The sequence below is a fragment of the Athene noctua genome, chromosome Z (assembly GCF_965140245.1).
Source record: "Athene noctua chromosome Z, bAthNoc1.hap1.1, whole genome shotgun sequence".
Taxonomy (NCBI): domain Eukaryota; kingdom Metazoa; phylum Chordata; class Aves; order Strigiformes; family Strigidae; genus Athene; species Athene noctua.
In genome coordinates, this window is record NC_134077.1 from 11,971,682 (window position 1) to 12,082,925 (window position 111,244).

Sequence of the window (111,244 nt, forward strand, 5' to 3'; positions counted from 1 at the left end):
AGAGCCATCTTAACACATTTTAGATGCTTTCTAATACAGATTTACTGCTATAGCATACAGTGGGCATATTATTTTTTCAGATCATAAAACCAGCCAGTTACACACCTTCCTCAAGACAATTGATTTGATCATTATAAATATGATTAATAAGCTGTTTCCTGAAGGTCTGGTTTGATCATCAGTGAACTAATAGGACTCAGACCTTCAGACTGAAGAGAGAAGAACCTGAACCGCCTGCAATTTACAATCAGTTTTACTTCTGACAGGGAAGAACATTGAGGGCTCAAAACCATCCACAAAACCACAAGGAAATGAGAAGTAGCTGTGGCTTTTGAGGATCAGGCTTTGTGGAAAGTCTACGTTCCCCTGCTGTAAAGTCTATTCCTGTGTCAGACCTCACAAACAACAGAAATATATGTGGGGCTTATTCCTGTGCCTACGCCATACCTATCCTTGAGGGAGCCTGGTGTGGGGTGTACCTATAGATAATTAGACACGACCATGGTGATGTCTCTGGGCTGAGGCCAGGCTGGGATGTCATCCCACGGGTGGTGGGTCAGGATCAGGCCCGGGGAGGGTAACCCAGTCAGATCCAGCCCCAGGATGGCCAGGCAGGTGTCTGCTCCCTGCACAGCACCAGCACATAACCCCGTGTGATCTGGGGGGCTGGCTCTCCACATGCTCCAGGATGCAGCATCTGTCTCAGTCAGGGTTGCAGCCTGCGCTGCCAGAGCCCAGACGCTTTTCTGGCAGGGAGAGCTGGAAAATACTCACAGGATCCTGGCTAGAGCCCAGCCCTGAGCCTTGCTGTGGGGTCTTTCTCTCCACTCCAGTAATCTTCCCAATCTTCCCACCAGCTCTGAACCTTCTTCTACACAGGGATCTTATAGTGCCATTACAGGGACAAAGGCCAGTACACTGTGCCACTCTGAACTTAGGAACCCTCCAGCCCTTTCCCCAAGCTCACAATAAACCCCAGATATCCCGGTCCCCTACAGCACATCTCCCCCAGATCGATGGGCAGGAGGGTAAGCGGAGCTCCCATAGTGCTGGGGTGTAGAGGGATCCCTCCAGGGTGACAGTCTGGTCACGGTGAGTTCTCACAGTTTGACTTGAACCCAGCAAGACATCTGGGAGTTCTGCAGGGAGCTGTGCTGGCCTGGGAGAGGGGTGGCATTGGGTGGGGTATCTTTGATGTCACCCAGTTGGTGGCAGCAGCCGGGGCAGGGACTCCCTCTTGTGGCACTGTCCACCCAAGGCCACCATCTCTGCTCCCGAGGTGGCTTATGGAGCTGCCAGGTCTGCCCGTGGCCTGGCCTCCCCCAGGACAGTGGGCTGAGAGCAGAGATGTGACGGGGGATGGCCCGGCTGGGTGCAGGGGTCCCAGGAGGCCTCTCCTGGGTGCCAGACAGAGCTGTGGCAGGCCCTGGGGTCTGGACAACCATCCACCCCTCCCCTCTGCTCTGACTGATACAGCAACGTGTTTCCAGGGGAGGGAGCAGGACCTGCTGCCTGCTCTCCACAGTGAGCATCTCCCCACTTTTCTGAGTCCATCTGTGCATGCCCCCCCCTGGCTATGCCCCTCTCCCCAGAAGCATGGACCCAAGCCAGGCAAGACATTCTGCCCTGGCACTGCCACCTTGACGCAAGTTTCTCTGCGGTGACAACCAGCCCATGACCCCACACCCCCACCCCAGCTTGCCCAGGCCCCTCTGGCCTTGTGCTGCAGCCCACCCCTACCCCAAATACACCCCCACTCCCCTTTGCTCTCAGAATGCAACCCTCTCCCATCTGGCTGCGCACTTGCTGACCATCCAGAAAGGTATTTTTAGTGCACAAAATTGGACATAAGCAGTTCACAGCTGGCAGCAGGGTGGAGTAAGGCTCAAGGGGTGTGGGATGCTGCATTTTGGTTTGAGGAAGATGCACTCAGAAATGGGGTTTCCAGCTCTGACCTCCAAGCAGTTCCACATCTGGTCCAGCTATTCATGCTCCCATCCCCAGGGCCATCTTCAGCCTGTCCCACCCTGGTTCTTGGACAGGGAACCTGACTAAGCCCAGGAGGTGGGAACTGTAAGACTTGGAGCAGCATCTCAGGCCAGACTAGCTTCCCCCCAAACCCTGCTGCCTGAAGGTGTGGCTTTCGGAGCAGAGTCTCTGCACCAAGATCTATATTCCTGATCTGCTCTTTCTGTCCCCATGTTTCATGCCCACATCCCGCCTTCTCCCCTCTGGCAGGGGTGGCATATTGTGCCTGCAGTCTCCCTCTCTGAGTGCAGCAGCTCTCTATCTCCTAGACAAACACTTCACTCTGCACCTCCTTCATTGCACAAGCCTCTAACATTGCTCCTGTTTGAATGCTCCACCCAACCCCATGTGCTGGCCCCATATGTCACAGCTCTCTTTCACAGACAGCTGATGGAGTGCATGTGTTCAGTGGAGTCATGAGTCTCTCCTTCCATACACGGGTCTTAAATAAAGGGCTTGGCATTTCCCCTTTTCAGTTCTCAGCCTGTAAAGCTCCGGAGGAAAAAAAATCCTGAGGAACGCCTATGCCACCCAGGGTAGATGGGGACAGAGAAGTGCCCAAAATATCTGAGCCTAGAAGGAACCAGATGAATAGGGAAGAAAAAGCCAACCAGCTGTTTCCCCAGTGAAATGGAGCCAGTGGCCTGGTGGAGGGGGGAAAGTGGTTCATCTGGTGGTGTTAGCTGGTTTTCTGGGGGCTGCACAGCCCCATCATCCTGCCTGGCACTGTGCCAGTGGTGCCTGGGAGGAGGTATCACTGCTGGCAGGGGGATCCTGCGTTGGCACGGCTCCTGCCTGGCCCATCCCAGGATGTCTGACTGCCTCCCGGCCATGCAGTTGCCATCAGCAGAGCGCTGTGCCTCCCTGAAGCAGCTTCACTCATATGTGGGGCATTGGAAAGCCAAGGTCTGGGCTGGGTCCCTGCTCACCCCCTTCCTCAACATGTGGCCCTGCAGGACCCCCTGGGAGCCTGCTGGCGTCTCCCTGCCTTCAGCCTCTGGCCAAGGCTTGTCATGGCATGGCACTGTTCCCCACAAAGGCTGGGCAGGTGGAGGAGAAGGAGGGAGAAGGACTGTGTCCTCATAAGTCAGTGCAAGTGGTGGGGATGACATGGTGTCCAGAGCCCAGAGAGCAGCTGCCCTTTGTTGTATAAATACAACATGTATAAAGTCATGTGTGTTTCTAGCCCAAGGTCAAGCCAAGGGGAAGATCCTGTGCAGATCTACAGCAGCATCACAGCTGACCTGGGGCCAAAGAGAAGGTCTCATCTCATGCAACAACCTGTCATGGGAAACCCCTACTTTTCTGGCCTATTCCTCCTTGTCTAGCAGAAATCCCACAGAGTCCAGAACCATGAGACAAGCAGGCTGGGGAGGAAGGTTCCCTGGCAGGAGGCAATGGGGTGGGAGGGTGGATGCTCCTTCACCACTGCCATGGAGGAGGTCAAGCCTGGCTGGCATTGGGAGGAAGACATCAGCCTCCCTTTGGGGAACTTGGTGAGACAATGCTGGTGATGGTTCTTCATGAGAGTCCAGGCTACAGGGCATCTACATGGATGCTCCTGAATGTCCCATAAGGAAGAACTCGTCATGCATCATGGTGTGACTTACAACCCAGGTACTGGACTGGTGGTGACACACTTGGCTCACCCAGAGCCTGCAGCACTGGGTCTCTCCTGGCTGTAATTACCCCAGGAGACCTGTTTTGCCAGTGCTGGTGCAATCAGACACCGTAGAACAAGGGCTCAGCAGGGTGGGGTGACCGGCCACCCATGACACAGGTGGACAGAAATTAGGCCATGGTAATCAAAGGTAATAATGTGTTGTGGTTGCATGCAGGTGCTGCCTGGGAACAGGGCTCCAGCGTGCAGGGCACAGCAGGATCAAAGCCCTACCCCATTCATCTCAGCAACACCTTTCACTGGAGCTGGCAGATATCCCAGGTCAAGACAGCACTACCACCACTTGTCCTGGCTCAAGTACTATTTGCTTCTACTATTGCTGTGGCCTGAGACCATCAGCCTCACATGTTTGCCACTAAAGTAGCTGAGGGGACCTGCTCTCCTTCCTGATTTTTTACCGACCATGGGATACAAGGCTGCTGTGTGTGGACAGCCCTGCTCCCTTGCTCTGTTGTGTTGTAGAGATGTCCCCACGTAAAATAACACCACACCTTTCCTTGCCCTTGTCTTTGTGGCAGACCCTGGTACACCTTGACTGTTACAGACCCAGGGGTGGGAAGGTTTTCCAGCCCAGGCCCCATGGATTGTGCTGATGCACTTCCTTGGAGGTCATGGTGCCTTGACTCATGGGAGACAGCAGGAGATGAGAAGGGCTGGCAGCACTGCTCACGAGATTTTCAGCAGCTGGGAGAAGCAATAAAGAGCTTGTATCAGCTGCAAGCAGCAGCATGATGGCAACTTCCAAGCTAAACACAGTGCAGCTGCCTTCCCTCTCCACACTGAGACATGCTTCAGCCTGCCCTGCCTGGACAGGGTCTGGAGAGAGCATGGGGACAAAGGAAAGGGCTAGGAAGTGCCCCCAGTCACATGGAGCTCCTGATCTTGCTGGTGCACAGAGAACTGATGCTCTGCTTTCCAGCCCCTCTGTCACCTAGACAGAGCATCACTGTCCACATGTGGCTGTGGCATCAGTGACCTCCAGGCAAAAGGCTCGCATGGGCATTCAGAGCCCATCACTGTCACCCTGCTCTTCTGAGTGTGGAAGCTGAAGGGCAAGGCAGCAGCTGCAGGAGGACAGGCACACAGCTCATCTGTCCTCTCTGCCTGGTGGTGGCCATGTCCATGTTTCTTCCTGGGAATGGCCCTGACCCATATCCTTCCTTGAACCTGTCCTATTTAGCACAGGCCAAAACTGTGTCAGAGAACTAACTGAGCAGTGTGGACGATTACAGAGCCACGCTCAGGACAAGGAGTTATGCAGAGGGGTGTAGGCTGAGTGTCCTCTGGCATGAGGATGGGGAGCCCCTTGCAGCACCTACCTCTTGTTCAGGCATCCAGGTGAATAAGCAGGGCTCTACAGTCTCTCCTTGTGGGCAGGAGAGCAGAAGGGACTGGGAGCGTCTCTCTCACCCATGCTGCTGTGGAAGGGGTAGGACGTGCCCTTCCAGACAAAATCTCAGAGCTCACAGGGGAATGGTTCTCCAGCCTGATGCATTGCTTTTCTCCTGAAGGTTTTCCTTTTGTCAGCTCTGGGATGGGTAAGGAAGCCAGGGCAAGGCTAAGGATGCTTGCTTATTAATGTGGGGTCTCTGGGGTGGACTGTGCATGTGGCTTGTTCAGCAGGGTCTCTGGCAGTCACTGTGCTGAGGTATGCATGCCCTCACCGGCCTTTCCCTCCACATTGCTGTGCTGCTTCTGAGTTCCTCCCTGCAGCAACGTCATGCCAGTGCAGATCAAAGGGCAGTGATGAACCACAGGTGAAGGCTCTCCCCCAAAGCCATAGGCCAAGACCCACTGAACACTTTCAGCCCTGCTCTCCTGCAGCTGGCGCTTGTGGGTCATGGGGCTGCCCTCACCAGCTCAGCTGAGGCCAGTCCTGGACCTGCTCTGATGTGGTCCCACTCAGCCCTCCACAGCAGCCAGACCAGATTCTTGGCATGTCTGCTCCTGGCTTACATCTGGCAGAACCATAAGCACTTCAGAGACTCTGTGCTGTGGCTAGGGAGTATTACTAATAGGCTGGCAAGAGGCAGGAGATGGGGCATGGCTGGCACAGCCTCCTAGGATGAGTGTGGAGCTGCTGAGAGTCCTGTTTCTCAGGGCCAGGTCAAGGGGACAAGGAGCAGCCCTGTTACCTGCTGGGCAGTCTTGGAGGATGGGACCATGGCAGGTACTGGGAGATAAGCTGTTTGGGGCTGGTTCAGGAGCAGGGTGGGAGATGCTGTAAGTGGTAGCATTACCCCTACTTGTCTGGCATAAGGTGACCAGTTCTGGTGACCATGAAGCTCTCAGAAGTGCTGGTTCACTGCAAGTATGTAGCTGTTCTCACATGGTGCATGCCACCATGGGTCACAGGTGGTGCAGGCATGGCCAGAGCTGCCTGTCCCTCCTTTTCAGAGGTGGTGGTTGGTATTGTTTTATCAGTGTTCTCCAGCAGGCACACACTCAGCTGTGTTCAGGCATTAGCTTCTCATCCACTGCCACCCTATCGTGCACCCTGGCAGGGGCACTAGGGCTGTTTGAGGAGAAGCAGAGCTGGGAGCTGAAATCACTGCTCACCACTAAGAGACAGGGATGGGATGAGGATGCTGCCTCCACAGATGTCACAGTACCAGCACCCAGGCATGAGAACCATCAACAGGAGCTAAAAGGACGTAGTGAGAAAATGTTGCCAGGTGCTGTGCTGACTCTGCTCGTAGAAAATTAATAACACAACAAAGATTTTCTGCCCTCGCGCTGCAGACAGCCCCGCATTGGCCTTGCAGCTGGAGTGATAGGGAGGGAATTCGGGGGCAGCAATGTGCCTGCACAGTGGGGACCCTACCAGTCCCTGCTCGCAGTTGGACGTTGATTCACGGAAAAAAGACTCTACAACTTGAATAGAGTTATACAGCAGGTATGTTTACTCTGGCCAGGGTGCAAGGGGATCTCTCCACAAAGCTTGCACACCCACCGCACATTTTACCAAAACTCACAGAGTGTGGATATCCATATTCATTGGATTACATAACACAAACATACATATGCATGAGTAGGGCTGGGTTAGTTAGAAAGAATGGTGTCAGCAGTTTATGTTCTCCTTGCACCTGCACATTGCCTCCTGGTGGGCGTCTTCAGGGGTCTTTGGGAGGAAGGCTCGTAGTCTTTCTCACCTTGTCTTTTCCCCAGAGCATATGCAGATTCTCTTGGCCAATTTCTTGAATAACAAGAGTGTTTTTCAGCTGGTTTACTCCTTCTATCTTATCTAAGAGAACCAACAGAACTTCTACCATCCGTATATGGCTATCTTTACTCGTTATCAAGACCCAACTGGTTAGAGCACACCTGTTCCCCAAGGACAAAACCATAATATTTTGCTGAACATTATAGTTCTTGGTAGATTTTCACAGTGAACTGCTTTGTTTTGATGAACACAGTAGTCCTTGGTAAAATTCCACAGAACAGTCTGGGCATGCAGGATTCTTAGCAATATTAAAAAATACTATGAGTAATACTATAACTTGCTATAAGTAAGTAAATAAGTTGCTAAGCAGTTTTCTATAAGTCAATAATTCTCAAAACAAGTAATCATTTCTCAGTATCAACGTGGCCTGCTGCTTGCAGCCATGGTGCTGCACAGCCCTGAGCTCGATCAGCTCAACAACACACAGCACGCTGGGAAATGTAGTCCTGCTGCATCACCTGTACTGTGTGCTGTTGGGCATAGCCAGGCTGCACATAAACTACTGGGGATCAGACCTCCTGCCACGTTCTCTGGGCTCTTTGCACCGTCCAGGCCTTCTAGCAGTTTGCAACAGACTCTGCTGTGCCCCCGTCTCCTGTTTCTACAGGGCAAAAGAGGGAGAGGTTTGTCATGGACTGGCCCTCTCATAAGCAGGGAGCTGAGGAATGTGCAGGACACAGGCAGGTGTGGAGATCTGCTGGGTGATACGTGGTAATGTGGGAAAAGAGCTGGGACCAAGAGGCTGCACCCACATTCTGGGAGAAAGCACCATTTGAGTCAGTTGATGCTCCATATCTTGCTCACCTGTGGGTCTGCACAACCCCTTTCCAGGCTGGAAAACCCTCCTGCAATGAAGCCTTGTGCCTGCTCTGGCACAACTTCAAACACTCACTCCCCACAGCTGTCCTTGGACCTGAGTGTTTGCAGAGAAGAAGCCTCAGGTATGGATGGTCTCTCATACATGGGTGCAAAGGAGGCACTGCACCAGTTCTGGCTCCAGGGCTCCGAGCAGGGCAAGCCTTTGGTCAGGGTGGTTATTGCTGGCTGATCCCAACCAGACGTGCTGCAAGGACCTGATGCCGCAGGTGCTGGTGTGGAATAGAGGTGGGGGTGCAGCGAGCACCAGGATTTCTGCATCAAAGACCCCGTGCACCTTTCACTGCCCTGCATGCAGCCTGGACACCCCTCAGCTGTGGTGTGCCTTGATTCTTATAGGGCACCCCCAGCCCTTCTACCTCTCCAGCACCATCCTCCCTGGGCTGTATGAAAAGCTCTTGCTCCTGCTCTGCCTGGGTGATGCACCATCCCCAGAAGGCAGGGAGATGTTTGTGAATCCCTGAGCCTTCTGCCCGTGAGAGGGGGAAGGTGCAGAGCCCAGATGGAGAAGGGCAAAGAGGACTAAGTCCCCTCCTCTCCCCCCTGCAGCTCCACAGGAGCAGAGCACAGCCAGTGCTTCCTTCCCTCTCTTACTCACCAGGGCTTGGGGAGCTTAATTCAGGGTTTGACACAGGATCAGCCCAGCCTGGCTTTGCACCCAGCTGTCCAGCATGTACCTGCCTGCACCACAGGAGGGATTATGGGCACTGGGGACCTTTAGCCGTGTCTCAGCTCAACACTGCTGTGCAAACCAGGAACAGAATAGCACAGTAGTATTACCAGAGCTGATGAGAGAAGGGACTGTAAATCCTGCAGCAGCAATTTCCACAGTCAGGGCCGTCTCCAGGCCTTTCATTTATCCGTTACAACTTAATTGGATGTAAACCCAGTCACTTGTAAGCTGCAGGAGCCCTGAACATGAGGCGCTACTGAGCTTCTCTCCGCAAGATGCCTTTCCAGGACTCCCCTGCTCTGTCGAGGTGCCTTGATCCTTGGGAGGCCACTGCTCATGTGCACTCAAAGTGGAGGGAAAAGCAATGTTTGCTCTCCTTTTAGCCCCAGCTGAGCTGGCTTTGCTCCTCTGAGCAGCTCCCTACACCACTGAGGAGCTGGTTGCTGGGCTTGTGGGTGCAGCAGGGTGCTCAGATTTCAGATACCAGGACTGAGCCCAGGCAGGCAGGAAAGGCACCCACTGTCATCCCAGGAGCTGCAGCTGCTGTCATGATGGAAGGGCAGAGTCTGAAGCCTCCCATCCCCACACACAGGCACTGGTCTCCTCTCCGTGCCCATCACACGAGGCCCATGAAGCTGCTCCTGTCATTCTCTCAGGCTGATGTGAGAGGGACAGACACGTGCGGCCCAGTAAGCCCGAGCACAGCGCGGTTCCCCACAGCTGCAGCAGCCTCCCTGGCACACACCATCAGTCACCCTGGCAGGCAGAGGCACCAGGCTGGAGTGGTACTGAGGAAAGGGCTGGCTCAGACCCTGTGAGATAGGGATTGGCAGAGCCCTGTCCCCAGCGTCTGCCTCCCTACATGTAGGAAACTTGCTCTGCACAGACCCACTCCCTTCTGTGGACCTGTAAGTGCAAAAATACCAGATATTTCAGGGGGCATAGGGGGACAGGGGGCTGCTCCTGCTATAAAGAAGTCAGAGGCTCAGTTCACTTGCTCTAGTTCACAGGGTTATTCTTCCTCTTGGGACAAGGAAGAAGCCCCAGGGCTCATGGTCCTTGGTGTTCATGCTGTGTTTGGTGTCACTTGGACCTGAGCACTGGCCAAAAAAATTGCTGCACCAGGAGACACTCCCGTGTGTCTGCTTTTCCCAGTAGGAAAGGCAGCTAGAGGTGTGTAGGCTGTGTGGAGCCAGCTGCACCACACAGGGAAAAGGCTGGAGCAAAGTAGTTGAAGGGTACCAGTGGCAGCGGGGCAGAACAGGAGGGTTGTGGTAGCACCTCAGGAGGCGCATGGGGCAGGGCTGGGCCAGCACAGGCAGGTGGGTGCCAAGTAGCAAGGGCAGATCCAGCTGCAGGGAGTCCAGATCAGCCTGGGAGCAGGAAAAATGCCGGGCTGGGGATTGAGCAGGAAGCAGAAGGGAACTGGGGAGAAGTGGAAGAGCTCGGGAAAGGGAGAAATGCGAAGGGGTGCAACAGGCACTGGGCACACTGTCACTGGGAGGCTGCACTTCCCTGCCCCTCTGGAGGATGGACCCCACAGCTGCTGGGACCCCATCTAGGCAGGGGTGGGTGCATGGGGAGAATCAGAGACCCCCATCTACAGCATCCAGCCAGCCCAACGGCGGCTGTGAGGAGAGATCCAAGCCTGAACCAGTGGGGGCCCATCCTGCCAGCATCTGCTTGTATGGGGGAGTTGGACCCACGACACTGTATGGGGTGGGGCAGATATACGGGGAGATCAGGTCCCCACCTCAGGGTGCTATGAGGAAAAAGAGAGTCCCGCAGCTACCAGGAGCATCCAGACAGGGCCTAGGGGTAGGGGAGAGACTCCCACATTTACAATGTGCATCCAGGTGGGACCTGGCGGGAAAGAGTCCCACGTTTACAGGGAGCATCCAGACAGGACCCGGGGTAGGGGAGGACCAGAGCACTGTGTGTCCACCGGATCTGTCCAAGCCACACTCCGGGACCTCAGGGCCTCATATAGCCCGCCGAGATACCATCTCGGCACCCACGGGCCGTGCGCGCGCCGGTGAGGACATCAAGGGCGTGGAGGATCCCAGCTGCCCGGCGGGAGCACACGGACGACGGGGCGGCGGCGGTTCCTAAGGAGTTAAGAGCTGTCACCGCCCCAGTTCCGCCCTGCCGGTGCCAGCGCTTGGGGCGGCGGAGGCGCAGCGCCGGGCCGCGGCGGGGCTCGGGCAGCTGCCGCTGCACCGCTACCGGGCCATGAGCACCGCCCGTCCCTCCCCTCCCCGTGCCGCCGCCGCTAGCCTCGCCGCGGAAACCGGGGAGTGTGGGAAGGCGGCGGCGCCCCGGCGGCGGGGCTGCCCCGCGGGGATGTGAATGGCGCTGGGGGTGCTCGGCGGGACCGACATGGAGTGGGAGAAACTGCCGCGGCGGCCCGGAGAGGGCGAGGGGGAGGCGGCGGCGGGGCCCTGGCCGGGCTGCGGGCGGCTGCGGCCCTCCTCGTACCGGGCGCTGCGCAGCGCCGTCTCCACCCTGGCGCGCATCGACGACTTCTACTGCGAGAAGATCGGGGCCGGCTTCTTCTCTGAGGTCTTCAAGGTACGCGGGGCGGGGATGGCGAGGCAGCCCGGCGGGTTTGGGTATCCCCCGGGGCCTGGCCAGGCCCCCGGCGGGGTGCGCGGGGCGGGGGGGGATCGCGGGGTTGGAGGGGGGGGGGTCTGCCCCCTCGGTCCCGGCAGCCGTGCGAGGTCAGGGTGGGATGTGTTGCGGCGAGGACCGGGGGAGCCCCGTCCCCACCGCGGGTGTTGTGGCTCCGTCCCTCCGCGCGGGGGGAGGGGAGCGCCGGCTCTGTTTACAGCCCGGGAAGCGGAGCGCTCCGGAGCGCGCGGCGTGGGTCACAACGGGGCCGCGTGGGGTGGCGGGCACCCCGGTCCCGGGAACCCCTGTTAACGGCCTGGAGCCCCGAGCCCGCCAGGCCCAGGTGTGCCTGTGTCGGGGGACGCGGGCAGTGTTTGCAGCCGTCCGAGGAGGTTTCCAGCGTCGCTGGGCCTGCGGCAGCCTGCGCGGGCAGGTGGGTGTGCGGGTGCCCCCGGGAGCCGCCCGAAGGTGACGGGTCTGGGGGGGAGGTGGGGTGCGGTAAGAGCAGCGCAGGGGCTGGTCCCCGGCTGGGACCCTGGAGCTGCCTTTGTCTGGGTCCTCTCCGGGACAGCCAGAGTGGGGATGCCCGTGTGTGGCCCACACCCAGGCTAGGGGTGCGTGGGTGCTGGTGGGGAGCTCGGGGCCCCGACAGTGCGGCAGAGGTGTGCGGTGGGGGTACCCTGCCAGCCCCGCGCTGCTGCCAGGGCTGAGGGGCTGTGCCCTGCCTCGCTGCCATGGCCGCCCTCCCTGCGCCGTGGAGAGGTGTGTGCACGTGTTGTTTTCATCCTCGGCAAAGCTGTGGGCAAGGACTGCCCTTAAGTCGTGTTTCTAGTAGCCTCACCTCCCTCAAAGAGCAGCTTTGGGCTGGGCAGCATAAGCCGAAAGAACAGCAGGACATCCACCGTGTCCCACCACAGTCGCTGGGGTCCCGGGAAGCACTGTGCTGTGTCCCCTGCGTGGGATCGTGCTCCCAGGTGCAGCGCAACTGGGCATCAACATCCCAGCAGGACTGTGGGGTCCATCTCTAGCCCTACCACCTTTCCCCACTCAGCCGGGAAACCCCAGACCCAGCTCCTCTAGAGCCACAAGAGAGGTGTCCTGTGCGGGGCTGTGGCGGGCGTGCAGAGGGGTCCCTCTCCTCTGTGCTTCCTCCTGCCCCTCCGGAGCTCTTGCTGGCCAGGTTCCTGCTATTGATCTCTGGCTTGGAGCGCACAGCAGCGCCTTGGAGCAGAGGGAGGCATTTAATAATGTCAGGCGTGGATACAGCTCTTTAATAATGGATGCTCCTGTGTCTCTGCCAGGCCGTGGTCTCTCCTTGTCTTGCTGTTTCTGTTTTCCCAGGCCCTGCAGGAGCCACAAAATGCTCCTTCTCTCACCCGTTGTTGTGGGGCCACTTGCGTGTAGGATTTGGGGGACTGGTGGAGGTGGGGGGGTGGGAGTGTGATCAGGCGGCAGGAGCCAACATGTGTGCGTGCCGGAGAGGAGGCAGGGGCAGGAGGGGTCCAGATGGGGCTTTGTGCTCGTGTGGTGGGTTGAGTCCAAGAGCTCAGCAGGATGGTGGGGCAAGCCTGGGATCTGAGCTGGGGTTTGGCTGCCTGAGCTTGCGAGGAGGATGGAGCTTGGCAGGGCAGCACAGGACCCGTTTTCCTCCCACCTCCCTTGTTCCTGCTGTTGCTTTCCATGGCTGTGGGCACTTGCAGCTCCCTGCTCTGTGTGGCTGCTGAGTCCTGCCTCATTCCAGCCTTGGTGGGTGTGGGGGACAGGGAGGGGAGCTCCTGTCCCTAGACAGGTAGCTCAGCCCTGGTGTGCAGATGAGCCAGGCAGGTTGTGTCTGACTGGCACAGGTGTCCAGCTGTCTTCCCAGCATTAAAGCCAAAGGGCTCAGCATGTCTGAGCCCTGGTGTCCCAAGCTAGCCTTTGGGTTGAGCCTTATCATGCTCCAGCCAAGTGCTTCTCTCAAAAAGGCTATCCGGAGCGAACAGGAGGGACCCGTGATGAAAAGCTGCCCTTTTCCCAGGGGGTTGTTCCCAGCTGTTCCTCTCTGTGCTGCAGAGCTGGGCTATTTCCTTCTGGAGCAGCTGGTTCTCATTGCCTTCCCCTGTGCACCAGGCCTACCTGTTTTTTCAGGTACACAGACATTGCAGCGAGCTGCCTCTCCATCTCTGCTGAGCAGATCAAGCCAGGTGTGTTTGTGCCAGTCATTTTCTCCAGCCTTTAAACCACTGTTGCATCTTTTCGCCAAATCCCTCTCTTAACCTTCCTGTGTGCAAGTCTGCAGCATACACAGGAGCTGCAGGCAGCATCCTGGCTTCACTCTCCTGGGGGCTGTATCAAGAGATCTTCACTCATCCAGATCTGCACCTTATGCCCTATTGGAGATGCTGCTTCCCAAGCTCTTCAGTGTGCACAGCCCAGTGCCCCATTTCCACAGTGCTGGGATGGGAATTAGCATCTCCCAGCACGGACAATGCTCAGGAGAAGGCTTTGGCGTCACTGTCACCTGCCCATCTCTGCTCTCTTCCCCACCAACCTTTGAGATTTTGTATTTACTCCCAATTTGCCAGTGCAACTAATGACACAACTCTCTCCCTCTTATCTGCTGCCCTTCATCAGTGGACCTTGCCTTGTTTTACGAAGGAGGGTGGAGCAGTGTGACACAGATGGAGAAACTAAGGCAGGCAGAGAGGAAGTGAATTTGCCGAGGTCAGCCAGTCGCAGTGAGGCCAGGAGCAGCTCTGGCCCTGCTGTCACTGCTCCGGAGCCCCAGGCGCTGGAAACACGTTGTGCTGACTAGTCTAGGACCAGCTGGCATCTCTCCTGTGCTGTCACGGGGTGTGCTCCGGCCTTGCTGATGAGGGGTGGCAAAGCCACGCAACGCTGGCTCTGCCCGGGTTCCTGGTATGCCCATGGTGCTGCTCCGGGGACCGCAGGAGGTGAGGGCTGATGATGCTCAGGTGTTCATCGGGAGCGGGTTCTGCATGCCCTGCTCCTTTTCCTTCCGCGCAGGAACTCAGTCTTAACCAATTTTGCCTTTTCCATGCAATAAGCAGGTTTTCCAGTCCCACCCGGTAAAAGACCTGTTGTGCTACTGGGATTTTTATGAACTCAGGTGCAGCCATTGTAGGCGGCTGTGGGATTACCAGTGGTGTTGCTAGGTCCCTTTCTTGCCCTCCCATGTTTTGCTGCTGGTCTGTCTGGGGCAGGGTGTGTGGGATGATGTCCCTGTGTGTCTGTGCCTTGCCTGTGCTGTGGCAAGGAAAGGTGCGCTGAGTGGGGCTATGTGTGAGCCTGTCCCCAGTGTAGGGTGGAGGGGGGCTGGCTGCAGAGGACCCCCCGGGGGGGGGGGGGGGGGGGGCCTTCACTCCATGTCTAGACAGGATTGCCGGCTGTGGGGAGGGAGCAGGCCGTCTGCTCGCTCTGATTAGCATGCTCTTTAAATAAGATTCTAATTTCCGCTGTTAAAAGAGCTCAAATCCCTTGTGCCCAAGCTGGGGCTGCCGCCAGCCCTGTCCCATCCCCCAGCCCTGTGTGCTGGCAACAGATGGGGGACTGACACACCATGGCACCCCGGCTCAGCCGTGGTACCCTCATGAAGCTACCAACGGGGGGGCCGGATGGGGTGCTGGTGGGCACCTGCAAGGGGCGAGGGCTTGCCTGGCTCCTGGGTGGAGGCCGGAGGCTTGTCCTCCGCCCCGCACCCCGGCAGGGCTGCCCGCCTGAGCTCAGCTCTGGGGAATGCGCTGGGATTCCTGGGCGCCATGCCAGAGCACGGAGAGGCGAGGGGGGACAACGTCCTGCCCAGGGAGGCTCTGCTGCCCGCTGTCTTCCCCAGACAGCGGCAGGGAAGGAAACTTCTCTTAGTAAGGAGCTGTGTCCTGCCTGGGGTCGTGGCTTGTGAGGCTCCCAAGGGCAGCCAGGGCCCTGGGCTGGTGCTAGCGCCTGGCCAGACTGGATAAACTGGCCAGCGTCTGTGGGAGGCCGTAGGAAGCCCAAGCGGCTGGCCTTGAGCCACAGAGCGTGAGGGGGAGATGGCAGGACGGGGCCTTGCAAGCAAGCTCAGGACGCCAGGTGCCCTCGAGGAGGTTGTGTCCCATCTGCATGGCGCTGGGGCTGTCCTAGAAGCTCCTGGAGCCCTCCCTGCCCCGGGGGACAGAGTCCTGGAGCAGAGCACCAGGGCAGGGCTGTGCTGGCTGGGGGCTCCTGGGTTCCCTGGGAGAAATCCTAGGGAAGGGGCTTTCATCAGACCTTCCCCCCCCCCCCCCCAGGCTGCCTCTCCTCCAGGATTAAGGCGTTAGATGCTGCGTGGCTACACTCAGTACTGACCCAGCCTATTGCAATGGGGGGAGGCTTGTTAACGAGCAGTTCAGCCATGGGCATGTCACAGCAATGTGGGGCTGAGCGAGTGCCTGCCGGGGGCTGCTCTCTGATGCAGGGATGCTGCTTCTGGCAGGGACCCAGCCAGCCCCACGATACGTAGCCATCGAGTGCCAGCGCCTTGCATGCTGCCCGGCGTTCCCGTCGTGGGCGTGTGGTGCCAGAGCCTCGCCGCCTGGAGCCATCCTGGTGGGGCTGAGCCTGCCAGCGCTGTCGAGCCCAGGTCCTGGTGCCTGGCAGCTGCTGGTGCCAGCCAAACCAACCAAGCCTGTCCTGCCAGCCCCATGTGGCTTAGAAAGGGAAGGCAGCACTGCCGTGGGTGAGCTGAGTCCAGAGCACTGGGCTTTGCTGGGCACGCCACAGGGTTGGTGGATTCTGCTGGCCTCAGTGGGGCTCTGGCTCTGCAAGGAGCTGGAGGAGCAAAGGGAGACACTTCCCACCCTGCTTTGGCCAGGGAGGTCCCCTCCCTAAAGCTCCTACAGCCACCAAAGCCAGGCTGGGAGCCCCGTTTCTGTGTCTGGTGCTGCCTCCAGCTGCCCTGCGTGTGGAGATGAGGCAGAGGGAAGACAGCAATAGTGGTGATACAGTGGGGATGCTCCTTGCTCTGCCTGCTGGTGCACTGGGATGGGGCTAGCAGCAGTACCAGGCACTGCAGGGCAGTGATGGGGTGGGGTGAGCAGGGTGGTAGGCACCAGGAGGACCTGGGTGCCATTAGATGGGACAGCTTGGGTGCACACAGCCATGCTCCCTGCAGCAGGGACTGCACCATCACCCTGGGGTAGACTCTCCCCAAGCCCAGGAGCTTTGTCCAGTGCTCAGCAAGAAGGAGGTGTGGGGAAATGCATCCTCCCTTCTCCCCACAGTGTGGTGGAGGGGCCAGGATGGGGTCTCATGGTGGCAGGTGTCAGGGGTGTCCCCTCCTGACTCATCCAAGGTCTGTCTTGATCTCTGCTGCCAGGTGGACCCTGCCCACAGGCCAGGGGTTCTGGCTGGCTGCCTGGTGCTGGCTGGAGGGGTGCCCAGGGGCAGGGGGCTGCCAAATTATTTGGAGCTTCCCCATGAACTCAGTGAGTTGGTGGTGGCAGGGTGGGGCCGTCTAGGCTATTGCCTCTTGCTTCCACTCAGCCTGGGGCTATTTTGGCCTTGGTGCACCCAGACATGTAGAGGGATCTTTATAAAGCATAATTTCTCCCGCAGGCCCTTTGCGGGGGTGGGGGGGTGGGGGGGAAGCCGCTGCCAATCCCCTGGGTATTGGGTGCTGGATAGGTCCCTGTCTCAGCGTACACCTCAGGACAGCTGCTCCCCAAAGCAATGAGATTGAAGCAAAAAAAAGCTGCTCCCCAAAGCAATGGAAGAGAGCCCCAGAGAGCCCAGTCTGCCAGCCTCCCCACGTTGTGATGGAGACAGGGGCCAAGCAGTGAGCAGGATGGGGGGTGCACTGGGAACCCTGCCTCCAGGCAGACCCCCATGTTTTGCCCAGTGAGGTGATCCCTGAGGCAAGGGGGTGGCCAGAGGCTGGCACTCACACAGCAGCCTCAACCAGCATTGACTAAAAAGGAGAGAAGCAGGGAGCTGACGGCAGCACCAAGGAATGCCTGCGCCTCCGTGCACAGTTTGGTGTGTGCTGGGGGGCAGCTGGGATCCGCCGAGTTGTCCCCCAATACTGGCTGCTGTTCAGAGGGGGTCCCATCCCACCCCCAGCACCCACTCAGGAGGGGACCCTCAGCACCAGTTTGGCCCCTCCCCAGCATGGTGCTGGGGCAGGGGAATCCATGCTCATCCCTCACCCTGCACGTGCCAGGGGGCTGCAGAAGGACAGGGGTGTCCGTGCTTGGCCGCACTCCCAGCTGCTGTTCCTGGCAGGGGGACAGGCCCCCCTGCTTACATGACAGCGTCAGGCTGGGGCCAGATAATTATACAGCCTTGTCTGAGCGCTGTACCCTGCCAGACTGGGGTCATGCGCTGGGGCGATGTTGGCCAACCATGGGGCTAGTTCAGGGGGGCAATGTGCCCCCGCTGTCCCATGCTGGTAGGGTCTGGCTGGGTGGTATTGGCCCAAAAAAGCACTCCTGGTGCACCCCAATCCTGCTGCTGCCTGTCCTTCCCGCAGGGTTGAGGTCACAGCTTGTAGGAGCTGCCATTGCCTCTCCAGGAGGGCTGGCCGGTGTAGTGGTGTTGGGGGCATGATGAGCAGGGTGCTCTGGGGAGGATGGGGATGTGCATCATCAGCACTAGGGGTCCTTGGCGCTGTGCTGGGAGAGCCCTCCCTAGCCCTAACAGTCCCTGGGGTGCCCCATGCCTCAGCTGCATGGGGTCCTCAGCTCCTGCTTCTAGGACTGGGGTGTATGCTGGGTGCATGCTGCTGTCTGGGGGGGCTGCAGAGACACGTGGGGCTCAGCCTCCCTTTCCACCCCCCTCCAGGTGCGGCACCGCCAGTCGGGGCAGATCATGGTGCTGAAGATGAACAAGCTGACCAGCAACCGGGGCAACATGCTGCGGGAGGTGCAGCTGATGAACCGCCTCTCGCATCCCAACATCCTCAGGTAGGACCTGCTCCCCCGCTGCCATCCCCATTGCATCCCCGTTCCCTAGCCTGGGATGTTTGGAGCTACCACCAGCCCTGGATGAGCTCCTGGGGCTGGTCCCTGCTGCGGTCACCCTCAGGTCCCCTCTATCTCGCAGGTTCCTGGGGGTGTGTGTGCACCAGGGACAGCTTCATGCACTGACAGAGGTGAGAGCGGGGCAACTGCCATGAGTCTTGGGGTTCCCACAAGCCTGGGGAGGGACACAGTAATGGCTGTGGGAAAACTCTCTCAGTCCGTGGTGCATGCGCAGGGCAAGGTCTACTGGGAGGCTGTGCCGTGGGGTGCTTGGGGGATGCGGTGGGATGAGAAATGGCCATCCAGCATTATGGAGGGAGGTGGGGCACAGTGATGCAATGGCCTGGCTCTTGCCATCAGTACATGAACGGTGGGAACCTGGAGCAGCTGCTGGACAGCCCTGTGCCCCTCTCCTGGTCTACACGTGTCAAGCTGGCCCTCGACATCGCCCGTGGCCTGCGCTACCTGCACTCCAAGGGCATCTTCCACCGTGACCTCACCTCCAAGGTACAGGATGCTCTAAGGCATCATGTTTACTTTGTCCCATACCCACGTTGCTGCCCCAGGCATGGCTGGCTGGGGAGCAGGAGGCTGTGCTGTGCTGGGGCATCCCAGTGGCCAGTGAGGCAGGGCTGGTGTGGTTGGTGTGACTGGGGTCCTCCTGTGCCCCCAGAACTGCCTGGTGCGTTGCGAGGCCAACAGCTACACAGCTGTAGTGGGTGACTTCGGCTTGGCAGAGAAGATCCCCACCTACAGGTGCGTGGGCAGCGTCCACCCCTCTGTCCCCATCCTTGGAGTAGGGGGGGTTCCAGCCAACTCGGAGCAGGAGCTGGGGAAGGGTGGACATTTGGGATGCAACTAGAAGGGCAGGGATGGAGGGTGGTGGGGGTGATCCCCAACAGTGGTGGCTCGGGGCAGATGGACACATTTGGGGTTGGCTGAGAGGGGCTGGAGAAGGGGATGGTGTGGGTGGTGAGAGATGAGTTTGCAGGATGCATGGAGGAGGGTTAGCTGCGGAAGGGAGATGGAGATGGTTATTTGGGCTGCCCCAGTGGGAAGATGGGGGTTGGACAGGGACAGGGGACTGTGGGCATCCCCTGATCTCCTGCCATGTCCCCCAGCGAGGGCAGTGAGAAGGAGCCACTGGCTGTGGTGGGCTCCCCATACTGGATGGCGCCTGAGGTCCTGCGAGGGGAGATCTACAACGAGAAGGTGAGGCTCCCTGTCTGCTTTGTGTGTGGGGCTTTATCCAGGCTTGCACTGCCAGCAGTTTGCAGGATTTGCAGCCCTGTGGGCGTTCGGGCACACAGAGGGCAGGAACTGGGCATCCCTCTGGTGGCGAGGAGGGAGGGCCCCCAGCGTGGCTCCACAGGGAGGAGGGAGGCTGTGAGTTTACAGAAGGGTGGGCACGTTGCCTTGGGGCTGCAGGGCCCCGCCATGACTCCCTGCTCTCTGCAGGCCGATGTGTTTGCATACGGCATCATCCTGTGCGAGACCATCGCTCGTGTCCCTGCTGACCCCGACTACCTGCCCCGCACTGAGGTGACTGACAGGGACAGGGAGGGAGGGAGGGTGCGTGGTCAGCAGCATCAGGGCTGGGACCACTTCACCAAATGAAGGGGACCATCCTGTGCTGGCAGAGCCCCATGTGCAGGAGCTGCCCTGCATCTTGGGACAGGGGTGCTGTGTCCCAAATGCTGCCCAGAGAGGGATGCTCTCTGCTAATAATCCTGTCATCAGAGCCTGTAGTCAGTATGGGCGGGAGAAGGGGACAGTTGGATTCAGGCAGAGAGCATGAGGGATCTGTGTCCCCGCATCCCCCAGCATTGCCCCAGCTTGGGGTGCTGCCAGGTCCGCAGCCCTGGGTGACACGCAGTCAGTGTGGGGAGGGGGCCAGGCCATTCTGGGTCCCTCGGGCCATGTGGTGTCCCAAGGGACCCAACCTCACTTCTCCTCTTTTCCCTGGCGCAGGATTTTGGTCTGGATGTCACCACTTTCCGCACCATGGTGGGAATTGACTGCCCATCAGCCTTCCTCCAGCTCGCTTTCCACTGCTGCAGTGTGAGCCTCCCACCTCTGCTGCCCTTCCCTGCTGGGGCAGCTGGGCAGGACAGGCAGCCTTGCCTGCGCAGGGGAAGAGGCAGGGAACTGCCTTTGCTGGGCAGTGCTCCCCGGGGTGCTTAGGAGACCTCAGACCTGACGGGAAACCCCTCCTACCCACAGATGGAGCCCACCTCTCGCCCCTCGTTTCTGGAAATCACGCAGTGCCTGGAGGACATCCTGCAGCACCAGCCAGATGTGGAGTGCACCGGCGCCACTCTCTTCAGCATCGGGGAGAGCCTGCCCACACCTGGGATGGCAGCCACGTTCAGTGGTATGTGGGTGTCCCAGGGACGGGCTGTAGAGGGGTTCAAGGAGGGGGTATGTGCAATGTCCTACCCTACCTCAGCAGCTGTAGGGGAAGGAGACAGGGGTTGCTTGAGGTCTGTAGGATGGAACCAGTCGCTGTTCCCCTCTTGGAGTGCACCCTAAGGCTGTTGGGTGCCCCATAGCACCCCTCAGTGACAGCTGCTGGCAGCTGCTGACCCACTCCTATGCCCATGCTCAGGGAGGGCAGCTGAGCCTGCCAAACAGTCGCCCCTGCGTGAACTGGGAACACAGCACCTGCAGCCGGACCAGCGCCTGTCCCGCAGCCAGTCTGACATGTTCTCCCCGAAACTGCCTGCCCTGCCGCATTCACTGGAGCCTTACGGCGGGGCCAGGACCAAGGAGACACCCCCACGCGTCAACCCCTTCTCCCAGCGTGAGGACCTAAAGGGGGGGAAGATCAAGCTCTTCGACACGCCGAGCAAGTCAGTCATCTCGCTCACCTTCAACCTGCCACCCCCCACCCTGGTCCAGCTCGACACGCCCATAACGCCCGAGCCTGCCGTGGAGGTGCAGTGCGACTTCTCGGCCCCTGCCACCAGCCCCCGCAAGTGCCACTCGCTGCCCGCCTCCCCTGAGCTGCCCCACCGGGGGGACCAGGTGGGGTCTCTCCATCTCACTGACGACTCCCAGCCTCCCACCCTCGTTCCTCCCCCAGCTTGGGAACGAGCCACACCATTCAACCCTGGGGCGGAGGAGCGGATGGACTGTGGCCCCGACAGCCCTGAGCCGCCACAGCCCCTGCCACTGCTGCCCAACAGCAACTTTATCCGCACAGCATCCTCGGGCGCCCGACCCTGGCAGATGGAGCCACAAACACCCAGCGGGCTCAACAACAACCACGAGGTGGTCAGCAAACCCCTGGCTTGGGGCAGCGGGCTGGAGCATGGCTTCTCCGAGCTCAGCATCCCCTGCGCGGCGACGCTGGAGCGGACGGAGCGCGTGGCCATGCTGCCCGGGCACGGCTCCAGTGCTGTGGAGCAGGATGACGTGCTGCCCTGCCCAGGCTGCTGCCTGAGTCCCTTCAGCTTCACCTCTGTCTGCCACCGGCCGGCACCCAGCCCACCCCGCTACCAGAACCTCAACTGCGAGACCAAGAGCCTCCTCTGCCATGACCGGAGCCCCCACCAGAAAGCCGTGGGGCCAGTGCTGGCAGAGCCCAGCCTGAAGCTGCCAGAGGCACAGTCGTAGTGCCGGGGAGCCCTGGGGGGCCGGGCTGCATCCAGCTGCCCCCCAGACCCCTCTGCAGCCCCAACACTGGGCAGCCACAGGAGCCCGGCATGTCCCCACGGTCTGCCTTGGCTCGCTCTGTGTTTGGTGGCCACTGGTGGCCACGGTGCCCCATGCCATGGCCGCCAGAGTGCTGCCTAGGCGTTTGGGCACCTGTCCCACCAGAATCAATCTTGGGGATTTGTGGGGACCCCTGGGGATAGGCTGGGGTCCCTGCTGGGGACTGAAGTGCAATAACACCCCTGCTCTGAGCACGCATCCAGGGCTCAAACCCTGAATGCAGGATTTCTCTTCCCCAAGGGCTCACTGCTTTGTGGGCTCTCACAGAGAGGTGTGCAATGAGCTTGCTCCTCCAGGAGAACCAGGAGCTCCCTTACTATCCCCCAAGTTGGGGGATGAGCAAGGCTGGGCTGGGGGTGGAGGGGTCAGTGTGTTTATGTTTTTGTTGGGGAACCCTGTGGGGCTGGGGGGATGTCCCCATGCTCCTCTGATGCAGGGAGAGGCGTGAAGGGGGTTGGGAGATGGGCAATGCCCAGGGTACAGTGCAGGGGGAAGACTGCCAGTGCTTGAGTTGCCTGTGCTCACCCAGCACCAATAGCTGAGTGCTGAGATGTCATGGCACGCCGCTTCCCAACACATGGGTTTGGGAGCGGGATGCTGGCAGAGGGGCCAGGTGCCATCCTGGCACTGGGGGAAGGGGCTGGTGAGCAGCATGGCCAGGCTGCCCAGCCCCTGTCAAGGGTGGGAGCCGGCTTTCCTCCCTCCCGCACAATGCACTGGTGAATGCAGAACTCTTGTGGGTTTTGTTTTTAATGGCTAGGAATATATACCCAGCTTATTTAAAGTGTTCAGTAAAAACAATGTCCTAGTAGCTCAGACTCCTGCTTCTGTCTCTTGGATGTGCGTCAGACACAGAGGGGAGCCCGGCCCCGAAAGGTTGCACAGACTTGCCTGGGGCTGCTGGGAGCCCCTTGGGGACCACAAGCCAGCCTGACTCAGACCAAGATCTCAGTGGCCCTAAAGTGACCTTCTTGGCTGAAATGGCTTTGGTCAAATTCCCATTTATAATTTAGGTTCTTTGGGTTTGTGCCCTTGAGTTCATGTTTGTGGTGGCACACAAGAAAGCAAAGAGCAGACAAACTCTTACTCTTTATTGCCACAAAGTCAGCCAGCGGACAAGAGAGAGGAGTGACATGTGCCACCTCCGAAAAGCCTGCCTTTAACACCCTTTTGCTCTTCAAGCAGGCTAATTCACATACCAGTTAATCAACTATATATGGCACACACGACCCCATAATAAACCAAGAGCGTTTTTGCCTGGTTGAACATGACTTCCTCTGCTCTTGCCTGGCTGCAATGTTATATCAGGGCTATTTTGCTTAATCTTTGCATGTGCACGTGTGTAATAACTATTTAAAGTCCTGACTACTTGTCTCACAAAGCATCAGCCACTGCAAGTGCCGGATTTGCTTTTGAAAGGCACCATCACATCATACGATCCTAAACGTCATTGCTCTACTTTCTAATTAGCAAAAAAAACCCCACCACCACCACAGGCACCAGACTGTTCAGGTGCAGCTTCCCGCCTTGGGCACCGAGGCTGTTGCTTGCCTGAAAGCCGTGGCCAAGCTGCTTCTGCAGTAGGGCCAAGCAGAAAGTCTCTGCTTTGGGGAGGGGATGTGGCTGGGTGTGGGGCTGTGCTGTCCCCTACTGCCATGTGCTTGCATGCCAGCACCACAGTGTGCTCCGTGCTAGGGATGCTGTATGGCTGCAGCACTGAGCTCAGGGCTTGCCCCACTGTGTGGCCGGGTCAAGGCTCCCCATTGCACACCAGCCCCTGTGCTCAGGAAGACCCAGCATACCCCATGAAGGTGTGGGTCTGAGCTGTGGGGCCTGTACTGCTCTGCTGAAGCACATCAGCTGAGGGGGAACGGCCACTGCCGCTGCCTCCCCCAGCCTGGGTGGTGGCAGAGCATCACTGGTCATCTCTGGGAAGGACCTGGGCAGCGCGTGTGCAGGAGTCTGTGAGATGGAAGGGGGTTGCTTGCGTGGATGGGACATGCCAGGCAGGAGAGCAGCGAGGCTGAAGCAGAGGCAGAGCAGGGTGGAGGTGCTGCAAGGGAAGGCACAGAGTGAGGGTGAAGGTGAGGTGCTATCCAGCCTCTGCTGCATGTATGGGTTTCCCCCATCTTGTCCCTTTTCTGCACCACAGCTTGTGGGGGGTCTCTTGAGCCTACCACAGACCAGCGGCTCCCATGGCAGCGAAGGGATGGAGGCAGCCTTCTTCTAGCACTGAGAGGTGCCTGCATCCCTCCCCCTTTCCAAGGGAGGGGGTCAACCTGCCCGCGCAGAGATCCAGGCTCCCCACTTTCCTCCATGCACACCCCACAGGCCCCACACACGCCACTGTTCAGCAGAACATGGCATGGGCACACTCACCACAGAGGTGCTGGGGCCAGAGTCCATCATCACATGAAAGGGGAGCTCGGACCCGCTGCCTTCTCGCAGATCCAGAGGTGCAGGTCTTCGGGACCAGCACACTGGGCAGGTTTGATGTTTCCACGGCTTATTACAGCACAGGATCCATTCGACTTTGACTGCCACGGTCTGGATGGGGAAACGACACACTGGGGGGCTGCCACTGACTTACCCACCACCTTCTGCCAAGGCAGCACGGCTGCCTTTTGTACGCTCACACATGAGGGGTTGAATGCTGCAGTCAAAGCGGGGATCCCCCAGTCCTCCCCTGATTTCACAGTCTGAAGCCTCAGCCAATGCATCCCTGCCCTTCCTAGGCAGGCTGAGAAACCCCTCTGCAAAAGTTTGCATCGCTTGCGACTCCGCTTAGTCTCCATGCTGCTTGAACCTCAGCCTCGCTGCTGAGGGATATTCCATCCCTGCAGCACCCAGCAGTGGGGAGAGCCTGGTCATCCCCGGGGGTGTGTGGATGCCCAGAGGAGCTGCCCTGGGCCATGGGGCCATGGTGGGGTGCAGACCCCCACATCGGGGGTGAGAATGGAGGGGCAGGCAGTGGGCAGAGACTGGGTACCCAGCACCCGGCCAGACAAGTCTGTTCCTCCCCACTGCTCTCAGACACTGCAGGAGGAAGTGGTGGTGAGCTGGAGAGGGGGTGCACGTGGCGGAGAGGAGCCTGGGACCCTCTGTGGGTGGGAAGTCTTGATTTACCCTCAAGGAGAAACCAAGGAGGCACTGTGGGGGATAGAGGTGTTGCCTAAAGGTTTTTTTCTAGACCCCAAATAAAACTTGAGGTTTCTTTTCTCCCCTCTCGCTGCCTCCTGCTTGTGCATGCCCTGCACATGCCTCAACAAGTCTTGCCTTTCCATTTGCATGGCCTCTAAGCACCTCATCACACCACTGCACCTGCCTCCCCTGGCTTCAGCTGCTTTGGCGCTCTTTGTTGTCCAATGCTTGTGCCTGGGACTGGGTACCAATGGGATGTGAAATGCTTCCTAAAGCCATGCTGGAGGAGAGGGGGTTTTGCAAGAGGCTATGCCACTGGGTACCTTTCATAAAGGGAGCCGTCCACCCAAAACCAGGCGTCTGAGACCTCCTCGCCATCCGGGTCCCCTTCCTCCAGCCAGCCGTAGTCATACCAGGGGAAACTGCTCTTCTGCAGCCCAATCCAGTATGGGATGTCTGCATTCTTCAGAAAGGTCTGGGGAAGGAGAAAAAGGGCCTTTTAGTGGCTTTCCCGTGGTGCCTATGTGCTGCGGTGTTCACAGGGGGTGTTCATCTCCCCAAGGAGCACCTGCGGCTGGAGCTCCTTGGGGCAGGAGAGCTAGGCAGCCCTGGTGCCCTGCTCCAGCTCAGGCAGCATCCAGGGATGCCAGAGCCTCTATGCCCCATGCACTGCCACCCACATGCTCCAGAGATCAGCCTTGCACCTTCCAATGTTTTGGTAGGCCAGGGGCCTGCAGAGGGGTGGTGGCCCACCTGGGGAGCCCAGGGCTGGATGCACCAGCTCCTGCCCTCAGCTCCCCCAGTACCCTACCGGCACGGTCCAGCGACTCCAGGATTTGGTGACCAGGAGCTGAGAATATTTCCTCTCGCACTCATCTCTACTGTCCTCCCATGTCTTCTTCTCCGATGAGATGAAGAGGCACTTGCCCCTGTACAGCAACCAGCCCGAAGGGCAGCAATCTGGGGGCAGGGGGACATCTCAGGTACTTGCTCAGCCACAAATGCCCTGAAGAAGGGACCAGGAACAGACCCACATCTTCCCAGCAGACATCATAGGCTCAGCCTCCGCTCCAGGTGTAGCTTCAGCTTTTAGACCACCCTGTCCCCACCATGTGGCCAAAACAGCCAGTGCTCATGCCTTGGCACTGCACCTGCTGAGGGGTGTCAGCCCCCTGGGGCACCCCATCCCTGCTCTGCCATCGTCCTACCTATAGCCGTGCAGGAGCGCAGGATGGCCACAGTGCTCTCGCTGTTGTTGAGTTTCCCCTGCACCTCCTGCATCTCCTTCTCTGTCTTCCCCAGGACCCCCATGACGCGCCCCAGCTCAGCGTTCAGGCTCCCCAGCTCCAGCCGGCTGCTGTTGCCCTCTCGCCACGCTCGCTGCAGCTCCGCTCTGGCCCACGCCAGCTCCAGCCGCGCCTGCTCCAGGCTCTGCTGCCGCACGCTCACCTCCCGCTCGAGGCGGCCCTGCTCGGCCGCGTGCTCACGGGAAGTGTCCTGCAGCCTGCGGGTGACCTGCCAGTCTGGGGACAGGGTGGGTGAGCTGGGGCACAGGAATGGGACAGCCCGGCCAGGGGCACATGGGACTGAGCCTTATCAGGGGATAGGATGGGCAGGGCAAGGCGGGGAGGCATCTGTGCTGGGTGGGAAAGGATGGGGAAGAAGACATGGCAGTGGGAAGTGTACGGTCAGGAAGTGGGCAAGATCTGGCAGGGGAGAGCAGGGCAAGGCAGGACAGAGTGTAGGAGCAGACAGTGCAGAGCAGGGGCAGGGAGGGTGCAGCAATACGAGGCTGGGCAACATCTGGAGGGGAAGGGAAAGGAGCAGAAACGAAGAACAGGGTGGGGAAGGTGGATGATGGAAGGGAAGGGAGGTACCCATGATATGTGAGGTATACAGGCCACATCGTGACAGACAGGGCAGAGGGACCCAGCCATGAGCAGTGTGCATGGGCATGCCTCTGTTCACCTCCCTCTTCAACCACGGCACCCACCCCAGCCCAGCTGCCTCCCTCTCCCCATACTGCCCAGCCACCCCCAGCCCCAGAAGTGCCCACCAGCCAAACTCACAGCAAGCCCCCAGGGCCACAGTGGCCACCAGCAGCAGGAGGCAGGTTGCCAGCAGCCCCACACGGATGCACCACCGCCAGGACCAGCGTCCTGTAAGACATAACCAACCACAGGCATCAGCTGGTGAGCCAGGAAACTCCCTGCAGCCCCCAGACCTCCCGCCTGCAAGCAGTGGCGTGGTAGCATGGTGGCACAGGTGGCATGGAGTAGGCGCTTCCTCTCTTCAAGAATGGGAGTGGGAGCACCCCAAATCACCACCCACTACCCACACCAGGACTTCCCGGGGTCCCCTGGGCTCCAGCTGGGCACTCACCTGGGCTGGGCTGGGCCCCAACCCCATCCTGCCCCACCGGTGCTGGCTGCATGTTCTCGTAGGGGCTCTCTGCCTCATCCATGCCGAGGGCTGTTCAAGGAAGGCAGGGGAGAGCGGTTGAGTCCACAGGGCTGGGCATGGTGGGGCAGCGCGGGGGGTCCCACAGGCTCTCACCTGCCTCCAGCGCCTGGCTGGCCATGCTCCGGCCCCCCATCACCTTGGCAAACCTCAGGTCAGCATAAACCACACTTTGGGCCATGTGGGGAAGTGCTGAGCAATCCCTGAGCCCTGCTGTCTCCCACTGTGCCCTTGTGATGCCTTTCTGGGATGGTCCTGCTCCCTGGTGATCGAGCTGTCTCAGAGGTACAAAGGAGAAGTGCAGCCAGCGTCTGCAGAAGCAGAAGTTTGATCTGAGCCTTAGCAGATGGGACCAGCGAGGCACGGCTGCGGGTACCAGCACCCTCTCATTGGTCCTAGCACCACCTGCCCAGCCCCTCCCAAGCCCCAAAACTTCTTGTGGTCCCTCTGGGCATGATGCAGGGCCATGGCAGCACAGCCTGAGGTCAGGGCAGTGGCTGAGCAAAGATGGATCCAAATCCCTTGGCCAGGGGAGAGCCGGGGGAGAGCAGGGCCAGCCTGGACACAGGACTACATTGCCTGAGGACAGCCCTGTGGAGGGCTGGAGTTCTTCACAGATGCAGATTTCCCCTCCTGTCCTCTGGGAATGGGAATTTCCCCATGTAGCTTGTGCTGCTGCCTCTCATTCTCTCCTTGGTCCTTGCCTAGAAGACCCCAGCTTTGGCATCACCCCAAGCCGTCGGGCCAGAGTTGCATAGAGCAGTGACACCTGCTCTGCCTTCCCTCCCTGAACACAGCCCCAGCAGCATCTCCTCCTCAGTCCCAACCTACAGCCCGTCAGGGTCTTGGAGGTCTCCACTGAACTGCATGCAGAGAAAGGCAGGTTTCAGAAGGGGCACTGAGTTGGGGACCCACTGGGCACAGCTGGACACAGTCATTTCCTGGGGTAGGACTGGGTGTGCAGGGGTGCTGGTGGAGCACAGCATGGCTAGGCCATTCACCATCACCACCGCAAAGAGCAGGAGAAGTCCTTCGTCACTGGAGAAAGGCAAAAATAAAGGCCAGCTTCAAAGGGGACACGAAGGAGGTTTGGAAAACTAAAAGTTGAATAGCTTCCACTGATTCCGCAGGAAAAAAGATGGAGCATGTCCTCCTGGGCACACAGTGGTCCAGGCACAGGGAGGACATGGTGCTGGCCCAGAGTGATTTATCAAGGGCAAGTGGCACTTGCCTGAACTGCCTGCCTGCTGCCATGGGGGCACTGAGCTGGGGACAAGGGAAGAGCAGAGGGGGCTATATATCATGACCCTTTGAGGTCTGGGACATTGTACTCTGTGGTCTCCTTGCTGGCAGAGTGAAAAGACGTGTCCAGGAGAAGGGGAGAACAAGAGCCCACACTGCAGTGTGGAAACTCATTTTAGGCATTATAGCAAACATTTCTGCATGGCAGTGATGCTCAAAAATCGCTGAACAGAGCACATCCATCCTGAATGCGGCCAGCCCAAGAGCGACCTATTCCCACAAGAAAACCAGCCTCACTCTCCCCTGCTGCAGGGACTTGGGTCTATTCTCAGTAAGCTATTGCAGCTCTGCCCAGCACTTCAACCACGAGCTGCACCATGCTGACACCATCCCAGGGGACCCTGAGAACTTTCGGGGCGTGGAAGGGGACAGGACAGCAGTGCGAGGGCCAATGGCTGTGCGTTCCTGCTCCTCTCTGCTGCATCTCACAGAAAACTTCTGCTTATGCAAAACCAAGCCACACTTCTCCTTTGCAGCAACAAGACAGTGGGCGACCACAGTGGAGCAGGAGCCATCAGCCACTGGGGCAGCCCTGGGCATGGCCCAGAGCGTGGTCTATGCTGACCTGAAATTTGCTGCAGCCCCCCCGCTCACTGCCCTCGCCTGCCCCGCAGCCCCTGATGAGGACGACAGCCCCTATGAGAACGTGCCGCTGGGGCCAGTGTCCGTGGAGCCCAGGCCAGGTGAGAGCCCGGCCATGGCCACCGCTGCGGGGATGCCCCGGCATGGGGTGGGCACTGGGTGGTGACAGCGGGACCCCGGGGTGATGCCCGTGGGCGCTCATCTCTTGCAGGGCGCTGGCCCCGGCGTTGGCGTGTCCCTGCGGGGGTGCTGGCAGCCAGCCTGCTGCTGCTGCTGGTGGCCACCGTGGCCCTGGGGGCTTGCTGTGAGTCGGGACAGGGGCCATGGGGTGGGGGCAGCTGGGGAGGGGGGTCACGGGCAGGGGGCTTGGGGCTAGGTGAGGGCCAGGCTGCTGGTGGTTGTCAGGGCCAGAGGGTGCCTGGGGCTGGTGGTCCAGCTTCTTGCTTGGCCACCCTGAGCTGCCTCCATCTGCCTGCGCTGCCTTCCCCTTGCCTCCCACTGCCTCCCAATGCCTCCCATTGCCTCCCCCTGCCTTCCAACTGTCTGCCTCCCTATTGCTTCTCACCCCCTTTCCATTACCTTCCCATTGCCTGCCACTGCCTCCCATTGCCACCCCTCCCCTTGCCACCGTTGCCCTTCCCACTGCCACCCCCAGCACAGTCTCTGCCCACAGCCAGACACTCTTGGCTCACTCTCCCTTGCGAGGGCCACGCCCTGAGTCCCGTGTGCCCCTGGCCGGGCTGTCCCATCCCTGTGCCCCAGCTCACCCACCCTGTCCCCAGACTGGCAGGTCACCCGCAGGCTGCAGGACACGTCCCATGAGCACGCGGCCGAGCAGGGCCGCCTCGAGCGGGAGGTGAGCGTGCGAGAGCAGAGCCTGGAGCAGGCGCGGCTGGAGCTGGCGTGGGCCAGAGCAGAGCTGCAGCGAGCGTGGCGAGAGGGCAACAGCAGCCGGCTGGAGCTGGGGAGCCTGAACGCTGAGCTGGGGCGCGTCATGGAGGTGCTGCGGGAGACGGAGAAGGAGATGCAGGAGGTGCAGGGGCAGCTCAGGGCCAGCGAGAGCACCGTGAGCAGCCTGCGTGCCTGCGTGAATACAGGTAGGGCTGTGATGGGGTTGGGGGACAGGCAGTGATGCTGCTGGTGAGATGTGGGGGGTGATCCCAGACAGGCTGGGCCCCTCGAGCATCCACAGGAGGCTGAGTGCCTGAGCCGTGCCCCTGCCCCCAGATTGCTGCCCCTCGGGCTGGGTGCTCTACAGGGGCAAGTGCCTCTTCATCTCGGTGGAGAAGAAGAGCTGGTGGGACAGCTATCATGACTGCAGGAGGAGATCCGCTTCCCTGCTGGTCCAAGGCGACTGGCCAACCTGGACGATGCCGGTACAGAGCAGGGGGGCTGTGGCACCCCAGGAGGGTGAGGACAACAGCGGGGCTGGGCAGAGCCCCGTGGAGCCAGCAGCAGCGGCATTTGCCGAGCTGCTGGGGTGGCACTTCAAGCCCTGGGTGCCCATCCTGGCGGGCTGTGGGGAGGAGCATGGCCGGCCCTGGGGCTCCTGGGCAGCAGGTGCGTGCTGGGCATGGGGCAGGCAGTCGACAGCTTCTCTCCCCTCAGCATTTTGTGCAGGCTGATGGTGCCTCATACTGGGTTGGAGCAAGATATACTTCTGAACGGAAGAGGACACCTGTATGGCAGAACAAGGAGTTCAAACTGTAAGTGCTGTTTAATCCCTGTGAGACGCCCCTGGCAAAGGGGCTGATGCTCCAACGAGCAGTGCCCCGAGGGAGGGGCCCCTGGGCAGAGCCCAGCTGCAGTGTAGACTGCTGGGTTTCCAAGTGACATAGCAGGAGGTTGCGGGGAGGAAGTAGCCCTGGGACCTCTGGGAAGGGGAGTCCATGGTGTGGATGCTGCCACTGCCCCTCTAAGACATGCCCTCTCTCCTAGTTATAACTGGAGTGCAGACTGCGGGCTAACAGCTAACGGGTTTATAGATAGTTCAACATGCCTAAAAAAGTACCAGTGGATCTGTGAGCAGCCCCCGAAGCTAAGCAGTACATCTGAGACCCTCCTTCCTCTCCTGGTCAAGGACTGACTGTGCTGCCACCCTGCTTCATCACAGGACTCAGCGACAGGAGCTGGAGTTGCATCCCAAGACCCTCTGCCCTGTGCCCACATTGCCTCAACCGTGTTGCAAAGCACTGGGAAAGAGTGTCTGTATTCTAAATCAAGGCTCATGGAAAACAGGCCTTATTCCCCTCTCTCACATTCGTGTATACACTTATACCACCTTGCACTGGTCCTCTGCGTGTCCCTCTGTGCTCCAGCCAGCACCGCTCACAGTAACCCTGGACTCTAGTGCAGAGCCCAGCTCCCACCTGCCATCTCCTCCAAGGCTGCCAGTGGTGCACTGGTGCAGTCCCCCACCTGTCCTCTTCAAGAAGTCCTGTGGATTTACTGCCTGTCCCTTTCCTTAGCATTGACAGCTCCCATCCTGCCCTTTCTCCTGCCTCCATCACCTGCCCAGGGCTTTGGGCCGGGCCTTGCCTGGAGAGGGTGCAGGTAGTAGTGCCATCAGCATGGGAAACTGCTGGGAAGCCCTGCAACCATGGGGGAGATAGGAGAGCACTGGGGAGCCCTGAGAGCATGGTGGGGTGAATGAGGGAACCCTGAGACCATGGGGGGTGAATAAGAGAGCCCTGATACCATGGGGGAAATGGGGATGCCATGAAGACCCCCGAGATGATGGAAGGCAAATGAGGGAGCCCTGAGTCAGTGGGAGGAAATGCAGGTGCAGTGAGGAGCCTTAAGACAGTGGGAGAAAGAAAGGAGCACTGGAGAGGCTTCAGAATATGGTGGAAAAGGGAGATCTCTGCCACCACAGAGCAAAGATCCATAAGGCCATGGTGAGACCTGAGCTGTTGGGAGGGTGATAAGGCACCCCTGTCCCCGACCTGGCTGGGTGGTGTGTGTGAGTCCAAGGGCAGCTCTGACCTTCCCTGTCTCACTCAGTGTTTCTGCAGAGGGGGACGAGGCAGGGTCCACTTTGCTAAGCTGGATGCAGGCAGGTCCTGGGAGTGGGGATGTGGAAGGAGGTTGGTGGAGCCAGCCCATGGTATGGTGAGGCTGGGACTCTGGGGCAGGATTGCAGGAGGTCCCCTGCAATCTCAGCTATTGTGTGAAAGAAGGACTTGCTGTGTTTGGCGTGTCCTGTAGAGCCCAGATGTGGTCTCCCTGGTGCCTACAGAAGAACAGGCTCCCTGCCCCTGGAGACCTGAGCTCCAGCCACCACTACCCACAGTGTCATTGAGCTCTGCCACCGTAAGGACACACTGCTGACTCCTGTCCAACCCCTGGTTTATGGGTCCACTAAGTCTGTTCAGCATGTCTGCTTGCTTGCTCATTTTGACAGATGGGGTTTCTCCTTCCTTCCCAGCTGCAGGACTCACCCCCTCCCCCATCCAACATCAGCAAGCTCCCATCACTCAGTTTCTCCAGGTCCCTCCAAACAGCAGTCCTGCCCACGAGTATACCCACTCCTGTCCACACACAGAGAATCATCTAGGTTGGAAAGGACCCTGGAGATCATTCAGTCCAACCGTTCACCTAGCACAGTTCCCACCTACAGCATATCCTTAAGCTCTAAATCCACCCTACTCTTGAACACCTCCAGGGATGGGGACTCCACCACCTCCCTGGGCAGCCCATTCCAACACCCAACAACCCCTTCTGGAAAGAAATGCTTCCTAATATCTAGTCTGAACTTTCCCTGGCGCAACTTGAGGCCATTCCGTCTTGTCCTGTCTCTTTCTACTAGGCTAAAGAGTCTCATCCCCATCTCTCTGCACCCTCCTGTCAGGGAGCTGTAGAGGGCGATGAGGTCTCCCCTCAGCCTCCTCTTCTCCAGACTAAACACCCCCAGTTCCCTCAGCCGCTCCCCAGCAGACCTGTGTTCCAGACCCTTGACCAGCTTTGTAGCCCTTCTCTGGACACGCTCGAGTCATTCAATGGCCTTTTTGTAGTGAGGGGCCCAAAACTGAACATAGGAATCAAGGGGCGGCCTCACCAGTGCTGAGTACAGGGGTCAGATCCCTTCCCTGTCCCTGCTGGCCACGCTATTGCTGACACAAGCCAGGATGCCATTGGCCTTCTTGGCCACCTGGGCACACTGCTGGCTCCTGTTCAGCCGGCTGTCAATCACCCCCCAGGTCCCTCTCTGACTGGCAGCTCTCCAGCCACTCCTCCCCAAGCCTGTAGCGCTGCTGGGGGTTGTTGTGGCCCAAGGGCAGCCCCCGGCATTTGCCCTCAGTGAAACTCCCCCAGTTGGGCTCAGCCCATGGCTCCAGCCTGTCCAGGTCTCTCTGCAGAGCCTCCCTGCCCTCGAGCACATCAACACTCCCACCCAACTGGGTGTCATCTGCAAACTACTGAGGGTGCCCTCGATCCCCTCGTCTAGATCATCAATAAAGATGTTCAACAGGAGTGGCCCCAAATCCAAGCCCTGGGGGACACCACTGGCTGCCAACTGGATTTAACTCCATTTACCACAACACTCTGGGCCCAGTTGTCCAGCCACTTTTTAATCCAGTGAAGTGTGCGATTGTCCAAACCTCAAGCAGCCATTTTTGCCAGGAGAATGCTGTGGGAAACGGTGTCAAAAGCCTTGCTAAAGTCAAGGTAAACTACATCCACAGCCTTTCCCTCATCCAATAAGCAGGTCATCCTGTCATAGAAGGAGATCAGGTTTGTCAGGCAGGACCTGCCTTTCATAACCCCATGCTGACTGGGTCTGAGCATCTGGTTGTCCCTCATGTGTTACATGATGGTGTTTAGGATGAGCTGCTCCATCAGCTTCCCGGTCATCGAAGTCAAGCTGACAGGCCTGTAATTTCCCAGATCATCCTTCCGACCCTTCTTATAGATGGGCGTCACATTGGCCAATTTCCAATCAGTCGGGACCTCCCTGGTCAGCCAGGACTGCTCGTAAATGATAGAAAGTGGTCTGGCGAGCACCCCAGCCAGCTGCTTCAGCACTCTCAGGTGTATCCCATCTGGTCCCATAGACTTGTGTATGTCTGTGTGATGCAGCAGGTCACTGACTGTCTCCTGGATTGCAGGGGGGTCGTTCTCCGAGTCTGTATTCTGGCTGTGGAGGCTGGATTTCATCAATACAACTAACCTTGTTGTTAAAGACTGAGGCAAAGAAGGCATTAAGCACCTCAGCCTTCTCCTCATCACTTGTTACCAAATTTCCTCCTGCATCTAGCAGGGGATGGAGACTCTCCCTGGACTTTCTTTTGCTACTGACATACTTATAGAAATTTTTCTTGTTATCCTTGATTGCAGAGGCCAAATTAATTTCCAGTTGGGCTTTAGCCCTTCTGATTTCCACCCTGCATAGCCTCACAGTTTGGTATTGCCTCTGAGCTGGCTGAGGTCATCCCCGTTCCATCATCCAGGGCACCAGTGAAGGCTTCAAGGAGCACCAGCCCCAGGATTGACCCCGCAGGAATGTTGCCAGCTGGATGAGGGCATCACTGACACGCTCCTGCAGCCCTCCCACCATCCAGGTTTCCACTCACCTTCTTTTCTTCTTCTCCTGGCCACATCTCTCTACTCTGCCATCAAAGAGACCAGGGGAAACCATGTCTCAGACCTCAGAACTCAGAGGTTCGTAATAAGTGGCCCCCATTGCTCTCCCCTTGTCCACAGCCCAGTGTTCCCACAGCAGCCAGCAGGTCAGACAGACATTACTTGCCCTTGGTAAATCCTGCCTGGCTTTCCCCGTCTACCAGCATGTCCTCCCTGGGCCTGGACCATCATATGCCCAGGAGGACATACTCCACCTTCTTCCTGGGAGAAAATATCTCAGCTCTGCAACAGGCTGTGGCCAAGGGCCATCTATGGAGGGTGGAGAAAGGGGAGGGCAGGAGTCAGCAGCAGCCAGGGGCAGAGGCAAGGGGCAGCCAGTAAAACCAGAGGACTCCCCAAGGGAAACGGCTTGGGGACACAAATGGCACCATCATACCCAGCTTCACAAGAGGCAAGAGGCACCTCCCAAACCAGCCTCAGTGGAAGGCAGTAGGGGTGAGCAAGTCTCGGTACTGGCATCCCCTCCCTGGGTTACAGGAGCTAGAGCTGAAGGGCAGAGGCTGGGGATGTAAACATGGGCATGAGTAGGCAGAAATACAGTCTCTTTTCCACAAGTCTTGTCTTAAAATGCAGACACCTTTTTTCCCAACCTGTATCCCCAAAGATTCACAATACAGTGATGTGGCTGTGCAGGAGGAAAGGGTGTCTTTGCTGTGCACCCTCAGGTCCCATCCCTCAGTCCTGTGATGGAAGAGGGGTCTCAGAGTTCATCCCTTGGTGAGGAGAGGAATCTGAGCCAGATGGGCTGCTCATATTTGGGAGCTTCTCACAGATTCATGAAAAATTATCAAAGCTGTACGTGTTGCTTATTCTCATAGGATGTTCTTGCACAGAGGTGGAACCGTTTCAAAATGGAAGGAGCACGTGAGAGGTGGCACCATAATGTTCTCAGCACAGAGCCAGCACCTTGGTGTCCCTCACACACCTGCAGCTCCAGGGCCCCTTAGCCTGGGCAGGAAGGCCAGAGCACTGCCCATGCCCAAGCATCGGTCCCATGGCTGGGGTAGATGACTGGGCAGTGCCCAGCACCTCTGCCCATGGCTGGTGGAGGTGGGAGAGGTGCAGATGACTAAGATGGAACAACTTACTCTTTATACAGTTTCTCATACAGACCCTCAGTTTTATCATGACGATTTTGACATCTCTCATCACTCCGGTACATGGCACCATCAGCCTGCACAAAATGCTGAGGGGAGAGAAGCTGTCGACTGCCTGCCCCATGCCCAGCACGCACCTGCTGCCCAGGAGCCCCAGGGCCGGCCATGCTCCTCCCCACAGCCCGCCAGGATGGGCACCCAGGGCTTGAAGTGCCACCCCAGCAGCTCGGCAAATGCCGCTGCTGCTGGCTCCACGGGGCTCTGCCCAGCCCCGCTGTTGTCCTCACCCTCCTGGGGTGCCACAGCCCCCCTGCTCTGTACCGGCATCATCCAGGTTGGCCAGTCGCCTTGGACCAGCAGGGAAGCGGATCTCCTCCTGCAGTCATGATAGCTGTCCCACCAGCTCTTCTTCTCCACCGAGATGAAGAGGCACTTGCCCCTGTAGAGCACCCAGCCCGAGGGGCAGCAATCTGGGGGCAGGGGCACGGCTCAGGCACTCAGCCTCCTGTGGATGCTCGAGGGGCCCAGCCTGTCTGGGATCACCCCCCACATCTCACCAGCAGCATCACTGCCTGTCCCCCAACCCCATCACAGCCCTACCTGTATTCACGCAGGCACGCAGGCTGCTCACGGTGCTCTCGCTGGCCCTGAGCTGCCCCTGCACCTCCTGCATCTCCTTCTCCGTCTCCCGCAGCACCTCCATGACGCGCCCCAGCTCAGCGTTCAGGCTCCCCAGCTCCAGCCGGCTGCTGTTGCCCTCTCGCCACGCTCGCTGCAGCTCTGCTCTGGCCCACGCCAGCTCCAGCCGCGCCTGCTCCAGGCTCTGCTCTCGCACGCTCACCTCCCGCTCGAGGCGGCCCTGCTCGGCCGCGTGCTCATGGGACGTGTCCTGCAGCCTGCGGGTGACCTGCCAGTCTGGGGACAGGGTGGGTGAGCTGGGGCACAGGGATGGGACAGCCCGGCCAGGGGCACACGGGACTCAGGGCGTGGCCCTCGCAAGGGAGAGTGAGCCAAGAGTGTCTGGCTGTGGGCAGAGACTGTGCTGGGGGTGGCAGTGGGAAGGGCAACGGTGGCAAGGGGAGGGGTGGCAATGGGAGGCAGTGGCAGGCAATGGGAAGGTAATGGAAAGGGGGTGAGAAGCAATAGGGAGGCAGACAGTTGGAAGGCAGGGGGAGGCAATGGGAGGCAATGGGAGGCAGTGGGAGGCAAGGGGAAGGCAGCGCAGGCAGATGGAGGCAGCTCAGGGTGGCCAAGCAAGAAGCTGGACCACCAGCCCCAGGCACCCTCTGGCCCTGACAACCACCAGCAGCCTGGCCCTCACCCAGCCCCAAGCCCCCTGCCCGTGACCCCCCTCCCCAGCTGCCCCCACCCCATGGCCCCTGTCCCGACTCACAGCAAGCCCCCAGGGCCACGGTGGCCACCAGCAGCAGCAGCAGGCTGGCTGCCAGCACCCCCGCAGGGACACGCCAACGCCGGGGCCAGCGCCCTGCAAGAGATGAGCGCCCACGGGCATCACCCCGGGGTCCCGCTGTCACCACCCAGTGCCCACCCCATGCCGGGGCATCCCCGCAGCGGTGGCCATGGCCGGGCTCTCACCTGGCCTGGGCTCCACGGACACTGGCCCCAGCGGCACGTTCTCATAGGGGCTGTCGTCCTCATCAGGGGCTGCGGGGCATGCGAGGGCAGTGAGCGGGGGGGCTGCAGCAAATTTCAGGTCAGCATAGACCACGCTCTGGGCCATGTGGGCAGGCACCGCCCCAGATGGCAACAGTACAGGCACTAGGTCCTGCCCTGCTCCACCACAGTCAGGTGGCATGCTGTGGCCAAAACCACGTGGGATGGAGACACATATTCTTGTGCAGAAAAGCAGAAGTATTTGTTTTCTTTGCAAGAAGTGGTTTTATTTCTGAAGCCACTCTTGCTTTCAGGGGGTGGGAGGTGAATGACCTCCATCCCAGGCAGCATGGTCTATATCTGCCTCTCCAGGCTCTGAGGAGCCTTGGCAGCCCATGTCTACTGGCCACAGTGGGGCCATGCTGCCCCATGCATCACCTTCCCCATCCCAGCCCCTGCCCGGGAGAAAGGATACAGTGACTGCGGGGGCTTGGTCCTCTACATGTGCCAGGAGGGACTCCCAGGGATGTCCATGCTGGAGCTGCATGCTGCTGGAACAACCCCAGTGATCTATATCAAAACCTTAACAGCCCCCAGGACCAAACTCCTCCAAGCCAAGCCCCAGCGGGCCTTTCAGGCTCTCACATGTCACTCAGCCTCAAAGCAAAGTGAGGACATTTGCTGTGACCTTCTCAGAGGCAGGCACCAGGAGATAAGTTGCTGCCCAGCTGGAGCCCTCCGTGGGACCTGGGAGGCCAAGGGTCACCTCTCAGCTGCGTTTCCTGAGAAGCACCCGGGAAGCCACCATGATCAGAAAGCCCAGAGCTTTCAGGGGATCTGCTCCAGCCTGCACAGGAGCTGCTCCACACTGCCACAAGGCCATGAGGATGTAATGTTGGCTCCTGACCATTCCCCTCAGTGCCACGGCAGCTACCATTGCCCACTGGGCAGCGATGTGACTGAGTCAGTGAGCTGAAGGATACACCTCCACCCCACCACCCTCATCCCTCAAAGCCAGCCACAGCATCCAAGTGCCAGAGTTTATTGGCAAAGTGCAGAGATCCAGGGATGTAAGGAGGTCTGAGTGAAGAGGCAGCAGTGGCCAGGGATGGGCAATCCCCTGTGTGCTGGGATTGGGTGGGGAACAGGATGGTGGGACAGGCTGGAGGTCCCCAAGGTCATCAGGACCCCACACAGGTGTAGGTGGTGTTTCCCCAGAGGAAGGTAGGAGGCGAGGACCGAAGCCACTGCAGGGTGGCTGCACGCTGCTTGCAGATCCAGCCGAGGGCTTCCCCACACAGACCGCCTGACAGCCCCAAGCCTGACACCCTGCCGCAGGCCAGGAAGGATCTGGTGGTGTGCTGGATTGGGAAGAACCTGGAGGGAGAGAGCAGTCTGAGATGGGATGGGCAGGAGGGCCTGAGGTCATGCCCTTAGCATCTCCCGCAGCCAGGGACTGGAGGCTGCAAAGAGATGCTGTGAGGCAAAGCTCACCCTCCCCATGGAGCACTCTTCCCAGAAACCCTCCTCACAATTAGGACACGTGCTTTTACCGCCACCTCCGCCCCTACCCTGCGTGTTTGACATGCAGCCCCCACCCAGCATCCACAGGTTCCTCCTGGCAGGGCTCTGCACCAAGGAAAGCCTGGGAACCTGCTTTTGGGGGAACCCCTCACAGCCTCTCACCCAGGCAGGGTGTGGGCACCAGAGTCAGGCCCCTGCAATCTTCCCTTCCCCAGAATGCCTCAGTGCAGCCCTGGGAAGATGAGAGGTGTCCAAAATGTGGAGCACGTGCCCGTATGCCAGTGGGCTGCCTGTCCCCCCCACGCCATCACCTCCCCAAGCCCTGATGCTGGACCCTCAGCAGCCCTGGCTGGGGACAAGCTGACAGCCTCACCTCTTTAGTGTGGTGCCATCCAGCCACTTCCAGTCAGACCTGGAGCCATCCCGCTTCAGCCCAACGTGGAAGACTTCCATGTTGACTGTGCGCACCAGGAAAGCCTAGCACAGGAGAGGACACGCATGAGCTCTCTGGGGGAACACCCAGCCCCAGCCGCACAGTTAGTGATGGGGGCTGTGCAGTACAGGCACAGCATCATCGGCTCCCTGCCTGGAGGCTTGGCTGGGCTTTGGGCGTGTGGGCCAGAGCCAGTGAGCTGAGACAATGCTGGTGATGGCTGGGTGACTGCTGAGGGACCTTGTGGTGGTCACCAACTCAGCCCAATGCCCATGGGGAGTTGGACAGGCCAGGCTGGGTGCACTCACCAGGGTGGTGTTGGCTTGGATGGTGACCAGCTGTGCCCCTCTGGAGCAGCAGTCCTCTCTGCTCTGCTCCCACGTCTTTTTGGCAGAGGAGAAGTAGTAGCACTGCCCCGCATCCCAGAGCCAGCCGGCCGGGCAGAACTGGCATTGCCCTGCACACCAGAAATTCAGCCTGTGGGAGCAGCAAGGGCAGGGCAGCTGGCAGGGGCTACCCCCAGCCCAAGGGACAGGAGGGTGACAAGGAGCAGCTAGGGTACCAACCAACCCAGCGTACTCTTATGCCTGCCCTGCAGAGAGGACACTCCACTTCTCCTTACTGTGGAGCCCAGCTCCCACATCTCAGTCCCAGCTCCCCAGAAGGAGACCCAGGAGAGGTGGGCTGGATACACAAAGGTGCTGTCATCGGACAGGTTGGTCAGGGATGGGAGCTCCAGGATTCAGGGTGTGATACAAACATAATTTTCAAAGCCCTGGGAATGCAGTCAAGATTTCAGATTCACCAGAGACCGGCTGAAAGAGCACCTGATGCCATCCAGCACACAGAAGCTCATGGCAACCGTGAGCCTGGTGCTGGTGGTGTGCCCACGTGATGCTGAGCCACACTGGGGTCATCTCTCCCAAATGAGCACCAGCAGCCTAGCCTGTTCAGCAGCTCTGAGGCAGCTCTTCTTGCCATGACCCAGGGGACAGGCAGCAAGGGTGAAGGAAGACTTGGGAAGAGACATGTTCTGGAGTAGGGACAGATCCTGCCTCTTGAAAGGAGCAGTCAGGCCCTCTCCAAACCTCACCCAAGAGCCTGCCAGGCTCTCCTACCTCCCACTGTCTGTTGCTGACAGCTGGAGCTCTCCTCCATACTCCAGGGACCACAGGTGCAGCTTGCTTGTTGCCCTAAATCTACAGAAGAAAAGCACAGGAGTGTCCCCACCAACCCCAGGCTCCTGCTTCCAGCAGCACCAATGTCCTCTCCCATGAGACAAACCCACAGCTGCAGCTGAGGGCATCCCACCCTTTAGATGACCTGCCAGCCAAGCCCACCAAGGCCCTTGTGGCTTTTGCTGTGCTTGGGAGCCCATCACACAACAGGTTTTTGGGGAGAGATCTTCTGTCTTCTGGTTTCATTGTCACTGTTCTCCCTCCTGTCTTTATTTTGTTGCCATGTGATGGAACGGGATGCCCCACACCGTCCCCCAGCCCACACTGTCTCTGTGCCTTCCTCTCTCACCCAGGCAGGTGAGGACTTGCATCACCAATTTTCCCCCTTGCCCCAGAACCCGCAACACCCTTGACCCCAAGCAGGAGGGCCCAGCTTCATGGGCAAATTGCAGCTCTGTCTTTTGGTACATGGACCCCATGGCACCAACCCTGACCCCAAGACCCCATCCAGAGAGGTCCCAGCAGGTACTCACAGTGGAAGCTCAAGCCAACAAGGATGATTTGTGCCAGGAGGAGCAGCAGGGAGAGGAGAGCCAGGCTGAGGGCTGCCCAGCACCAGGGCAGCCGCACTGGCTGCTGAGGAGCTGAGAAAAGGAGTTAACCTGGGCCCTGGGGACTTGGTGGGAGCAGTGGAGACCCCCCCAGCCAGGAAAGCTCTGTGAACCCCAGGCTGGGTCTCAGGAGACAGTGGGGGATCCCAGAAAAAGTGAGGGAGAGCCCATGTGCAGCACCTTGACCCTCCAAGAAGATAGCACTTGGCACAGGGTGGGGAGAGCAGAGCGGGGGCACCTGTGTGCGCTGTGGCACTGGGGTGCAGTGAGCATCCCCTGTCCTTGAGCCCCTCCTGCCCCTTGCCCTGAGAGCAGGCAGTCTGCAATGGGGCTGGAGAGGAGATGTTTGGGAGAGGATACTCGAAAGGAGGGACCAGCGGGGAGATCAAGAGGCTGTAGGAGGGCAGGGGACCCACCAGGAGAGCTGGGGTGCTAGTGGCAGGGAGCAGCGCACCATTACCTGGTGTGGGGGGCAAGCGAAGATCGGCGTATGTGACACCCTCTTCCATCCTTCCCTCCGTCTCTTGCTCTGCACCCCACGAGGGAAGTGGCAACCCCCTCCCAGCCCCCTTCGGTAGCCGGGTGTGACACGAAATGGAAAGTGTCACTTCCTGAGAGGTCCCCAGAGGCACCACCTGGGCCACAACTCTGGGGGTTCACGGTGCTGCCAGCAACCAGGGCAAGGGGGAACCCCAGCAAAGCTGACACCTGGGCTTTCCTGGCATGAGGGAACCCCGCACCCCTGGCATCAGGGCAGCGAGCAGTGGGGATGACTGGTAGCTCAGACATAAGGCCAAAGCTGGGCCGGGCAGAGGTGCCGAGGCTGCTTTCCCTGCTCTGACCCCTCAGTGCTCAGCAAATCTGTCTTAGGGACTGTGCAGGGGACCTGTGCATCCTTGGGGAACAGGTCACGGGGCCCTGTCTGCATCCCCAGCCTCCACGCTCTCAGCGCAGCAAGGCCACAGGGTGTTGGCTCAGATGTGGTTCCTGCCGACTTTTTTCAATGGGGCTGCAGCTGCATCTCAGCCCTGGACAGCGGGGAGCTGGGGTGCTCCTTCCCCTCCCCGAGCCTCGAGGGCTGGCGTGATGGCCAACCCATCTGTGGTGGGGGGCAGAGACCCCCACACCCGCCAGGGGTGGTGCTGCCCCGGGTTCCCAGCCGCACCGCGCACCCCTGCCCCTACAGCCGGGCAGGGCAGGCAGGGCAGGCAGGGCAGGCAGGGCAGGCAGACAGGGCGGGGATGCCTGTAGACACACAACGACCCCCTCCGCCGCGCTCGCGGGTGATGGGCTTGGGAGCGGGGGGCACGGCGCGGCCAGGACTACGTTTCCCAGCAGCTCCTCCCGGGGCTGCACATGCTCGCTGCGGCTCCCGGAGACTCCCGGCAGCTCCCGGCGCGGCGCCCGGTGCGGCGCAGGGACGCTCGGTGCGGCCCCGGTGCAGCTCCCGGTGCTGATCCCTGCGACTCCCGGTGCAGCTCCCGGTGCCGGCCCTCGGCGCGGCTCCCGGTGCGGCTCCCGGTGCAGCTCCCGGAGCAACTCCCGGCGCACCTCCCGGTGCAGCTCCCGGCGCGGCAGAGTCCCGGTGCGCCCTCGGGAGCGCACGGCCGAGCCTCGGGGCTGAGCCCTGCCCATCCCGGCCTCGCCACCGGCCCGGGGCCGCGCTTTCCCCCGGCACCCACCCTCGGCCCCGGCAGCATGCCCCGCGGGAGAGCCTGGACGCAGGCGGAGGTCAGCAGCCTCCTGGCGCTGGTGGGAGGCTCAGGGGAGGCCGCACTGCTCATGGCCTCCACGTCGCGACCCAACGAGGCGCTGTGGCGGGAGATCTCCCAGGGGCTGGCAGCGGCCGGCTACGGGCGCAGCGTGGCCCAGTGCCGCTCCAAGTGGAAGGCGCTCAAGCAGGCTTTCCACTCGGAGCGGGAGACGCGCCGGAGAGCAGGACACCACTCTCCCCGCCTGCCCCCGCACTACCGAGCCATGAAGAGCATCTGGAAGGCGGCCGGGCGGCCCGTCTTTGGCGAGCGGAGGATGCCAGGTGGGTGCCGGGGACGGGCAGGACATGGCTGGATATGGCATGCTGGGAGAGCACTGGCGCTGCATGGCCACCCCGGGTGTGTTGATGATCTCTTTCTCTTCCTCTAGACCTGGTGAAGCTGCCCCCTAGGAGACGCAGGTCAGCCCTTGCCACCCGCTCTCCATCCTCACCAGAGCCACCAGGTACCCATGGGCTCAGGCAGGCGGAGCAGGGCTTGTCCTGGCTGTGGGATGGCAGGCACCCCTCGTCTCCCAGTTACTGAAGCTCTTATCTGCACCCCCTCACCCTCTTTCTGCAGACCATGATGGTGGCGAGGATGCCCTGGGCACAGTGCTGTCCCCGCTGCTGCAGTGTGCGAAGGACGAGCCAGAGAGCCGTAAGTACCGGTCTGCCCCGCTGCACCGGGCTGCACGGCCACGGCTCCAGCCCAAGCCCATGCCAGCATGATGGGAACGGGGAGCGTAGAGGGTCGGGGGGCCCATCACGAGTGCCTCAGCAGGGATGCTCACCAGTGGGGGTGTTGGGACTTCTCTCTCCAGAGGCTTTGGCTCCAAACCAGCCCCAGAGCATGCAGGGATGGGAATGGCTGGGACGGGTCAGGAGGGGTTCCCCAGCTCTGACCCACTCTGAGGGCATGGTGAAGCTGCTGGTTGCCCCATGGCAGGTTGCGGGGCTCAAGGTCTCTAAGGGACGGTGGCCCTGATCTGGCCCAGGGGTCTCTCGTGGCTGTGCGGCACTGCAGGGCATGTGACTCCCCTTCCTTCAGCAGGTCCTGGTCCCCCTTTCCCCAGTAACCCCGAAAGGCTTTGGATGAGTTAGGACTGGGTGTGAGGGCCAGAGGTGCCTGCAGCTCCCCTGCCCCACAGCCCACCCAGGGGCAGATCCTGTGCCCCCCTCACTGTGCTCACTCCCGGGGGTTTGGTGCGGAGGTGGTACAGAATACTGTTCCTGGATCTTATTTGCATGGGTGCCCCGGCCAGCATCCCGCACTGGGTAATTACCTTCTGTCTCACTAAATTCCCCCTGCAGTTTCAAGTGGATGTGGGATTCTCCTTCACTTCCAGTCCTAATCTGTTGTGTAGCGCTGCTGCGTGCTGCTACGCCGCTGCTGCCTTCCAGCCCAGAGGTGGCTGCATTGCAGTGGTGGGTGAGTGACTCCTGCTTTTGTATCTAGCTTGTGAAACGCTTTGGGGCCCTGCAGGGCGCTGTGGAGCTGTGGCTAGGGCATGTCGGGCTGCGGGGCTGGCCGGGGCAAGCTGGGCAGACCCCAGGCTGGTGGTGATCCCCTGGCAGGTCCTGTCAGCAGCGCATCTCTCCTCTCTGTTCTCTCCCAGCAGCCGGTGGGGACCACGTCGCTGAAGTGCTGCCCGCTCCCCCCACTATGCCACGTAAGGCTTTCCTTGCCCCACTCAGCCCAGTAAACCCCCTTGGCCCTGCAAGCAGGGTCTGATATGGTTCTCATTGCAGATGCTGGTCGCTGCTTCCCATCCCTTCCCCTCCTGGGTGAGTACCATACCCAGGCCACTGTGCTCGTGCACCCTGGTTCAGGAGGTAGCTGCAGCTCATGGACTGTGTCTGTTCTCTTTCCAGGGTCTCACACTGCTCTGAAGCACGAAAGAGCCGAACAAAAAGCTGGTAAGTGTCTGTGGCTTTGAGCAAGTCCCCCTGCTCCAGGAGACAGCTCTGATCTGTCGGCCAGTGGGGACAGAGGGCAGGGCCTCCCACAGGCAGTGAGTGGCTCAGCGGTGAGTTCAGGCTGAGCACAGGGGCTTGGGTGGCTCCAGCACTATGGTTGCTTCCTTCCTCCATGCCAAACCATCATGACAGGTTTTCCTGGTGAGTCGTCTCCAGGGATGGGAAGAGGAAACCGAGTGCTGTCAGTGGCTGCCGCAGGCCTGGACTCCCCTGGGACGGCTGCCATGAGCGAGCAGCCAGCAGCGGGTGAAGAGGCATCAGACACGAGCCTGCACGGTGGGTCCTCCCTGCAGCATCCTGACAGCCTCACAGTGGGCCCGCGGAAATGTGGTGAGGGTTTGCTGCCACTGACCCCCCCTCTCACTGCAGGCTCCGGCGTGGCAGGCTTGCTCCAGAGCGTCCAGCAGCTGCTGGTGCAGATCCTGCAGACGTCACGGCAGCAGCAGGCACTGCTGGAGAGCCTGGCCAGCGACACCATCTCCCACCTCCATCTCCTCTCCCACAGCCTGGTGCAGGTGGGCGAGACCCTGCACCAGCTCCTGCTCCGGCCACAGACCCACCTTGACCCCCTCGGCCACTACATCCCCCACATGCCTCTTTTCGAGGATGATCCTGGGTTACCCTGCTCCCCGGACAGTTCCCACACCTCCCGGGATCACAAAGAGGAGCCTCGGGTGTCCCCTGCCGCCAGCTGCACCCCTCCATGAGTGCCACCATCCCCGGCCCCCGGGGCAACGCCATTGCTACGCAGTCACGGCACAAATCTTTATAGCAGAGGCCCAGATATTTTGGAAGTTTATAGAAGAGAGACATTTTAATAAAATTAAAAATAGCTTTTGTACCAGCTATGACAATCGACCGATTCCTTCCCCCTCTCCGGGGGATGTTCCCCTTCTCACTTTCGAGATGAGCAGAAGGGGAACTCGGCTATTTACAGCCTCCCAAGAAACTCCCAGGCCACACGCCATGGGGCAGATGGTGCTGCTCTGCCCCTGCCTGCTCCCCAACAGCTTCCAGCCGCGCCTGGGGCAGGCAGGACACCAGCCTGGAGAAGGTGCTGCCAGGCCATGCAGGGGAGCAGGGATGCTGGTGGACTGGGGAAGGCTGGGAGCTCAGACAAGTCACAGGCTGCATCCTTCTGCAAAAGAAGGGGCTGGAGTGGGCGATGCAGGGCAGCACTGGACCTGGGGAGGCAGCACATGATGCAGCCATGGTCCCTTGGTCACCAGGTCTTTGGCTGGCCACTTCCAGCAGGCAAGCTGGGCCTGTCTCAGCTGGTGCTGTGGATGACTTGAAGCATCCTGCAGTGACCCCCCTCCTGCTCCAGGCCTCAGGACATGGATCATGGCAAAGCGGTCACTGGCTCTTGCCCGGACTCCCACTGCTTCCACCAGGATGCCCACATCCTCCATGGAGTTGGTGTGGATGTGCCAGCTGCCTTCAGAATCTCTTGGCCACATAGAGATAGAGGATGTAGCCGGTGATGCTGGCGTAGGGGAGGTATATGTCAGTCCTGCCTCACCACGTGCCACTCACTGGAGGGCTGGCAGGTGACCTGCCACTTCTCCCCAGAGGAGAGGGACCCCATGTAGAGGGCAGTCAATGCCAGGTCAACCCCAGCCAGGAAGGTGGGCAAGCAGTTCCTGTTGAAACAGTTGTCATCCATCTTGAGGATGTCATGGGGCCGGCACTGCTCAGATCCCGTGCATGACCTTCAGGGTGAGGTTGCAGTACATGTCCCTGCAGCTCCCCAACAAGACGTGCCTGAATTCCTGCCCTTCCCGCTGCACACCCCAGACCACTGCTGCCTCAGATGTCTGTCCCACCAGAAACACTGTCTGCCAGGGGCTTGCCAAGGCACCCCACATCCTCCAGATGCACATGCCAGCCAGCTGGAACATCCCATGTGTGGCCAAGCCATGGAGAGTGGCCAGGGGCATGGCCAACAGGGGCCACCAGCAAGTGGCCATGCTACAGCACCAGCGAGCTGCAGTGTCACAGCCCAGCTGGCATCTGGCGGGGGAGAAGCGTGGGTGAGCAGTGCTGGGAAAGCCCGTGACCTCTCCCGGCACCGTCCCTCGTCCCACACCAGTTGTGCACCGCGCCTCAGAGAGAAGGGCCGTGCTGTGGAGGCACGCTGGCCCCGGGATGCAGCGGGCAGGGAGCTGGGGCCGTGGGGGCTGCCGGGAGCAGGGCCAGCCCTGGTGGGGATGGTGCTCCCACGGCCGCACACAAACCATCCTCTGTGCTCCCGGGCAGCGAGCAGAAAGCAGCTGGCTGCTGGCCAGCAGCTCTGGCCCCCAAGCCTTACAGCGGCCTGCAAACAGCTCTGCCCTGACTTTCCCCCTCGGGGACCAGTCTGGGTCGGCAAAGGCAGAAGGGTGGGATCTCCCTTCCTGAGCCCTGCTGCTCCCAACCAGTGAGGCTGCAATGGAGGGGGGGCACCTTTGGGCAGTGGTGGCCCATGCTCCCCACTGCTGTGCTCCCCGTCACCCCACTGAGGTCCCCGCCACCCTGCCTTCCTCCCTGCCGCCCTGCCGTGCTCCCCGCCAGAGGCTGCAGCCTCCTTCCTCCAGCCCTGGGACACCATGGCACCCATTCCCTGAGTTACGGGGGTGCTGGGGCAGCAGGGCAGGCTGTTACCCCAAACAGAGAGCGGGCAGCTCCCTGGAACGAGGTGAAGTGCAACGAGGGGGTGCCCTGGGAGGGGGCTGGCTGCAGAGGAGGGTGGGGGTCACATCAGGGCCTGCAGTGGGGGGCTCTGGGGGTTGCAGATTGGGGTGCATGGGGTGGCATTGGACGTGCAGTGGGGAGACAGCGGTGTGAAGAGCCGGGAAGCAGGGAGGTTTATATCCTGCATGTGAGGGGTGCAGGGGGGGTGCAGGGAGGTGGTGGGGTGCAGTAGGGGTGCTGTGGGGGTGCAGGGTGTCGGGGGGTGCAGGGTACTGGGGTTGCAGTGGGGGTGCAGCGTGGTGGTGGGTTGCAGGGTGGTGGGAGGATGCAGTGGGGGTGCAGAGTGGTGGTGGGGTGCAGGGTGTCAGGTGTATGCAGTGGGGGTGCAGGGTGTCGGGGCGTGCAGGGTGGTGGTGGGTGCAGTGGGGGTGCAGGGGGGTGCAGTGGGGGTGCAGGGTGTCGGGGGGTGCAGGGTGGTGGTGGGTGCAGGGTGGTGCAGGGGGGTGCAGTGGGGGTGCAGGGTGTCGGGGGGTGCAGGGTGGTGGTGGGTGCAGGGTGGTGCAGGGGGGTGCAGTGGGGGTGCAGGGTGTCGGGGGGTGCAGGGTGGTGGTGGGTGCAGGGTGGTGCAGGGAGGGTGCAGTGGGGGTGCAGGGTGTCGGGGGGTGCAGGGTGGTGGTGGGTGCAGTGGGGATGCAGGGGGGGTGCAGTGGGGGTGCAGGGTGTCGGGGGGTGCAGGGTGGCGGGGGGATGCAGTCGGGGTGCAGTGGGGGTGCAGGGTGGTGCGGGGGTGCAGGGTGTCGGGGGAGATGCGCTGCCAACGCATGCCGCGGGGCGCTAGCCAGGCCGCTAGAGTGACAGTTCCGCAGCCAATAGGAGACCACGGAGGAGAGACAGGGGCGTGGTCATATCAAAGCCCGCCTGGCTGTCAGGGGCGGGGCCGGGGAGCGGCTCTCTACCCAATCGCAGAGGCTGCGGCGGAGCAGGGGCGGGGCGGCCAATCAACCAGACGGCGGGGAGAGGCGGGGCGAGGGCGGGGGGTCGTCTTCGTGACGTCAGGAGAGGGGGATCCCCCCCGAGGGGCGGTCCCCGGGGCTCCCGCGGGTGCAGTGCCCGCGCCGGGGCACGGCCACCCCTCGCACTGCCCCCCGAGAGGGCCGCCTCCGCAGTGCAAAGGGGGTGACCCCCCGATCCCCGGGATCTGCTCCCCCCCCTCCCGGTGCTGGGTGCGCGGGGCGTGCTGCTGTGCTGCCGTGGGGTGTCCTGCCAGGGGCACGCTGTGGCACTCGCACTGCACATGCTGCTCTCTTCCCTGCCCGCGCAGCACGTCTTGGGGTGCCCCCTGCCCCCCCAACTGGGACACAGGGGGGTACCAGAGGGGCAGTGGGGCAGGGCTGAACCCCAGCCCCTTCCCAGCGAGCCCCCAGCCATGGGGTGCAGGCACCGGGCGGTTTCAGCAAGTAGAACCGGGGCTGGCACCGAGGGGATGCAGGCGGGGACGGCTCTGAGGTAGCCAAAGCCACCGCCTGTTCCTGGGGCGGTCCACCTGAAACAAACTCTGTTCCTGGCGAGGTCCGTCCCACTCCGGACACAGGCAACGTGCACGGGGTTGCAGGTCTGGGGTGACAGCCTGGAGAACACGGGGCAAGCCTGGAGAGAGGAAGGCAGGCTCAGTTTGGGGCATGCGAGGCCTTCTCCAGGCTGGAAATGGGAGGTGAAAGCAGCAGCAGGTCTCCGCAGGATTTCAGTGCTGCCGTCTGGTGGCCCGGGGACTGTGGCGGTCCAGCTCTGGGCAGCCAGTTCATACCGCCCCTTCCCTCTCCGTCCCAGATAACAGCTTGAAACAGGGCAGCTGCAACATAGCAAGCAGCCCCCTGCACCCCGGCAGCCATGCGACCTCAGGGTGGCTAGAGCAGAGCCCTGCGGCAGTGGGGGCCTGGGGGAGGATTTTCCCCTGGATTTATCCTGCTCTGGAACAAGTCAAAGCTACACCATTCTCCTGATCTTCTCCTTGCATGGCCTGCTCCAGCACAGAGCATGTATGTAATGTCTGGAGGGACTGAAATAATAAAGTGGTTTTACCTGCCAGTGGAGCAGGCAGTGACTCCTTTGTCCCCGTAGTCCCACAAAGCAGAGGCACTGGTAGTGTGACCCACATGACTGCCCCAAGAGACGCTTTGGGCTGTGTCCTGTGGTTGCCTGCTCCTGCTGCTCAGTCCTGCAGCTTCCCTACTGCACCAGCCCCTTGTCTCCCCTTTCCTGTCCCAAAAGGGGGCCCCAAGCCCTGGGGTGACCTGGTGAGGGGCACACAGACGCCCTGGCTACAGCTCACCCCACAGCCCAGCTGGCCACCCTGCTAACACCCGCACCTGCAGCAAAAGCACTGGGTGTTGGCATTAGGAACAGTCCCCTGACTCTCAAGCCTTTGCAAAATCCTTCTCATTAACTCGAAATGCTGAAGGAAAGGTCTACCATGGGGTAAATCGGGGTGCAGCATGACTCCCGCCAGTGCCCCATGCACACACAGCTCCTGCCTCCTCATGCCTCTCCCTGTACACGTGGTTGCCATTTGCAACTCAGTGCTTTCCCCCAGGCTGCTGAACAGCCAGCCTGCTGCCAGAGATGGGTCTGCAGCCTCTGCCAGTGGGGTGCCCAGAGGGATGGACACCTCTGGGCATGGAGGCACCTCAGTCAGTCCTTGGGCACTTCTCTGTTGTACTTTCTTTTAAAACCATGATGCTTTTCAATGAAATGGAGTAATTTTCAGCAGCAACTCTTAACCCTTCATAGGCAGGCCAGAAGACAGTGACAAGAGCATTTGGGTTCATCGTCATGCCCTGAAGGTCTCACATGCTGCAAAGCAGCACCAGGCATCTGCCCCCACCAAAAATCACCCAGCTGGGATACAGCATGGGATGGGTTAGGCAAAACTCTAACTCCACAATGAGTGAAGGGGGAGAGGGTGTCTAAGGACAAAGAGAGGAAGCTGCTTTGAAGTGTATCAGGATGTTTATCTTGATGTCAGAAGCTGTAGTTCACTTTTTTAATGAAGTGGCTCCCCGCTTTGAAGTGGATCCTTCTTGTGCTGTGCCTGGCTATGGCTCAGGGAGATCCTGCACAGACTTCACCCTCATCAGACATTAATTTGTCTCATATGATTAGCCTGAACAAAACTCCATGTTGCAGTAGACGGGATGAGATAGAAGTGAAGCCTGAGGGATGAGAGCAGCCAAGCTGCCTGTGGACCCACTGGGCAGGGGGCAGGGTTGGGTGGGTTTCTGAAGGCAGCCTGGAACCGGAGAACACTTGGCGTCTGAGATACTGAATTTTGGTTGCAGGCAGGGTGTAGGGAGATGCTCAGTGTCTGGGAGCACGTGGTACCTCCACGCAGCAGAGACTGCATCCCAATCCTTATGGTGTACTAATGCTTACGAGGTCCCTTGAGAGGAGCTGGGTGTTGCTCCAGGTCCCCTCCAAAACAGGGAGGAAGACTCCAGCTCAGATTATCCATCTTCCCCGCAGGAGACGCCTTCATTAGTTAATTAGAACAACAATCCTCATGGGCTTGTCTGGGATTTGTAGCTGTGCTGGCAGTAGATTTGCTGACTGCAGGCGAGTGCTGGGGCAAAGCTGCTTGGGAGGACGCGGTGCCCAGAGCCCACCGGGACTTACCTCCCCTCCTGCTGAGCCGTGAGCCTTTGGTTTGCACTTGTTCCAAGTCTATTTAATTTTAGCCAAAATACTCCTCCTCGAAATGTGGAGCCCTGGGTTTTAGCCCTGGAGGTGGCGAAGCATCTTTATATAAAGTAAGAATAAACTGTACTATTCCCCTTGGTGTAGGCACCACTCGCACTTCAACAGGAAGATTGAATGTGATTTCTTTAATACAGCTTCCATGGAGAGCACTGTTCATACATAACAACATATTGCTTAGCAGTTGGTTCTCTCAAGGGAAATTTTAGTGGTGGTATTTGAGTGGGGGGAAATGTTTTTTATGAGAAAACTTTAATATGCAAGCCATAAAGGGAATGGTGGCTTTGCATCCCATGGAAAATGTTCTCAGCCTCCGCTAACATGGTTTTATCTTCCTCTGCAGGCTTGCTTCTTAAGATAAATTTATCCAGGATTGCATTTGGTGTAACAGTTTGATTTTTGTTGGTGTGAGGCTGATTTCTCACGAGAGTAACTGCCTTAATTTCCTACCACTTGACAGCAAGCGCAGCTGCGCTTTGTACTTACAGACTTTGTTCTCACAATCACAGCCCACAGGAGATCCTTCCCCTGCTTGCTGGCTGCGACACGCCAAGGCTGCTCCTTCAGCAGCATCCCTCTGTGTTGATATAGGGGTCCTAAATATCTGCTCCGGGGCTAGAAACACTTGACATTGTTATCCTAACGCAAAAGGCAAAAGCTTGCAGGACACACAGGTCCTACTCTAAGGTTCATCTGAAGGAAGTAGGTTCAGGTCACAGCACTCTGGTGCACCCTTGGACACCCCCAAAGTCTCATTTTCACAGCAACACCTTAAATCTGTCATTGGAAAATTATATGCAATTTTACATTGTTGCCAAAGATCTTCCTCAAAACCTTTTTAGGGGTTGTTTTGCTCTGGTTTCCCATATAATTGAATCCCCTTCCTCCATGCTCTTCACTTTGACACAGCTCCCCTCCTTGAGGAATGACCTTTCCCACGCATTCGCCCACTCCACTCTGCTCCTCAGCCATGCTTGCCCTGCAAATCTCGTTAAAGGACGCGTTCATTTACTGGAAGTCTCCAGCATGCTGCTCTGAGCAATTCTCATGCTGTCTGCAGGCGCTCTGCCCTCCTGGCTGCTCTATTAATTTCTTTTAGCAAGCTCCCTGATTTCTATGCAGTTCCCTTGATGAAGTCAAGCACGACTCAAGTGGCTTTTCCGCTCGGCAGAGCAGCTCTTCAACAGCACTCTTCTAAATTGCCAGGGATAAAGACCCGAGTCCGCCCCCCCTGCAGGTTCCCCCACCAGCCTCTCCAAGAAACTCAATTACCAGTGGCTAAAAATCATGGTGATTTGCATCACCACCACATTTTCCTGGTCTCCCATGTCATGGTGTCCCCCTTCCCCGTCTGTTACTCCCCTCCAGCCACGTGACCATGGCAGCTGCTGTTTGTCCCTTGACACAGTCCCTGTGGGTACAGCTAAGCCATTTTTCTGTCATCCGCATGGTCCCCGCACCCATACCCTCATGCAAAACGGGGCATGCCCTGCCACCCTGCTGCTTTCTCACCCCTCTAGGTGTCACAGCACAGGGTGCTGCTGGGGCAACACTGGTTCCTGGTGCCCCAGGTCCATCTCTGAGCTCCTTGTCCCTGCTCTGGACTGGCTTTGTCATGCTCAGCTCTGTTCCAGTTGTATAGGACAGGTACCCATGGTATAGTGCTGCCCTGGAGCAGGGACCTGGAGAGATGGCCCGTGGCAGGAACAGTGCAGGAGCATGCACTGGGGCTGGGCTTGCTCTGTCTGTAGCTGTATCTCCTGCTTGCAGGTGCCTGGCTCCCACCTGGCTCTTGCCCAGCACCCTGCAGACAGGGGCTGAAGCTTTGAGGGGTCCCTGACATGGGATGAGATCTGGGGATGGCAGTGGGGAAGGTGAGACACAGGGCTAGGGGGTGGGGAAGAAGGAGAGGTGATCAAGCAGGCTCCCTGTGGGTTAATCCAGGAGAAACAGGGTCCCTTTGCATGCTCAGAGCTGCTCCTCCCAGGCTGACTGTGGCAGGGACACTGTCTGAAGGGCTGAGGGACAGCCGGGGACAGAGCAGGGCAGGAGGCTCCAGCACCTGCGATGTGTGCGGCGCTGCCAACCGTGGGTGATGAATGGGTCTGCATGGGGAGGGCGGTTGAGGCTTGCTACTCTGATGAGAAAATCATCAAGTGGCTGCAGGGTGCACAGGGCAAATTGCAGAAGAGAGCAGTGGACCATTCTCCAGCCGTTCATCATCTCCAGAGCAGCGTGGTGACAGCTGTACCTGGCCAGGGAGCAAGGTCTGACTGCACCCATGGCAGGATTTACATTGACTGTGGTGGAAAGGCCTCATCTCACTGGGGCCTGGCAGCAGAGCAAGAAGGAGCAGGGTGAGGGCTGCCCAGGGCAGCAGTGGGGGATCTGAGGAGGCAGGGAGCAAATGCCAGGGTGGGGACAGAGCAGGGTACATCCCTCCCTACACCCAGGCACCAGCAGCCATCCTGCCACCTGCATCCCACAGCCTCCAGGGCTAGCAAGGGCCATGGCACCCTCCTGCACCCAGAGAGACCCTGAAGGCTGGGACCTTTCACCAGCCCTCACCTGCTGCTACCTGCTTGGGCATGCAGGAGTGGGGAGAGGAGGAGGGATGATGGGTCCTGCCTGCATGCACACCTCCCGCTGCAGGGCTCAATAGTTCAGGCCTGACACATTAAAGTTGCATGGTGTGCAATTGTAGTCTGCAACGACAGACTGAGTCAGGACTGCTGTCTGGTGAGTCTGGCCTGGCAGACATGGGCAGGCAGCGGTGGGAGGGTCCAGCAGCCCTGCAGGGAAGGCAGGCCGCGGGCAACGGCCAAAGCATCTCTGCAGTGGGAGTTAGGGTTGGAAGGAGGAGGTTATGAGAAGCAGTCCCGGCCTTTGGGATACATATTTTCAGGGAGCGTGTGTCGGAGCATGTGCCCTGTGGCACTGACAGCCCAGCAGGCAGGACGGGACTGGGGCACAGGAGGCTGAGCTGGAGCGATGCTGTCCCCACGGCCACCCACTTCTCCTGTCTCCTGTGTCCCCTGCAGTCTCCCTGGCAGGACAGAAGCCACAAAGACTTGTGCTGCCCCAGGCACGTGGCCAAAGCCCTTCCCAGCTGTCTGTTCCCACGTCCCTGCTGCCACCTGCCTTGCTGGGGCTCAAACATCACCATCCCTCCCCAGCACCGAGGAAAGGAAGCTCTTCACCGGCTGTTTGGGGAGTCGGTTGCCATGGGGATGTCAGATGTACCTGGTTGTTATAGGGACACTGTTGCCATGGTTATGTGGTTGCTGTGCCTGGCAGAGGCAGAGATGGAGCATCAGGAAGGCTGTTTACACTGGGAGGGTGGGAGTCACAGAGACCCCAACTTTCTGAGCAAGGGGGGAACAGTCCAGCCTTTGCCCCAGGTATGAGATATGATGAGGCTGGAGATCATGGGGAGCACACTGGAAAAAGCTCACGCAGCCGCACAGAGACAGACAGCCTGGTGTTCCTGAACCCACAGCAAAGAGGAGGTGGCTGAGGGCATGTGGAGTTTCCCATGGGGTGTTCCAGTATGCTCCCAGCCAGGCTCCGTGGGAGAGACAGTGCCACACACCCTGTGCTGGGTGTCCCACAGGAGAAAGTGGCTTCACCATGCTTGTTGCCAGGACCACTGAGCAAAAACCTTTCAGTCCTGCAAGACTGTATGTGCTGCACTTGCACCACACCACAATGCTCCCTGAGCTGTGCCAGCCTCTTGGGCAGGGGGCTGTGTTTCTGACCCCCTGGGGCTGGGGGCTGAAGTGGGGAGGGGGATTCCCAGCAGGTAGCCTACAGGCTCTGGGGCTGAGCTGGGCTGTCAGAGAGTGCCTGGATCCCCTCCAGTGCTGCTTGGCTGAGCTCCCTCCCCGCCAGCACGGTCGGCTGCTTGGCCTGTCCTTGAGATGAAAAATGCAGTCACAGGTTTAATTAAAATGAGAGGGAGCACAGAGTCGTCCCAGCAGCTCAGAGAAGTGGAGTCCAGCAAAGCCAGTGCGTGGCTTGGCTGGGCTTTCCTGGGCAGCTCTGTGGGCTAAAACTGCTGCCCGCCTCTGCCAGGACCCCTCAGGGTCCAGGCCTCCATGTGCCACCCCGTGGTGTCTGTCACGGGACAGGACAGGGACTGGGCAACTTCTTGCAAGGAGAATGCACATCCTACCACATGGTCACTAGGCTCTGTTATTAGCGAGCAGCGGATTTGCACTTCAGCACCACAGCAGTGAGCCAGAGCATGAGGGAGGGGTCAGGATGATGCACGGAGCACTGACATCTCCATGAAATTGGGGTGCATTTGTGCAGGACCACCTGCCGGGCTGGTGGACATGCCAGGGTGGCACGATCCCCATGCCCGGTGTGCACCACACTCCACCATGTTGCTGATGTGAAAGCTAAAGCTGAGCTCCTCGTTCTCTAGGAGCTGCTACTGCCAGGGATATGTGATTGGACTTGGTGAAGTGAGTGATGTTTTTAATTAAAAATTCATCCTTAATCAGCCACCTGGCTGGACCAGACCGGGCATTTTGCATGGCAGTGAAAGCATGAGCTCTCAGGGGAAGGAGGGCAGGGGGTGCAGGTCCCCCAGCCCCCTGGCACAGTGACCAGGGCTCCTGCCCAGCCACCCCAGGCTGCCACCACACCTCCGCACCAGGCCGGCTCCCCACCGCCATCGTCCCCAAACCCCTGAATCCACCACCACCACCGAGGCCCTCACCAGCTCACCCCCGCTTCTGACCTGCCCACTCCATCCCCACCATCCCCTACAGCCCCCCCCACAGCCCCCCGCTCTGGCCAGCTGGGCCCCAGCTCCCAAGCAGCAGGTTTAATTAGATTGCAATCCTATTACATAGCTGCCTGCCTGCCTGCAGTTGCTAATCCTGTTAGCCATCCAGTAAATCTCCCCGTGCTGGGCTCCATCCCCGGGGTACGGGGAGGGATGCTGCTGGCGGGTGGGCTCTGCTGAGCCAGGATGTTCCCGACAAGGTGCAGAGCTTTGCCTGGGGACTCACCCCTGAAGAATCCTGAGGGGCTGGAAAGAGCCCAGGGGGGTAAAGCAGTCCCCAGAGGGGTGAGACGGGGCAATGGGATTTCCCCTCTTCTCCTGTCCATCTTGCCCCCTCTGAGCTGCAGGAGCAGGGTGGAAATTCTGTGTCCTTGGGCCACACACAGAGCCCAGGTGTTTGCCACCATGCCACAGCCATCACTGGCTCCAGTGGGTGCTGAGCCTGTGGGGCTGACCACGGTCCGGGACAAGGAACAGGGGCTCAGACGGGGTTGTCCCAACCAGCTGGGGGTTACAGTCCATCACTCTTCCCACTGATGCTCAGTGCCCTGCAGAGACTGCTCATGGCTAGTGGCAACAGAGACACAGGGTCACTCCTCCACTGCTCCCAGGCTGGTGTGTGGGGTGCCAAGGGGGGCTGCTCTGGGCAGCAGAGTGACACCAGTGGGTTGTGGGCTCCTGGGGATGTGGCCCTTGAAGGCAGTGCGCTCTCAGACCCATGCATCGCCACACAGCTACCCCCAGGGCTATGGGCTCCCTGTGGTCCTGCCAGCTTGGGGGAGACCCCAGATGCCCTGGCACAGCACAGCTGCCCCTGGGCCAGGCATTAAAGCCATCCTGTGAGAGGACAGTGCCATAGCAGTCATCCCAACTCTGCAGCCTGCCCTGCAGCCAGCCAAAAGACAGCAGCCCCTGGAACCCACTTCTTGCTGGCCACCTTGCTCTACATCGGAGCTGTGTCAGCCCCAGAGTAGCCCACCACAGAGTAGCAGCTCTTGCTACAGACCCCTGAGCAAGAGCCAGAGACCATTGCCATTACCCGCTCTGCACCTAGCCATGTCCCCTGGGCACCTCCATGGCCTGGCCAAGAGAGGAGCGTGGCCCCAGCTCAGCCTTCAGCACCCGCCCCCCAAGCTCAGCACCAGACTGAGCCACAGCAACTCCTGGAGACAAGTTCAATCAGGTTGTAATTGCAAGAACAGGGCAGCACGGGTGGCTCTGTGCCCACCCAGAGGAGTCCTGGCGCTCCCAGGGATGGGCAGCCAGTAAAGAGAGTGAGTGCTGGGCCCCGTGGGGCTGCTGTCTGTGTCGGAGGAGTCCAGACTGCCATTCAGCATCAGCTGGTACAAATACTGTTGATGGAGGCCACAGCCGGGTCGACAAGCCCCAGCTCCTCCTGTTCATTGACGCAGAGCTGGTACCCACAGCCCTTGCGCCGGGGCAGCGGCCCCAGGCGCCCACTGGGCTTGGCACGGGGTGGCAGCAAGAAGCCGACGCTGCCGGCGATGAGCAAGTGCCAGATGCTGTGGATGTAGAAGTAGTTCTCCTCTGTCTCCACGAAGGCATAGAGCAGCACGGCAGCCGCCGCAATCAGCGCTCCTGGGCACAGGTAGAAAGCCCAGCGCTTCCAGGTCGGTGGGTAGCAGTGGCGGCGTCGGATGGTGCGAGCTGTCTGTGGTGGGGAAAGGGGGGGCTGGAAGAGGCAGCCCCAGCAGGGACGGGCACGGCCCCTGTGCCGTGGTGCCACATTCCCCCAGGAGCCAGGAGGGGGGTTCACGGGGAAGGGGAGATGCTGGCAGGGGAGTGGGACTGGACAGCTGGGCAGGATGCTAGGCGCAGCCGGGATGGGGACATAAGAGGACAGAGACAGCATCTCCTTACCCAGGCGATGGCCATGATCCCTAAGGCGAAGAGGCTGGGACCCAGCAGGTTCCAGAGCCCATGGCGGTCCATCTGCAGAGCCATGGAGAGCAGCATGGCCCCCAGCAGGTACAGCACCTGTGGGGCACCCGTCAGGATCAGTACCCTCCATGCACACTCTGCGCTCCCCCTCCCCGCACTTGCCTGTTTGACCACAGGCTGGAGCCGGGCCATGGCGATGACAGTGACCCAGACGGACATGAGGGAGCCCAGGAAGTCACAGAATTGCAGAACATCATACTCCATGATGCAGAACACCACAATGCCTGGCTGGTCACAGGCGTGGTAAAACTGGGGTTGGAGGAAAAATATGTGAGAACCACCCCACAGAGCCCCAGCCCCTCGTCTGCCCCCCCATCCGCCTCTACTCCATCCTCACAGTGGAGAAGAACATGGTGAAGATGTAGACGGCAGCTTCCATGAGGTAGTGGCTGCGGACAGCGATGGCCACGGGAGGCACGAACATGACATTGCTGAGGCACAGCAGCAGCGTGGAGAGGAGCTGGAAGCCATAGGAGAAAGCCTCGGCGTTGTCTGTGCAGCCCCAGCCATTCCAGCCTGTGGCCGCGGAGAGCCGCCGTCACCCCTGCAGCACTCGCAGGGGCTGGTGAGGGAGCGGGGAAGCCCCTTTCCAGCACCATGCAGAGAGCTGGCACAGGGGGGCTCATGGGGTGCACAGCCCCCGGGGAGGAGGGGAGGATGCCAGTGGCATCTCTGGATGCAGTGGGAACCGTAAGTGCCCGGGGCAGCTCTCACCAGCTTTGCACTCGCAGGCAGCATACAGGTAGTTGTTGGTACGCAGCAGCTTGCACTGGCCATAGATGCCACAGTCATTGATGCAGGGCGAGAGGTAGGCGCGCAGGTACACCTCAGCCGTCACATTGGTGCAGGGCTCAAAGCTGCAGCGAAGGAGAAGGGGCTCAGCCCTTACCCTGCGCCCCTTGAGCAGCTCCTGCCTCCAGCACAGGTACCCATCGCACCCAGACTTGGTACATGATGGGAGACCCAGAGACTGGGCAAGCATGGAAATGAGCTGCTTTGGTGATACATATGGCAGCTGAGAGCTGGTCCCCAAGGATCTTGTGGGCTACAATTGTCTGTGCCAGGCTGGGTGAGCAGGGGGAAGGGGGCCATGTTTAGAACCTCTTTGCCTTTAGCAACACAGTCTACTAGCTCCTATTTCATTTGGATTTTGCTGTGCAAACACTGTGCCCTGCAATGCCTGCAATGCCTGTGACCCTGTTCTGGAAGGACCGACTGCAACTAGCAACTCAGTGTGAACTAGAAATGCAGCAGAGGAGTCAGAGCAGGCACAGCACCCCACTGCCCCGCGCCACCCGCACAGAGGGCTCCAGGCACACCCAGCACGTGGGAGCACAGACCGGCCCACGACCCGACAGCACAACCCGCTGCTGCACCCCAGCATGTGCAAACACGCACACAGCCCTGTCTGCACACGCACACGTGTGTCTGCTGCCCCTGCGTGTGCTCCACTGTCAAATCCCCACATGTGCACGCAGAACACACACAGTGCTGTCTGACTGCACAAACACATACAGAGAGCTGTCTGCATGGGTGCCCCCAAACACGCATGCAGTGCCGTCTGCATGCGTGCACCAAATGTGCATGCAGCACCATCCGCATGAATGCACGGGACACCCAGTGCTGTCTGCATGCATGCACTGACACACACAGAGCACTGCCTGCACTGCACGGAGCCTCACATGGACTCCAGCATGCACAGACACAGGCACACAACAGTCTTTCTCTTCCACAGGGCTCTCAGGCAGACACAAGGGCCAGGAGCTAAGCTGTAGACAAAGGACTGGTCCTGGCAGATGCTGAGCAGAGCAGGGGCACAGTAGCCTGACCAGAGCTGTCCCCTCATAGGAACAGCCAAGCCCCATCCTCGCAGTGACTGCCCACTCTCCTCCCGGGCATGGGTACAGATGGCCACTGCTGCGGAGACGGGCAGGCACCAATAGACACACGGCGCTCACAAGCTGACAGCCGCTTCCTAACCACGAGACAGAGGGAAGAGCCGCAGGGACCCACAGATGGTCAGGCAGGCGCAAGATAGAGCCATCCATGCCCACGCAGGCACTCACAGTGACACACAGCTCGTGAAGCCGCATGCACACACGTGAGGGCTGACACAGCGCAGGGCCCAGGCACACCCACGGACACACAGCGCACGTGGATGCAGGCCGCGGTGGGGACATCCCCTCTGGGCATGCAGGGAGGGGACTTGCCGGGGCTCTTACCCATGCTCTGTGGCACAGAGCGAGCGCAGGCTCAGGTACCAGCTGCCTGTCTGGGGGTAGGGGATCCGCAGGCGGCTGAGGCTGGCTGTGGCATTGACGGAGAGCAGGAAGCCTGCCAGGGACTCTGTGGGCCGGGAGAGCTCTGGGTGAGCCGGGCAAGGGGCAGACCCGTCTCCTGGACACAGCTGGGACAGGGACAGAGCACCCTGTGCCAGGCTCAAGGGCCAGATGTCCCCACAGTCTCTGCCATGTCCCACCCAGCCTCTCGCTAGACACGTGGACGGGTGCGATCCCCACAGCCGCGGCAGAATAGACACGCGCAGCTGAGCCTACCTGTCTCACAGGTGACCGATGTGTTGTCACCTGACGTCAGTGGGACTTCATGGTTCAGACATCCAAACACCGTCACGTTCTCGCCACACAGGGAGCTCTGACGGCAGAGGAGGAGACAGACCTAAACTATTGCAGGGGACCTCCCCGGCTTTGACAACTAGCAGTGCCCTAACCCACTGCCCATCACCCAAGAACACCCCAACTCTAGGTCATCATCCTGCCCTTGGAGCACCCTAATCTGTGCTCCATCGCCCAAGAGCTCCCAAACCATGGCCCGTGACCCAAGAGCACCCCAAATCCTGTCCTGTGCCCTGCTGTAGCCTTGACATTACCCATCTCCAAGATGGTGCCCCCCCAGGCTGCCCTGCCCTCTCTGGGATGCAGCGTGGTCACTCACCACATTAAGCCGCAGCTCCAGGTTGAGCACCCCACCACTGTCCAGCACCGGTAGGAGGTTGATGACAAAGACAGCGGGGCGGTCGGGTGGCACTGACACGTTGGGCCCAAAGAAGATGTAGAAGTGGACGGAGAAGGTGTCTAGCTCATTGCGCAGCGTGGGGCGGACTGGCCAGCACTGCTCACCAGCAGACGAGGCGGTGGGGATGGGGTCCGGGTGCTTCGTGCCATTGGGGCTGGCAGGTGGAGGGCTGTCCCCCAGTGCCAACCCACCCAAGGCGCCGAAGGAGTGGGGCATGTTCATGGAGGCGCTGGAGGGCAGGAAGGGTGGCCGAGCCAGGCTGGGTCGGGAGCAGTCTGGGGGACAGAGCCATCAGCCTGAGCACCACACAGCCCTTCCAGTCCCCTCTTAGCTCCCACCTCCCCTTCTTGCCCACTGCCCACCTCCACCTGCAACCCAGCCACACCTCCCAGTGTTCCCATCCCAGCAGAGCTCCCAGCTGGGGCCAGATCCCATGGGCATCCTTTACCTCCCAACCCAAGCAGAGTCAAGATCATGCCACCCACCCATACCTCCCCGTGTGCCCTCACCTGTGAGCTGCACGGTGACCTGGAAGGAGACTGTGCCTGGCACCCCAGGGTGTTTCTCCACCAGCACGTAGTACCAGTGCTGCCAGAAGGGCAGGTCCAGCGCCAGCTGGCAGGGAGTGTGCTCCCGGCAGTCCAGTGCTGTGGAGTTGTGCAGGGGGGGAGCCTTGGCTCGCACACGCAGCCAGAGCGGGCAGCCCTCAACCCCGCGGCACCGCAGCACCTCCACTAGCACTCGCGACGTGTAGCTGGGCACAAACACCCTGTGGGACAGTGATGTCAGGTCCTGACCCCCAGCATGGACCAATGGGGCTGGGGAAGCAAGCTATAGGGATGGGACACCCTCAGCTCCCCACCCTGGGTCTGCCCCCTCCTTAGGAGACCCTCCCACACTCACTTGTAGAGGCAGGAGCGGTTGTGGGGGGCCATGCTCTGCTCGGTGACGTAACCAGGGTACAGCACGGCAATGTTCACCAAGCGCTGCACGATGAGCTGTGGCTGGAAGAGATACTGGCACTCCTCATAGAGTCCCTGCACCAGCAAGAGAGTCAGAACAGGGCAGGGGGGCACTGTCCCCACGTGGGACACCTGCCCTGGGCACTGCCAGCCCAGGACAGTCAGAGCCCAGCTGAGCCCTGCAGCGAGCCCTGCCACCCCACGGTGCCCCCAAGCCCTTCACCTTGACAGAGATCTTGCCTTCATCTTTGGGCAGGTGGGCAGCCAGGAACCAGTCCCCAGGCAGTGGACTGGTGACATTGAACACCCCTGTGGTGCGGTTGGGCAGGGTCCAGGTGAGGGTCAGTGCAAAGGAGCCAGGGACTGCCGTGTCCCTGGGGAAGTGTGTGTGCAGTGGGTTAATGACGGAGGGAGCCCCTGAGCGGAAATACCTGCAGGAGAGACAGCAGTGAGCAGATAGCAGAGACAGGGGGTCTGTCCTCTGTGCTATTAGGAAGCTCAAAGACATCAGGGGAAGCCATCTGTAAGACGGGACATTGCTGGAGACTGTGATCTTCCCCAAGTGGGTGTTCAAGAAAAACTGTTCATGTACGAGATGCACAAAAGACAGGAGCCTGCAACGGTCCTGCGAAGATGAATCATGGGGAGTGAGCATGTATGTCTGTGTGTGCGTGTGTCTATGCACATACGCATGTGAGTGCACGCATCTGTGCACACGTGTGTACCTGCATATGCATGCATGTGCATGAGTGCTCCTCTGTATGTGTGCATGCCTATACACATGTGCACACATGCAGGTGCAAACAAGAAGCAGACAAGAGCAGGCAGGCTCCAAGGCAAGTCCAGGCAGGGGCAGCAGGGGCAGGCAGAGGCAGGCAGAAAGGAAACAGACAGGGCAGGCTGCTTACTCACACGGTGATGCTACGGTCTGGACATTGATCCCCAAATGTGCCACCCTGCTCCTTGAAGGTGATAAGGTTCCAGACGGCGATGACCGTGTCCTCGGGGATGTGGAAGTGGAAGAGCTCGATGCTGGCAAAGGAGCGGAAGGGGCTGAGCTTGCGTGGCGTGCGGGTGAAGTAGTCTGTCACAAAGAGCCCATCTGCAGAGGAGACCCAAGGGACTCTCAGCAGCGTGGAGGACTGCGGTGGGTGGTGTAGCACCCCTCCCAGACCCGGCTCACCCACCCAGGCTTTGAACATGTCCCAAAACCAGCAGCCTGCAGGCAGGAGGGGCTGGGACAGTGCCATTTCAGTGAGTCCCCAGGGCTGATATCAGCTGTGCCCAGCTGCATCTCCCAGCCCTGGCAGAGCATTGCCTCGAGCCCAGTTCCCCAGGCTGTGGGCACTCATACTCTGGAGCCCTCAGCCCTGGCTGCTCAGGCTCTGACCAGGTGCAGCCCACCTCTTTCAACTCATTGTCTGCTTCAGTGAGGACCTGCTGCCTGCATTTTACCTGTAATAAATGGCCATTCCTCATGGCTCCAGCCCAGCCCCAACAGGTCAGCTCCCACAGGGACATAGATTCCCCCCTTCTCTGCCTGTTGAGGCGGCTCAGCACAGAGCCCATCATAAACCACAGAGTCCCACCCTAGAGCCACGAGTAGAAGCAGCGAGCAGTACACTTCCTGCACAGGCTCTCAGCTCTCCCGTGGTTTGTGGGGGAGGAATGGTGCACATATGTGTGCACATATGCACACGTGGGTGCTGTCTGCGTACACGGCAAAGTGGAGGCTTGCACACCCACGTGCATGGGTGTACAGGGCTATACACAACCCCATGTCTGCAAGACACTTCCTGCAAGCCCACAGCATGCACTGGGGCCACCTCCCCCTGCCCAGCTGTCTGACAGTTTGACTTTCATGGATTTCGAGGAGCCCTGGCAGCAGAAGGGCAGCCACTTCCTTGTCACAGTAGAGGAAAGGGAGATCTGGTCTCCAGACGGCAGCCGTTAAGTTCAGCCTAACATTGCCACACTTCCCCACTCCCAGCCTGGGAGACCCATCCATCACGCCCCAGAGATGCAGCAAGGATGAGATGCCCCTCTGCAAAAGCTGCCAGCAAGAGGGATGCGAGCAGAGGAGGGACTGGGAGCAGGGCTATGCCCAGGAGAACTCATCCAGTGGAGAGTGGGATAGCTGAAAAGAAGGGCAGCTTTGCACAGCATGCGCCTGGCTGGCAGTACGTGCATGTGCTTGTGTGCACGTGTGTTTGTGCTGCATGTGTGCAGCCCCAGCCGGCTGTACACTGACATGCATCTGCTCTCTTGCCTGGAACAAAGGCAGCTCCCCCTCCCCTTCACTTCCAGCCGACACAAGCCAGGCATGAAATACCTGTCTCAGTGAAAGAGCACCCAATCCTAATTTCCCTGCCATGAATCACCAATCCACTCCGCAGCTCCCCTCCTCACGTGCGGGCAGTGACCTGGCAGGGGACCCCGGGGAGGAGGAGATGTTGAACGCAACTCTAGGAGGTGGCATGTCGGGAAGCTCTCGGAGCTTCCCGGTCCCAGTGCGGTTTCCCCTCTGCCCACTCGCCCAGGGCAAGGCAGGGAGAGCCAGCTGCAGGCAGAGGGTCAGTCTGAAGCCCCGTGGCGGTGTGACCAGAGCACGGGAGAGTCACTGGAGGACAGAGAGGGGTTCCCTATCCATGGAATCGGGGGGCGAAGGAGGAAAGCGAGCGTCCCTCTGCCTCAGGACAGCGGACGGAGACGCGGGTCCGCCCACCCCGGCCCCACAGCCCCGGGTGGCGCCGGGCGGCCAGCACCGCGGCCAGATCCCGGAGGGCGGCCAGCACCGCGGACAGCTCCCGGAGGGCGGCCAGCACCGAGGACAGCTCCCGGAGGGCGGCCAGCACCGCGGACAGCGCCCGCGGCCGCCCCACCGCTGCCCCACAGCGGCCCCGGCGGCCCGCGGGCAGCTGCCCCCTCCCCGGGGGACGCCCCCTCCACCCCAGGGGTTGCCCGTCCGCATCCCCGTCACACGCCATCTCCTGCCCCGCAGCACGCCCATGGCCTCGCACAGTCCCACCGGTGTGTCCCCCCCGCTCCCGCGCATCCCCCAGCCTCGCTGCGCGCACATCCCCCTCCCTGCAGGCTGCCCGCCGCCGCTGCCCCACTGCATGCGCGCAGCTCTCTGCCCTGCGTCTGCAGCCCCCCCGGGCCCACGGACATGCCCCCTCCCGCCCCCAGGGTGTTCTACTGCGTGTGCACCGCCTGCGTTCTCCTGGCACGCACACCCCTTCGCCCCACTGCACGTTCACCTCCGTGCCCCACTGCATGGGTGCCCCACGGCATGCCCACCGTCATGACCCACTGCACGCACATCCCCACTGCGGTGGCACCGGATACCCTCTGCACGTGCCGCCCCATGCCCCGTTTACGCCAGTGCCCCACCGCACACGCACCTCTGTGCCCCATCGCGCTGCCCACGTGTGCCTCCCGCCCCACTGCACACCCCCCTCCACAGCCCGCTGGACACACGCACCTCTGTGCCCCGCTCAGCGCGTCCCCCAAACCTCCGCTCCGTGCGCTCCCCATCCCTTGTGGCACAGACTCGCCGTGTCCCACTCCACGCGCATCCTGCCCCCCACAGCAAGCGGACTCTGCGCCCCACTGCACACCCCCCCCCGCGCCCCACGCTCACCCACCCCCGCGCCCCGCTTCCCGCACACCCCCGGCCCCATCGCTCGTGTACCTCGCCCCCACCGCGAGCTCGTCCCCCCGCCCCACGCCACGAGCACCCACTCGCCCGCCCCGCGCCCCACAGCGTGCAGAGCTCCTACCCCTCGCACACACCCACCCCGCGGCACACGTACCCCTTCCCGCGCACCCCGGCGCCCCACGGCGGCACACGCACCCCGTGCCCGCGCCCTCCGGCGCCCCATCCCGTCCCGCCCGGCCCCCCCCCGGCCCCGTCGCGCGTGTGGCACACACACCCGCTGCGCGCACACCCCCGGCGCCGCGGCACTCACCGGCGGGGGGCGGCGGGAGGAGGATCGGCAGGAGCAGCAGGGGCAGCAGGGGCAGCAGGGGCAGGGGCAGGGGCAGGGGCAGGAGGCGGAGGGGGGGGGCGAGCGCCCGCCGCTGCCCGCCGCCCCCGCCGCCCCGCCGGCCCATGCCGCCGCGCCGGCTGCCGTGGGGCGCGCGCCGCCAGCAGCCCCGCCGCGCACCCGCGCCCATGACGTCACCCGCCCCGCCCCCCCGCGGGGCCGCCCCCGCGCCTCCATTGGCCCCCACGCGCGTCACTCTCCGGCGGCAGCGACCCGCCCCCCCCGAGCGACTCGATCCTCCCCCCCCCCCCCCGCCGGCACGGTCCCGCCGCCGGTCGGGGCACGGCGGGGCAGGGACACGGGTGGGGACAGGGACACTGACTGGGGCAGGGGACACGGTCCGGGCATACCAGGCTGGGGACAGGGACATGGGCTGGGAACACGGACATGGGGCTGCGGGACAGGGCTACTGGGGCTGGAGACGGGGACACGGTCTGCGGACAGGGGCCTTGGGGTGGGGACAGGGACACAAGGCTGAGCACAAGGATACAGTCTGGGGCAGGGATAAGGTCTGGGGCCAGGGACACAAGGCTGCGGGACAGGGGACATCGACCCGGGAGGCAGGTGGCCATGGGGTCCACAGGCTACAAGGGTGTCCTGGGTTTGGCTGGGATAGAGATAACTGGCGGGGAGTTTCCTTCCCTCTTACTAGCTAGAACAGTGCTGTGTTCTGGATTCAGTCTGGGATTCGGTGTGAGAAGAACATTTGTACTGGTGGTTTTAGCTGTTGCTCGGAAGTCCAGGACTTTTCAACTTATCACGGCCTGCAAGTTTGCAGGTACACAAGAAGCTGGGGGGGGCCACAACCAAAACAACAGACCCCCGCAGGCCAGTGGAATATTCCATATCACCTAACGTCATGCTCAGCGTATAGAGAAGGGCTGGTTGGGAAGCTGCACTCGGGTGTTTGGGATGGTGGTTTCAGGATTCTCTCCTCTCTGGGATCACAAGCCGGGAACAGGCTGGGCATCGGTCAGCGGGTGGTGAGCAATCCCATCGTGCATTACCTGTTCATATTTTCTATTATTATTATTATTATTGTAACTTTATTTCAATTATTACATTGTTTTTATCTCACCCTCCAAGTCTCTTACCCTTACCCCTCCAAGTCCCTTCCCCATTCCCCGGGGGTAGGGCAGGGGAGCGAGTGGCTGCATGGTGTCTGTCTTGTGTCTGGGTTTAAACCTGGAATATCCTTTCTGGCACCCAACTGGGACAGAGGGATGCGAGATAAGGATAGTAATTGGGAGAAGTAACAGGCAATATACAGACTGACCCTGATAGCAGAACAACCATGGGAATCTTCTGTTGTGACTGTGGTGAAGGAACAATGAAGGAACAAGAGGTGGATTGTGTGGACTGTGTTTCCATACTGTGATGTTCTTATTTTTATTTTAATGTGTCATGTCCTGCTCAAAAAAGGGACACAAGTGACTTAAGATTTGTAAATCCCCAACGGAACGGACAACAGTGAGGTAAGTCCAGACATTTATTAACTTTCCACAATGTAGTAACTGGATACACAGTAACTGGCTAAGTATATAACGACTTATGGCAAGCAATACAGTATGCATTGCGTTACTTAATGGTAGTGAGGGAAAAGGGGAAAAAGGAAAGAGATAGAATAAAGAAACAGAGATCACTGGTCCATGTTCCTCTGTTGGTTCCATCGAGTTCATCAGGGATGTATGCGTCCTCTCTACTTCTTTTTTCTGTCTATCTTTCGCTCCTTTTCCCCCTCAATTTATACACACTTTGGGTCCATCCCCCAGGTCAACCCACATACCTGCTTATCCCTTGTATGGGGAGGGGTAAAGTGCTTCATGGGATGATGTCATTAGCATGATCTTATTGATGTTGATTAGCATATTCAAAGATGTCAACTTTAATATGCATTTCCTGAATAATGAGGCAAAGGTCATTCACCGGGGAGATGACCCCTGAAACTTTACAAGACCCACCAGAGCAAACCCGTCCTGTCTCCTCAGGGCTCCCTCCTCCAGCCCACCCTGTGCTACCCAGGCAGCCTTATCAGCTCCAAACTCCACACGATCCACTCCGTGACTGTCGTTTCACTACTTGTGAGTGTTTGAGATATTCCTTGGCTCGGAGGGCCTCTGCTCACCCCACATCCCTGATCTCTTTCTCAGGCTGGATTTCTCAAGCTTTCTTTCAGGAAGCTGTAAGTCAGCTCTCACATAATGTGAGGAAGTTTTTGATTTAGTTTGGTTTGTAGTTGTAGTCTTTTGGGTTGCTTTTTTGTGCTGTGTTGATGTCAGTGAAATTTGTGGCACAGCAACCAGCCATCAGCCAGCCCCTCTGCCTGCGCCGTCCGTGCCGCCACCACCAGCAAGTGGCCCAGGAGCTGGGGGGGGGGGGGGGCAGGGTCAGCACCGTCTGCGTGTGTGTGTCCCTCCATGTCCCAGAGACCCCCCCGGACTCACCTCGGTGTCCTGGGGACCCACGCGGCTGATCCGGGGGATGGGGCGCTTGGGGATCACCAGGAAGTGGACGGGGGCCTGGGGGGCCACATCGCGGAACGCCAGGCACTGCCGGGGGGGACGGGGGCGCGGGGTGAGGCCCGCGCCCGGGGGTGCTGCCACCCGCCCTGCCCCGGGAGGGGACACGCGCGCCGCGGCCCCCTACCTTGTCGTCCTCATAGAGGATGGCGGCGGGCACGCTGCGGGCGATGATCTTGCTGAAGATGGTGGGGGCCCCGCCCGCCTCCCCGCCGGCCGCCGCTGCCCGCCGCGCCTCGCCCACCTCCCCGTCCGGCCCGCCCGCCGCCGCCACGCTCCGCTGCGGGGGGACACACGGCGCTCAGCCCGACCCGCGTGGGGCAGGCGGGGGGGGGGGCGGGGGGAGCCCCCCGGAGCGGGGGGGCGGGCGCACACGGGCGCTCCGCCGCGGCGGGGCCGGGGGGGGGGGGGGGATGCGCTCGGGCGGGGCTCGCGCCCCCCCGCGGACCCCGCCCGGGGCGGAGGGAGCGGCGGCGCAGGGCGAAGGCCCGGCCGGGACCCGGCCCCTCTCCCGCCGCGGGCCCGCGTCCCCCCACGCTGCCCCCCCCGTGCCCACCTGCCCCGCGCGCAGAGCGCCCCGCGCCGCCCAGCCGCGCGCCAGCCCCCGCGTCACCGCCGCCGCCATCGCCGCCGCGCCGGGCCCGCCCCGCCGCCCCATCGGCCGCCGCGGGGACGGGCGGGAGCGGGGGGGCCGCGATCCCGCGCGGGGCCGCAGCCGCGCCCCTTCCCCGCCCCCGGGGCCGCCGGGGGGAGGCGGGGCCGCGCGGGGCGCGTTGGGCGCCCGGAAGCCGGCGGCTGCGGGAGGAGACGGGGCGGCCGAAGGGCTGCCCCGGCCCCGGGCTCGCTCGTGCCGCCCTCCCGCCGCCGCGCCCAGGGCCCGGGCCAGGCCGCCATCGGGCGGCTGCTCAGGGGCTCCTCGGGACACGCCGCCGGCTCCGGGGGCTGCGCCGGGCCCGGGGGGTCCCGGCGCTGGATGCGGCCCCTTCCCGCATGGCCCGGCGCGGCCGCTGCCGCGCCCGCCCGTGCGGGGCGCTGGGACCCGCCGGCGCCTCCGGCTCTTTGCGGCTGACTCTGGCTGGGAGGGGGGACCAGGCGTGCCGGGGGGTCCCCGCAGCCCTCGGGAAGAGCCTCCAGCCAGCGGCGGGGCCGCGGGGCCGGGCACTGCCGGCGGGGCCGGGGCTGGCCCAGCGCTCCCGGCGCGGTTCCGCTTCCTCCGGGGCCGCTGCCGTGCCCGCCTCCCGCTCCGCCTCCTCCTCTTCCTCCTCCTCCTCGCCTTGGTAATTGGCTCACGCTCGGACGGCTGCGAGTTTTGTTTTTCCTCCTCCGCTCTGATAATTGCCCACGGACTGAGATAAAAAGTTTGTTTCGCATACTCCGCTTGGATAATTGCCTCACGGCCAAGCAAATAAAAGATTTGTTTTGTCTCCTCCCGCTCCAGCTCCTTTTTCCCTTCCCCCTGGCTGCCCAGCACCCGCCGGCCGCAGCCTCCGAGAGAGGGGAAGAGCCGGGGGCTGCCGGGGGCGCAGGGGGCTGCGCTGCCTCGTGGCTCAGCCTCTGGCAGAGACATCCGCGGCCTCGGAGAGCTGGAAACCCAGCAGGGACTCCTGCAGCCCGTCCCCCCGCAGTGCGGGGCCGGCCCCGCGGGGACAGGGGAGATGCTGCCCCCTGGGGCCCCTCCTGGGGCCTGGGCAGCAGCGGGGGCTGCCTCCGCCCCCCGGGTGCGCTCACCGCTGGCTCCGACCCCCTCGTCGTTTTCTGGCTCGTGAGTCTCTCGCACAGGGTTGTTCAGGGCTTGGCCTTTGCTCTTGTAACCACCGACCCGGCAGGGCATGGGAAGAGCTGTACCCAACCCGACCCTCCTCCCCAGGACCTGCTGCACCCCAGGGTGACAGGGGACACGGCTCAGAGGGGCTCACCCCAACATGCCGGGGCCACCCCGCTCAGTCCCCCCGAAATGCAGGGAGCCAGCACTGTGCCAGGGTGTCCCTCCTGGCCCTGGCTGTGCCTCGAGGTGTGCTGACACTCCCCTGGGTGGTGACGAGGTGCTAAGAGGAGTGAGCCTGTTACTGATTTATTATTCCTTGGAGCAGATTTTAATGGTGGTGATTTGGATTTAAACAAGGAATTATTTAGAGTAACCATACAACCAGTCGTGCTGCTACAAAGCCCTTTGCAAAGTCGCAGGCTAAAGACGCGTAGGCTGGTAAGAATCATTAACCAGATTTCTATTCAAAGAATAAGACTCATGAGCAGGTATTGTTAAGCTGTATTGCATTTAGGGTGATAATAAATTTGGTAAGAGATAAATCCTCTTGCATTCTAGCTGGTCCTCAGAGATTAGAGGGGCTAGGGGTGGCTGGACTTATCCCTTACTAGGTGTGCCAGCTGGGGCCATAACTCCGGGTCTGACTGACCAGGACACCCGAACAGCCCCTAGGCTGTAGGTCCGGCTGCATTCAACAGAAGCCGTCAGGTTCACGAACAGTGCGGGTTGGTGCTATCACTATAGGTCTGACCCAGCCCAAACAGCCCATACACTGTAAGTCTGGTTGCATTCAAGAGAAGCAGTCAGATTCACCAATAGTACAGTTTATTTTTAGGCAACATCTACAGATTCTTTAAGATTGCTTACAATAAATGCACAAACTGTGGGTTGGCTCTATAGCACTACACAAAAGAAAAACGATTGCAATCACGCACACTTTGTTCCCAGACACACACTTCACACACTTGGCGTGGCAGAGGAAATCTTACCAAAAGGCATCCCTTCGGGGGGCGGGGGGGTGCGAGCACCAACCCGTCGATCTGTCCCTCCAATTTGGTGATGGACTATTGTCCCTTCGAGTTAGGTACAAACTTGGGGTAGTATTTTTCTTAGTATGTATGTGTCAGTGGGTGGGACTGTAGTCAAGCCATTATCTTTTGAGTAAGCACGTTCTTTGGTGCCACGGGTACAGCTGATTTTTGTGAGAACAAAGGGAGGATGAGGACCAAGGCTGGAAGGCTACTGCAAAGAGCAGGAGATAAAATCTGTCATTGAAATGAAAGAATGGCATACACAGCCTACACCCCGCTTCGCATTCCTCCTTGGTGCCATGACAAACACAAATCACTGGACCTCCATCCTGTCCTGTGCTTGCTCTGGGCACCCTGTGTCAAGGAAATGTTTTACAGATTTCTCACTATTTCGCCTTTCTCACATTTCCAACACCTAACACTTCCACCCCGTGACTGCAGTCACACCCACACACCTCGATGTTTTCTCTATTTAAGGTTGTCAGGACCAGGAATATCAACTGGGTTCTCCCCCTCTAAAGGGATTATATAGAGAGTTAGTTGAATCATTCTTTACAGTTGTTTTTTTGCAACTTATTGCTATGCCTAAGACAACTATAAGCACAATGAACATTTATATATTCTGTATCAAATTTTGGATCCAACTGGTAACACCAAGTCCAAATGAACAACAGTTTTGAAAGCCAGCTGTCATTCATGGATTATTGTAGCTCTTGCGTGTCTTCTGCTACTTGTTGTATCTTCATTAGCTGGATGTTGAGGTCCTCTATAACATTAGAAACAAAACAGACAGAGCCGTCAGTACTGGAGAGGTTCAAACAGCCACAGAGTCCATTTTGATGTATTTGCATTAAGTCTAGTGCCGTGCAGTTCTGCAGAGCTAACGTTGAGGTGGCTTGTAATTGATTGTTGAGCAGATGCAGACTAGCATCGGTAGCATTAGCTAATTTCTCTACTTGAGAAGATAATTTGCTTAACCATGTTTGCGTCTGTATGGTGGCATATCCAAATGTCCGAAGCCCTTCTAGTCCCCAGACTAGGTGAGTGGCCACCCCTGGGTCTTGCCATCCCTCTACATTTCCCTCTAGTGTTATTCCTGCACCGAAGCCATGGGTGGTTTGAACAGGTGCAGTTGTTCATCATCAGTCTGGGATACTGGCAACCTGCAAAAACAAAGGAAGAATCGCTTGGTTTATATCTAGCCGGCACACAGTGGGTTAAAAAGAGGGCATTATCCATCTGGCATTGTTCTGATGGATTTTCCCAGAGTTATCCTTTGCTTCCCAAGCATAGAGATTCTTTGGAGTAGTTACGACCATTGCTACCATTCCAATCTGTGGTAGCTTGACTAACACAGGTTGTCCTGCATGGAAACCTCCTGGATGTTCTCCAGGTTTCTTATGGACCTGTGGTGCTCGAGTTGTAGCAGTAACACAAAAAGCTCTTATCTTGGGACAGCCATTTCCACTTCGTCTATTGTTTAACTGGTAGATGGCATTAGAGAGTCGTAAATGCCATCCAGTCTCATGGGTTTTATCAAATGCTTGACCGGGCCCTTTGTTCTCTCAATGATACCATTAGCCTGGGGATAATATGGAGTGTGAAATACACAGCCAATACCTTCTTCTTTTGCCCATTCTTGTACTGTTGCAGCAGAAAAGGGAGTCCCATTATCGCTTTGAATCTCTTCTGGAAGGGGTAAGGTATTTAACCATTCTCTCAGATTAAGGAATGTATTTTCTCCAGTGGCAGCAGTGAGAGCTGTGGCCATGGTAATTCCTGAAATAACTTCTACTCCCACCGGGATATATATTTTTTTTTCTCCTGAGGGTCATAGAGGGCCTACGTAATCTATTTGCCAGGAGTGCCACAGTGTTTTCCCATCCTGGATGTGTAAGGGAAGTGCTTTACCCAGATGATCTTTTCTGAGCTGTAAGCGACAGTGTGAACAGGCAGTTACTATTTGCTCACATAATTTTACAGAAACAGGCCATCCTCAGGCTATACTTTCCTGATACAGATCGGCTTGTCCAGGGTGGCCCCGTTTTATGTGTAGTCACTTGAGTAAATGTTCCCATTCACGATCATCGTTCACGATATCCACTTGTTGCAACCAGGTAAGGCTGTCAACTCCCTGATTAAATTGAGCAGCTGTTGATATTGCTGGATCATGTCCTTTCACCCATCCGATATGTAATGTTCACTGTTCTCCTGTTTCTAACAACTGTTTCCAGCTATCAGTCTGCCAGAATGGGACTCTATTCACTTGCCAGTTATTAACTGCCCAGTGGCCTATCCACTCTGTTGCTCCTTTAAAAACTGCACATTGATACCGAAAAGCTGGTTGAAGAAAACTCTCTAAGACTCCAAGTCAGAGTATTAGAAAGCAGGCATTCTTTATTGCAGCGCTGGGTGCACGGGGGATTCCTCCGCTTAACATGCACACCAAGCCTCTTAGGTTTACAACTTAAATGTAGGTACCTTATACATATTCACAGGGTTGCACAACACAAACATACATATTTACTATTAAGGTGTGATTACTCCAAAAAGCTATGTCAGCAATTTTAAAGCAATTATGTCACTCTTGTGCCTGCTCGTTGCTTCCTGGTGGTGGTCTTCGGGGCTCTTCAGGAGGAAGGCCAGTAGTCTTCCTCGTCACTCTTCCCCAATTTTGATATCGCCAGCCCCTAAAAACCATATCCTTCTGACTAAATCCTCCATCGCCCACCTTATCTGAAATGTGATGTGCATCCTTGGGTCTGGACTCATTCTTTTGGGCCATAAATGTCCATTATTTTCTGTTGCCAGGGACCTAGGCCTACTCCTTTGGGTCATAAAATGCCCGTCACCTTCTGTCACCATGGTCTATAGTCTCTGTCCTTGGGGCCTCTATCTATGTTTATGTGGGCTTGCTTCTTTGTTCCAACAGCTTGAAACTTCTTAGCTTAAACAGACAACTTTTAGGTCTAGTATTTCTAGCCATCTTATTAGTTATGTGCTAAATTTCTTAACATTTCTATATCAGTATGAGTCAGTATAGATATGATCGGCACCCTGCCATGCTGCTAGTAGGACTGCTCTGAGTTCTGCTACTTGTGCACTCCCTTTGCCTGTTTTGCATACCCTGTCTCCTGTAGCCATATTCAGTGCCACTGCCTTGTAATTATTTTGTCTGTAGGATGAGGCATCAGTGAACCATACCCCTTTAAGGTCGGCGTCCTTCTTTAATGGAGGTGCCTCCTTAATGGCAGATGGTCTGCTTGGTGGGGTTTGAAATAGCAGATTGCAATCTATATGTTTTGGGGGTTTAGATATTTTGATGTTACCCTCTGTAACAGGCACGAGTTCATTAATGCTTTCCGAGGAAGCATACCACTTACGGACTGTTGGTTTCTGAGCAATGCCAGTGGGTAGCGCTGTGCCCTTTCAGATTACATCCAAAAGGCAGAAAAGTCCCCTGATAATGACACTTTGTTCCTGTCTAATCTGCTCTGCTCGATTCAGGGCTCGTACCAGTGATAACAGAGCCTTTGCGAGATCTGAATACCTGGTTTCAGTATCACTGAAGGAGGAAGAGCTAAATTCTAATGGCCTCTCTGGTGCTCCTGGTCCTCGTTGCCAAAGATTGCAATGGGAGCCATGTTCACCGAATCCCCATTCTATGTGGATTGAATCACCTGGCTGTACAGGGCCTAATTGCTGGAAAAGCCTTAATTCTTCACTCAGTAAATCTAATGCAATCTCACGTTGTTCAGTTCACTCCCATGATCTGCCCTTTTTGAGTAGGTTGCCAAAGGATGAGCAATAATAGAGAAGCCAGGGATGTGTTTATACCAATAGCCTAAAGTCCCTGAAACTTGTAATTATTTTTTACTAGCGGGATTCTGTCCATTTGCTAATTTTTCTAAGGTGTCATGGGGAACAGAAGCAGCTCCTTTAATCCACCAGACTCCTAGGAATCTAACCTCTTGTACCGGCCCTTGACACTTGGATGGTGGAATGTGCAGTTCCAGAGCTGTCAATCTTTGCTGTATATTTTCCATGGCATGCCTGATTTCATCAGGGTTTTCCCCTCCTGTTAGTATATCATCAATGTATTGACACACTAACACCTGGCAGATGAGAGGTGTCTGCTAAATTTTTTGCCAAGGCATTGTGAGCAATGCTGGGGGAATGTTTGTACCCCTGAGGTAACCTCTTAAAGGTGTACTGTATTCCTTCCAAGTAAATGCAAACTGATCCTTATCCCGTTCTCGAAGTGGGATCATGAAAAACATATTGTTAATGTCTAGGGTTGCCATCCAGGAATGAGATGCTCCCTGTATCTGGGTCACGAGTTCTGCTCTATTTGGCACACCGGCTGTCAGAGGAGCAGTGTTAGCGTTCAGTTGTCTGTAATCGACTGTAAGTCGCCACTGTCCGTTTGGTTTTCTCACTGGCCGCACTGGAGAGCTGTAAGGGGAATGAGTGCAGGTAATAATATTTCTTTTTTCTAGGTCTGCAACCACCCCGTCAATATCGGAGTGCGTAGCTGATGGCAGGGGGTACAGTTTGATATTAGCAATTTTTGATAGGGGCAGGTATAAGGCAGGACAAGAGGCAATGGCCTCAAGTTGCGCCAGGGAAAGTTCAGACTAGATATTAGGAAGCATTTCTTTCCAGAAGGGGTTGTTGGGCATTGGAATGGGCTGCCCAGGGAGGTGGTGGAGTCCTCATCCCTGGAGGTGTTCAAGAGCAAGGTCGACTTAGGGCTTAAGGATATGCTGTAGGTGGGAACTGTGCTGGGCGAACGGTTGGACTAGATGATCTCCAGGGTCCTTTCCAACCTAGATGATTCTGTGTGTGATTCTGTGTGTATAGCTCTGGCAGGGGCAGACCTGCGTTCGTCAGATGGCTAGATTTATTTCGTTCTGATTTTTGTTCTAATACTCGAACCAGAGCTCAGAAGTCAGCTGTAATCATACCATTTAAAAGGTAGTGCGGTGCTCCTAAGGTTAGAGCTTGTCTCCATAAAGCATTCCCATCTAGACTGGATTGCTTCTTAAAGCCTGACCTCTGTGTATTCGCTTGAATTTGACAGACTCTCCGGGGACCCTCAGGGGTTTTCCCTGAGGTCGTTCCAATCCACCCGAGCCTGTAGCTCACGAATTCCTGAACAAATTCACTCCAGGTCAGTATGTGAAGTTGCTCTCTCGGGGGCTGGGCTGCTGCAGCTGCAGCATTCATAGTCTGATGTGCCTGAATACAGTCGTGGATGCTTGATACGTGTATTTTCAGACTCTCTGGAAGGCCACAAATGAGATGAGTCAATCTAGCTGGATTGATAGGAGCCAGCATTGGGGATCAGCAGAATCCATTCCTCTCATACATTGCTTGTATGCATGCTGCCTTTTGCACAGAGGCTGCCAGATCTTAAAATCCTGAAGCTGTAATCCTGAGAGGATCTTTCCTCTCCCGTGGGTCTCTGCCACCAGCCCAATAAGCAGCTCGAGTAGTTATTGAGTAATTATAATCACCTGGAGTGGTAGTTAAGGAAACTCCAGGTCCCCGATAACCTTCTGCCTCACTTCCATCACCTAACAGGCTGTTCAGGTAAGGACGATTTATTGCCCTGTAGACCAGGTGTTCTAAAAGATACGTTGTGAAAAGGCCCTGAAGCATGTTAAAATCATCATGTGCGCTGAAGTCCTTGAGGCAAAGACATTGGAGGGTCTTTCTCAAAAGTCAGTAGTCTGTACTGGTCACAAAAGCCGCTGCCCGACTCATTTCAGGACTCTAGTGCGCATGACCAGAAAGGGGTGGGAATAAGAAAAGGAATTATAGGAATTATTGTATTTACCTAGGAGAACTTGTTTATTATTTATTACTGTATCCTTTATAATCAGCGTGCCGCATCAGTTAGATGTGCATTGTGGGTGCGATGACTCCCCTACACACCCCAGCCGTTAATAAAGAACATCTGCTTATCTATATCCACAGATGCCAATAAGTTCTTTTGTCCTGATTTGGTGACAAGCCCTGCCCAGGTCCATTGGCAGCACCACACACTCACCCTGCTGTCAGCCAGCTTCCTCGCCCACCTTGAACAACTCCAAGAGACATCTCTCAGGGGCCTGCAGCAGCAATGTGGGCTGCCGTCAGCACCCCGGGCTGGGGGACCCTCTCCCCTGCCTGCTGTCAGCCCTGTGGTTGGCACAGCTTAGCACCCGCGGGTGCTTCACATTTGCCAGTGGCCATGGTTAATAACTGGTAGTAGCCATAGTTACCGCACATATGGGAATAATTGTGAGGTTTTTGAAGTCTGGCAGAGCAGGGCTTTGAAGTGTGGTCAAGTTGATCTTGATCAGTGATAAGAAGAACAAGCTTTGATCTACAAACCCTAGAAAATAAGCAGAGCATCCTGGACCATAACAAAGAATGTCTGGGATTGTGTTGATCCACATTATCATCAACAGTGGCAGCAGTGAGAGCTGTGGCCATGGTAATTCCTGAAATAACTTCTACTTCCACCAGGATATATTTTTTTCCTCCTGAGGGTCGTGGAGGGCCTACGTAATCTATTTGCCAGGCATGCCACAGCATTTTCCCATTGGATGTGTAAGGGATGGATGTGTAAATTTTTCGCCAAGGCATCCACCAAGGCAAATTTACATCCTGGATGTGTTATTTGACAATCGGGCAAAGCTACTGTTCGATCATCACTTATCTTAGCAATGAAACTAACTTCTGAGTATCCTGGAAGTGAACTACCTTCATTAGAGTAATAAAAAACACACCCACAGGTCAAAAAAGGGCCTGCTCAGGTTAACACTCTTCCCCTGAGCATGCGTAGTAGAAGCATTAGTGTTATAATTGTATGTTAAACATTAACCAAATGCTATCTCCTAGGCATGCTTGCAAAAGTACTACCTTCTGATTTTTGTGTGTAAAAGGAGAATGAAAACCTGCTGTTGGTGTGCCTGACCAGTGGAAAAGTCCACGGAGCACCCAGGCCTGAGTAAAGGACAGGCTGAACAGGAACATGGACTGGGGACAGAGAGACGAGGCTGGGGGCCTGGGGCATGGTAGCTGGGGACAGACACACAGGCCTGGGGACAGCAAGATGAAGCTGGAGGCCAGGGGCTGGGGACAGCAACAGGGGACTGGGGAAACAGATATGAGGCTGGGGGACAGGGATATTGGGGCTGGAGACGGGGACACGGTCTGCGGACAGGGGTCTTGGGGTGGGGACAGGGACACAAGGCTGAGCACAAGGATACAGTCTGGGGCAGGGATAAGGTCTGGGGCCAGGGACACAAGGCTGCGGGACAGGGGACATCGACCCGGGAGGCAGGTGGCCATGGGGTCCACAGGCTACAAGGGTGTCCTGGGTTTGGCTGGGATAGAGATAACTGGCGGGGAGTTTCCTTCCCTCTTACTAGCTAGAACAGTGCTGTGTTCTGGATTCAGTCTGGGATTCGGTGTGAGAAGAACATTTGTACTGGTGGTTTTAGCTGTTGCTCGGAAGTCCAGGACTTTTCAACTTATCACGGCCTGCAAGTTTGCAGGTACACAAGAAGCTGGGGGGGGCCACAACCAAAACAACAGACCCCAGCGGGCCAGTGGAATATTCCATATCACCTAACGTCATGCTCAGCGTATAGAGAAGGGCTGGTTGGGAAGCTGCACTCGGGTGTTTGGGATGGTGGTTTCAGGATTCTCTCCTCTCTGGGATCACAAGCCGGGAACAGGCTGGGCATCGGTCAGCAGGTGGTGAGCAATCCCATCGTGCATTACCCATTTGTATTTTATTACTATTGGCATTATTCCTGTAACTTTATTTCAATTATTACATTGTTTTTATCTCACCCTCCAAGTCTCTTACCCTTACCCCTCCAAGTCCCCATTCCCCGGGGGTAGGGCAGGGGAGCGAGTGGCTGCATGGTGCTCGGTTGCCCTCTGGGGACAACTCTGCAGTGCCGTGTTTTGCACAGTGGTTCCGGCACAAGATGGGGCCTGGGAAAAACTTAAACAATTGAGTTACCATACAAACAAGAAGCCCCTGTGTATAATTGGATAAACTTTGTCTCAGCTTTGAAAGTAAGGCAGCCTGCATGCCAAACAGACAAGGTGCAAACCAAACTGTAACAGGACCCACTGTACAAACTTTGTATAAATAAGGTCAGTGAGGCTGCGAGCTGAAGGCTGATCAAACTGGGAGTTACCATATATGGGTAAAATGACTTAGGGTGTTTACCTAAAAAGTCCACCAGAGACTACCAGAGACCCTTCCGCAATTTTAGTACGTTTGTGCAATGTCTTTACATATGCATTAGACTTAGGCTGCTACTTCTCGAAAATGACATGACCCAGATGGGACTCTGCATCCAAGAATACAAGGATGAACAGGACGGTGAGATCTCCAGTGCACACAGAACAATTTTCAGGGAGATCCCCCACTTTGTATAACCCCTGGGAATGGGTAAGGCATTACTTGGATGATTTAAAGGGGAAGACGTTTCTCAATAATTCTCAATAGGATAAAGAACAGGAGAAAATAGAGGAAATAGAATCCCTCTGGGAAGGGATCAGTGTGCAATCTGCAAGGAAAAGGGACACTGGAAAAATGAATGCCCAAAGAGACAATCAGTTAATTGGGTACCCCCGTCTGCACCTGTTCCAGAGGAGACTTCCTTATGATTGGTACGGAAGACTTGGATTGATGGGGACCATGGGTTGAGCAACTAAGACTTCCCAGCCAAACCCCTGGTTTCAATTAAGCCGGGGAATGAGACAGTTAAAGTCCTAGTTGATACAGGGGGACATACTCTGTACTAAACAGTTGTAAAAGAGCCAGAAGCAAATTCTCTGACAGTGATTGGTGCCACAGGGCAGAAAAATCAACCTTTGAAGTTTGGAATTGGGAAAAGGGTGTTAACCCATCAGTTTCTCAACATACCAGATTGCCCTATGCTGCTATTAGGACAGGATATATTAAGTAAATTGAACGCACAAATCATTTTTGAAACAGGGAAAATCCAAATTCATATTCCTGAAAATAAAGCTCTGGATGCCCAGGTCTTTATGTTATAGAAGGAAGCTGAGTTACAGGAGAACAGAAGAAGTTGAAAACACCGTAACACCTCTCATATGGGCTTCAGGGACACCAGGACAATCCTGAGTGGCAGAACCAGTAACCATCCAGTTGAAACTGGATGCTAAACCAGTAAGACAAAAGCAGTACCCAGTTAAACTAGAAGCGAGAAAAGGACTAGAAGCATTAATATAACAATTCATAAATTTGTTCCATTAAGAGAATGACAATCAGAACACAGTACCCCAACACTGCCAGTTAAAAAGCCACATTCAGAAGAATATAGATTGGTTCAGCACTTAAGGGCTATAAATCAAGTTGTGCGGGAAGTCCACCTGGTAGTGGAAAGCCCGTATACTCTCTTGTTGACCACCCTGAAAGAAACAGATAAATGGCTTACTGTATTGGATCTGAAAGGTGCCTTCTTTTGCCTGCCGCTAGCAAATGAAAGGCAGGAACTGTTTTCTTTCCAATGGGAAAGCCCTAAGACTGGTGGAAAAACTCAATTGTGCTGGACAGTATCACTGCAAGGGTTTAAGAATGGCCCTACTGTCTTTGGAAATCTATTAGCCAGAGAATTTGAAGACTGGCAAAAGATGCATGAGAATATCACCCTGCTGCAGTCCATAGCTGAGATACTGCTAGCAGCAGGAAAAAAGCAGGATTACGTACAAAGGACAAGAGACCTCCTAAACTTTTGAGGGCTGGCGGGGCACAAGGTTTCCCGGATAAGGCACAGATCACCCAGCAGGAAGTGACATGTTTGGGGTTCACAATTTCCCAGGGCCAGCGTAGTCTTGGAACTGAAAGTAAAGAGGCTGTTTGTCAAATCCCCGAATCCAAATCAAAACAAGAGCTTAGAGCATTTCTCGAAATGTCCGGATGGTGTCGTCTCTGGGTAACGAACTGGGGACACACGGACAAAACCCCTGTATGAAGCTGTGCAAAGAGAGGGAAATTGTCTCGTTTGGACTCAGCAGTGCAGAAATGCCTTTATAAAATTGAAACAGGCCTTAATGGGTGCCTGGCTCCAGGCCTCCCGAGTTTAGAAAAGCCACTTGAACTAGTTGTACATGAGACACTGCATATTTGGAGTGCTGACCCAGAGACTGGGATGGTGGAAAAGACCCGTGGGCCACTTTGAAATCACCTAGACAATGTCAGCAAAGGATGTCCAACATGTCTCTGAGCACTGGCAGCTACAGTACCACTGATGCCAGAGGCCCCAAAATAGATCCTCGGTCAAAAGCTAACAGTATTTGTGTCCCGTGCAGTTACAGCAGTTCGAGAACACAAAGGAGGATACTGGTTGTCACCAAGCTGAATGCTGAAATATCAGTCTGTTCTTTTGGAACAAGATGAGGATCCTGAATCCAGCAACCTTTCTAACCCCCCTTGCACATTCCTGGGCCAGGTATGAACACGCGGAGATAATGACTGCTGATGGCAGTACTCAGAGCATTAAGATGTGCTTTTGAGGAGCCTGGCTCTGCCCTCCTTATCACTTAGAAACTGTAACAGCCCATCACCCGGCAGAACAATAACAGCACTGCACACCCATCAAGTTCTTGGCAACTGGCCAGAACACCTCATTGGCTGAGCTGGGCCAGAGTGATGATAAGTATATGACAAAAGTCAATTATGGCCCCAAGGGAGACATCTGAAGCTCTCTTGGACCTCAGCCGGCTTGTGACCAGTGTCTCCCCTGAGCTGGGACGCCTGTCAGGCATGAACTCCTCGGGGGGACCCTCCACTGATAGAGCTGAAGGAAAAGCAGGACAAAGTCAACCCATTAGAGTCTCAATTATCGCCTGTTGAGGAATGCCAATGCGTTGTGAGTATTTACTCTAAGCTCCAGGAGAGGGAAATTTTTACTTTGCAATAGTTCCTATTTCACCCACTCACTCTCTGCTTACCGATGTGTTTCGGTATGCACAGGTATTTTTACGAGTGTAGGGACATACAAATTTTACTGGAGCCAAATACTTTTGTCTGTCTGTGTGTTTGTACGTTTTGTGTTTGTGAACATGCACGTACACATGTACAGATGTTTTGCTGATCAGGGATACCAATTAAACTCAGACACCAGAGTGAGAAGAGCAGGCCTATTTTTCTAGAAATAATAATATTACAGAATAATACAGAAAATGTACAGTAAGAAAAGACAGAACAGTGCGCTTAAACAAATAGGAAAATACCGTGTAATGCATCAAATCATTACTACCTGAGAAAGAGAGTAGTGGTTAACAAAGATCCATCACCACTTGCATACGTTACCATCACCCAGCCCCGCAGTGGCTGGGCAGCCCCGGTTACAGCGAGGGTTTGCAGAGCCTGTCCCGGCAAGTGGGAAATCCTACGCGGTGCGTCCACCCGTAGGTGAGGCTGCCAAAGTCGCTGTGAGCGGGCCCAGCCTTATAAACCCCAAAATCAGCAAGCCAGAATTGTTGGCACCTTTGTTTTAAGTGGAAATACCTGGTTTCAATCTCACATTAGGTTCCCACCAGAGCCTGGCCAGGGCTCAAGGAAGAAGCTAAAGGAGTTTCTCTGCTTATCTGATGGAATTATGCGCAAGGTCTCACATCAGGTGTTGGGGACAGACACCTGCCTCCATAATTCTGTTATTCTATTCACATACAAAGGAGAAGAAAGATACGTTCAAGGTGTAATAAACTATTGTAACTAATTTGTTAGGTTGGGCAGGGCAGGTATGATACACTTGAATGATCTGTAAATGTTAAACCATAAAAACGTAAAGTGTGCCATTCGGATTGGAACAATGTAACCGTGTCTCAGAAACCCCACCTAGAGCTGATATGTAACTGCTGTTTGAAGAAAAGCCCACCAAAAAGGTGAGATCATGAGGTTTTTAAAAGATCCAATAGGAGAAAAGCGCACCAAGAGACGAAGGCTTTGAGACTTTCAGAAGACCCAATAGGAGGAGGACACACACTCAAGCAACTCAAATGACCCAATAGAAAAGAGCAGGACAACTATCTGATGGGAGGAGATTGGTTAAAGACGATGGCACAAGAGTATAAAAAACGTTGTTTTTTGGAACTCGGGGTGCGTGTGGCAGAGTTGCGGCTCTCCACGCACCCAACGCTGCTTTGCCTATTGCTTCCCACCCTAAATTGACTGAACACAAAACTATATATATTTTTATAAAGATTGGCTTTGTCTGATTATAACAAAGGTAGCTACATCCTCCATGCATATTTCATTAAGAATTACATTGCGGGTTAACAGTTTCAGTTCAGGGCCTGTTGCTCAGGCTTCAACACTTCCACCTTTTACATCAGGATAGGTGGTTTATTATAACTTAGTATAATACCTGTTGGCATAATGGTTATCAGTTATGAAATATACAGGATTCATCTATAGGTCAACTCTGGCTTGGGCCAGTTGTCCAAGCCTTAGCATTCAATTGGCCCTTTGACCTATAGGTGAATCATGGCTCTCAAACCATTTCTATGGTTAGTGACATTAGTTTTCTTTCATCAGTTAATGATATCTCATCAGACATGTCCCAATCCTATATCAGGGAGGATTCTTAAGTGATCTCAGTAGTGAACTTAAGATACAAACAAGGTTAGATGCCATACAACCTTGTAAACTCTATTTCCTGTAACAAGCGATAATATGATAGAACAGAAGGAAGAAGAAAGAAAAGGTCAGAATACCTAAGCAAGCAAACAGAAGAGATACAGCAAGATCAGCTACCACTGCCACGAATCCAGCGATGTCCTGTTGGCTCGGTGTCTCCTGAAATCCCAACTCTGAGCCCTGAGAGAGGAGTATGTAGTCCTTCTATTGTCCCAGTCAGTCCACCCATTTCCACAAAGCTCACCACCATACGTGCCGCCCTGTGTTCCTTCATGCACGCATGCCCAGGTGTTCATGGTGGTCGTACTCGGGGTGGGGGGTAGTGGTGTGTCAGCCTGCAGCATCCTCAGCCTACGCACACCCCCGTCACCTTGATTTCTTCTCTACGTGGCTCGTGCACAAGCTCAGTTTAGCAGGCACTGCCAAGGATGTTGTTGTTCAAGTTTCAGGCGGATATGGTGGTTTCTTCAGGGACAGTTCATCTCCTTCAGAGCGTACTCCTCCATGGCAACAGGATGTTGAGGCCAGGTAGTAGCAGTGGTGCAGCGAGACAACACAGACTCTCACACCATCCCATGGCTCAACATTGCTGTCCTCGTGGTGGGGTGAAGGATAGAGTTATAAAGAAAGAGAGAAAGAAAGGACAGAAACAGCATGCAACATGATAACCAACAATACCACTGGCTAACACATAACCAGTAATTTCTTTAACAGATATATAAATTTTCTATGAATAAACATGTAACTAACATTATCTTTAACAAATATGAATATCTACAGTTAACAAGCATGTAGCTAACAACATCTCCAACAAACATGTCATGCTTAAAACCAACTAATTCCACAAAACCAAAATTCTACAAACCGATTTTAAGGTTGCATGGAATCAATAGAAGTACATGATGGCAGTTTACATGGTGGACATTTACAAGGACAAAAATGACATATTAGAAGAACAATTGAGATAATAGTTAACAAAGTTAAGGCTATAAAGCGAATTGGAATCACCACTAACATGTGATCCACTGTTTTTCTGTGGTTCTGACAATATACCACTGAGTGCTGGTGGCCCTGGCAGTCCACGTGGTCTGTTGCCCTGCTCTGACTGAGTTGGGGTCAGCATACGCAGCAGGAAAATCGCTTTCCACGCCCCATTCTAACCAAACATATAATAAAGGTAAAGGTAACAGCAACAATAACAATGTCAATTAACAATATTTTAACCAAACATATTTAACAAAAATGTGTCCCAGGCCAGGCCACAGGATATGCTCCTGGTCCTTGGGGATTGCGGGAAAGAAAGTGGTTGTCTACATGAACAAGTACAATTGTTATATAATCTGTATGATAGATGGCGCCTTTTTATGAATGGCATGAATCTGTTTAACGCCATCGGATGAAGCGGTAGAGATAAATTGTACGTTCAATACAACACTTCGAATCAATTGTATAAAACATGGAATCAAACAAGGTAAAAACACTACCATAGCCAAGCCACATAACATATAAAAGAAGATACGCTTAAAAGGGGCATGGGCTAATTTCTTAATCCTATAAATTATTTGTTTGACCACCTAACCATTGTCATCAATTTTTTAAACAGTTTGAATCATTTAACTTACCACAAACACCCCCTTCTTCAGCTATCAGGTAACTGAGAACCATACAACGTTGAAATATTACAGTTTGTCATTGGTGATAATTTCTAAAACAGCTTGTAATCAAATAATGCGATTCAAATTATAAATAGGTTCTCAAGCACTGCTAATCACTTCATTGGGGTTCCAGGTGGCAGGCCCACGGAAACACCTGCACTATATGGTTTTTGTCTGTACTATTGACACATAGACAATTTCCAAACAACGCATCAAAGAACAGATCTCACATTATCGCTTTACAACCTTCCCCTGTGAGTTCTTGGTATGAACATTTTACCCAACTATTGTGAGTTTTACATGTGTTCAGTTCCATCTCCCTTAGTATTTAGAACAATCATAGGGTCTGCACTAAGGGTCATAACAATCAAAGCCTGAGGATAAAGACCATTCACAAACACTCTCCCCGACTCGTACGCCTCTCTCTTTTGTCCGGTTAAGGCATTAAATACCTTTTCCAGGAAAATGGAGTTGCCAGGGATCAGCATCCTCAGTCCAGAATCTCGTCACATTATGGACTATACTCATATTGCTGACCCACCATTCTTGGTTAGCACTTAGGAGAGCCAAAGCCTCCCCAGGAACTGAGGGAGAGGAGAATGGTCACCCAAAGCAGTTTCTGCAATGATAGATAATACATCCCAAAAATATTAATAAAACAATGAACATCAGTATCATACTAGAATTTAAATTTACATAAGGATCCCCTGTCGTGGCTCAGGGTATCTGTCTCTGGGGGTTTTACCTGCAACAAAAAGGAAAGAAAAGCTTCTCGGTTCATTTTGAGAACCAGAGGTGGGTTATAATTAGAAAGATGGGGTAATCCACCTTGTATTAATTTTGTGCTCCTTTCCATGAGCATCTTTGGCTTTCCAGGTGTACTTGTTTATTGGGGTATCCAGTACCAATGGTGCTGCTCCCACTGTGGGGAGTTCGACTAAGACAGGTTGTCCTGGTAAAGGAGATGGATTTCTGGGATGGTCAGGGCTATGTGGGACTGGCTTGATGCCCGCAGTGCCACTGAATTCCCAGAAACTTCACTGTCTGAGACGGTCCTTGGATTTTTGCAGAGTAAATTTTCCAACCCTTCTGTTTCATATGATCTACCACTAATTCAAGAACTTGTTGTATTTCCTCATCATCATTTCCTTGAATCAAAATATCATCTACATAGTGGCTTATTTGTATGTGAGGAGGCAGATGTGTTTCATCTAAGTGTTCAGCTACAATTCTATAACAGATAGTGGGGCTATGCAACTACCCTTGTGAAAGCAAATTGGTCCCAATGCTTTTCTGCAATTGGGATAGTAAAAAAAATGCATTAGCCAAATCTATTACAGCATTCCAAATTCCTGGATGTTTCTGAACTTCTTCTATTAAAGTGACAGTGTCTGCCACAGCTGCTGCAAGCGGTGCAGTATGTTTATTTACTTCTCTAAAATCCACTGTCATTCTCTAGGATCCATCACTTTTCTTGACAGACCACACCAGACTGCCACCTCAAAACTTCTACATCTAATGAATCTTTAATTGTCTGTGATATCTCTTCATGTCCTCCCAGAATTCTATATTGCCTCTATATTGTAACTAACTTAGTTGCAGCCGGGATCTGCACGGGAGGCATTTTTACTTTGCCAACCATAATGGGTCTGGCACTAATACAGGGTTTATACTGACAATCAGAAAGATTTAAAGTTAGTCTTTTTAGAATGTCTATACCAATTATATATTCAGGAATGGGGACAATCATGACTGAATATAATTGTTTTGAGAGGTTTCTTATTTTCATTTCTATTTGTGTTTGTACAGCTTTAATTTCTTTTCCTCACAAATCTGTAATAATTACAGGTCGTCCTTTAAATTTCTTGGCATTCCCATATATTAAGGAGCCCTCCACTCCAGTGTCAATCAGGGCATTTACAGTTTGTGGGGACAGGTTTTTTTAAAAAACGAAACAAAATAAAACAAACCCCCCAAACCAACAAACAAACAACAAAACAACAAAAAAAACTTTCCCACAATTCTGGGGTCAAAATTCCATCAATTTTATCACGGGGCATACCATCCCCTAGTAAATCAGTAAACTTCTCCTTACAAGAAATCCTGTTTTCACTGACTTTAGGGCTATCTCGAATATCCCGATTCTCAGAAATCCTTCGGGGGCCCCTCTCATCAAGGTCACGTAACTTGCACTTTTTCAATTACTTCATCAAGAGGATCCCCCATATCATTAATGCAAAGGGGCATAATTACATTTTTATATGACAGTGAAGTGTTTTTAATTGCTCTGTTTCTCATAGTGACCTATAAAGGATGCCACATCTTAAAGTCAGCATCTCCTACAAAATAGCTGCTTTCATCTCTCCCTCTTTCATTTGCCATATACAGTCTCGCAAAGCAAACCACTGACAGTCAGATGCCAGCCAATCATTCTCTGTAGGATATTTGGTATTACACCTCAGAGCAGCCAATGCTAACAAATTAATATTCTGATTGTTGATTTGAAATGCATCCTGCACAAAAGAATCTGAACTTAAAAATTTTTTAGAATCTCCTGCATCAAGGGTTACCCCTGCCACTGCCTGATTGTGCAAACGCACCGTCCAAGAGAGCAGGGATTCCCCCGGTCTCTGCTTAAATCTTCCAATTATATCATTTCCTTCATACTGTGTATAATCCTCTATCATATCCTTCCTCACAGGCTGCCCAATATTAGGATCTTTTACCAGGATCCCACTGCACACCCGCTTCTGCAATCGCCACATACACTTTCTTACAATTCACTTGCCCTCTCCTTCTGCTGTGCTTATATTGTGCTACTCGCACCACAACTTTCTCCACCACTGTCTCATAAGTATTCAGCTTTACTCGCACCACAACTTTCTCCACCACTGTCTCATAAGTATTCAGCTTATCAGCAAACAATTTATGCTGGCATTGCAACATCACTATTTGACTCTGCAAATCACTCATCTGACGCTCCATCTGGGAGCGCTCTAACAACAGCCTCTCTTTACTCTGGTGTTGTTTTCTACACGCAGTTAACAAAATCCACCCTTGTTTACTTGAATTTGTAGTTTCTTTTTTATTAGATAACTTTTCATATAATTTAAAACATCTAACAGTTACTTTAAATGATAGCATTTTTTTATCGTATTGCACTTCTGACACCAATTTATGTTTTGCTGATCAGGGATACCAATTAAACTCAGACACTAGAGTGAAAAGAGCAGGTATATTTTATTTAAAATAACTAAATAATGTAACAGAATAATACAGAAAATGTACAGTAAGAGAAGACAGAACAACAGGCTTAAACAAATAGGAAAATACTGTGTAATGCATCAAATCATTACTACCTGAGAAAGAGAGTAGTGGTTAAGAAAGATCCATCACCACTTGCATACTTTAATATCTCCCAGCCCCGCAGTGGCTGGGCAGCCCCGGTTACAGCGAGGGTTTGCAGAGCCTGTCCCGGCAAGTGGGAAATCCTACGCGGTACATCCACCCGTAGGTGAGGCTGCCAAAGTCGCTGTGAGCGGGCCCAGCCTTATAAACCCAAAAATCAGCAAGCCAGAATTGTTGGCACCTTTGTTTTAAGCGGAAATACCTGGTTTCAATCTCACATTAGGTTCCCCTCAGAGCCTGGCCAGGGCTCAAGGAAGAAGTTCAAGGAGTTTCTCTGCTTATCTGATGGAATTATGCGCAAGGTCTCACATCAGGTGTTGGGGACAGACACCTGCCTCCATGATTCTGTTATTCTATTCACATACAAAGGAAGGGAAAGATACATTCAAGGTAGCTACATCCTCCATGCATATTTCATTAAGGATTACATTGTGGGTTAACAGTTTCAGTTCAGGGCCTGTTGCTCAGGCTTCAACACTTCCACCTTTTACATCAGGATAGGTGGTTTATTATAATTTAGTATAATACCTGTTGGCATAATGGTTACCAGTTATGAAATATACAGGATTCATCTATAGGTCAACTCTGGCTTGGGCCAGTTGTCCAAGCCTTAGCACTTCAGTGCAATAGTTAAATTTAAAGAAGGAGAGATTACTCTGGAGGTAAATGACCAAGAGTTTATACAAATAATGAGCTTATTTCTAACTAGTTTTCCCACAGAAGGAAGAAGAAATTACTGACCAGGTATACCCCGGAGTATGGGCCACTGACATGCCTGGGAAAGCAAAGTATGCCCCACGTGTTGAGATCAAACTTAGAGAAGGGCATCAGCCGGTAAGAATCAAACAATATCCACTGAAGAGAGAGGATCAGGAAGGGATTCAGCCTGTTATTCCCTAAATCTGGCGGGTGATATCGGGTGGTTCAGGACCCGCAGGCAGTGAATGAGATAACTGAAGACCTCTACCCAGTGGTGACAAATCTATAACTGTATTGACACCTGAACTAACCTGTTTTACTAATTTAAACCTCAAGGATGCTTTCTTTTGCCTCTCTCTCCATGAAGCCAGCCAGAAAATATTTGCATCCAAATGGGAAAATCCTAAAAGTGGACGTAAAACTCAACTGACTTGGATGCTGTTACCACAGGGGTTTAAAAACAGCCCTACTATATTTGGCAATTAACTTGTCAAAGACCTCAAGTCATGGGAAGCTCCAGCCCCACCTGAGGAAGGGAAGCTGTTACAATATGTGGATAATATCCTGACGCTTGCATGACTTGGACAGTAAGCCTGCTAAATTTTGGGGGGCTTCAGGGATACCAAGTGTCTAAGAAAAAGGCCCGAGTAATGCAGCATGAAGTGATTTATCTGGGTTATGTAATTAGTGCTGGAAAAAGAACTTCAGGACAAGCTTGAAAAGAAGCAATATGCCAGACTCAGAGACCACAAACAGTGAAAGAGTTACAGACTTCCCTGGGAATGACTGGTTGGTGTTGACTATGGATTTATAATTATGGACTGCTTCTCAGACCTTTATATGTATTGACAACCACTGAACAAAAATATCTTCAATGGAATAAAGAAACTATACAGGCCTTTGAGCTACTGAAGAAGGCCCTGATGTCGGCTCTGGCCTTGGGACTCCCAGATGTAAGTAAGCCATTTTTTCTTTTCTCTCATGAGAAGCAGGGGATTGCCCTGGGGATACTCACACAAGACCTGGGCCCGTATCATCGAGCAGTTGCCTATACAGTTGGATACAACTGCCAAGGATTGGCCTGGATGCTTGCAAGCAGTGGTATTGAACATCCAAGAAGCCAGAAAATTCACCCTGGGCCAGAAAATTACTGTGTTAGTATCCTATACAGTGTCTGCAGTGCTGGAGGCAAAAAGTGGACATTGGCTTTCCCCAAAAGGTTCTTGAAATATCAGGCTGCAATAGCAGAACAAGATGATGTAGAGACTGTGGTTACTAACATTGTCAATCCAGCCTCTTTCCTCAGTAGGAACACAGGAGAACCAGTACAACATGACTGTCTAGAAACCATCGAGGCGACATATTCGAGCTGCACAGACTTGAGAGACAGCCCTATGGAGAACACAGAGAACTGGTTCACGGATGGAAGCAGCTATGTCCTAAGTGGTAAAAGACATGCTGGGTATGCTGTTACTACCAGCCAGGAAACAATAGAATCAGGGCATTTGCCCATTAATACCTCTGCGCAAAAGGCAGAAATAATTGCCCTGACCCGTGCTTTAGAGTTGGCCCAAGGCAAGGCTGTGAACATCTATATGGACTCAAAATATGCCTTTGGAGTCGTACACGCGCATGGAGCAATCTGGAAAGAGAGAGGATTATTGAATTCACAGGGTAAAAACATCAGGCGTGCAGAGGAAATTCTGAGACTGCTGGAAGCAGTCCAGCCTCCTAAAAAAGTGGCAAACATGCACATCAAGGCACACCAAAAGGTGAACTCAGATTTGGAGAAAGGAAACGAGCTGGCAGACAGAGAGGCAAAACAAGCAGCCAAAGGAGAGGTAAAAGTAGAAGGAGCTTTAATCCCCGATGGGCAAATTTCCCTAGAGGGTAAACCTAATTATACTAAAGAAGATCAAAAACTTATCACAGATCTGGAAGGATCATATAATGAAGAAGGTTGGGCCCTCACACCACAGGGGAAGATAGTCATTCCCTCTTATTTAATATGGTCCCTGGTAAGGGAGGAACACCAGAAAGGACACTGGGGAGCAGAGGCCCTATATAAACACTTAATTAGAGATATTAAAGCTAGAAATTTATATACTACAGTAAGACAAGTGACTCAGCAGTGTGATTTTTGCCTCCAGACTAATCCAAAAAATACCCCCAGACTGGGAATGGGCCAAATTGGGAAAGACAATGGGCCTGGGCAACAATGGCAGCTTGATTTTTCAGAACTTACAAGAAAAGGGGGGTATCGATACCTATTGGTACTAACAGATACCTTTTTAGGCTGGCCAGAAGCATTTCCTACCAGAACAGCCAAAGCTCGAGAGGTAAACAGAATATTAATACAAAAAATAATACCATGCTTTGGGGTTCCAGCAACAATATCCTCTGACAGAGGGCCACATTTCATTTTAAAGGTGGTGCAACAAATCAGCCGCCATCTGGGTATAGGTATAACTTCATACCCCATATCATCCCCAGTCAAGTGGCCAAGTAGAAAAGATTAATCATTTAAATCAAACAGCAGATTTTGAAACTTGGACAGGAAACTAATTTGGCCTGGCCTCAGTCTCTTCTTGATGTCCTTTTGCACATACAAACTAAGCCAAGGGCAAGAGAGGGGTTAAGTCCTTTTGAGATTTTGTACAGACAACCCTATAGCATACAAAAGGGCATATCCACACAAGCAGGGGATGAGACTGGAACTTCATATCTGATTGCATTGGGTAAACAGCTCAATAAAATTAGAAAACAGGTATTTGGAACCCGAAACAAAGGATTAGATGGACCTGTGTGTAACATACAGCCTGGAGGTTATGTATATATTAACTCTCTTGCAGAAAAGACTCTGGAACTGCAATGGAAGGTCCATTCCAAGTACTTCTCACCTTCTTTATGTCAATTAAGATCAAGGAGCAGAGTGCCTGGATCCATCATACTAGTGTGAAGAAGGCCCATAGATCCTCATGGAAGGTTACACAAATTCAGCCAGGAAAATCGTATTTTTAATGGTAATTTTGGTCAACGTCTATACTGCTGTGGTAACATGGAATCAGAAATTTTTTTATAGGCCTTCTTCACACAATGGCTCAAAAAAAAAAAATTCGTCAGATTGCTGGGTATGCACAAAATTACCAAAATCAGGTCAATTTCCTTTTCTAGGCATTCCCAAATCTAACATCCCACGGTTTAAAAATACAACAGTTTGGGTAGGGGGACCCACCCCTCATGATCTGACAGGAGTATGAAAACCACCAGATGGCAGTTACGAAGTTAACCAAAATGGTGCCTTGTATAAGGAATCCAAAGTCATCAGGCAGAAATGGAAAATAGCACATGACCATTCTGACAGCCGATAATGATGCAAAACAGAGGAAGTAATTCTGTCCAGTTCCTAAGCACAAAGAAAGGGGCTTATCAAACCTGCAACAATACTTACTCCAGAGGGTCAATAAGGAAAACCAGTTACACGGGATGGGGAAATTCCCTGGCAAATGCCCTGATATCGCTCAGTGGAAGCAGGGTCCCAGTGAGAAAAGGTGCCGTTTACCGCCAGGTTAGTGGTACTTATGTGCGAACAGAAAGGCCAGGAAATGTTTACCTCAAAATTGGTGGGGAGAATGTACAACAGGTACATTATTGCCTGTCTCATACCCCACTAACTATTTGCAAGGTGTTTGACGGACCCTGTGGTATCAGGTTAAACAAAAAGAGAGGTTAAGAACCCCCTGGTAATTAGAGCAACCGGATTTCATAGTTTTGTCAGATGGCTTATTCCTATGTTAGGAGTAAGTAAATTAGAAAAAGCTATAGTAAATATTTCTGCCAACATCGAAATTCTGGCTAAGGCTACTGCAGATGCCATTGTCAATCTACAGAAAGAGATCAGTTCATTGGCAAAAATAACCAGACAAAATTGCATGGCTTTGGATCTATTAATGGATAAAGGAGGGGTCTGTACAGTGGTCAATCAAAGGGGCTGTGCCTTTGTAAATCATGAGGCCCAAATTGAGACAGATGTGCACAGGATTTGCGAAGCTTCAAAACTATTTCTTTTAATAGCACAAGATGATACGTCCTGGTGTCATAGTTGAATTGAAATAACTAGAGTCTGAAATAAATTCATTAAATATTTATTAAGGTAGGAAAGCAAAACAGCACGCTGGACGGCCGGGGAGTCGCAGCTCTACCCAAGGCTCGCAAATTCTGACAAGTAACACAGCCTTTTTATCCTCACGGAGGTCAGTTTCTTCGGCATGCCCCTTGGCTTCTTTTGTTATCATAACTTCTTTAAGGCTGGCTAGCTTCAAGGTTGGTTTGAGCAGTTAGGCTTTCAGTCACGTGGCAATGTGGTTTGTACATTTGTTAACAGGAAGCTATGAAGTTGTAAATTACAAAACTAATCTCTTTTTACACTAAGGTCTAAACAAAGACAAAAGTTCAAAAGTTGTCATGGTAACATAAGATTGTACTTTAACAGTTGCCTTGAGAGAGTACATCTTGCAGCCTCACAGTTAAGTCTTTTTTTCTTGCCAGACAGGACAGCAAGATCATTCCTTTTGTTAAAAAAAAAAAAAAAAAACACGTTTGATCTGCAAATTACCCTTGATTACTTATCACACTGGGGTTTCACAAATCTTTGGAAAAAATTGACTTTATGGCTACCTCATATAGCGTGGTTAAAAAAGCTTTTTGTTTTGGTAGTGACACTGCTGATTTTAGAAGTATTAACTTGTATTGTAATCAAATGTTTCTTTTGGTGTTGCTGGAACACTGGAGATGCTGTCACATCCCGCTCAGATGAGGGGGACAAGTGACTCAGATTCGCAAAAATTGGAGCGGACAACAAGTCTCCAAGTTCAAGCATTTATTAACTACCTACAGTGTACTAATTGAACACACGATAATTGGCTAAGTATATAGCAAGTTGTGGTGAGCAATATAATATGCCTTGCATTTCTTAATGGAAAAAGAGGGAGATAGAGGGAATGGGGGAATACAGATCACCGGTCTGGGTTCCTGCACTGATCCCGCCGGCAAGGGTTCCAGGAGGCGGCCGTCTTTTTTGCTGGCATCAGTCTTCTTCACTTCACTGCTCTCTCCAGTCAGCCGGGGGGCGGAGGGGGGCAGGGAAAGGGGCAGAGAGAGAGAGAGCTCTTTCTTTCCCCCTTTGATTTATACCCACTTTCCCTGGGTCCGTCCCCTAGGTCGACCCACAGACCTACGTATTCCATGTACGGGGAGGGGTAAGGTGTTTCATGGGATGATGTAATTAGCACGATCATGTCAGCCCTCGTTAGCATATTGAGGGGTGTTAACTTTAATATGCATTTCGTGAATAATGACGGTTGGACTAGATGATCTCCAAGGTCCTTTCCAACCTAGATGATTCTGTGATTCTGTGAAAGTTCATTCAACGGACACATGGCCCTTGAAATTTGCCGATGTGCCCCAGAGGAGAGCCGTCCTGTCTCCATAGGGCTCTCTCCCCCAGCTACATCGGGCAGCGTTATCAGCTTCGGCCTCCACAGAATGCACCCTGGGACTCACAGTTTTGTCTTGCGAGTTTTTGAGGCATTTCTTCATCAACCTCAACTTTTGCTTTCCCAGGTTGTTTTCCTTAGTTTCTCACAGGCCTGGTTTCTTGTCTCTCACAGATGCTTATGTCACATGTTAAAAATCAGCTTAGGCATAGGCTGGAATCAATTAAGTACTTTTCTAAAATGTTAGATCAGGAGTCAATTTATTAAAGGTAGTAAAAGAATTGACTAATGTTTTAGAAAAGGGGAGAATTGAAATGAGGAGCTAGGAAATTAAAATAGGATATAGAAATTAGGCACTCAAGAAATAAAGGTATAACTTAGTTTAGAGATAAAGATGGAAGACAGAGATCAGGCTAGGGACTAGAGGCCTATTAGTTAAAAAATAACGAAGATTAAAATAGGATAATAGATCATAGTTGATGGGCCAGAGAGCAGAACAATACGGAAAACTTGATTAATAGAAGCTGTGAGAGAACGCTTCCTGATGGAATAGGAAGACAGCCCTATGGGGTTGTCAGGTCAAAACCATCCTATGGTCTGGCCTGAGTCCAGGAGGCTACAGAGACTGCGCAAGAAACTGAGGTAAAAAGTTCAACAGTGAGGAAGACAAGCTACTTCATCTCTGCAACCCCAGGCCACGACCACTAGGACACACTGCACAGATGCAACTAGGAGGAGACCAGGGCGGAACATATGAAAAAAACTGTCAAGCTCATTATAATATGAAGCAGAGATAGGTTATGCATATGTATATTATGAATATGTAATGCTTTCTAGCATAAAGCCAAGACAAGGTGCCACGAGAGTGTGCACGTTTGTGGTGGAATGATCCCTCGCGTGCCTCAGCGCTGAAAAAACATACCGACTTTATAACCTTAGAGGTTGTGGAGTCGTGTTTCCACAAGTCACATCTGCGACATCTGGGTGGAGAATTAACTCACAACTCTTTGCAAACAATGGAGCAGATATACTCCAGCAGAGCAGACTTGAAAGACATGCCAATGGAAAATGCAGAGTGGGACCTGTTTAAAAATGGTAACAGCTTTATGTGGGATAGAACACAGAAAGCAGGATAGCAGTGGTAAACATTGCAGAAGAAATGGAGGCCAAGGCTCTGCCATATAACTCATAGCCCTGCTGAGCATTGGAGCTGTCAAAGGACAAAACTGTTAACGTATAGACAGATTAAAAGTTTGCCTTTGGGGCCATTTGGAAAGAAACAGGACTCTTAACATCTCAGGGATCCCCATTCAAATACAGGCCATAATTCAACAATTATTACAAGCAATTAATCTGTCTAGACCATTGTCAAACAGACGTCTTCAAATTACTGCAGCAAAATGGAGACCAGTATCCTTAGTAATGATAGATATATTTTCAGGCTGTCCCACCAACAAGGCAAAAGGACTATCAAAAGTGTTACTTAATGCAATAATACCAAGATTTGGGGTACCTGTAGGACTATCTTTGGATAGGCATCCACACTTTATAGCAAAAGATGTTCAAAGTTTTGCTAAAGCATTAGTGATAAAATGGGATCCCCATACCCCATGGAGCCCTCAATCAAGTGGAAAAGTAGAAAGAATGACTCAATGCCTAAAAAGACAAATAAGTAAAATTTGCCAAGAGGCTCAGATAAAGTGGCCAGGTGCTTTGCCCTTAGCTTTGCTATGAATACGCCTCCAGCCTAGAAATAAAGAAAAAGCTGGTCCATTTGAAATCATACATGGTAAACCTTATCAGGTGATGGAAACTGGAGTTAATCCTGAAATCCTAGGGAAACATTACCTGAAAGGGTATGTTATCTCTCCAGGAAAGGTTCTGTTCTCTCTCCATGGATATGCCACTGGCAGCTCACCGCTATCCCTGGATGTGCCTGTGCATCCAGACCAACCCAGAGACTGCGTGTATCTGAGGACTGGTCAGATGAGCTGTTGAAAGAGAAATGGAAAGGACCTTTCCAGATTTTACTCACCACCTACAGAACTGTTAAGCTCAAAGGAGTCACTCCATGAGTACGTCAGAGCAGGATCAAGCCAGGCACCAGAATGAATTGTCAAACAAGAGGACCTTTACGCTTAAAATTAATCCAGGAATCATGAAGTTCTTGGTTTTATTTCTTGTGGTGATCTCAGGAGGTGCAGAAGGTGATACAGACAGAGGGGCCAACACAGACTTAGATGGAAACTTGATTCTAACTGTAATACAAGTGTTTGGTAGGATGTGTAATCTTATCAGTTTTAAAGCATATACCCCAATTCCTCATTCAGCAGGTCAGACCGTCCCATGGGGTATTATACCAATGAATTCACTTTTGTTAGGGGAATGAGATAACATCACAGCAGCCTTTAAATGGGCTAACATTTTCTACTATTGAGACAAAGAGAAATTTGACTTTGCAAATAGAAACTTTTGTCAAGAGCCACTCAAAAGGGGTTCCAAATTCTTAATAAGCAGGCCTGAGCTAATACTAAAATGACTTTTAAAAATAGGCTAGCCTTACACTTGTTATGAGTTCAAGAATAAGGAGGGTCTGTATCTTAAACTAGACCAGGAACACTGCTGTATTCCCATCCCAACATCACTGATAACCTTCAAGAACAATTAGACAGATTGAGAAAAGTAGCAGAAGATAGCAGAGTAGAGAGGCAGTGGAAAATAATTGGCTCAAGACAATCCTCCAAGGATTAGGTGGATGGTCAGCCACATTGCTGGAAGGAATAATTTATGTGGTGATACAGTCATTGTAGGAATCTGCTCAGTTGTGCTAAAAGAATCACTGAGAAAAATATATGGAAGTAGTAAGAAAATCTAACAATTTCCCAAGGGGGAATCAACACCAAATACTTAGAAAATGTACTTAGCATACAAACAAGAAGTCCCTGTGTATAGTTGTATAAACTTTCTCTAAACTTTGAAGGTAAGGCAGTCTGTGTGACAAACAGACAAGTGTCAAGGAGCAAATCAAACCGTAACAGGCCCCATTGTATGAACTGTGGCGGTGAGTGAGGCTACATGCCAAAGGGTGATCCGACCCAGGAGCTACAAGGGATGGGTAAACTGAGTTAGGGTCTTTACCTCGTAACGACCCCCAGAGACCACCAAGACCCATCCCGTTTTAGTATGTTTGTGCAGGTGCATTTGATTTCCTGGGAACAGGTGGGTATGTCTCAGGATTGACACGACTCTTCATTTCTTTTCCCGTACACAGTGAGTGCCTTTGTCCCTCGGTTGGGTGTCAGGAGAAATCCCCCACGAGCCCAGAGCTGTAACAAACTAATGTCGGATTTCTAAACGGTCCCTGGTTTGAGGGAGTTTCCCTGGGGACGATTTTCGGTAACAACGTCACCCGTGAAGGCCCGGCCGTGTCGCCCCCAACCCTGCCCCCCACCCCTCCTCTCCCGCCTCCGGTTCGTGTCTCGGTCCCGGCCCCGGCTCTGCCATGCCCGCCCCCCCCGTTACTCCCATCCCTGACACACCCGCCTGCCCCCGGTGCCTTAAAGCCCCGCAGTTATTTTTTTAAAGGCGATGCTTTCGAATCTCGGGAATGGGGAACAGCAAATCCACCTCCACCCGAGCGGTACAGGCTGTGTTTCCAGGGAGGGTCCCCCGAAGGGACAGACAGGATAAAGGGCCTGTTGGAAAAGAAAGAGAGCGGCGAGGCAGCGGCGGGGGGGCCGCATCGCCCAGTCTCGACGGGTCGGACCGGCGGCTGCGGGAGGAGACGGGGCGGCCGAAGGGCTGCCCCGGCCCCGGGCTCGCTCGTGCCGCCCTCCCGCCGCCGCGCCCAGGGCCCGGGCCAGGCCGCCATCGGGCGGCTGCTCAGGGGCTCCTCGGGACACGCCGCCGGCTCCGGGGGCTGCGCCGGGCCGGGGGGTCCCGGCGCTGGATGCGGCCCCTTCCCGCATGGCCCGGCGCGGCCGCTGCCGCGCCCGCCCGTGCGGGGCGCTGGGACCCGCCGGCGCCTCCGGCTCTTTGCGGCTGACTCTGGCTGGGAGGGGGGACCAGGCGTGCCGGGGGGGTCCCCGCAGCCCTCGGGAAGAGCCTCCAGCCAGCGGCGGGGCCGCGGGGCCGGGCACTGCCGGCGGGGCCGGGGCTGGCCCAGCGCTCCCGGCGCGGTTCCGCTTCCTCCGGGGCCGCTGCCGTGCCCGCCTCCCGCTCCGCCTCCTCCTCTTCCTCCTCCTCCTCGCCTTGGTAATTGGCTCACGCTCGGACGGCTGCGAGTTTTGTTTTTCCCTCCTCCTCCGCTCTGATAATTGCCCACGGACTGAGATAAAAAGTTTGTTTCGCATACTCCGCTTGGATAATTGCCTCACGGCCAAGCAAATAAAAGATTTGTTTTGTCTCCTCCCGCTCCAGCTCCTTTTCCCTTCCCCCTGGCTGCCCAGCACCCGCCGGCCGCAGCCTCCGAGAGAGGGGAAGAGCCGGGGGCTGCCGGGGGCGCAGGGGGGCTGCGCTGCCTCGTGGCTCAGCCTCTGGCAGAGACATCCGCGGCCTCGGAGAGCTGGAAACCCAGCAGGGACTCCTGCAGCCCGTCCCCCCGCAGTGCGGGGCCGGCCCCGCGGGGACAGGGGAGATGCTGCCCCCTGGGGCCCCTCCTGGGGCCTGGGCAGCAGCGGGGGCTGCCTCCGCCCCCCGGGTGCGCTCACCGCTGGCTCCGACCCCCTCGTCGTTTTCTGGCTCGTGAGTCTCTCGCACAGGGTTGTTCAGGGCTTGGCCTTTGCTCTTGTAACCACCGACCCGGCAGGGCATGGGAAGAGCTGTACCCAACCCGACCCTCCTCCCCAGGACCTGCTGCACCCCAGGGTGACAGCGGACATGATGCCATGGCAGCCCCTGACGTGCAGAAACAAACTCTACCACTCAGAAAGAGTAATAGAGCTGGCATATTTATTCCGGCCGGGGTGCAAGGGATTTCTCCACAAAGCTTGCACACCGTCTCTGGCAAGTAGCCAAATATTTATTACACCAAAGCATACATATTCATTAGGAAGGGCTGGGTTATTACAATTAGTTCGGGGAATAGGTGTGATTATTATAATTATCCTAGGGAAGAAGTACTTGATCTTCACAGTGTCCGCTCGCTCCAGGGTGCATTGTTAAGCGAATTCCAGATGTCTCATTCCTAAATCGGCAAGATCATCCTCTAGACAGCATCTCTGAGTCCTTTTGTTCAAGTTTAATTTTGCCTAAGTGCCCCCATTCAGTGCTTTGAGTAGGTGCCCATTGAGGGCTTTGATTCTGCTATCGGTGAGTTGTCCTTTTAATTCATACCCCCGGGCTACCTGCTACTTTCTTATAGCCAATCCTCAAACTATCTGGTAAACTACTCTGAATCCACAAAACAAGTCTGGACAAGAAGGATTCTTAGACAACGTTCAGAAATCATCACACATTGCTATACGTAAATAATTTGAAAGGAAAGTGGTCATTTCTCTGTACCACCCCCCTCAACCCCCCACGGCTGCTGCAAGCCAGGGCTGTGCCAGGGTATCCCCACTGGCCCCTGGCTGTCCCCCCGCTGAGTCTCACCTGGGTGGTGACAAGGTGCTGGGAGGGATGAGCCCTGCCCAGGTACATTGGCAGCACCACACGCTCACCCTGCTGGCAACCGGCTTCCTCACCCACCTTGAACAAGTCAAAGTGGCATCTCTCGGGGGCCTGCAGCAGGAAATTGGGGTGCCATCAGTACCCTGGGCTGGGAGAACCTCTCCCCAGCCCGCTGCCAGCCCTGTGCCCACCATTCCGCGCTCACCCGGCCATCCAGGCACCGCAGGCCGGTGCGGTCAGCATAGCTCAACACCCGCGGGTGGGCGGTGAAATCGCTCCAGCGCCAGGGCGAATGGTCCCGAAAAAACATGGTCTGGGGGTCATGGCAGAGCCGCTGAAGCCTGTGGGGAGAAGGCAGCTCTGACACAGTGCAGAGCTGCCCCTCTCACCTGGGCCCGCCCAAACCGAGACCCAGGGGTCTGCATGAACCCCCTCCTGGCCCCGAGTGCCCCATCTCACCCTGCCTCGACGTTCCAGAGGTAGACGGCTCCGCTCTGAGTGCAGACTGCCAGCTCCCCGGGGAGGTGAGGGCTGTGGGAGGGGGAGCACGGTCTCACTGCAGGGGCGAGAGCATCCTCCACAGCGGGGAGAGCTGCAGAGGCAGCAGAGCTCCCTCCTTGCAAAGCTCCGTTTGCTCAGTGCCTACCTGACGGTGAGACAGGAGGCAGGCATGTCGGTGCGGATAACCTGCAGTGGTGCGGGGGCTGCCCCTGTCCTGCCCGGCACCCTCCAAACACCACAGTGATAGTCCGAGCGCACGCCAACAAAATCTGCCAGGGGACAGGAGGCTGCACGTCAGATGGCAGCATCCCAACGGGCTCCCTGCTGCCCTTCTACCCCATGCCCTGCCCAGCCCAGGGTACAGATCCTGGGGTGCAGATCCCGCAGATGCCTCACCTTCCCCATCCACCCGGGCGGCAGACACCTGCCAGACGCGCCCGTTGAGCTCAAACTGCACCGGGGGGCCCTGGGCGTGGGGCAGCTCCTCTAGCACCACGTCCTGGAAATCTGTGGTGCTGGCTAAGGGCAGTGCAACATGACCCCCCCCTTCCCTCCCCAAGGCCACCCCGCATGGGGAAGGTGGTTCATGGCCTGCCCTCCAGGGCACCCCCACGTCTTCCGGGGGCAGCCAGGCCAACAAAAAACAGATAGTGGGGAGGCTGAGGATGTGCAGATATTGGTTCCAAAAGGGAATCGGGTAATTAGAACAAAAGATGGAAAATAGAAATCACAGGATAGTAACAATAGTGAAAATGAAGGCCAGCTCGCTTCCAGCTCAAAAGCAGGTACTGAGAACTTTAATGTGTACATAACAATTAATAGCTGCTATTCTGATAAACCACAGCTAATGTCCTACACAGATTGCACAGGTGGAAGGAATGTCAGTATCATGATTGATGCAAAATATCTACAAAGTTTACAAACAGAGATGATAGAGAAAGGAGGGGAGAAGCACAAAGAACTAGAACTACAAGCCTGGCTGGCTGGCAGCTACAATCACTGGGAGCCCCAACAGAGGTGGAGGAAGTGGCTGAGGTGGAGGAAGAGGTAAATGGAATGGAGGTTAACTCTTCAAACTCTATGCTTGTGGGTGATAATCTGTTTTTCCTGCTTTTTGCAGGAAAAAAATGCACAGAAAGCATGAATGCCCACAAGAGAAAAAAACCTATTTCCTGAATCCTCAGGAAAAGGGGGGCCAGAATCAGATGTTAATCTGATTATGTTAACATCTGATACTGAATGAAGGGGATGGGGTGAGAGTATCAAGATCTTTGCAACTGATCCCCTGGGGAACAGTTACAGATTTCCTAGTAGATAGTGGGCAACCCACTCGGTAGTAACTAGCTGTAAGAAAACATCTATGTCAACTGTAGGAGTCACAGGAAAGTGAGCTTTTAGGCCATTTTTAAAACTTATCAAATGTACAGTTGTAAATGCTACATTAATTCATGAATTTCTACATGTGCCAGAATGCCCCCTCCCATTGCTGGGACATGACTACTTAAAAACAAACCTGAGAGTGCAACTAACATTTTCTAATGAATGTATTCAGCTACACGTGCTAGAAGAGACAGCATGCAGAGGCTGCAGGTGCATCTCTGCTTCTCCAGTGACCTCCATGAGTGGCAGGTGGTCAGCCCTGCCATCCCACCACTGGATACAGGGGGAGGTCTCTGCTCCAGCACACCTCCCCTCCTTCCTCCTACTGACCTCTGCATTCGCATAGATGTCCTTCTCCTAACACCTCCTTACAAGTCTCAAACCCCTCTCAGGTTGCCCTTCTTAAATACAGTATCAAAGAGGCACAACCAGTCGCTCACTAGTTTGGCCTTGACCAGAGGCAGGTCCACCGTGGAGCTGGGGAAGGTTTCAAGAAGCTTCTCAGAGGGGCCACCACTGTAGCCCCTTCCCCCGCTACCAAAAACCCCGCCACACAAACCTAGTACAATTGGTGAGAAGGACTGAAAAGACACTCAAGTGACTTGCAGTTGAGGGGCCAAAAAACATGTATGTCACACTAACTGTAGCTTAGCTCTGTGTGCTTGATGGGTAGAACATCTGCGTCTAGAGAACACAGACCTGTAAAACACTCAGAGGCTCCTTAGTGAACATCCTTAAGATTCCTGCGCTGCTGTGGGAAAAATCAAAGCACAGCAGAAAAGTATGCCTGCAAAACCCCCCCGATACACACAGGCAAAAGCAGCAGGTTCAAGATCTTTCTTCTTTTTGCCTTTCTGGCTGGCAAGGACCAAGCTCCATGGTGCCTGTGTCCCAGCTTGCACCCCTCTGCCTGGGTGCTGCTACGGAGATCTCCCAGGCTGAGGTAACGAGACTAAATTTACTCTGAATTTCATCCACCGTTTTGCGGTTGTTCCAGCATCCTGCCTGTGCCAGCTCACACACCCAGAAACTAACCTTGGGATAATCTATCAGTTTTTGTACCATGACAGTGACAGCCATTAAGTCATATTCTAATTTAGATTACATTCAAGGACTGGTTCCTCTGGTTTGTATACTGCCACAATATTGATTCCTTTTGTGAGATGTTAGAAATGCCTATCAAGAACAAAGCAGGATTAGTCTGGGTGATACAGTAATCTATGGTAATTTTTTTGACTCATCCGGAACCAGGAAATCACTGGGATCAGAATTTACATTTCAATCTGATTCAGACCTTACAATTGCAAACCGATCTGATCGCTGCGTTTGTGCTCATTTTCTAGAACATGGTCAAAAGGAGATTCCTTTAACAGGAGTACCCATTCCTGCAAATATGTCATGGCAAAATCTGTGGAGTAATATTTCAGCTGCAATTGATAAAACTGGAAATGAGACAATGCTATAAAGGCCCTGCAAGAAGAAGAGCCTGAATTAGCTAAAACTACTTTACAGAAAAGGATGGCTCTCAACATCATCCTGGCCTCTCAAAGAGGATGCACAGCTTTAGATACAAGCTGCCATGTAGACATAGCTCAAAGTGGAAGGATTTCCACTGATTTAATGAAATTTTGAAACAGACTAATAGGCTTTATGAGATACAAAAGGTTAATACTTCTCATGGATTCTTAGAAACATCCACATGGTTAACTTTTCAGTTCCACGATTCACGTCTGTGTGTAAAGAAACACTTAGTAACTTTAGTTACAATAATAACTGTGTTTGTATGCCTTTATGTACTCATCCAATGTACACAGAGATGTTGCCTGTGTTTGGGTGGACAAACTGTGGGAAAGATGAGACTTACCCAGATGAATTTAAGTTCTCTAGATGGTCGCAAAGGGAGTAACTGCAGCCCATATAAACATTCTTCATCAAGCACAAGGAATACTAATCACTGGTTACATTGTGGAAGCCTGATCCCATCCAGGCCTTGCTAACAACTTCGGCAGTAAAGAAGAGCAGAGAGATTGGTTAAGAGGGGAACTGCCTGCCCCAGAAGGCAACAGAGGCTGGATGATTGCCTGAGCCAAGTGAAGTCATCAAAAATCTGTGGTGACTGGGGGAGAAGTAAAGGCGGCACGGGGAGATCGCGACCACTGACTCAATTCAAGACCGAAAAAAATTGCCCACATCAACTTTAAAGCATCAACACATTTGTGCCCCCATGTGACACATGGGTGACACCACCAAGTCTTCTGCAGGCATCCACATGTGGAGCCGACTCTGGGGTGTGGGGGTGTGTGCGATCCAGTGGGGCCGGGCGGGGGTTATTGGGTGCTCAGAAGCCCACGCACGGGCGTTTGCGGTGGGGCTGAGAGGCAGAGGAGAGCTGGCTCTGGGAGGAGAGGGTGCAGAGCTGGCTGGCCTGGCTGCTGGGGGGCTCTAGATCGCAGGGGGCCTCAATCCACAGCCCCAGGTAGTCCCGCAGCGTCTTCTGCCGCTCCTTGGGGATGCCGCGGCGGCGCAGGCTCTGGGACGAGAGTAGGGCTTCGTCGGTCAGTGGCTCTGCCAGGGGGCTGTTGCCCCATGAGGAGTTCTCCCATGGGAGCACAGAGGGGCTGCTGGGGGAGAGCGGTGGCGGGGGGGCCACATCACTCAGCTCTGACAGCTCAGACTGATAGGTGAGGGAGGAGATGAAGCTGGACGAAAGGCTGCACCAGCCCCGGGCTCGCTTGTGCCGCCGCCGCCGCTCCCGCAGCCTCTGTATCCTGTTGAACCTCGTCCTCTCTTCCCACCACTGTGCCCAGTCCCCGGACCAGGCCGCCATCAGACGGCTGCTCAGGGGCTCCTCGGGACACCCCACCGGCTCCGGGGGCTGCGCTGGGCCCGGGGGGTCCCACTGCTGGATGCGGCCCCCTTCCCGCATGGCCCGGCGCAGCTGCTGCCGTGCCTGCCTGTGCAAGGCGCTGGGACCCGCCAGCGCCTCTGGCTCTTTGTGGGTTAAGAGGCTATTCTGGCCGAGGAGGGGGAACCAGGTGTGCCGGGGGGGCTCCCTGCAGCCCTCCGGAAGGGCCTTCAGCCAACAGTGGGACCACAGGGCCATGGCAGGGCCAGGCACCGCTGAAAAGGGCCAGGGGCTGGTCCAGCGCTCCTGGGGCAGTTCTGCTTCCTCTGGGGCCACTGCTGCACCGGCTGCCTCCTCCGCCTCCACCTCCACCTTCTCAACCTCCTCCTCCACCTCCTCCACATCCACCTTCTCAACCTCCTCCTCCTCCTCGACCTCCTCCTCCTCGACCACCTCCCCCACTGCCTCCCCCTTGACCTCCTCCTCGACCGCCTCCCCCTCGACCTCCTCCTCCTCCTCGACCTCCTCCTCCTCGACCACCACCTCCTCGACCTCCTCCTCCTCGACCGCCACCTCCTCGACCTCCTCCTCCTCGACCTCCTGCTCCTCGACCTCCTCCTCCTCGACCTCCTCCTCCTCGACCTCCTCCTCCTCATCAATAATCACCTCAAGGTTGGACAAATAGAAAGTTTGTTCTTCCTCCTGCTCCTCCTGCTCTTCAAAGAGAGGGGAAGAGCCGGGGGCGGCCATGGCCTCATCCCCCACTGTGGGCGCAGGGGGCTGTGCTGTCTCATGGCTCAGTCTCTGGCAGAAGACATCCCCGGCCTCGGAGAGCTGGAAAACCAGCAGGGACTCCCGCGGCCCATCTTCCTGCAGTGCGGCAGCCAGCCCTGAAGGGACAGGGTGAACACTGTCACCAGGGACCCAGCCCAGCAGTGGGGGACCCCTCCACCCCTGGGTGTACTCATTGCTGGATCCCACCTCCCTCATCATTTTCTGGGTCATGAATCTTTTGCACAGGGTTTTTCAGGACTTGGCTTTTACTCTTTCAACCACCAGCCCATCCAGGGCACGGCAAGGGCTGTACCCCCCCGCCCCTCCTCCCCAGGACCTGCTCCCCAGGGTGGCAAGGGACACTCACCAGCAGACGGGGTGCCGAGGTGCTGCCAGAGCAGGCGGTGGCGGTGTGGGAGCTGGGTGGGCAGGTGCTGCAGGCAGCCAGTGACACTGTGCAGCTTCTCTGGAGGCCCTGCCAGCTGGCAGGCCGATTGGCTGCCCCCTGCAAAAGGACACACCAACAATTGGCCAGTGAGCACCGATGCTGGGGCGGCAATTGGTCCCAGTGGCGAGGAGATGCGGGCACAGAGGATACCTGACCCCGCAGCACCACCAAAGCCACATTTCTCACCCCAGTATTGCAGCAGCAACAGCTCCTGGGTGCAGGATGCGCCAAGCAGCACCTTATGGCTCCTTCCAGGGCCACCTGGTGACAGGTGGGCAAAGAGAGGGGGGGCCTTCATCATGTGTGGCCACTTCAGCATGGGCACCAGAGGCAACCGTTCGTCCAGCACGTACACTGAGAACTGGAACAGGAGGAACAGCTCAGGGGAGCGCAGCCCAACATGCCGGGGCAGCCCCCCTCAACCCCCCACAGCTGCTGCAAGCCAGGGCTGTGCCAGGGTATCCCCACTGGCCCCTGGCTGTCCCCCCGCTGAGTCTCACCTGGGTGGTGACAAGGTGCTGGGAGGGATGAGCCCTGCCCAGGTACATTGGCAGCACCACACGCTCACCCTGCTGGCAACCGGCTTCCTCACCCACCTTGAACAAGTCAAAGTGGCATCTCTCGGGGGCCTGCAGCAGGAAATTGGGGTGCCATCAGTACCCTGGGCTGGGAGAACCTCTCCCCAGCCCGCTGCCAGCCCTGTGCCCACCATTCCGCGCTCACCCGGCCATCCAGGCACCGCAGGCCGGTGCGGTCAGCATAGCTCAACACCCGCGGGTGGGCGGTGAAATCGCTCCAGCGCCAGGGCGAATGGTCCCGAAAAAACATGGTCTGGGGGTCATGGCAGAGCCGCTGAAGCCTGTGGGGAGAAGGCAGCTCTGACACAGTGCAGAGCTGCCCCTCTCACCTGGGCCCGCCCAAACCGAGACCCAGGGGTCTGCATGAACCCCCTCCTGGCCCCGAGTGCCCCATCTCACCCTGCCTCGACGTTCCAGAGGTAGACGGCTCCGCTCTGAGTGCAGACTGCCAGCTCCCCGGGGAGGTGAGGGCTGTGGGAGGGGGAGCACGGTCTCACTGCAGGGGCGAGAGCATCCTCCACAGCGGGGAGAGCTGCAGAGGCAGCAGAGCTCCCTCCTTGCAAAGCTCCGTTTGCTCAGTGCCTACCTGACGGTGAGACAGGAGGCAGGCATGTCGGTGCGGATAACCTGCAGTGGTGCGGGGGCTGCCCCTGTCCTGCCCGGCACCCTCCAAACACCACAGTGATAGTCCGAGCGCACGCCAACAAAATCTGCCAGGGGACAGGAGGCTGCACGTCAGATGGCAGCATCCCAACGGGCTCCCTGCTGCCCTTCTACCCCATGCCCTGCCCAGCCCAGGGTACAGATCCTGGGGTGCAGATCCCGCAGATGCCTCACCTTCCCCATCCACCCGGGCGGCAGACACCTGCCAGACGCGCCCGTTGAGCTCAAACTGCACCGGGGGGCCCTGGGCGTGGGGCAGCTCCTCTAGCACCACGTCCTGGAAATCTGTGGTGCTGGCTAAGGGCAGTGCAACATGACCCCCCCCTTCCCTCCCCAGGGCCACCACGTGGAGAAGGATACAGAGGTGGTTCATGGCCTGCCCTCCGGGGTACACCAGGCGGCCCCTGTGTGCCCCCATGTCTTCGAGGGGCAGCCAGGCCAGTGCCCCCCCGGTAGGGCTGTCGTCAAAGAGCAGGTCGGCCCACTGCAGCAGCAGCTCCTCATGCACGCATTCTGCCAGCAGCCCCAGCGGCACCTCAAAAATCCAGTTGCGGCAGAGGTGGGAGATCCAGCGCAGGTGGCAGGTGTCACGCTGCCAGGGGCAGGTGCTGTAGGAGTAGACAGTGTCAGGCTGGGGGGAGTGAGCAGGAGCCCCCCTCAGCCCTCTCTGTGGCAGGGAACATAGGGACACTTACCGCCTGATCTGCAGACCACTGACTTTCTCCTTCAGGCCTGTCATCCCAATGGTGCTGTCTTGGCCCTGTGTCAGCTGGGATAGGAGGGAGCAGAGGTTGGAGTTGGCAGCTGCAAGGGGAGGGGTGGGGGACAGCACTGTCACCCCTGGATGGACACTGACCCTCAGCCTGGAGTTGCCCAGGTAGATGTTCTTGTGCAGGAGCTGCCCCAGGGAGCCAAATGCATCTTCGGGGTGATCCACAAAGAAGTGGCCCAGCTGTGTGGGAAGGACAGGGAGGGGTTGGGACGTGCAGGGATCCCACGCCATCCCCCCAGGTCCTCGGCAGGACACAGCCCTCTTGGCCCTACCTGTCTGGTGAAATCCAGAGCAGCCCCGGACTTGCCTGCCCGGAGCTTCATCCGCAGGGCACCGCGGTAGAGGATGTCCTCAGGTGCGAGCGACGGGACACAGCAGCCTGTGGGGAGAGGGCAGGGGCCGGCCGGTACCGCACAAGTCCACCGCTGCAGCACCGCGGGGCAGCGGCTGGCCCAGCCCGCTCCCTCCTGCGAGAGCACCACCGGGGGGAGCCATGCCAGCGCGGCAGAGACTCCGAGCACCGGGGCAGCTCGGCAGCCCGGGTGCGGAGCTGGAACGGGATGTGTGTGTCCCCTCCCGGGGCAGCGTACCCCCATCCCGTCCGCCGCAGCCCTCACTCGCGCTGGGAGGCAGAAGGGGCACGGCAGCCCCGTCGTCGGCTTCCCAGCTCTCGCCCGTCCCGCCGCGCCGGTGCACGAACGTCGACGCGGCCTGCAGGGAGAGGAAGGGGGAGGTGAGCGAGGCGCCCGCCCTGGGGCTCCCGCGTGCCCAGCCAGGACCCCCTCCGCCCCTGGACGCCCCCCCCCGCCCCCGGACCCCCCCTCCGCCCCGGACCCGGGCAGGGCGGGCTGCGCCGCGGACTCACCTGGCGGCGACTGGGGCCGGCTCCCAGCACCTGCCTCTGCTCGCCCCAGCCGGCGGCCCGAGAGGGACCCTGCTCCTCCCGGGGGGGCCCACGCCGAAATGGGAGGGGAAGAGGGAAGGCGGGAACTCCATGGCCCCGGGGGGGCGCTGGTCCCGCGTGGGGCTGGACGACCCGCGTCCTGGACGGTCCGGGCGGGCGCCGGGGCAGCTGCTGACCGGCTGCCCCCGGGGACCGGCGTCACCACGCGGCCGGGCTGCGAGGGCCGCGCACTAGCCAGCTCCGGAAAGGATCGGGGACAGAGCGGCGCTGCGGTGGGGACGCGAGGCACTACCGCCCCCTGGCGGCCGGAGCGCCCGGGCGGGGGTCGGGGGGGGCCGGGCCGGGCGGGGTCGGCGCGATGGCGACGGGCAGGGGACAGGGGACAGCCCCGGGCCCCGCCGCGGCCTCCCCGGCTGTTGTCTCTCCGACAGCGCTCGCCATCCGCATTGCCAAGGCCTGGCCCATGCGCAGAGCCGAGAGCGCGGCCTATTCCATCGCTGCGCTGAGGTGGGGGCTCGGTGTCAGCTCCACGAGCCGGCACACCACAGAGGCGCTGCAGGCGTTTCATCCGTGAATAGGGAAAAACGAAGTTTACGCTCATCGGTCCGTAAATATCATTGGTTGGTTCTATCTGAATTACCCTTGCTCCCTGCAAGTGTCCCGGGGAAAGTTTTTTCGGTCTTGAATTGAGTCCGGATGTCTCAGCCGCCTTTCCTTCCCCTACAGTTTCCACATATTTTCGCTGACTTCGCCCTTCTGGGGAAGTCACCCAGCCCCTGGCGCCTGCTGGGGCAGGATGTTCCAACCGTATCAGCCCTTTATCACCCAATCACTGCCCAAGCCCCTGGCGAGGAGGCCCTTGTACTGGAGGGGGGAACATTTGCACTGACCACAAGGCTGCACGGCCGCCCTGGGCCAAGTGCTGTGGGCCGTGGGGACCCCCCGTTTCTGTAGGATGTGGGGCAAAGGGACAGCGGGGCCGGCCCCGCACTGCGGGGGGACGGGCTGCAGGAGTCCCTGCTGGGTTTCCAGCTCTCCGAGGCCGCGGATGTCTCTGCCAGAGGCTGAGCCACGAGGCAGCGCAGCCCCCTGCGCCCCCGGCAGCCCCCGGCTCTTCCCCTCTCTCGGAGGCTGCGGCCGGCGGGTGCTGGGCAGCCAGGGGGAAGGGAAAAAGGAGCTGGAGCGGGAGGAGAC

The 111,244-nt window shown here is 56.3% G+C and overlaps 10 protein-coding genes across 10 annotated transcripts; 3 read left to right on the plus strand and 7 right to left on the minus strand.

The window, feature by feature from the left end:
* Positions 1 to 10,620: 10,620 nt before the first annotated feature.
* On the plus strand, positions 10,621 to 22,585 carry TESK1 (testis associated actin remodelling kinase 1). Its single transcript, XM_074932738.1, has 10 exons — positions 10,621 to 11,052; positions 17,887 to 18,008; positions 18,148 to 18,196; positions 18,426 to 18,572; positions 18,739 to 18,821; positions 19,187 to 19,277; positions 19,524 to 19,607; positions 20,037 to 20,126; positions 20,289 to 20,439; positions 20,674 to 22,585. The coding sequence occupies exons 1-10, from the start codon at positions 10,831 to 10,833 to the stop codon at positions 21,681 to 21,683; spliced, it is 2,049 nt and encodes a 682-aa protein (XP_074788839.1). The 5' UTR covers positions 10,621 to 10,830; the 3' UTR covers positions 21,684 to 22,585.
* Positions 22,586 to 24,190: 1,605 nt separating this feature from the next.
* On the minus strand, positions 24,191 to 27,564 carry CD72 (CD72 molecule). The gene is made up of 7 exons (XM_074932589.1): positions 27,480 to 27,564; positions 27,306 to 27,395; positions 26,993 to 27,082; positions 26,132 to 26,446; positions 25,735 to 25,883; positions 25,247 to 25,398; positions 24,191 to 24,329 (listed from the first exon to the last, which is right to left on the minus strand). Exons 1-7 carry the CDS (start codon positions 27,562 to 27,564, stop codon positions 24,191 to 24,193), a joined length of 1,020 nt encoding a protein of 339 aa, XP_074788690.1.
* Positions 27,565 to 29,223: 1,659 nt separating this feature from the next.
* LOC141973199 (asialoglycoprotein receptor 2-like) lies at positions 29,224 to 31,353 on the plus strand. Its single transcript, XM_074931493.1, has 6 exons — positions 29,224 to 29,368; positions 29,479 to 29,571; positions 30,050 to 30,364; positions 30,495 to 30,643; positions 30,876 to 30,973; positions 31,206 to 31,353. Exons 1-6 carry the CDS (start codon positions 29,224 to 29,226, stop codon positions 31,351 to 31,353), a joined length of 948 nt encoding a protein of 315 aa, XP_074787594.1.
* A 4,641-nt stretch (positions 31,354 to 35,994) lies between these two features.
* LOC141973201 (uncharacterized) lies at positions 35,995 to 37,748 on the minus strand. Its single transcript, XM_074931494.1, has 5 exons — positions 37,604 to 37,748; positions 37,401 to 37,493; positions 36,608 to 36,922; positions 36,329 to 36,477; positions 35,995 to 36,096 (listed from the first exon to the last, which is right to left on the minus strand). Exons 1-5 carry the CDS (start codon positions 37,746 to 37,748, stop codon positions 35,995 to 35,997), a joined length of 804 nt encoding a protein of 267 aa, XP_074787595.1.
* A 1,054-nt stretch (positions 37,749 to 38,802) lies between these two features.
* On the minus strand, positions 38,803 to 41,876 carry LOC141973202 (killer cell lectin-like receptor subfamily G member 1). The gene is made up of 6 exons (XM_074931495.1): positions 41,828 to 41,876; positions 41,290 to 41,400; positions 40,697 to 40,777; positions 39,887 to 40,035; positions 39,519 to 39,622; positions 38,803 to 38,998 (listed from the first exon to the last, which is right to left on the minus strand). Exons 1-6 carry the CDS (start codon positions 41,874 to 41,876, stop codon positions 38,803 to 38,805), a joined length of 690 nt encoding a protein of 229 aa, XP_074787596.1.
* An 847-nt stretch (positions 41,877 to 42,723) lies between these two features.
* On the plus strand, positions 42,724 to 45,900 carry LOC141973203 (uncharacterized). Its single transcript, XM_074931496.1, has 8 exons — positions 42,724 to 43,402; positions 43,510 to 43,584; positions 43,701 to 43,778; positions 44,737 to 44,790; positions 44,870 to 44,905; positions 44,993 to 45,037; positions 45,230 to 45,373; positions 45,467 to 45,900. The coding sequence occupies exons 1-8, from the start codon at positions 42,724 to 42,726 to the stop codon at positions 45,802 to 45,804; spliced, it is 1,449 nt and encodes a 482-aa protein (XP_074787597.1). The 3' UTR covers positions 45,805 to 45,900.
* An 11,603-nt stretch (positions 45,901 to 57,503) lies between these two features.
* Positions 57,504 to 66,388, minus strand: TMEM8B (transmembrane protein 8B). The gene is made up of 13 exons (XM_074931497.1): positions 66,244 to 66,388; positions 63,185 to 63,374; positions 62,496 to 62,703; positions 62,214 to 62,347; positions 61,820 to 62,079; positions 61,230 to 61,585; positions 60,833 to 60,929; positions 60,500 to 60,623; positions 58,992 to 59,134; positions 58,615 to 58,793; positions 58,380 to 58,526; positions 58,197 to 58,313; positions 57,504 to 57,987 (listed from the first exon to the last, which is right to left on the minus strand). The coding sequence occupies exons 1-13, from the start codon at positions 66,386 to 66,388 to the stop codon at positions 57,652 to 57,654; spliced, it is 2,436 nt and encodes an 811-aa protein (XP_074787598.1). The 3' UTR covers positions 57,504 to 57,651.
* A 1,440-nt stretch (positions 66,389 to 67,828) lies between these two features.
* Positions 67,829 to 69,490, minus strand: HINT2 (histidine triad nucleotide binding protein 2). The gene is made up of 4 exons (XM_074932175.1): positions 69,397 to 69,490; positions 68,968 to 69,120; positions 68,766 to 68,870; positions 67,829 to 68,686 (listed from the first exon to the last, which is right to left on the minus strand). Exons 1-4 carry the CDS (start codon positions 69,463 to 69,465, stop codon positions 68,597 to 68,599), a joined length of 417 nt encoding a protein of 138 aa, XP_074788276.1. The 5' UTR covers positions 69,466 to 69,490; the 3' UTR covers positions 67,829 to 68,596.
* Positions 69,491 to 100,630: 31,140 nt separating this feature from the next.
* Positions 100,631 to 102,386, minus strand: LOC141973206 (TATA box-binding protein-associated factor, RNA polymerase I, subunit C-like; the record flags this gene model as incomplete). Its single annotated transcript, XM_074931498.1, has 6 exons — positions 100,631 to 100,760; positions 101,168 to 101,296; positions 101,391 to 101,526; positions 101,645 to 101,716; positions 101,832 to 101,955; positions 102,083 to 102,386. Coding segments are annotated over 6 exons (771 nt in total), but the record flags the coding sequence as incomplete, so codon positions are not given.
* A 114-nt stretch (positions 102,387 to 102,500) lies between these two features.
* On the minus strand, positions 102,501 to 110,558 carry LOC141973340 (TATA box-binding protein-associated factor, RNA polymerase I, subunit C-like). Its single transcript, XM_074931799.1, is given in 16 exon segments — positions 102,501 to 106,262; positions 106,554 to 106,801; positions 107,053 to 107,190; positions 107,320 to 107,494; positions 107,634 to 107,762; positions 107,857 to 107,992; positions 108,111 to 108,182; positions 108,298 to 108,421; positions 108,549 to 108,659; positions 108,735 to 108,982; positions 109,070 to 109,134; positions 109,225 to 109,326; positions 109,419 to 109,525; positions 109,764 to 109,857; positions 110,012 to 110,094; positions 110,097 to 110,558. Coding segments are annotated over 16 exon segments (2,736 nt in total). The 5' UTR covers positions 110,143 to 110,558; the 3' UTR covers positions 102,501 to 105,404.
* Positions 110,559 to 111,244: the final 686 nt, after the last annotated feature.

Bases quoted from the DNA above. Each gene is read 5' to 3' on its own strand.
- TESK1 (XM_074932738.1), top strand. From the start codon at position 10,831: ATGGCGCTGGGGGTGCTCGGCGGGACCGACATGGAGTGGGAGAAACTG. The intron at 18,573-18,738 runs GTACAGGATGCT...CTGTGCCCCCAG, and splicing joins ACCGTGACCTCACCTCCAAG to AACTGCCTGGTGCGTTGCGA. The intron at 20,127-20,288 runs GTGAGCCTCCCA...TCCTACCCACAG, and splicing joins TCGCTTTCCACTGCTGCAGT to ATGGAGCCCACCTCTCGCCC.
- CD72 (XM_074932589.1), bottom strand. From the start codon at position 27,564: ATGGCCCAAAGTGTGGTTTATGCTGACCTGAGGTTTGCCAAGGTGATG. The intron at 27,396-27,479 runs GTGAGAGCCTGT...TTCCTTGAACAG, and splicing joins CAGCCAGGCGCTGGAGGCAG to CCCTCGGCATGGATGAGGCA. The intron at 25,884-26,131 runs GTAGGACGATGG...CCCTGCCCCCAG, and splicing joins GCGCTCCTGCACGGCTATAG to ATTGCTGCCCTTCGGGCTGG.
- LOC141973199 (XM_074931493.1), top strand. From the start codon at position 29,224: ATGGCCCAGAGCGTGGTCTATGCTGACCTGAAATTTGCTGCAGCCCCC. The intron at 30,365-30,494 runs GTAGGGCTGTGA...CCCTGCCCCCAG, and splicing joins GCGTGCCTGCGTGAATACAG to ATTGCTGCCCCTCGGGCTGG. The intron at 30,974-31,205 runs GTAAGTGCTGTT...CCTCTCTCCTAG, and splicing joins CAGAACAAGGAGTTCAAACT to TTATAACTGGAGTGCAGACT.
- LOC141973201 (XM_074931494.1), bottom strand. From the start codon at position 37,748: ATGGCCCAGAGCGTGGTCTATGCTGACCTGAAATTTGCTGCAGCCCCC. The intron at 37,494-37,603 runs GTGAGAGCCCGG...CATCTCTTGCAG, and splicing joins GTCCGTGGAGCCCAGGCCAG to GGCGCTGGCCCCGGCGTTGG. The intron at 36,478-36,607 runs GTAGGGCTGTGA...CCCTGCCCCCAG, and splicing joins GCGTGCCTGCGTGAATACAG to ATTGCTGCCCCTCGGGCTGG.
- LOC141973202 (XM_074931495.1), bottom strand. From the start codon at position 41,876: ATGGAAGAGGGTGTCACATACGCCGATCTTCGCTTGCCCCCCACACCA. The intron at 40,036-40,696 runs GTAGGAGAGCCT...TCTGGTGTGCAG, and splicing joins TCAGCAACAGACAGTGGGAG to GGCAATGCCAGTTCTGCCCG. The intron at 38,999-39,518 runs GTGAGGCTGTCA...CTCTCCCTCCAG, and splicing joins GATGGCACCACACTAAAGAG to GTTCTTCCCAATCCAGCACA.
- LOC141973203 (XM_074931496.1), top strand. From the start codon at position 42,724: ATGCTCGCTGCGGCTCCCGGAGACTCCCGGCAGCTCCCGGCGCGGCGC. The intron at 43,403-43,509 runs GTGGGTGCCGGG...CTCTTCCTCTAG, and splicing joins TGGCGAGCGGAGGATGCCAG to ACCTGGTGAAGCTGCCCCCT. The intron at 45,374-45,466 runs GTGGGTCCTCCC...CTCTCACTGCAG, and splicing joins ATCAGACACGAGCCTGCACG to GCTCCGGCGTGGCAGGCTTG.
- TMEM8B (XM_074931497.1), bottom strand. From the start codon at position 66,388: ATGGGCCGGCGGGGCGGCGGGGGCGGCGGGCAGCGGCGGGCGCTCGCC. The intron at 62,704-63,184 runs GTGAGTAAGCAG...TCTCTCCTGCAG, and splicing joins CCAGACCGTAGCATCACCGT to GTATTTCCGCTCAGGGGCTC. The intron at 60,624-60,832 runs GTAGGCTCAGCT...CCCGGCCCACAG, and splicing joins ATCGGTCACCTGTGAGACAG to AGTCCCTGGCAGGCTTCCTG.
- HINT2 (XM_074932175.1), bottom strand. From the start codon at position 69,465: ATGGCGGCGGCGGTGACGCGGGGGCTGGCGCGCGGCTGGGCGGCGCGG. The intron at 69,121-69,396 runs GTGGGCACGGGG...GTCCCCCCGCAG, and splicing joins GCGCTCTGCGCGCGGGGCAG to CGGAGCGTGGCGGCGGCGGG. The intron at 68,687-68,765 runs GTGAGTCCGGGG...CCCCCCCCCCAG, and splicing joins TGGGTCCCCAGGACACCGAG to CTCCTGGGCCACTTGCTGGT.